This window comes from Rhinolophus sinicus, linkage group LG12, assembly GCF_036562045.2.
Source record: "Rhinolophus sinicus isolate RSC01 linkage group LG12, ASM3656204v1, whole genome shotgun sequence".
Taxonomy (NCBI): Eukaryota; Metazoa; Chordata; class Mammalia; order Chiroptera; family Rhinolophidae; genus Rhinolophus; species Rhinolophus sinicus.
Window position 1 is genome coordinate 42,701,804 of NC_133761.1, and position 140,464 is coordinate 42,842,267.

Consider the following 140,464-nt stretch of genomic DNA (forward strand, 5'->3'; position numbering starts at 1 on the left):
CTCCACGATGACAGGACAGCAGGTGTGCTATCCCCCTCGCTTTGCGTTTCCTTGCATCTCGGCCTCTTGGTTCCAAGGTTAGCTATGGGAAGAGAAAGGAACAGTGATGGAATTGAAGCAGACGTGGGAGTTCCCAGGAATGATTTTGGGGGGTGGGGATGAGGCAGAGCCCGAGGAATGAGGGAGCATGAGAGCCGCCCCAGTAACAGCACTGGGAACAGCAATGTGGGGTGCTGGGCTCACAGCTGGAGCAGCTCCCACTGTCCACGCACTCTGGGCGTCTCCTGCTCCCTGTGGACAGCACACGCTCTGGTCTTAGCTGTGGAGCACCCACCGCTGGACAGAGGTATCTGATGGCGGTTAGTACTGGGAGCTTAGGTCAGAACCAGAAGTGTGTGAGGGGATGGCAGGAGGGGTTTATTACAGGGGTTTGGCCTCCCTTGGCTGGGGGAGCTGGCTTCTCTGGTGTAGCGGGGGGCAGGGATGGGAGGGCAATGGGGAAGGAAGGGCAGATGAGAAGTGGGAGAGCAAGGCCAGCTGGTACCCCAGGGGTGACCTGGCACCGGCAGGGGCAGGATGGAGCCTGCATCGGTCTCCTGCTGCCTCCAGGTCTCCCAGGCTCGGTGACTGTTTGACCCACAGAGGTGGTGCCTTCCTGAAACTCACACGCCTGGCCCCAGACTGGAGGAAGTTGAAGGAGGACGCCCAGCAGGACCTACTGCCCCAGGCCACACCGGCCTGCTCCGCCCTCCAAGTCCCACAGGTGCTCTGGCCAGCATGAACCTGTACAGGCTGAAACAGCCTGGGGGGCGTCCCCGCCCCACCAGGGCACCCAGCATAGCTGTCCCGCAGCCACACGGCTGAGCTGGTCCTTGCAGCCCAGCCTCGGTCAACAGCAGACTCTCGCCACCTCCCTGGCTGCCTTGCTTTTCTCATTTGTTTCAAAACACGGGGAGAAGGATGTAAGCCATTAGCCCTCTCCAACTCCAGTACTCTTACTTCCGTTTTGCATATGAGGAAAGTGAGAGAATTGAGGTGTTGTGATGACTAACGAGTGGAATCAAAACCAGGCAAGGCAGTTCCGGAGCCGTTATTTACTGCCAGGCAGTCCTTCCAGCACGAGCGTCAGAATGGAGGGGCTGGTCCTGCAGGATGGAACCCCACTTGTTGGTTTCTTTGGGTCCCATCAAGCCCCGGGCTCATCCTGGACTCAGTGCCACGTGGTCCAAAGCTTGTTTCACTACAGGAATGTCCTCGATGTCACGATGTCTGTTTCTGGGCTGAAGAAATAACTTACAGACGGCTTGTCCCTGGCTTTCCCAGAATGCCTCTTTCATTTAACATGTAATTGCTTTGCTTTGGAGAATCCTAACTGAATAATTTAAAGATGAAGTGGTACTTTTATTTTGACTGCAAAACTATAATTTAAAAAAAATTTTATTAGAATCAAAAAGAGGTCAGAAGCTCGAGTTGATTTCTTGCCAGTGCAGTGCACTGGCTCCAGGGTGGCAGTGTCAGGGCGGGGGGGCGCCGTGCATCTTTCGGGGACCCAGGCTGACGCAGGTCCACACCATCCTGAGGCTCCCATGTTCACCCCCGAGGGTGACTCCCTCTGTTAGTTTCCTAGGGCTGTCACCACAAATGTGGTGGCTTAAAACAATAGACATTTTTCCTCTCATGGTTCCGAAGGCTGAAGTGCAAGGTCAGGGTGTGAGCAGGGCTGCTGCCTCCCAGGGCTCCAGGGTCGGCCCTGCCTGCCTCCAGCTTAGCAGGGCTGCAGGCGTCTCTTGGCTGATGACAGCACACGTCCAGCCTCCACCTTCATCTTCACACAGCCTCCTCTTCTGTGTCTCCTTGTCTGTGTCCTACAGGACTCGTGGCTCGTCCAGCGTGGTCTCGTCTTGAGATGCCTAACAGTTACATCTGCAAAAATCCTTTTTCTAAATAAGGTCTCATGCACAGGTTCCCAAGTTAGGATGTAAACAAATCCTTTGGGGGCCACCATTCAGTCTGCTCCCCCTTAGCTATAGCCAACCAGAAGAGGAAAAGAGGGCAAAGGGTCACCCCCGAGTGGTGCTGCTGTGCCCCGGGGGTGGAGGGCTGGCCATGCCCCTGGGGTGGGGTAGGGGGCTGGCTATGCCCCTGGGGTGGGGTAGGGGGCTGGCCGTGACCCTGGGGTGGTAATGACACCTTCCTTCTGTGGATGTCGCTGTCCCCTTGCCTTCTTTCTGTGGATGTCATTGTCCCATCCCCTTTCGTAAACACCCCTTGCTGTGGTCTCCTGATCGGAACAGTGTTTGGGCTTCTGCCTGGATTGATGATTCCCGAGTGGCTGTTCCCACTGATCTCAGTAAACACTTGCTGCCACTCGCTTTGAAAGGCTCTTTGTTTTCAGGGAGCAGGTCCTAGGGCGGTTCTCTGCGGCAAGGACAGAGGCCCCTTGTTGGTGCAGAATCGGCACTGACATGATTGCCTTTGAGACTGCAAAGCCCTGCGGGCCGTGTTCAGGCTTCAGAACTTGAGAATGCTGGCAAGCTTCAGACACTGAACAAATTTAATTCCTCGGCAAGACCTGTCGAGGCTCTTATTTGAAGGCACTGTGTATTTTCGCTGTTTGTGGCACCTTAATGCATCTGAGCGCTCTCCTGATCGGGAACCCAGCATTGCAGACAAAGGTTTCCTACATGAAGAGCAGGCCTGCCTCAGTTGGTGGTCCCCTGTCCCCAGCACACCTCAGTTTCAGCAGCTCTAGAGGAAACTCTGTCACTTGACATGTGCAACCTCCCTGGCACTGCCCAGCCTCAGTTGCCCTGAAAGGGCCCTGTCCTGATTGGCCGCTGAGCGTCATGTTGGATGGCAGCAAAAGCTGTGAACACCGAGTGACAAACCCCCGCTTTCGTTTGACTTGAGAATACCTCCCCGTCCACCTATTCTCAATTAGCAGTTTTCACTTTCAGAATAAATTTCAGGTCGGTCAGGAGTCTTAGCTTTTCTTGGGTCTCCTTAATGTTGAGTTAAAAATGCACTGTTAACCTTTCAGACGGCATCTTGATTGTTGAAGTTTCTTGTGTGACTGGCTTGATGGAGTCGTGAGGACCTATTTATGCTCCCACCTTAAACAGGTAGAAAACAAGACAAATGTACAAAACTGCACTGTTCACACTTTGGATGACACGGCCTGGGTCCCAGGGAGAAGGGACACAAGCCAGGCAAGTCCTGTCACTGCCGAGTCCTGGAGGACGCAGAGCCTGGCTGATGCCCTGATGTGTGACACTTTGGAGCTGGGGAGGCCGAGGACGCTAGGACGTGGGGGCAGAGTAACGGAGAGGGGGGGTCTGCAGATGGCAGCTCGGTTTCTGTAGCCGATCCGCACCTGGGTGAGGAGGCTGTCGGCCAGAACGGGACCCCCAGGAAGGAGCAGGCAGGGCAACCTCAGAGCTGCATGGGCCCAGAAACAGCGTGTGTTCCACCCGCCAGGGCAGACGGGCTCTGACATGGGCAGCAAGTAAAGTCCTCAGAAGGATACACCTCAGTAGTGGAGCCACATTTTCCCCGATCAGCTGGTCTGGGCCCACTTAACAAAATGTAAAAGCCTTAGACAATGCGTCTCCTTCCAGGTAACTCAAGGGCAGAATGGGGCAACCTGAATCCAGGGATGTGGACCACGAGACCCCCGCCCCGGAAGTGACGGAGTCACTGACGCTCAACACTCGTGGTTTGGTGAGCTTCTGCTCATTCTGTAACTATAAAAATTACACGGAGAACTTGAATTACAAAAAAAATTGGAAGCAATCAAGATGCCCTCCAGTAGATGATGGATAAATAACCGTGGTCCATCCAGACCGTGGAACATTATTCAGCACTAAAAAGAAATGAGCTATCAAGGCACAAAAAGAGATGGAGAAACCTTAAATGCATGTCACTAAGTGAAAGACGCCAATCTGAGAAGGCCACATACTGTGTGATTCCAACTCTAGACATTCTGGAAAAGGCAAAACCATGGAGACAGTAAAAGAATCAGAGGGAGAAGGGAGATAAACAGGTGGATCCCAGGGGACTTTTAGGGAAATACTCTGTATGACACTGTAATGGTGGGTACATGTCATTCGACATTTGCCCACAGAATGTACTCCACCGCCAAGCAAGAGCCCTAATGTAAACGATGGGCTCTGGGTGACAATGACGTTTCTGTGTAGGTTCACTGTAACAAATGTCCCACCTGATGGGGATCTGACAATGGGGTGACTGTGCCCGGGTGGGGACATGGGATCTCCCTGTGCTTCCTGCTCAGTTTTGCTGAGCCTAAAACTGCTTTAGAAAATGAAGTCTGTTAGAAAAGAAGTCACATGAGGTGATGTTCAAACCCACCGCCCACTGTCCCAAAGCTTCAGTCCATGTTTCATGATCAGAATTTTTCAGAGTTTAGGAAGGTGACGTGGTTTCTAGCCTGTGTATCATGTGACACCCCAGGGGATCTGGAATGGCACCTGGTCATCGCACACACATCTGGGGGCAACACATTTAAACTGTCCCCATGAGAACGTCTATAAGGAGAAGAGTTCAAAGAGCCTGACGTATGTTCAGACTGGGTTTTGCTGCCAAACAAGTAACAAAGATCCGGCACTTTTCTAAAGTCAGTGAAGGATTTGAGGTCCAGTGACTTTGCTCAGTGGGCCGTCACTGCTCCAGGTCTTGAGCCGCCCGTCCCCCCCAGAACCTGGGGCTGATGGTGTGTTCAGTTGCTGGTGAATTGCCTTGTCTGCTGGATGAGCCCTCGGCAACCCAGGAAGACTTAGAATTCAATGAAGAATGCTTAAGATAAACAAACCCCTAGAATTAATATTTTTGTGTTAAGTAATCTACAAAATGTTGGTATTTTGTATTCTTGTAACATCCTGACCCAAATCCCCATTTATAAAGGCTCCGGAACAGAACAGCAATCGTCAGTGGGCGACGTTTCACTCCTGGCAACGGCTAGAGCCCAGGCAGCCTGCTAAGTTGGAAAACCCGTTAGTCTACTGCTAGTTGCTTTTAAAATGAAGTTAAAAACACAAATATTTTCTTCCTGTAGCTGCACTGTGGCAGTGCTGTCTTGTGTCATTAAGGGCGACCTCAGGATGACATCGCAGGCAGTGACTGGGCTCCCTGCTGTGTTCCCACACACAAACCAGCACTCAATTGGCACCTCCCGAATATTTGTCGAATAAAGGAAGGTATGTGCTGGGGTGGGGGAGCAGCTCCAAGTATCACAGCCAATACGATTTCCTGGGCACTTGCTTTAGGAATCACGAAAGCAGATGCCCCAAGGTGTGGTTCTGACTGAAGAAGCCTCATCCACCTGAGAACGTGAACCCAAGGTGACAGAGGCTGTGGCGGGCTTTTCCTTCCTTTCCCAGCCTCCTGGATGGTCCTCATTTCTTGGCCAGCAGCCCCATGTCACATCACCCTTTCTCCCCGTTTCCAACATCATGTCACCTCTCTCTTCTTGGGTCTTCCATTCTTTCCTCTTATAAGGAATTCGTGATTGCACCAGATAACCCAGGACCATTTCCTCACCCCAGGGTCTTTCATTGAATCCCACCTGCAAAGTCCCATGTGACATCGTGCTGTACAAGGTCACAGTCACAGATCCCAGGGATTAGGGCCTGGGTATCTTCGGGGCCGTTATTCAGCCTCCCACTGTAGCCCACAGGTAAACACTCCATTCCTGCTGTACCTTTTGGAACAGGACTTCTAGTCAGGGTGGAGGTTATGCTCCTGTCATGGGCTGGGTTCCAGTGACATAATGGTGGTTACTATTCACTTAGTCATTCAAGCATCTCCCATTTTATAAATAAGGGCGGGGGGCCCAGAGAGGTGAAGTGACTTACTCCAGGTCACATACAACAGCAAGTGTTGTAGCTGGGCTTCCTGCCAGCCTATCCATCTCTGGAACCACCATGCTGCCCCCTCATGTGCCTGGCACAGCAGGGCACGAGCCTCCTTATCAGACCCAGCACATCCCAGAGGTGGGAAGGACCAGATGTGCCCTTTGACCCCAAAGCCAGGGACGTGCTTCCAGGCTAGAGGGGCCAAGCTGAGGTATGGAGGATGTTGTTGCTGTTCTGTGTGCCCCTGGGAGTGTGGCTGCGATGGCTCAGCAGGGGGGTGAGTGAGGCCTGGGCACCATGACAGCAGGACACTGTGGCCTGCAAGCCCATGAAACCACGAAGGGAAAGCACTCCCAGCTCTACAGCGCCCATCCCCACTCCCACGCTGCCTCCCAGTCCCTCCCTGTTGTCCCCTACTTATGGGAGGGAGGGAGGGAGGGAAGGAGCAAGTGCCCTCTGCATCTCAGCAGCCTGAGCCTGCTGGGGCCCCAGAGGGGGACAGGCAGGGACACTCAACCTGTGGGAAAAAGTGTGCAAGTGTGAGGATTTCTTTTTCTACCTCCCACTCCTGGGCGTGTGAGTGGCAGCGTTACCCTGTGTCCTCAAGTGAGTAAGTGCCCGTCTGCCCACTCCTTGCCAGGTACAGGGGGACACTGGGCATCCCCCACCCGCACCTGTCCGACAAAGTCACTGCTGCTTAGGAGTGGAAGTGTCCAGAGAAACACATCACCTCCAGCTTCTCCAAATGCTGGCTGAGTGATGGCCTGCGCTCCACGAAGCACTGTCCACATTTGTCTCTAAGACCTGGAAAGCACTCTGTGTGCACCATCTGCGGCACGGTGGTGTTACCTGTTTTGCTGCTAAGTGAAATAGAATTTTTCTTTTTGGTTTTTGTTGCAAGACATTTATTAATAACACAGGATAATCAGACATGATATTTATTACATCCTAACATACATCCAGATTCTAGTGTTTTTCAAAAATCACAAGTATCATGGGAAAGAAAAAGTGAGAAAGCAGGAAAAACTCCGAGGTGGTGGGGATTGCATGCAGCTGACAAGTTCACATTCAATAAGCTAAATATAAACCCAGGGCAATGAAAAGTGTGTATTTTAATTTAAAACCCAATGTCTGCTCTCAATTAAAAAGGAAACAATTTTTGGTTTCACAGACACACTGTCCATGCAAACTCTTTCCAGAACAGTCGTCCTGTGCTAACGGCTGGCCCTTAGCGCGCCGCATGGCCCCCGAGGCCGGCTTCTACCTCTCATTATACACAGCCCCGCTGACCCAGGAGAACCGCTTCCTTCCCGCTCCTCATCTGAAGAACAAGTGGGAGACAGTGGTGACAAATGGGTGATGCCGTGTGCTGCGGCCGCACCCATGGGGCCGGCCTACTCCACGCTCAGTGGGCTGTCCACACGGCCCAGGAAGTGGAGGGCAGTGGAGTCTCGCTCACAAACGGCAAACAGGAACGGGCTGTTGAGGGTCACCTCCAAGGCCTCAGGTCCAGCCGGCTGCCGGGCGGCCTCTCTGGGCTGCAGCCCCTCATCGGCTTTCAGTTCAAACAGGATGCTGTTGAGCACCTGTGAAGGGGAGGCGGGGATGGGGTGCGGCTGGCCCTCGATGACAGCCCTCACTCACAGTCCCTCAGACCCACCGGCTCCACCATGCACCTGGCTGCCCCCTGCAGTGGCCTCTGAGTGGCCTCACTTAGCACGCGCCCCCTCCCCCCCAGTGGTGTCTGAGGCCAGGACTGGGAGTGACCCCATTTCTCTCCAGCGCAGAGCACCCAGGCCCCTTCTCATTGCTGAGGTACGTGGTCCCTTGACAGCAGACAGTCTGTCCACTGTGGGCATTTCTCTGAAGCCAGTAGCTGTGTGGTAGGGCCGGCCCCAGGGTGGGGGCACTTCCTCTCCTGGCTGAGTCCTGACCCTGCTTTAGGACCTGCAGAGGGCCCGAGGCTGGGCCAGGCTGGGCAGAGCCAGAGGACGGGGCGGGGAGGGGTTTGCTGCTCTCCACTGTCTCTGGAAAGCCTCAGAGCTCCTGTCGCTTTCCTCCTACTCTGGCTGCACACCCACGGGGCCATGCCCTCCTTGCCTTCCTGCCTTATACCCCACGTGCCGGAAGCTTCCTCTGTGTCCCTCCCATCTATGCCTCCTACCCACAAGCACACAGAACCAATGGCACAGGCCACACGGTACCTGTCCGACGCTGAGGTTGGCATCGCTGATTTTGCCCAGGTTCGCCTCGGCGCCCAGCAGGGTGGGCAGCTTGGCCTGGGCCAGCAGTTCCTGCAGGTCGTAGGAGCCTCGCAGCACCAGCTGGGGCATGGTCAGGCGGATGGCCCTGGGGACATGAGCCACAGTTAGGAAGCCTCAGCTCGCTCCCACCGCGAGGACTGGGCCACACAGAGAGCATTGGCCGAAGACCTGGGGAGCCAGATGCACGTGCTGTGCGAGAGGGGACCTTGACCCTCAGCCAGCTAGGCTGTCTTGGGAAAGCTTCAACACGCACTTCATGCCCTGTGAGGAGGACGCACAGCAGTTAGCAGCACACGCTCTGGGCGACCACCTGGGTCGTCACCTCTCCAGGCTGGTGTAGTTGGCTGGGCTGTGTGGGAGGTGTGTGACTTGCATTATTTAAAATGCTGCTTTCTAAAACAATGCATCGGGACGAACTGGCCACCATCGGTTCCTGACACAGAAACCCAGGGAGGGAGAGAGGTAGGAGGACAGCCCAGTGTTAGCCTCTGCGCCGCGCACGTCACTGGAAGCACTGCCCTTTCAGGGTCCTGAGAACCCACACGTGTCCCCAGGGACACACCAAACCCTTACAAGAGCTGACAGCACACCGTGCCCACAGCCATACTACTTACAGTAGCCAAAATGTGGAGGTGACCCAAGTGCCCATTGATGGATGAATGGACAAGCAAAATGCATTCCATCCACGCACTGCTATTTAGGCTTAACAAGGAAGGACACTCTCACACCGGCTACCACGTGGATGGACCTGGAGGACATGATGCTCAGTGAAATACGCCAGTGACACAAGGGCAAATGCTGGAGACAAAAGTGATGACGGCCGCTCAGCAGTGAGGAATTGCTTAATGCCGTAGAGCTGTGCACCCTTAAAAAACGGTTACTTACCACAATGAAAAAAATTTTTAAAAAGAGCTGAGCTAAGGAGGCCATCTGTGCCCCTTAGTACAGATCTGGACGCCCTGCCCTGCGCCTGGCATGGAGTCGCATCTCATGCCCAGGGAGGAAACTGCGTTATTCCCATCACAGTCGGGAAGAGGAGCACACGGGCGGCAAACCAGGGGGCTCTAGGGTCCAGGGCAGTTCCCCAAGAAAGCCCCCCAGGTATCTCAGAGGTGTCCAACCCTTGGGGGACATCTTGGAATGCAGCAGGTTGTGTGCATATCTGGGTCCCCACACTCCAAATCAGAAGTAAAGCTAAGTCCAGGGAGAAGCAGCTCAGCCCCACCCAGAAGAGCTGACAGACCAAGCACTGGGCTGATGGACAGATGGACACAAGCCTTCTGCCCCACCCATGACAGGGCTCACAAGCCTCAGCCCCACCCATGACAGGGCTCCCACACCAGCACCTGTGCCCCCCATCCCACTCTCCAGGGGCAGCTCCCCACCCCGTAGGGGCGGCTCCCCACTCTCCAGGGATGGCTCCCCACTTTCCAGGGGCAGCTCCCCACTCTCCAGGGGCGGCTCCCCACCCCCTAGGGGCAGCTCCCCACTCTCCAGGGGCGGCTCCCCACCCCCTAAGGGTGGCTCCCCACTCTCCAGGGGTAGATCCCCACTCTCCAGGGGCAGCTCCCCACCCCCTAGGGGCGGCTCCCCACTCTCCAGGAGCAGCTCCCCACTCTCCAGGGGCGGCTCCCCACCCCCTAGGGGCAGCTCCCCACTCTCCAGGGGCAGCTCCCCACTCTCCAGGAGCAGCTCCCCACTCTCCAGGGGCGGCTCCCCACCCCCTAGGGGCAGCGCCCCACTCTCCAGGGGCAGATCCCCACTCTCCAGGGGCGGCTCCCCACCCCCTAGGGGCAGCTCCCCACTCTCCAGGGGCAGATCCCCACTCTCCAGGGGCAGCTCCCCACTCTCCAGGGGCAGCTCCCCACCCCCTAGGGGCAGCTCCCCACTCTCCAGGGGCAGATCCCCACTCTCCAGGGGCAGCTCCCCACTCTCCAGGGGCAGCTCCCCACCCCCTAGGGGCGGCTCCCCACCCCCTAGGGGAGGCTCCCCACTCTCCAGGGGCAGCTCCCCACCCCCTAGGGGCGGCTCCCCACCCCCTAGGGGCAGCTGCCCACTCTCCAGGGGTGGCTCCCCACTCTCCAGGGGCGGTTCCCTGGGAGCCCTACTGGGGAGACAGCTTCTTAGTCCACGTCAGGAGGTCATGCTGGAAGGTGAGGGCTTCAACCTCCCGCAGGTCTGAGGGGCTGTGGGGCTGGATCAGGAGCAGGCAGGCATTCTCGCTGAGGTCCACCCGGGTCATGGACAGGTTGTTCTGGAGGTCGCTCCAGTGCTGGAAGGTGCCCGTGCCCGAGAGCATGGGGACGGATACAGATGTGGTGTTGTCCACCCAGAATTCCCGGAGCCCCGCGAGCAGGGAGAAGCCCTTCATTTGCCCTGGAGACCCAGACAGAGACACAAGGGGACAGTCACTGGATGGGCAGACACTGTGGTCCCACATCTTACTCTTTTAAAAATAAAGTTTACTTTTTAGAGCAGTTTTAGATTCACAGCAAAATTAAGAGGAAAGTCCGGGAGATCCCCAAACACCCACTCCCAACTCCCCTCTCTGTGAACACCCCCACCCCCCAGAGCAAGCGGGGTCTGTTCACTGGTGAGCTGACATGGACACACAGTTGCCCAGAGTCCACTCGGGGTGGTACGTTCTCTGGGTCCACGCGCGATGACACATCCATGGCGTCGTTTCACAGCCCTAAGCATTGTCGGTGCTGGCTCACTTTCAACCTGCGCACAGCCCCAGCTGTGACAGACTGTGGTCCAGCCTCCAGTCCCCTCTCAGTCAGAACCAGAGCTGGGCATGCCCCTCCAGGAAAGAAGGCCACACTTCTTAGGACCCCTTGCTGCTAGGGACAGACATATCACCTTGCTGTGACCAGTGGACTCGAGCTGGGGTGTCTGGGTACCCTCTGTGCTGCGAGCCCTCTCTGCCCCTCCCAGCAGTTGGCTGGGGCAGGTGGTCACAGAGGTGAGCTGCCAGGGACGTGGCTGTCCTGGAGGTCAGCAAACTCTTGTTGACGACACGGTCACTTGCAGGCTCTCCCGGCAGCCGCCAAACCTCTGCCCTGATGGCTGCACAGCCTCCCTCTGCAGCCCTCCCACTTGCCTTGAAATGGCCACTTTGTAACTGTTTCTGGGATATAAGCTGAAGTTGAGGTTGAGTCTGTCACAGAGCAGCCCCCTGGGCACCTGGCACTGGGAGTCTGAGTAGAGGTGGCTTGAAAAGTCTTGGGGATCCCTTAGCCCTGAATCAGAAGTCTCCAGAGGGAAGGGGTCGGGGAGCTGGAAGGGCAGGCCTCCTGGTGAAGGGACTGGGCCGGCTCAGCCTTCTCAGGGTCCTGAAGGGGGAGCAGACCCGCGTCTCCTGGTCCTTTATCCCCAGAGGCATTATTGGTTGACAAGAGCAGCTAGAGCAAGGGGTGCGGCCAAGAAGCTGTGGGTCCTGGGCGCTGGCTGAAGGCTTTTCAGTTTAGAAGGTAAAAAGGACTAAATTCTTTCTACTAGCAAACTAAGGCAAACAGATGCTGGAATGTGAACCGAGGGGCTGCCCTCTCCCCCTGCTCATCTGAAAAGCATGGTCTGCATGCGGAGGTTAAGTAAATCTCTCAAGGTTAAGTCAACGGATGTGGCGGAACCTGCCAGGGCCAGCACCCGGCCTCAGGGTGACTGCAGCGCTGGGCAAAGGGCGCCCAGAGCTCAGGGGCTCCCAAGTCCCAGCTGTGTGCTGAAGCCATTGTAACCGGACATTAGTACTGAAAGGGACTTAGAGCTCATGACACAGCTGCTCATTTCATAGATGGACACGTCGAGGTGGGCAGAAAGGGTGTGCGTGTCCATCGGACGGAAACTGAGGCAGGGCTGGTTAGGGAGCGAGGTCAGAGGCTGGGCCATGGTGGGCCTGGGGTGCACTGGGACGTCCGTCCAGTCCTGAGCGGGGTTTGCCTTTCTCCACGTCTCCCCCTCTGCCTGTGCAGGTCTGCGACATGGGGTCATGGGGACAGGCACTTTCCTGAAGTAAGGCCCCTTTTCTGACACCAGCGGCTCTCTGGCTTGGCCACTGGGGAAACAGCCTCCTCAGAGAGCTCTCCTCCCGGACCCCTCTTAGGGACGGCAGGATGGCCCGTGCTGCTCTCTGCTCCCAGGTGCTGCAGTGCTGGGAACTGAGCAACCCTGGTCCTCTCCCTGTGCCGTTTACAGACTTCCAGCATTTTCTCAGAGTGAAAAAATGACTACGCACTGTAACCCCTCTCTCCACGGCGCTACCTTTCAACCACTGGCTTTCTGTTCCCCAGGAGGTTGCACATCTCAACGGAACCTCACCAACGTCCCCAGCCCACAGTCTCAGGGCCACTGCCTCAGTGTGTGCTCCCTGGAGAGTTGCCTGGACTGCTGTAAAACCTTCCAAGGGCCCTCCCGCCTCCGATGCACACAGCGCAGGCCACCAGGACGACCTGCACTCGGACACCTGCCACCACAGGGTTCCAACCTTCCCAGCAGCACATTCGAAGTCCCACTGTTGCAGCTCTGCCCCCACTGCCCCTGTCTCTCATCCTTCACTCGAGCCGAGCAAAGCCGCTCCTGGTCTAGATGTGGCAACCTTGGCTCAGTCGCTTCTCTTCCCCGAAGCCCTGCTCCCCTCGCTGTCCCCAGGTCTTCCGTCCACTCCCCAGTGAGCCCCTCTTTCGAGCATCCTGAGCCTCCTGGACGTGGAGCACTTTTGCCTGCAGCACCGTGGCCCAGGCATTTGCCCTCAGGCTCTGTCCGCTGTTGAACTTTGACAACCTGTGGGGCGGCCTGTGCAGTCTTCCTCCTTGACCCCTCCGAGAGGCCCAATTCAGAGTCCTGCGTATAGTAAATCCTCAATGATTGTTTGTTGAATGAATGAACAACCTGTGTAGTAGGGACTTCTGGGTAATAACCCTCCCAACATGAAAATGATTTAAGCAAACAAATTGGTTGTATTTACAGGGGATAGTGACCTTCTCAAGAGATAGTAACCCAGCCCATCTGAGCGTGGAGCTGGGCTGCGGAGCCAGGAGATGCAGGTTTGGATCCCAGGACCCCCACTTGAGGCTGGGCCATCCTGAGCAAGTCACTTTGTTTTTCTGAGTCTCTATTTCTTTACAGGTAATAAAGACAGTAAAACCTCTTCACTGCATCATGGGATTACAGGATGAGACTGCAAACATGCAGCAGAGTAGCTGCATACAGCGGGCAGCAGGTGGGGAGGCAAAGCCCAGCCAACACTCACCCAAGGAGCCCAGGGAGCAGCGGCTCCTGTCCTCCTGGAGGGTGGTCTCCAGGCACTCCCTCACGTCTGCCACCATGCCCACCCCCGAGGCCTGGCTCTGCCCAGCTGAGACGGTGGGCACTAAGTTCCTGGACACAGAGAACTGCTGCCCTTTGGCACTGGCCTGGGGGCAGAGCCCACCTGGAGGGCTGGCCTTACCTTGGAAGTGGACGTAGGTGTGGAAGAGCAGGGTGCTGTCTGGGCTGACTCCCGTCGGGGGGCTGTTCATTTTCCACCCCGTCACAGCCTGCATGAACCTGGCGATCTTCTCCGCAGCGAGATCTGGGTCCGTGGACAAGTCTAGAGAGCGCGGGATGGTGACGGGGGCGAAGGGAGCCAGGCCCTGCACAAACGGTTGCTTCAGGCGCAGGCCGGGGGCTGTGAACAGACCCACCACCGTGGACAGGAGCAGTTTGGGCTGGCCGCTCGCTCCACCCTGGGCCACCAGCAGGCCCTGGATGGCCTGCAGGGTAGAGAGGACCTTGTGACCATCCAGCCGGGAGGTACAGCTCTGGTCCTCCCCGGGCACGCCCAGGAACGCCTGCAGTCCCTTGGCCGTGGGGTCCAAGGCTCCCAGGTAGAAGGAGGCCAGGGTGCCAAAAAGAGCCGGTGGGGACAGCACGGCGCCTGTGGCCGTGCTCCACGTCTCGCTCAGCGTCTTATACATGCGGAAGCCCATGAAGTTGACCAGCATCCCCAGCACGGCCGCCCTCGTCTTGTCTTCACTGTCGAGCTTCTGCGCGGCCAGCACCAGCTGTCTCCACAGGGCCTCCTCGTCCACTGGGGACGTCTTGGCCTGAATCGGGGCAGGTGTGAAGGTCGGGTCCTTGGGTGTCTCTGCCGTGGGCTTCTCCAGCTGGTCACAGCTGCTCTTGCTGTAGACCAGCAGGTGGAAGGGGTGTATGTACACCCGGTCTCCAGCAGCCAGGCCAGCGCAGGCCAGGAGACAAAGGAGGGCGGCCCTCAGGCTCGTGCTGGCAGGAGTCATCTCCGATGGGGGAGCTCGCTTCCTCGTACCTGAAATGTTTTATGAAGGGAGAAAGGTGATTAAGTGCTCTCTCGCCAGTTCAGTGGTTCTACGAGTCCCTGCAGCCATCTAGGCCAGGAGAAATCCATCCACGTCTACACATTTCAGTGAAAAGAAATGAACTCACTCCACAGAATACATTTATGTGATTACGGGCTGAGGTGTGCTTTCGTAAGGTTTTATTTGGGGCTGGGTTTTGATTTTTTGTTTTGTATAACTTTTATAATAGTGGGAATGTCCCTTTCTGTCTACACAGGCCTCATGTAAAAGGTCCAGTCAGGGCAGAGTCATCAGGGGAAAGCTGTGGGACTGAGAGCTGGGGAGCCTGCAGAAACAGGCACCCACCGGCCCAGGTGTGGGCCGTGCAGGTAAACAAGCCCCGCTCCACTCAGCCCCACCGCAGGGCACAGGCAGTCAGGTGAAGCAATCTCATGGATCGTTTTCAAGGCAGGGCTGCTGTTTGCTCTCAGCTGTGGTCAGCTGCCGCCCGGCTGGCTCTCAGTCAGCACACAGCGGGGCCTGAGAACAAGCCAGCAGTGCAGGGCGGTGAGCGCTCCCACAAGGGTGGGTTTGCCGCCCGCCTACCTCACCCTCCTTGGGCTCCCTCTCACCAGCCTCTCATTCTCGGGGTCCCTCCTGCCCGTGGCTCAGTGGCGTAAAGAAAATGGTGAGGGTGGCAGCTAACACATGATGCTTATTGCCAGGCACGATTCCAGGCTTGTCATGTAGCAGCTCACCTAATCTTCACAACAACCCTTCCCGCTGAGGCATCCCTGACACCATGTTCCACACTGCAACTGTCCCCCGATGCCTGGCACTCTGAGCCCATTTATCCTTCCCTACGCTACTTTTCCCATAGCCCTGGATCACCTTGGAACACTCTGGATCGTGTATTCATTTTATTTGTCTGTCTGTTTATTATAGTTAGTGTTCATTGCCTATCTCCTCCCATGTGAATGCAAACCTTATGAAAGCAGGCTTTTAGCTGTTTTGTTCTCCTAAAAATGCCTGGGACCTACTAGCTACTTGATAAGTAGTTGTTAAATGAATTTGTCAGTGCTGTTGTACAAAGGAACAGAGAGGTTCAGTGACTTGCTCAAGGTCACACAGCTAGTAAGAGACAGAGCTAGGATTTAAACCCAGACCCCCGAAGCTGCTGCCTGCCCACTGAAGCACCGATTTATATTACCTCTTGAACAAAATAATAAGAATGTGAATTTTCATTTATCTGAAATTTTAGAAAGCATTTTCACGTTGCATTAGCTCTCTTAATTTACACCACCATCCATGAGCAAGGGAGGCCAGGCATGGTTATTTGTCCCATCTTATAGATGAGCAAACTGAGGCTCAGGGACAGTGATGACCTTGACTGCACAGATCCAGGCCTTGCACCCAGGACCAGAGACGCACTGCCCCGCGGAAATGTGTGCCACCCCTCACCTGCATCCTGGGGGGACCCAGAGCCTGCCCCTCCCCCCAGCCCCACTGCCTGCACAGCCGGCTTCACGGCCCCTTCTGACTGAAGAAGGATTCAGTGGGCTCTTGGCCACCATGACTCTGCTTCCAGGAGGACCCAGCCCTGCTCAGAGGGAGCGTGAGGACCCAGCCACCCTGCCTGCTGCTGAGGACGTGTAGCTCCCCTGGAAGGACCCAGGGGGCCAAAGGGAAGACAGTCCAGGGCTGGACATCTGGCCCGATGGGAGGCGAGCGGAATCTTCTGAGGCTTCAGTGGTAAGGTCCCCTGCGGCAAAGGTAGGTCACCACTGTCCCCTGACTTCTGGCTCCTGGGTGCCCTTTAGCCACCGCTTTCCAGCAGCCCTTCTCCCCCTTCCCATAGAGCACCCCTGGCCTTCTAAGCCCAGCAGACAACTCAGCTGCCTAGAGACAGAAAGGAGGGGGCAGGGGCTGGGAAGGGTGGTATGGAGAGGGGTTCCCAGCTTACCTTCTGCTTCAGTCCCCACGAGAAGGGTGGCCTCTTCCTCTGGCTGGTCCACTGAGGCCCTATTTATATCTGAGGGGTGGGGATGGAGCCGTTCCCAGACTGTCCTGTGCCCAAGCTGGAGAGGGGGTTATATCACCAATGGGGGTGGGGCCTCAGGCAGCCAGGGCTGACTGGGGGACGGACGCCAGAGGGACTGTCACGCTGGGACTACTGCCAGGAGGTCAGGATGATCGATGCATACTTTGCTGCTGAACAGAACGAGCTGGTACATGGCTGAGTTACACATTTACTGAGTCCACCCGAGATGGGCCTGCGTTTACCAGACGTGGGAGTGTGATGTGTCTCTGTCCAGATGTGTGATGGCCAAGGCCAGCCACCCAGCCTCTGGCCGAGTCCCCTTGTGGTGTCTGTCAGAGAGACCCCCGAGAATGTGCATGCCCAGGTGGCCTGGGACACCTGTGACCCTATGGCCTTGAGAGGCTTAGCAGTTGTCCAAACAGCCATGGGAGGCCCCTGAGAGCCGCGGGGAGAAACACACAACCCAGCAAAAGCACCTTCTAGAGGCTTGTGATTTAGCTGGTTGACAGTTAGATGACATTCTGCCCCATTCTGACGGTTCCATTAGTATTGCCAGATGGAAAGGTGCCAACAAAACGCTTTCAGACCGTGGGAAGCCACACTGCATTAAAGCTGGGGAAGGTTTCGGGGAGAAATGTCCTTTCAGTCAAACCTTGAAGGAAAACTAAGTTGGACTTAGAAGCTGAAGAAAGGCTTTTAGAGGTAGCGGCTTATATGAGAGGAACAAAGAGGTGGGGAAGCGTGGGGCTGGTTTGGGGACCCCAGCAGGCCGTGGTGCTGGAAGGGTGGGCAGTGAGAGCAGCCGGATTGCCGCTGCTCCCTGGTCCTGCCCCATGGGTGATGGGGGGACTCAGCCTTTCCCACTGGGGCCCCTGGGCAGAGCTTTGGCCAAACTGCATGAATCGGAGTTGACGTGCAAGATGAAACCCGACTGCCACTCGAACCTGGGGTGTCAAGTGAGTGATGTGGAAGGAAAGACTCTGGCTGGAGCCTGAACACCACGCGTGGAGGTCACTGTCGGGGCCTCAGAAGGGAGACTGGAGAGGTCTGAGCAGGGGGTGTCAGGGGGTGACATGAGGCTGGACTTCTGATTCAAAGATTTACTCTGATGGTCACACTGTGATACAAAAGTGGGAGGAAAGGGGGAGAAAGGTTCTCAAGTTCTGGCGACTGAGGCTGATGAAACCAATAACCAAAAGGGGCACATGGGAGGCACAGGGCTTTGGGGAAGGAATGTGAAGAGTTTGATTTTAGACGGTTTTCTTCTGAAGCCTCTGTTGCAATCCAGTGGTGAATACGTGAGTGGACAGTTCTGATGCTCAGGGGGCAGATCTGGGCCGGAGACGCAGATGTGGGAGGCAAACACTTGAGGAATAACCCAAGGCCTGTGGGTGGAGACGTTTCATTGGGGGAGAGTTAAAAGTAAGGAGAGACGATAAGAGGAAAAACTAGGGAGATTGGCGATGGAAAAGAAGTCGAGGCAGGGGGTTCAAGGGCCAGTCCAAGAAGCAGGAGGAGATGTTCCAGATGCCAGGGTGGAGATTGGGGAAGTTGAGAAGTGAGGAGTTAAGGCCTGAAAGAGGTCTTTGGGGCAGAATGCCATAATGGCTTAATGTCATTGGTGCTGAAATGTCCGCACCCAAAGCATTCTCGATCAATCATCCAATCCTGTATTGGTCACCACAGACCCAGAGTTGGAGAGGGGCCTCAGGGAAGGATGAGGGAGGGGCCAGGCTGAGGTGGTTTGAGGAGCCAATGGAAGAAGCGGCAGATGAAACTCCAAGTCCTGCTTTAGGAAATGTGCTAAGGACAAGGAGAGCTTCACAGCTCCCAGGCAGAGGAAGAAAAGGTTAGCACTCATTGAGCAGCTGCTCCGTGCAGGGTGCACTATCTCCTCACATCTGCAACACGAATTTTACTATCCCCACTGTCTGGGGAGAGAAAACTAAGGACCAGAAAGGTTCATTTGTTAAATGTCATCCAGAAAGAAAACGGTGAATCCAGAGCTGTGTGACCCCATCACCCATTCTTTTCCTACCATATCCATTCATTTGTTCAACAACTATTTATTGAAAACCTACCACATGCCAAGAATGAAATTCGTCTCTGAGGTGAAAACTGAAAATGAATCAGGCACCGTCCCCACCCTCATGAAGCCTGCAGCTTTGCGAGGTGTTAGACTTAAGCAATTATTGCACAGATAATATCTTGGCAGCTGGAATAATTGTTAGGAAGGAAAACAGCTGTGAGTGACATGAGTCTATGACAGGAAGCTTGGTCTAACCTCACGGGTCAGGAAGACTCGCCTGGAGACAGGAGCAGGCAGAGCCAGATCTTGAGGACGAGTGGGGGTGGCCCCTGGAGCAGTACTGGTGGGAGCCCCACCCACCTTTAACAGTCCACAGGGACACCACTCTCCACCAGGCAGATCTCTGTCCTGCAGGGCGGGGCTTCCCTCACACTTCCTCTCTCTGACAGGACCATTCCGTTGTCCAGAGAGAAGCCGAGCACTCTTCTGGCCCTGCAGGTTTCCTGGCACTGAGAAAAAGATGCGTCCAGCTCAGGGGAAGGTCTTGGCTGAGACAGGACCTTTCCTTAAGCCTACTTGGCAGCCCACTTCTCAGGCAATGGGTTTGAGCATTACAAATAAAATTAGGTTGTGCTTGTTGACGTGGAATTGAAGTTTAATTTCTGATAATGAGTCTTAGCCCAGCCCTCGAAGGACTGCAAAGGCTTCACAAAAATGGTAATATCAAGGGGCAGGAGGACACCTGCCATCTAGACAAACCATACGGCTGCACTCATTTTTATTGAATTAGTGAAGTTTATGGGAGGGACCCTGGACCTCAAATATGTTTGTAATTAGGTTTTACTATATTATCTCAAAATAGCCCAGCCATTTTGAGAGTGGGGAAACTAAGGCATGAAGAGCTGACTCATGGGACCACAGAACTGGAAGGAGCCTTCCTACAGTGCCACTCTTAGGTCACACACGCCATGCTCCAGAGCATCTTCCTCCAAATTTTCTAAGTTCTCTGGGGCCTGGTACTGCTGGGGTGGCAGGACCATGAGCCATGTGGTCCCTGGTTCTGTTTCTCCCCTTCAGGGCACCACCCCCGCCTTCTACTCGTCCTCCACGTGTACCAGGGGTTGACCAGATGTCCAAATAGCTCCAAGACTCTTGCCTACGGAGCATCCTATTTCTAGGAAGGCAGTCTACCAATCAGATCACTCTTGCTGGCTGACACAGGGCTTCTTTCACTGATATTAAATTGCAGGACCACAAAAGATTGGGCTGCCAGGATGGCATTGATGTGCTCCTAGCTGGGTGACTCTCATGTCACACACAGGATTTCAGAGCTCTGAGCTACCAAAGGCCCATTGCCAATCCTTGGGCTTGAGCCATGTGAGGGCTCATACATTTGCTCTCATCTGCTTGTGTCCTACCTGTCCTCTCTGCTCTGTAGAGGCTATGGGTGGCAGCTGGCATTTGTCTTCCTGTGTGCGCCTTGGAATAGTCACCCCGTACCCTCCACAGGCTCCGTATCAGGCAGTCCTCCAGGAGTGGCTCTTCTTTCAAAATTACTGTGGTGTTAGTTAACAGGTTGTTCTGATAGGTGCCCTCTCTTGCCTCAAATCAGTGCAGTAACGTTGTGTTCTCCAGGGGTGGTCTTCAGCCATGCCAGATGAAGAAACGACATTCTCTGGGACAATGAGACCCCTCTTTTTCCTCAGACCAGGTCTCCTCGCCTGTCCTCCCTGCGTTATTGAGTGTGGAAGACAAGGTCTGTTCAACACTGAAAGAGATTACACTCTAGGAATGCACCCTGCCTGCACAGTCTACAGAGTTGCAGAAAAGACACGGTTGGAAGGTGCGCTGTTCTATGTTTATGTCATAAAAATCCCAAACAAGAAATTTACCATGACCAGAAAAAGAATTCTAATTCAGACCTTTCTACAGGTAAGGCCTTTGTGGTCATCAGCAGTGAAGTGCAGTAACCACCCTGGTGACAGATAACACAGCCCAAAACATCATCTTGCCTCTCCAAAAGGTCTTGGCAAACTCTGACTCTCCTTTGCTTTTGTTCTTTGGTGAGCTCCTTCGGGACCATTTTTGCACACACCTTTCTCATACTAAGATTTTCAGTTAAGATTTTCCACTGTTGCTCTATTGATGTTTACTTGGTCTGCTAAGCTTCTCACAGTCAGCCAAAGATTTTGACGCACAATTCGACGAATTTTTGCAATATTTTCGTCAGTTCTGCTTGTTACTGGCCGCCCTGATGTCTCTTCTTCAGTGACTCATTCTCTCCCCTCAGAAAATTTTAAATCTATTTGTACACTGCCGTTTTCTTCATAGCATTATCCCCATAAACTTGGACTAATATGTCCCTGCTTTCACTTCCATTCTTGTCAAATTTAACAAGAAATTTAATGTTTGTTTGTTGCTGTAATTCAAGCTCAGACATTCTCATGATGGAACACAAAAACACGCAACAACAATAATGAAAGCCACTCAGCAAGACACCACCACACGTCGACATGAACACAGCTGTGAGACACTGATACACAAAGGTTATGAAACCTTACCGAGCTGCTGGTGCAGTGCTGCCAATGTAGGTGCACGGTGGCAAGTTTGCGAACTTAACTGTCATTCCTCAGAAAGGATATGGGAAGAACATATACCAAAATAATACAAATTTATGATTTTAAATAGCAGGATATGTGGAACATTTATGTTCTTTGTTTTTCAGATTTTATTCCCAAGTTTGTTTTTGTTTCACAATGACTGTTCACTCTTGCAACAAAGTTATATTTTTAAATAAGAATAAACAGTCCACAGAGTGTCTGCGAGATGTGAAGGAGTGATGGACGCAAGGGGAGCAGACTGCAGCGCAGGAAGATTTTGATGGTGAAAGGTGAGCTGACTGGCACAGGGACACTGTGCTTCCCTTGCAGGGGACCAAGGACCATCTCTGCCATTAGCTCCCGCTATGTCCTGACTGGTCACATCGTGAACTCTCCCCTGGGGCCCAGTTAGTCCAGCCACTGGCTGAGGAAAGCAGCGTGTCCAGCAAGCAGGGAACTGGGAGGACTACACCACACACAGAAACAACAGGGCCTGCTAAGAGGAAGCCACGCAGAGGCCCTTGGGGGTACGCTGCCCCTGCCCTTCCCACCAGAGGGGAGCAGTCCCCATCTACCCCCCTCCTTTCCCCGCTTGTCTTCTGTCAGCCCCATGTCCCTGCCCCCATGCCCAGTGCCCTGTGTCTGATCTGTCACCCCTGCTTCAATATGGTGTGTCCTCAGGCCTCACGTCGAAGGCTAGCATCTCCCATCAGTCTGTGTTCATCGACACTCACCTCACGTTTATTACCACTGCTGAGTGCGTCCTCTCTCAGAACTAACAGTGTCTGTTAACCTCTTGGCGCCACGACTTCTTCAATAACCTGATAATGCCACAGACGCATTCCCCAGACAACACAACACACTCATGTGCACACAATTTTACTCACAATTTCAGGGGCTGCACCACCCCTGGAGGTCCACGGATGTGTAACTGAGAACCCCTTCACCAGACAGAGTTGAACAGGCATTCCCCTCAAGAAAAGCACCGTCTGCAGTGTGTGTACATATGTATGTGTGTATGTTGGTGTGGTCTGTAGTGTGTGGACCCTGAGAAAGAAGATACCTAATAAGAAAGTCTCCTGGTGGCTAACTGGTCTCAAATTAAAAACCAGAGCCTAGCAGCCATTTCTACAGAGCGGCATCTCACACAAACCACACTTCACACTGAACTGCCTGCCTACACTGTGTTCCAACCATAGAACCAGGCCTTATAAAGGAGTTCCTGCATAGTATTTCAGCCAATAGGACTGAGGCTTTCCACATCCAATCAGAGCTATGCAGCTAGCTATATTCCCATCAGCATCTTCACCAACCAATCAGTGTGGCTCCATTCTGACCAATCAGAACTGTGCCTTTTGGACCAATCAAACTGTGAAGATTTGGATTCCTCATTTGCGTGAGGATGGACCAATCAGGGACCAGGGGTGGGGACTTTTGTCGATATAAGTCAGCTCCCCGATAACTTGGAGAGTGCACTTTCTTTTTTTACAGAAGGGTGGAGACTGTGTTTCCCCCGCTGGGGCTGGAGCTGAACTGAACCAGGGCAGATGTCTCCCAGGAGCAGAGCAGAGCAGACTGGCGCAGGATAGAGTAAAGTGGACAGAGTAAGGTGAATGGAGCTGGAGCAGGTGGAGCACAACAGAGCTGTCTAGTTAGAGTAAAGGTCTTAGGCCACCTCGCAGCTAATTGAGTTGTGACACTACTGAGCTGTCCTCACAGCCAGGGCTGTTCTGCACTGAACAGTTTTCATCTTCACCGCACCCCATATTGGCGGTTCCTATTGGTGTTGAATTGATGTCAATGGCCATTGGTTGACGGGTGTGTGTATGGTAGTGGACCAGGCATACTGATTGGTGTTTCCTGACCCACAGTGTCCCCGTGTCTCCTCTGTGGGAGTCACACGCCTGCCCTGGGTGGCTGCCCACATGTGTGGGCTCCCAGCCTCTCCCTCCAGCCCTCCTTGTGAACTGAGGGAGACTAGACACCACCTTGTCTGGTTTCTTCCTGTTCTCCCGGCTTTCACTGGGTGCAGGGCTCTGCTGGGCCCCACCCCCTCTATCTTACTCAGGACTCATCGGATCCCCAGTTCATTTCCAGACCAACTCCTATCTGTGCTGGGGAGCCCATTCCTGTCACCCTCAGGTCCTCAGATCAAAGGTTCTCCTCCACCCTGCAGTGTTTCTATCCCTCCACTCCCTAGACCCAGGTCACCTCTGCCTGGTCCATTGTTTATTTCCTGTGATTTGTATCCTTCAATAATTCACCTCTTCTCTCAATTCTTTTGGCCCTGAGAGTTCTTATCACACAATTACACATCTTTTAGTATATTTGAAGGCAACTTCTCAGGGATTAGAATGCAGGTCAGAATTCAGTCAAACTGGTCCCAAGGTGGGAGAGGCTCTAAGCTAATGCAGAAGTTTATCTCTTGGTAATGACATGTTGTTAGGGGGAAAAAATAAGGAAATAATCATTGTTAAGTTGGACACAATAAAAGATGTCTTAAATGTTTTGCAAAATCAGTGCAAGGGCCTTATTCAGCTCCCAAGTTTGACCATTAGCTCTGTCAACTAAAGTTGACATCAACTGAGGTCAGCTAAGGTCAATGTTCTATGCGAGGCTTTTAAGCTCATTAGAATAAACCAGAAAATGACTAGAAGATTGTCTCAAGAATGTATATTATTCCCAGCAAGAGTAGCCACTAATAAAGATGACAGACTTTTGACTCAGTTCAGATTTAGGACAGTTTTCTTCCCAGTGGGTGCTATTTCTTGTATGTTCATTCCATCATTGGCAGTTAAGGACAGCTTATCTGTGGCTAAATAAAGGCTATTGAAAGGAAATGCTGGCTATGGAAACCATGTTCAGAACCAGATCCAGAAAACCAGTCATGGGTAGTCGGCAAGTGTCCTCATGGGTTGATGACGTTTTGGGGTCAAGTCTGCTCAGTGGTTACTGAGATGAGGCTTGGTCTACACCAGAACTCCTGCTTCCTTATCTCCTGGACAAGCAGCTAGTCACGAAACAAACACAAACTCCTACTCTAAAGCAAAACAAAGCCAAACCAGGAAAGTAGGAGATGCTCTATTTATGTACGTGATGCAATCAGACTTGGAACCAGCTGGGATGAGGCAAGGGAAGAATGAGGGGTAAACACAGGAACGGGGTTTCCATTTTTGCTTCTATGTAAAACTTGTTTCCCAGGGGACTGGTTTCTGCCTGGATCAGAACTGTTAACCGCATGAATGTGCCTCATGCGAGTCATGTGACCACAAAACATTCACTGAAACCAGGGAGTGGGAGGAGCTTGCTGTCGTACAGCCAAGTTTTTCTTACGATGAGGACACTTGCCACCATGTCGGATTCCTCATCACTGCTCATCCGCCCAAGAAGAGCTACAACAGGCCCTTGGGAACTCTCCATTTGTAAAATGGGCTCCTTAGGGAAAAGTCATCCATTTCTTTCTAAGAAGAAGCACTCAAATATAAAGAGTTTTCTCAGTTGGCTCCCATGGGCTTTAGACTCCTGGTAAATAAAATAGTCCCAGCTGCCGCATGTCACCAGAAAAAGTCTGCTCCCCATTTAGCCCTTTTAGAGGTCACGAGGTGCCCTGGGCACAGCCCTTCGGACTGCTGTGTGCGCCTTTTCCCGTTGGGGGTGAGGCTGCCGATTCAGATGCCACAAAGCATGGCCTGGAGGGGATGGTGATTTGAAGTAACAAAGTTCTGGGAATTTGGAGCATGTTGCAGAAGTTATGCCAAACTGATGGCTTTTCTTGTCCACAACTATATAGTTGTATAATTAAGAAGTGGGTTGTGACACTAATAGTTACAGAAAGGCTAGGAAAATTAATATTTGCTTTTCTCAGTTTCTGCATGGACATGGGCACGGGAGAAAGGTGTAGGTGGAGATGAGGTGTCAGCATCCAAGTGTTTGGCATAAAGTTTATCATCACTTTTCACAAGAACCTGAACTGGATTCACTAATCCTATCACCTAGTGTTGAAATCAGAACTTACCTGCTCTGCCCAGATGAGAATCGTGACTCTAAGCCTTAAATGAAAAACAGGGTCAGTGCCATGCCTTGCTTTGCTAGTAGATTTTATTTTACCGTATAATATGTTCCATCCATAACTAGACCTGAACTGAGGCTCTTGGTGATTGTTCTACCTCCATTTTCAACAAGATAGGAATATGGCTGCCTTCCCTTTATCCATTCCCAAGAGCTTGTATGTTCTTAACTGCAGTCTGCAGGGTGTTGAGCTCCTCTAAGAAAACTTTATTACCCTGTTGATAGACACATTATTGGTGTACAGGGCTTTTAATAACAGCCAAGATCTTGAAAAACTGGGTAAAAGGAAGTATTAGTGTGCATTCTAGGAGCTCTCCATAGTAGTCTATGGTCAATCCTGGCCAGTAAAGGAAACTTTATAAAATAAATGGAAGGCACCGTCATCTATTTCAGGGTTTGGCAAGCTACAGTCCATGGGCCAAATCTGGACCACCATCTGTATAAATAAAGTTTTATTGGAACACAGCCACGCTCATTAATTTACATCAATCTGTGGCTGCTTTCAGGCTACAACAGCAGAGTTGAGCAGTTGTAACAGAGAACGTAGGACCTGCAAAGCCTAAAATATTTATTACCTGGCCCTTTACAGAGAAAGCTTGCTGACCCCAATCTTTTCTGTTAATTCAGTTAACCAATGACAGAGAATGCCACTATACCTGTATATTGTCCTTTAATTTAAAAATCAGCTTTGGGAAGATCTACTGTATATACAGCACTTACTTGATGTGTAATTATATTATTTTATTCCTACATGAAGAGAGAACCATCCAGGGAATTCTGAACATAATGACACAAAAAATTAGATAACATGCAGAGGGTGCCAAAAAATGCCAAATACACATTTTAAGAAAGGAAAACTATATTAAAATTGTAATACTCAACAAATACCGATAACAAAAGATGAATACAAGTCACGTGTGACTTCTGCAATTACAAGAGGTGCTCAAAGTGGTTCCCATCAGCATCCAGACACTTCTGATTACGGTGAACTACTGCTTGAGCAACGTTGACCAAAGTGTCCACTGTGTACACATTTTTGGCACCCCTGGTATTTTATGCAATTCCTAATGAATATGACAGGTAGAAATAGGCTACATAACCTATCCAGACAGTGGCTAGAATTGCACATTACAAACTTTGTCACTGACTGAAAATTGATTTTAAAAATACTTTTAGCAAAATTTAGATCTACAAAATTTAAGCCTAGGACATTGGACTGGACCACAGGGGGAAACAAAGCAGAAAATAAACTTTTGATTTGGCCATGAAACAAACAAACAAGCAAAAAATAAAAACCTCTCAGTGGCAGAAGCTATAATCAGGAAAATCTGATGAGTACAAAAGCTAATTGATTAATCAGCTCTTCATTATAAACTTGAAATGGAAGAATTTATCCTGATGAAAAGATCTTTATCAAAATGGAAAATGTTTCATTAACTGACTTTCAGAAAAATACAAATGATTTAACTGTACTATATAGAAATTGATCAATTGGCTTAATGGATTTTATTCCAGAAAATACTCTTTCAGTACAAATTCATCAGTAGTCATACAAATCTGAATATGTTATTGTTATTTAAAATGGCACATTCTCAGGTGTGAGTTTGTTTTTGTGTGTGCTTTCTCAGTTCAGGGATGGCCCTGAACAGGCCTGGGTGCCGTTTCTGTGTCAGGAGAGCGTGGTACCATGAATCAGATACAGAAAGTACTGTTTGTGCATGTTTCTCCATTCAGACTCTCTTGCATTTACTCTGCTGCAGCAATATGGCCAACTCCATGTTTGCTTTGGCGATCTTGTAGCTGGGAAAAGTCTACAGTGGACAGTTCTGCTCACCATTTAACAAGTTCAGATAAGGAATGGCTGTCCCAATGGAAAAATGTTGTCACCTTTTTTCCACTAAAGCTCCCTAGTTGTGATGATGGGAATGCTGTCCTGTGGGCCTGAGGGCTATCTCTTGCGAAAACAGAGTTCCATAAAAAATATTTATTTAATGATCAGTTCTCCTTCTGTGAAAACATTGCAAAGAAATTTAGAAAAAGAAAATATTAGTCAGTGACATCCTCCTGAAAACAGGGAAGAGAGGAGGGTTTGTTTTGGAGTGCAGGGGATGGCCAGTCACCCCTTTGGAAAGGGCTACCGGCCAGTGCCAGCCAGACAGTGGACGTTGGGAGTCCTATCACCGCTGGAGTCCCCCAGTGGCCACTGTGTAGAGAGCTAAGCGACTCGTCCTGTCTGAACATGGGGTGAGAAGTATCTGCGTTAGTTGCTTTGCTCGTCTTAACAATAAGAGTGACCACCTAGCTGTCTTATAAGTGGTTCGATGGCAAATGGTCAAACTAACTGGACATAAGCACTTGGCCTAAAGGTCACACTATTAGCCAAGGTGGGAGAGGGCTCTGTTTGGTTTGCACTTAACATTTCAAAAACCGAACAAAATAAAAACATTTAGCTTGATTGGCCTCTCTCATTATTATACCTTTAGGGAGTCTGCTGGGTGAATGAGTGTCATTGAGCATCCTTTCCAAATAGCCCTGCTCCATAATTCAGTGAAGACGCGTCTGTGTATATTCTTCAAACTGAAGAATCATAAAGCTCCAGATGACCCCAAGTGTCAGTTATCTCATTCCTTTTCCTGTCTTCAGATTTGTCCCCTCTACCCCACCCCTTTCAACAAGGCCTCACTGAGGGAACCCGGCCTCCATGTCTCCCCAACTCTGTCTTCCCACCTCACACTATTCCCTTGGATCTCAAAATCTTTTCCAAGAAGACACCTGGGCTATCCAAGTAAGAAATAAGGACTATGGATAAGGAATCTGGAAGCCCTCCCTTCTTCCTCTCTCCTGGAGAGTCATGTCAGTGGTGACCTTCTGGAATCAAGGTTCCCATATCCATCATCTGAACCATGGATTAAATGCTGGAAATTTCTGGCGAAGCCTCATGAAATTGCCACCCCAGTGGGTCTTGGAGAGTCTTAAATTCACACCAGAGGTGTTCAGGTGTCACCCTGATGCCCAGAAAGGACTCTCTCCTCCTGAAGATTTGAGGCAAGAGAAAAATACAACACTCCTCAGATCGCTAGTGCAGACATCAGTGACCCTTGTGCCAAGAACCGCTTCTCATTCTGGAGCCCACTGGGTGGCCCCAGGCCAGAGCCGAGAGACTGTCTCAACACCAAGTGTCCAACTGAATCCCAGGCTCTTCCCCAGGAGGCAGATACCCAACTGCACTCGCTGGGTTATGCCCCTATCGTATAACCTTTCAACAGGTATTTACGGAGCACCTGTAAACAGACTACAGTTACAGAGGAGATTAGAAGACAGAGAGGACAACATACAGTTCTATGCCAGGAAGTGTGAAAACCAAAGTGACATGACATTTCTCTAGTGAAATGCAAATGATCAGTACAGGCTCAAGAAGAAACAGAAACCCTGAGTACCTACTGAGGAGGACATTGGAAGGTCAAGTTCTACCCCCAGAGACACCATGCCTGAGTGGGAAAATGACAGGTCCTATCCTCTTCTAAGGACCAAGATTCTCATCTTTTGTGAATAATAATTGAGTGCCGACTCTGTAGAAGGCCCTGAGTGAGTGGTGCTGGGAGACATAATGCAGGGAGCTCTCCAGCCCTCAAACGTCTCATGTCACATGGGAGAGGTGATATTTATCCACATGAAGGTATAACCAGCAACCTAAGAGCGGCAACTGCAAGATGCTGCCCCTTCCTGGCACCTGCGACATGCAGGTCGCCTACTTCTGTGTGTTCATGGTCCCTAACGGGTCCTATGCAGTGAGGGCAGCAGTTCCTGTAGACACCACACTTTCAGCACCAGCATTCTTCTTTCTCGTGCATCATATTCTCTTTAATTAAGGTCAGGGAACATATCTGGCACATTTTTTATGCCCTGCAATCCCCAGTAAAAGAAATTTCTTTCCTGGCGTTGTTGTGAGGATTAAATTGTTCAACCTTTGCAAGTGTCTGGAGCAGCCTGGCATGCTGTGAGGTCAGTGTGACCATTAGCTGCTGTCACTCCTGAAAGGTCTGATGGTGACGGGCTTTTCCGCCAGTGGGTTGGGGAGAGAGATTAGGTGCCCATGGAGGTCACTGATCAGGGCGAACAGTGAACAGAAAAGCGAAGGCACGCTGACGCGGAGCCTGAGGCCTGTGCCTCGGGTTTTTGCTCCACACCTGCCTCTCAGGGCTCCCCCACTGCCCTTGGGCCTCCACTCTCCACTCTGTCCCTGGACTGTCATCCACACTCAGCCAGAGCATGACGGTGCCCAAGTGGTCTTCCCCTGTAACTGCTCTCCAGCACGCAGTGCGCCTTGGAGGGACAAATTCAAATTGAAAAGAAGAGGCTTCATTCTCCCTCTTGAAAATGGGGCAAGAGAACCCTTCCCATCCTTTTTCTCAGAGCATTTACCTTAGAAAACTCATCACTGTAAATATTTCCTCTTCTTTCTGAACTATAAACATGAAGGGGGGTAGTACCCCTGTCCCAGCCCCTGTGGGACAGTGGGAGCCTGCCTTCAGCGGGCGCCTGGCTCCAAGCTGCAACATCCTGTCCTATCATAGAAGTGGGAAGTTTGTTTCTCCTCCAGAGAAGGCCGATGAGCTAACACAGAAAGCCACCCAGTTCCCAGGTAAATTGTGGTCAAGTTCCCTTACTGCAGGGTGAGTTACTGTTTGCCTTGGGACGCGTGTGATGGGTTGTCTGTGTTTGGCCACATAGAGGGTGAGGCTGCTTTCTGTCTTTGCAATCTCTCAGCAGAGTGTCTGACACACCATCACATTCTGGCTTAATGCTTCTTCAGTGATAAACATGTGTTCTTCCTTTCCTGACTCATGGAGAGGATTTCTGGGTTGGTGAGACTTTGTTTTAAGTTCAAAGTCCCCAGCAGTGCCCCATAACTGTTTGCCTAACACAGGCGCAGTGTCCAGATGCCACACAGGCTGCCTAGCTGGAAAGTATGCCCCTCCTGCTCCCTGCAATCCATTCCTCAGGCGGCACGAAGTGAGTTCCTTCTTCAATGCAAATGACACGTATTCCCTCTTGGAGTGAGACTCTGCAGACGTGGCCCATTGCAGGTAGAGAAAAATCCAGAATGTTTGCCACACACAGACTTTTACACGCTTGCTGCTGCCTCCTGGCCAAGCCCTCACACCTCACTCCTCGCCCTCTGGGCTCCAGGCACACTGGTTCACGTCTGTCCCCTGAACCCAGACACTCAGTGCTGCCCAGTGCCCATCACCCAGCATGATTTCTTCCTGGATCTTTGAGCAGTGACCCCTCATCACTCAGCTCTCATTTCGAATTTCACCCTTCAGAGGCCTTTTGTGACCACTCCTCCCTTCACACTGTACCCCATGGTACCCCCTCATTTTTATAACCATTATCACATGAAATTATTTATGGATGGGGGTTGGTTCTGTTCATTGCAGTATTCCCACATTTAGAACTTGCCTGGCCAGAGGTAGGTCTCAGAAATCACTGTGCCCACCAAGACGTGGGGCAGAGTGGGGCAGACTGGGGCGGAGCAGTCCCGCCTTTCTTGGTGAAGAACTTAGGAGAACCCCGAATCAGCACAAAGAATTTGGAGAGGCAACTGAAACCATCCCAGGCTCAAACAAATAATTCGTTCATTAAAGTCAGCCCCTTTTTGTGAAAATTCCCTTAGATTGAAAGGAGAGAATATTACTAGCCACTCCTAAACTCAACTCTTTACTAGTTGTCTCCAAACACACTTTTGTGAAAGCAAGTACCTGGGAAAACGTCAGCAGGAGCCCCCTTGGAAGGCCTTGGTCATGAAGCTGCTTTTCTTACCATGGGATTTGTTTGCATGACCTAAACGCCAAAGGCGTCTCATTTGTTACAATTTAATACACACAACTCATGCCAAAAGGCTTCTTGGCTTGTGTGAAAATAGGAAGCATTTGAAGGACTGACTTTTCCTTGGGAGAACTTGGCAGTGAAGTTCAGATGGGGTGAATCGTCCGATCACGTGTTACCCACAAATGGATTTCCACGACGGCTACACCCAGGCGCTGCCCGGTTGTGACAACTGGATTGATGGACGGCTGTGGAGAGGACTGGAGAGCCTCTTCATCTCGGCTGGCTGGCCACTGAGCCACTTCCATGTCCCTTTCTTCTACCCGAGACCACATGACAGACATGTTCTGCCGGTCGGGCTTTCAGGGACCTCTGCCCCCGTGTGCAAGGTGAGGCAGGGCTCAGACAGCGGGGTGGGGTCCACTTTTGTGATGGCACAAGGAGCAGAACCCAGGCATCTTGAAGCTTCTCATGCACTCTTTTAAATGTGGCACGTGTGTTTTCTATTTGTCTTTTATGATGATCTAACAAGTGGACGCTGGCGTACTCTGGAGTTTGTATGTGAGTGTATATGCGTTATATTTGTTTTAAGTCCCTATGCTTAGTTCACAATAGTGGGAAGGTGGAAACAACCCCAGTGTCCAGTGATGGGTGAATGGATAAAGAAATGTGGTCCATCCACACACACGGGAACATTACGCAACCTTAAAAAAGAGAGAACTCTGACACAGGCTATAATAGGATGGACCTTGAGAGCATAATGCTACATGAAATAAACCAGTGACAAGAGGACAAATGCTACATGATTCCAATTATGAGGTCCCTAGAGTCACCACATTCATGGAGACAGAAAGTAGAAGCTGGGGAGGGGACAGGGAGTTAGTGTCAGTGGGGACAGTGTCACTTTGGGAAGATGAAGAGTTCTGAGGTGGACAGTGGTGACGGCTGCTGACAGTGTGTGCTTAATGCCGCTGAGCTGCACACTTACAGACGGTTAAGGTGGTAACTTTTATGTGTATTTTCTCATCATTTATATCAGGGAAAACCCTGTGGGTCCGCAAGGTGGGAAACCCTAAAATACTTTCAACTACTCCCAGTGAAGAATTTAACTGAAAACCCCTGAAATAATTGGCGGTGTGCCTCCTCTTGACAAAGCCAGAGCCAGAGGCGCTCTACTCTGCAGGGCAGGGCGGATAAGCAGATGGCTCATCAATAGCCGTTTCCTCAGTGAGCTGCTGCTGGAGGCCCGCATGGTGTCCTCGGGGCCTCCTGCCATGTCACCGCTGGCCTTCAGCACAAACAGCTCCCGAAAGGCCCCCACCGCCACCCCGAGGGGACAGGGACCCACTCACTGACTTTGGGCCACAGGCTGTCTCTCTTCCTCTCCTGCCGTCACAGACCAAGGTGGACTTACTTACCTCAAACTAAATGGTTTCCAAGCTGTGTTTAACATTTTCCACTTGTTATTTTATAATTATATTCAAACGTATTTATTCACAGCCTTCTTGAAAATGTCAATACAGAAGTTACACAAAGTTAGTGCCTTTCTGTTCCTCTCCTCCCACCCCACGCCCGGCCCCCTGTAGGAGGCCTGCAGCCCCCGTTAGCAGTGGGTCCTGCGCTGGCTAATCTGCTTGTCCCTTTAGATGGACTTTCCAGCCGGCTCCACCCTGCTCTGTCCCCTGGGAGGCTGATTTACATGGATGGTGTCCCAGGGTTTCCAGTTGGCCTCTAACGCTGGGGAGCATCAGCAGGAGATTATCATATTTGTCCCACCCACCACTCCACAGCCCCACCCTCATAGGGTCCCTCTGGGCGACTGCCCCCTCTTCTATCCCTCCCAACACCCCCCTTTCTAGACGGCCCCCACCCTGGCACATGTGGAAGCTGTAAAAGCGCCCTGCTGCTCCAGGCCCCAGGATGCTGCTCGGTCTACCTGGCCTTTCCTGCCTACACCTTGGTGAATCCTTCTCCAGGGCCCCGTCTAGTACACTGGCTCTCTCCTCCCAGGACCCTGATCCTTTGCTATTTAGAAGAAAAATGTCCCACCTACATTTAGCTTGGAAAAATGTATCAGAACTCAAAGGAAGAAGACACCCTAAATCCAGGGAGTTTGCACAGCACCCATCTCTTGGTGCCATTGAGAAAACACAGGGTATTTAATAAAATTCTGCTTCTAAAGGGCAAGGTTGTTGTTTCAACGTGCTTGACCGCTTGTCATTTCGGTCTGGATCAACCGTTTTTTCCCTCAGTATTCTCACAACGTCGGAGGCATGAACACAATCCTCAAACACAAATGGGAGTGAGCACAGAACAAGTATGTTACTCGGGTGGTCAGGGTTTTATTAAATGGTTTTCCCACCCCAGATTTCTCCCCCCTAGTCACTGCTGCTGTCCCACCTAGTGTAATTCTCTGAGCAGCACTTTGGGGTCAAGTGGCAAAGTCCAGAGGCTCCATTTCCTGATGGGCTACGGCACTGAACCTGGACACACCTGGGGCACTGAACCGCAGACACCAGAGACCATGGTGGCCACATCTGCCTCTTTTCGGCACCTGGCCCCCTGTGGTTCTCGGGTCAAGTCTAGAAGGGCTGTTAGTGGGGAAGCTGTGCCCTCCTCGGGGACCGAGCGGCAGCCTGGGGCCAGGGGGGCTGGAACCAGAGCACAGACGTGCAGACGCTGGGACAGTGACCCCCATTCGTCCTGCACCCTGCTTCTGGGCCGCCCCAAGCTCCCATGCATTCCCACCCCTGCTTCTTAGTCCTTCAGTCCATTTCCTGGGCTCCCCGAGCCCTTTCAGTGAGCACCGGTGTGCCTAATTTACACAGCTCCATCTGCATGGCTTGAAGGAGAACCCCAAGGCACACAGGGTCCTCTGCACCTGACACAATGTGGTGACAGCTAAGAACCATATGTGGAGACCGTTTATTATTAAAACCTCAATCACATTCACAGCACCACAAACTTTACGAAACACTGGGGGGGCGGAGATTAAACGCATAATTCACACATGCTCTTTTATAAACAGCTTTATTGAGATACGATGCACACACCCCACAATTTACCTATTTCATGCGTACAATTCAGTGGTATTTCATACATTCACAGATGTGCATGACCATCTCCACAGTCCATTTTAGAACATTTTCATCACCTCAGAAAGAAACCCCATCTTCCCACATTCCCCCAGCCCGAGGCAACCACTCATCTGCTTTCTCTAGAGATTTTCCTATTCTGGACTTCATATGAATGGAATTGTGTAATATCTTAGTCCATTGCAGTTGTTATAACAAAAATGCCATAGACTGGGGGCCTTAAACAGCGAACGTTAAATTCTTACAGTTCTGGAAGCTGGAAGTCGAGATCAAAGCCTACTGATCTGGTGTCTGGTGAGGGTCACAGGTGGCCGTCTTCTCGCTGTGTCCTCACTTGGTGAAGGGGACAAGGGAGCTTTCTCGAGTCTCTTTTGTAAGGGCACTAATCCCTCTCATGAGAACTCCACCCTGGTGACTTCACCACCTCCCAAAGCCCCGCCTTCAAATACTACCCCCTTGGGCAGTAGGTTTCAACACATGAATTTTGGAGACACAAACGTTCAGTCGATAGCATGTAACGCGTGGACTCCGTGCCTGGCTTCCTTCTCTTAGCATAATGTCTCCAAGGTCCCTCCGTGCCGTAGCAGCATCAGTGCTTTGTTCCTTTTTTGACTGACTAATGCTCTACCGTATGGATAGACCACAATTTTTAATCTGTTCACCAGTTGGTAGACATGGGTTGTTTCCACTTTTTGGCTATTACGAAAAATGCTGCTATACCCCTCTGTGAATGAATTTTTATGTAGACAAGTGTTTTTATTTCTTTTGGGGTATGTGCCTAGGAGTGGAATTGCTGGGTTGTGTCTTAACTCTGTTTAACCATTTGAGGAACTGCCAGACTGTGCCTACCTGCACTATTTTACATGCCCACCAGCTCACACACTTTTAATTACCTAAATTAAAGCAGAAATTTATATTTATAAATCAGTCCTAGCCATTGGACTTGTTTCCGTAGTAGTTCATACCATGGTGCTCGGGTGAAAAAAAGTCGTATCAAAAAGCAGTCATTGTTATGTTACTTTACAACCTCACAGTCACAACTCACTTCTGCCTCTGCTTTAGAAAAACTCCACAAGCTTTGACCTCCAGTAGCAAAAGCTTTATCTCTCAGCTGACGGTTTCCAGGGGAGCTAGAAACCCAGGGTCAGAAGCGGTCCTCAGCCCCACCTTGAGTCTGCTTTAGAGAACTGCCATCATCACTGCTGCCGCAGAGACCTTGCTCCGCAGCCGACATGCTAAAGCTCGCAGGGGACGCTGAGGGGTGGACGCCAGAAGCTTGCCACACAGACCACAGAGACCTGAATGCCCCCACTGCATTTTGCACCAAGTGAGGTTCTTTTCTTCCGCTTCTGCTTGTCGCTTGAACCAGTGTCTCGTGGGGGCATCTGATGAGCACCTGAGTCATGCTGCCCAGCAGCCAGGAAGACCGGGAGGAAGTGCTGCGTTCATCCCTGTGAAATGGCTCATCAAACGGAAAAGCTCTGGTTAGAAGAGGTGCGTAGATAGACGATGCTGGGAGACCCAACCTGACAATGCTCACTGTGGGGGAAGCGGGGCCTGAGGACCAAGAGTCAGCCTTTCTCCGGGGCGCAGCCCTGAGCAGGCCAGTCACGCTGTGGCAGGGCTGCAGAGCCACAGCCCAGGTGGACGGCTCCGCACTGGGGAAAATGTTGGAGCCTGCTGAGCGCCAAGGGAATGACAATGCGTTGTCCCCATAGAAACGGGAGCACCAGCTATATCAGCTGTGAGGAAAGAGGCAAGTTCCCAGAGAGCCCGGATTAGTGGGACCCCTGCTCCAGGTGCAAGATTGGAGGAGGAAAGGAGAGGAAGACGATCGGAGTGGGGAGACGCACCTTAGACTGGGGCTCCAGCGCAAAAGGGGGTACAAAATATAGTTTTTAAAAAGTGAAGTTACACTCGTTTGTGTCCTAAACACCAGAGAGTGAGTTCCCAGACTCCTGTCCCCAGAGTCAAGTGGTCCTAGCGACAGAGGTCAACCTGCAGGGGGAGACGTGCCCCATGGGCAGAAGGAAGCCAGAAGGTTCCTCTTTCTTCCACAATGTCAACGACCTTGACATTGGGATGCAAGGACAATTTCAGCAGTGTCACTGTGGCCATAGGGGCAGCGGCCCAGAGCTTATTTGGGGTGATTAGGCCTTGGGGGAAACTGTTTTTATTCCACAACCAAATGGGTTGGAAAGACAGCTATGGGAGCGGTGGCCACTTGAGCAGTCCTGGGGAACCCGAGGGGACCACCTGGTGGTTCACGAGCCTGTATCCAAGCTGGGATCTCTCTGCGGTCAGAGAGGGGAGGCCCAGGCTGGTGTCTCAACATGACCCCTCACCCCAGTGACGTGAGGCCCACACAAGTATCGTCCCATGGAGGAGAAGCTGGGCTCCCGCTGGAGGAGGAGTAGACAGCCAGGCAGTGGAATGGGGGTGTACCAGGGAAGGTCCCAGGCTTACTGATAAGATCCGAGAGGTGGCAGATGCTGCACTAGTCTCACCTTCTAGGAAATGAGGGTGCACTCATGACCACTGCTGAGCACTCTTTGCAAGCACACAGACTTCTGGGGCGTGAGACAGAGGGAATGGAAGACAGAGCCCACCTAGAACTCAGGCACGAGTACTTGGCTTCAAGCTTCAAGCTAGACTTTTAAGTCTATGGTGAAACTTTGGAAGGCTGGGCTTTCAAGAGTGAGCAAAGGATTTTCTCAGAATCCGCAAAATGAGAGTTTTAAAAGTCAAGATCAAAGCTTGAAGTACCTGGAGAGTAAATCATAAAGCAAATTGCCAGGGGGACAATAGTTTGTGAGGGTCACTACCACCTTAGAAAGGGCCAGGGAGATGAGGGCTGGGCCCCCACAGGCCGGGAGGTGGGACACTTCTGCTCTGGCTGTGACATCACGGGAGGATGACAGCTGCTTCCCAGGACGGCACGCTGACCTGAGGCCTCTCTCCTTGCCCACATGCCCCTGGGGGGTAGGGTGGGGGCAGAGACACTGAAGACAGGGTGTACCCAAGAAGACTCAGCTTTGGCCTGGGGAGTGACTGGGACCACAATACTACAACTGACTGAAAACTTACTGCATTGGACTCAACACCCTGCAAAGGACAGGAGGAGCTGTGTGCTCTTTGAGGACTCAAGGGCCACGGGGAAGTAGGTGCCAGAAAAGAAGGAATCACATTTCTGCACACGTGGGATGCAGCATGTGACTTCTGAGACGCTGCCCCAGCACTTACTGCAGAAGCTGACGTTTGTCACTCCTGAGTGTGCAGAGTCCCTTCGCACGCACTGTGGGTGACATTTACTGGAACACGGAGGTTAGGTAGGAGGGAGGTGGTGAGGAGAGCCAGGAAGTAGGGGGAAGGGCAGGGTACTGCCGGCAGAGGGAAGGCACCACACCGTGGTCCTCCAGCCCAGGGACTCATACAGGAGGGGACGCGTGTTCTTCTGGGCCCTGCCACACTGCCTGGCTGCCCACTCGATATCGCACTTTGACCAGCTCACAGGCATCCCAAACTTACAAAGAAATGTATAGGATTACAAGGAAAGAAAGTATAAAAAGCCGTATAGGGAAGTCTCTCCAGCACCCACCCCCTGTCTACTCAGCCCCCCCACCACCACACACACACACCAAGGGGGACCACCTCACCAGCACCTTGTGCAATTTCCAAGAGATTCTTATACGGCCATTAATACAAAGTCTGTTTTCCCCTTTCTGCACAAACAGGCATACTCTGCACACATCCGGGCTCCACCTGGACCCCTCCCACCCCCCAACCCCCCTTCGAGCAGCATGGCCCAGTTGCCTTGCACGCCCGTGTGGCTTTCTTGCTCTGTCCCCGAGCTGCACGGGCTCTGTTTCCTGGTTCACTGTGCCCTGATTTTTGCCCATTCCCCTCATAGTGGACAGAGTGCTCTCCAGCCTGTTTCTAAAGGAACTGATGCTGTGACGAAATGTATGGGCTTGCACATCGTCCCCTTGCAGGGGTTCAGGTTCCTTGCAGGATAAGTTGCTAGAAAGAAATAGCTGGAGCAGAGTCTGTGCTTTTGCAATTTCGATAGACGTTAATGAAGTGCGATCCAAAAGGGCGGGCGGTTTACACTCCCACCAAAGTTACGGAGAATTTTCATGTCAACATTTCCCAAGCTCTGACCTTTTCTTCAGGGTCTGCCCTCCTCCACTAGTTTGCTCAGGTTCAAAAGCATGAGGCCCCATCCTACACCCCAACAGGTGGTCCTGACAGTAATTCTCCTAAAAGCGTCTGTCCCTTCTTGCCCTCTCTCATACCACACCTGCTGTAAGCCATGGCCCTTCTCACCTGGACACCTGTGCAGGTGACACCTGACTGGCCCGCCCAAACCATTGTCCACACAGCAGGGCGGCCACTGGCCTCACCCACCACTGCAGAAGAGGTGCGTTTTCCGCCTCTCACAGGCTCGGAGAACAGAGCAATTCTGTTGCAGGAGCGAGTCTGTCTTGCAGGTTCATCAAACCTGAGAGGCGGCTGCTCTGCAGTAACGTGGGCCCCTGAGTCCCAGGACAGTCACCACCCCACGTGAAAGCTCGCTCCTGAGTTTTGCCCAAAACATCATGGACCACGCGCCCCACGTGATTCTGGCGTCTCTCTGCCCAGAAAGACGACGCACCTGGCGCAGGCGGCCACTTCTGCACCCAGCACACTCACTGCACGCCAAGGGTGTGGAGGGGACAGGAAGGGCAGGGAGGCCCCAGGGCCAGGGGACCACTGCTCTGCTAAGGGGAGGAAGACACAGCTAGGATGATGAATGGCAGCCACTCATGTCTCAGGGCTGGTGACAGGCGGGCAGAGCTTGTTACAGGAAAAGCACACATTTCGGGAGCAAACCGTGGACCTTCCGTTGGCGGCGTTCAGAGGTCTCCCAGTGCGTGAGGGCTGCCCGGAGGAGGCTCGCGGGCCTGCCAGGCCTCCAGATGGTGTGGCTGCGGTCTTTCCACCGCTCTCCCTCCAGAGGAGAAGCACAGGTTTGGGGATTAAACAGACTCAGGATGGCATCTGTTCTCCTGTCCTGTTGGTTCCTCCTCTGGCTCCAGGCTGAGCTGGGACGTCAGGAGGCAGCCCTGAGTCCAGGGCCATGAGGTATGCAGGCAAGGACGGCTCCCTGGGCCCTGAGCTGGGGTCATGACACTGCCAAAGGCAGGGGACTTGGGGGCGAGTGTCCCGAAGGCTGCCCAGGTGCCCCCGTTCCTGCAGGTCTTTGCGGAGCAGGTGGGTGACCTCAGGCAGGATCCCAGGAGGCGTCCTGGAGAGCAGGGACGCAAGATCAACTTTCTGTGTTTCCTGCTCTGAGACATTTGTGCTTTAGTCACAAAGAGCAGTGCAGTTCTCCGATTACCGGGCTTTAAACTGAAAGGCTGACTCTCCTAGTCCACAGGGGAGACAGGGTGGAAGCACAGGCCTTGCCTGGACAGGTGTTTGTACTGGGCATGGAAGGAGGGCGTCAACGCCTGAGCTGGAGAGGGCCAGGCACTCAGCAAGCCCTTTAGGACTCTCCCCACAGTGCTGAATTTCACATCAAGGTCTTCTCCCAATTGCTGGGGTGTTTGAAGGGGAAATTCTGACTGAGGTGTCACCAGCTATGGATGGCCCTCACATCACCCCACCTGACGGCCTAGCTGTTCTCCTTAATCACTCGGAAACAGAGCTGTTTGACAGGGTGGGGGACACAGGACACTGGCAGCTCCACCATTTCAGGCAGGAAACACCTTATTGTGCAAAGAAAGAGACACAAAAAAGCCTTTGGAAGTGACAGGAAATGAGGCTCAGAGGTGGCTCATAAGAGCCGCTGAGGGGGGGACAGGACAGGGGCAGACCGGACGGGGAGCAGAGGAATCAACAGCTGCCCTTGCCCTCTCCCAGCTGCCCTTGCCCGCTCCGGACTCTGAGCTTTGTTCCTGGAATCCCACCACAGCCCTCGAGGTCCGCAGGGTTCTGACTCACACTGAGGGCAGGTGCAGCGGGCCCGGCCCAAGGTCACCAGGCAAACCTGGGAGTTCAGCCCAGATGTCACCACACCTTCCAGGACACAGGATCCACTCGACAGAAGTGGTGGAACTAAGTGAAGGTTCCTGAGAACTCAAAACCCCTGTCTCCAAGCGCCAACTGTGACCCGTTGGAGAATCGCACAGTGTAAACTGCTAGAACACCAGGGCCTACACGCAGCCGCCAATACTTTTATTAAACTGCCTCTGCCCTCCGAACTTCATTTCTTCTCAAATGTGAGATCCTATTTGCAGAGTTGTACAAGGCAAGGAATTTGGTTAATGTAAAGTCTGTTTTTGCAAATGTCTCCCAAGACCAGTTGCCAGAAATGTTGGAAAAGAGACCTGCGCCCAGGAGGAGCGGGCGTCCTCTGCGTCCACCCATCTCAGGGACCAGTCACCAAATCACCCCACTGGAGTACACACACGCATGCGCGTACACACACACACACACGCATGCGCGTACACACACACACACACACACACACACACACATACACACACACACACACGCCCGGGCTCCCAGACCTCCTTTCACAGCACAAACAGTCGAGTCCTCAGACCCTGACCGTGTGGCCCCCAAAGCTGGAAATATTTACTGTCTGGCTCCTTACAGAAAAAGTTAGCTGCACCCTGCTCTAAATCACAGTGGGATGGCCTGTGAGAGAGCTGTGTTCCTGTCATATGTGCTGTGACTACCCCGCCCCCCAACGGCCAAACTGCAGCCCCTTCACCTAAGACACGAACTCTCCCAGCGCAAAACAAAGGCTGGCTGCCACCTCCTGGACCACTGTGGCTTCATGTTTTCTTCCCACAAGCAACCCTCCCTCCCAGTGCTCTAAGCAGGGACGCTGCCCCTTGGAACTGGCCCAGCCTCACAGCTCCTTCTGAGTCTGCAGGAGCCCTGGGAGGGCAGAGGGCTCGTCTACAGTTTGACATCAGGGTGTGTTCCATGTCAATCTAAAGGGAGGTTCCCAGGCAAACAGCTAAGGGCCCAAGGGCCTCTGAGTGGTTCCTTCTGGACTGACACAGGCATAGCTTCTTCACACCTGTTGCCAACCTTAGCCGCAGGCCAGGGAGCCGCCATGCCTTACCTCCACCGGGCCCCAGGACCCCAGAAGCAGCCGGCTCCCGGGCACGCCCGAGGCACCCACTCCTCAGGCCAGAGCTTCGAGCAGCTGAGGCAGGACTGCCTGCAGAAGGGGATCCTCTTCCAGGATGCCGACTTCCCGGCTAACAGCACCTCTCTCTTCTACAGCGAGAGGCCCCAGGTCCCCTTTGAGTGGAAGCGGCCAGGGGTGAGTGCAGCGGGAGGGGTGTGCAGCGGGAGGGGTGTGCGAGGAGAGGAGGGGCTGGGAGGGTGGTCACTGTGGAGAGGCTGTGCAGTCTGAAGGTGGGAATGGCCCGCAGGGCACACACCAGCAGGCTGGGAAGGGGACCAGGTGTACGCAGGGCAACTGGCTGCACCCCACCCCCAGCTCTGAGTCCCACCAGGGCCAGACCGGAGTCAGAGAGGCTCTTGTCAGGAGGCAGCGAGTGGGTCAAAGCTTTATGCAGGACGAGTCTCAGCAGATACACCCTAGTGGAAGCCAAGGGCAAACCTGCAGACATGCTGGGAGGCTGTCAGAACACCAGCCCCTGTGTGCTAACACCAAGGTGACGCATGTAAAGCACTCGGTGGCTTCTGGCCGGAGCTCTGGCTGCCCCCTGGGGCTGGATGCTCACTCAGCAGGTGCTCAGCACATGTGTGAAGCAGGGTTCACTTCTCACAGCACGTGTCCCCTTCCCGGAGGGGCACCATCAGTCACCAGCTGCAGCCACCCCAACAGTCACCAGCTGTAGCCTGGGACACCAGTCAGTATTAGTCACGCGGCATTAGTCAGGGCCTGGCCTCTGACCGGGCACCACCGGCTCTCACTCCCTCAGGGTGGGTATTGGCCATTTAGTGGCTCCTATGGGGACAGGTGGCTGTGGGCAAGGAGGGGACAGCAAAGAGTGCTGGCCCCACTCTGCCACTAATGTAACCCATGACTATGGTCATATCATGTAACTGCCCCATGCCTCAGTCTCCTCGCCTGTCAAATGGGTCAGTAATAACCAATATGGGTCCCAGGTCGTGTCCACAGACATTTTCAATAAATGACAGCCACTGTCACTATCACTCTTACAGGCACTATCATCACCATCCTCGTCATTAGCTCCGAGTCTCATCTTACGTGCGAACGACCCAGGTTCATCATTTCTACCTCCTGTTTGTCTCGCTACATTCAAATACTGTCAGTGTTTTAAAAGATAGCATGTCTATTTTTAGAAACAAACACAGCAACCTCTGGGCTCTTCAGGGTTGAGCCCGCAGCACACACTGTTGTCCATGTGGTGTGAGCTCTTCATTGGTATTTCCTGTTGTAGGCTGGCTCCTGTGTAAGCTGCTTCTGGTTCTGCAGTGTTTTCCTGAGTCTCACAAGGCGATCAGCCTAAGCCTTCCTTCTGAGGAATTCCAATAGCTTCTTCCTTCCTAACTGGTCTCACTGCCTCCAGTCAGCCCGTCAGCCACCCCTCATCCCTCCAGGGCACCCTGCTCAGCCACCCCTCACCCTGTGCCCCATCCTCAGGGCCCTGCTCCCTTAGCACCCCGTCCCTGGCCCCTTCCGCCTGCACGCTGCGTCCGCTGGGAGGCCCTTGCTAGGACGCTGGGACCCTGCTCAGTGGCCTCTGCGAGCAGCCTTCTTTATCCCCGAGCGCCCTCAGGGGATAGCGCTCCATATTTCAGCATGGAGGCGGGTTTACTACAACAGTCTGTGTGGCTCCTGAGTCCTGCCTTAGAGCCATGTTTTGGAGCCACAGCTCATTTATCCTGTAGTCTACTGTGCCCTCAGCTTCATACACCATCTGGTGTGTCCAAACCGGTGGTGACAGCCAACAGTTACTATGGCCCAGGTGACATTAGCTCTCAACCAGGATTATCTCAATCCCAAATGACCGTAAGAGAGGGGAATTGTTATATCCCATTCTCCCTGGAGGTCAGTGTCACATGACTAGGACATGGGGTGCCAGGGCTCTCCCCAGGCTGGCTGCCTCTGGAGAGCTGGCCACTTCGCTCCCTGATGGGGGCGTGGGGCACCTCTCATTGCCCTGAAAGCAAAGCTTCTTAGCAGGGCACGCAGGGCGTGAGCTCACCTTGGGCAGCCCTACCCAGCCCTCTGCCTCGTCCTGCAGGCAGGAAACAGCACCTCCACCCGCCTGGAAACCATGCCTCTTACAGCTGGCTGACCTTCTCCCCGCCCCCCCTTCACCTGCAGCACCTGATCACCTACTGGGTGCTCATAGGACCAACACCTGCGGGTGGGAGGGCACGATTGCACAGAAGGAGCTGTGTGTTGTGGCATGGCCCCAGGAAGGCCTCAGCCAGCGCACGGTGCACTCTGCAGCTGGGATGGTCCCTGAGAGTCCTCTGTGTTGGGGTGACAGGCCTACCGCTTTCCAAGGCAGGGAGGCACCTCATGCTGCATCCTACATGGCCAGCTCCTGGCTTCCAGTGTGATCCTGCAGCCCCAGCTCCCTCCCTCTTTGCCAAAACTGGAGTTTCTCCAAGATCAAAGCTCAACACACATAGGCCATGGTGGAGAACAGCTTTGTCCCCATTCCCTGAGGTCTTTCTCCTGGAACGAGGGCCACCAGGGCCCCCAAGGGAGTCCAGGGTCCCACCTCTCAGCTGTGGGAGGTGGTCATCCTTCCTCTCCATCTCCTCCCAGTGAGACCACAAATGGTGGGTGAGGCCCCATGGTGCACTAGGTCTCCACCCTCCACCCTCCACTGAGGCTCACGTGTCATGACTCAGGTCCACAGGGCGGCCTGCCATCCTTGTGGACACGCTTCCAGAATCTGTTCTGCCCTTTGCTTTGCCTGCAGCTGCGCTTGTCCCCTCCACCCTGTTCCCAGACACACACCTCCATCTCTTTCCTACTGGGAGCTCGAGGCTTTATATTGTATCTTACAGACTGGGAAACTGGGGCAAGGTGTGGGGGTGGGGACTGAGGTTCGCTTGCCACAGGGAAGTGTCAGCGTGCCAGTGTCCCTCAAGGCCCCTGGGGCTCTGGTGCTGTCTGCATGGCTGGCCCCACATCCGTGTGCTTGCTCCAGCAGCAAGTGCCAACTGCCCAGTGGCACCACGGGGTGGGGTGCCCTCGTAGCACTGCCTTCTTGTCAAACACAGCTGTGCTTGAGGGCGGGGGAGAGGCTCAAGAGCAGGGGTCAAGGGGATGTCACAGGGCGGGGCACAGCCAGCCGGGCCCTCCAGGGAGCCCAGGGCAGGAGTACACTGAGGAGGGTACCCTGGGGGCTTGTCTCTGTGTGGCTCCACCAGTCCCCCAGAGGCTGCTGGCTGCTCCGGGACACACACTGTGTCCCCATGCGATGCCATAGCCCTGGGGACACTCTGGGATCAGCACACAGCTATTGATGGCTGGCACACAGCTATCTCTGACCTTGTTAGAAATGTGACTTTTCCCTTTTGATATTAATTACTTAGTAGAGAAAAGTCCGAGATGGGCCCAGCCTGGCTGTACACGCTGAACAGAACAGGCCCTGAAAGCCAGCACCCAGGAGCAGAGGCTGTGTCCTCTGTCCTCCAGGAGGGCCACCTGGTGGTGCCCAGACCCCCTCCCTCCCGGGTCGCCAAGGGGCGGGCTGGGTTTACTTCAGGTTTGTAGAGGCCCCGCGGATCTTCCTGTCATAAGGGTGTAGTTTCAGGTAACCCTCGTCCTCAAGCCCCCAAACAGCATTTCACATGAACAAACATTCCTCCAGGCCCCACACACATGTGCAGGACCCCCAGGGATGAATGCAGTGCACCCAGAGTACATATACAACCAGCACACACATGGGTCATGCATGTGGACACACATGTACCACTTGCCTACGCAAGTCACATGCATTTAGCACAGGGGGACCCACATCTGTCAATGTGCACTGCTCCATGGCACACAGGTGTGTAACCCTCACGGCTGCACAGCTGCCCCCTCAGCACACACGTACGCGAATGCCCATTATTGGCACACAGATGCACCAACTCACAAAAATGCTAGACAGATGGGGCATCAGTCACACATCCGTGGCTATCGCCAGATTATACCTGATGGCTAATTTGTGTTCACTTGGTGATGATTACTGAGTTTTCTCCTTTTTCTCCATCAATCCACAGTTTGATACAATTTCATAAAACTCTCCTGGACGAAAACAACCAATTGGCAGATGGGAGCGGGGAGGTGGTGGCAGCTGCAGCGCAGGTGGTGAGGGTGTGGGAGGGGATGGACAGCGAGGGGAGCGGAGGGGCCGCCTCGCCCACAGCCCATGCCGCTGGGCAGGGGTCTGCCGGCCTTCAGAGTGTGTTTCACATCCCAGGTAGGGACGAGTAGCCACAGCACCGGGAGCATTGCTTGTTAGGGTCCTAGAGAGGTGCTGGGCCATGCAGGGAGGGCTGTGGGGACTCCCTGTGCCCTGACCTTCAGCCGACATCCCCTCATATTAGAGACTAGGATGACCTGATGGCAAGACACCCAGGCTCCTGGCGCTAAGGGTGGGAATGCCAGGGGCCGCACTCAGGGTGTCGGTCGGACCTCTGCCAAGCCTGGCCTTGTGCGCACCCAGAAATGCTCCTGGCTGAGTTTGCTGGAATACATTAAACGCTAACAGACCCAGCAGTGCTGTCTGGGCAGATGCTTCCGGGCTCCACCCTCCACAGGGCTGCTCTCCCTGGAGGCTGCAAACACAGCACCATCATCTCACACTGAAGCTCTTGGTCTGGGAAGGACCCCCACCCCCACCCTTCAAAGAACTCACCATCCTCCCTGATTCTCTGGGGCACAGACCAGGGCGCAAGCGGGGCCTGCTGAGCTTGAGAACACAGTTCAGGGCCCCGCCGTGGGGAGTGCCCTGGTGGGGAGTTTCTGGAAGTAGGTGGGCAAGCCCTTCCCTCGCCCTGCACTCAGGTCCAGTTGAAATGGTCGGGTGTCTGCCGTGTGCCAGAACTCTCTCTATGTCTCATGATTTGCTGCTTCCTCTCCCTGGACCTTCACAAGACACCCTGCTCAACTGTCTGCTCCCCCAGGCCCTCCCTGACCACTCTGGCTAAAGCAACACCCCCATGCCGTCACTCTGTCCCAGCACGTCTCCTCTGGAACTCGTGTGTCTGTTCCCTGGTTATGGCCAGTCACTCGGCAGGCGTGCATTTCTGTCTCGTTCTTTGCTATGGTCTGTGTCAGAAACGTGTCAGGAACGGAGCCTGGTGCCTCCAAACAATGGAAAGATGACATGGATTTTGTGTAATCACTTTCAATACTTTTTTGTTAATGTTTTAGACTTATCCTTCCATATTATGATATATTAATATACACCAACGATTGTATCATGTACCCATAATATATATGATTATATATAATGCACTTTGGTGAAATTATGTGAGACACATATGTACACGTCTCTTACTATATAGTATAGATATATATATAAAAAATTGGACCTAAATGCATATTTTGAAAGAAGGAAGAAGCTGGGTGGCCCAAGTAGGAATTTGTGCTTATCCTGGTTACCAAGCTGTGTGTGTCACCTCAGTTTGAGATGAGGGCTTTGAAGCCCACCGAGGCACAATGCCCATGAGTGGGGAGCCAGAACCAGAACCCGGGACCCCCCACTCCAAGCCCAGGGCCTGGCTGACATCCACTCTGCAGCCAGGTGTGGAGGAACTCAGGCTAGAGCGCGGCACCAAAGGGCTGCTCAGAAGGCAGGACCTCTCCCCAGGGGCCATGGTCTACCAGAGAAGGCCCAGGCTTATGGGCACAGCCACGGTCGCCTTTCACCTCCTCGTGTCCCTCCACAAGGACATATCACACACAGGAAAGCAGTCCTGTGCTCCAAGAAAGGAGAGAGACCCTGAGCCTGCCCCATCCTGCTGGCCCACGAAGCAACGGGCCCACTGCATTAACACTCTTGTTCTTCTAGGAAATAGTGAAAAACCCAGAATTCATTCTTGGAGGGGCCACCAGGACTGATATCTGCCAAGGGGAGCTGGGTAAGTGTGAGTGGACAGAGCACAGGGTGGCGGGGCTGGATGGAGCGGACCAGCCTGTGGGGGCCAACACACAGGACCCCGGGGCCTGGGGACCTTCTCTGCTACCCCCCTCTGCTCCTCCCTCCATCCCTCCCACCCCCCACCCCCAGCCCACCTGTCTACTCTGGTGGAATGGAGCCCGGTGACATCTAGCCAGTTCCCTGGAGGTGGATGGGCCTGTGCTCGGGGCTCACAGCCCAGGAGTTTGCAGGGAACGGAGATACCCAGCGGCTGGCCCGGCTCCCCTACACCACAACACAGCGAATACCGGCTATACCAGCCCAGCCACCAGCTCGGCACCGTCAGCACAATGCCGTGTCCCATCTACCTAGCTACCCTCCCAATTTTACAGATGAGAAACCGAAGCTGAGGAGCTCTGAGGGCCTTGTCCAGAGATTCGGAGTGAAAGAGTCAGGATCCAAACTGGCTCTTCACCACGCTGCCACGCTGCCTCTCAGGGCTCATGCTTTGGGGGAACTCCCAGAACACAATCTCCTTTGTGCAATCGGCCTGAGGGTGCCCCCCAGACAGTTAAGTTGGGTCCTGCATTTTAGGATTCAGTCCAACACTGGGCCGGGTTTACCTTCATTCTATCTATGAAGGGAGAAAGAGAGAGAGAGAGAGAGAGAGAGAGACAGAGAGAGACAGAGAGAGACAGAGAGAGACAGAGAGAGACAGAGAGACAGAGACCTAAAAGAATTCCAATGGAACCAACCAGAGGGAATGGACCCCTGCAAGTCTGTGCAGACCCCAAGCTGCTTACAGCTGCTGCTTACCACCATGGGCCATGCTGCTTCCTCCATGCCGACTGACTGTGCTGCCCTAAACACGAACCCAAAAGGCACAAACCTAGAGTAACAACCATTGACAGACAAAGAGCAGGCTAGACAATAGATACACAGATGATAGAATTATAATTCTAGAATAACTTTGACTTTTTAAAAAAACTGACATTCAGATTGGTCTTTACTTCCTGAGGTTAAGGTTTCTGTAGGAGACTCTCTCCCACTCACCCTACAACTCCCCTCTTCTTCTGCCTTCCCTCACACCCCCCATCTCTACATTGCTATTTAATGGGAAACCATTGTACCGGTCCTTTGTTTTGCAGTTTAGTTCGGGTAGTTTTTACATTGGCAAAACATTTATTTGGAATGACAATCTTATATTTTACCTTAGTTGGTGGCTGCTTATAAATATTATTTTGTAACAAAATTTATTACATCCAAATACTGTAGTAACATAAGTATACATTTTGAAAGATAACAATAAAATGGACAGCCATGAGCCTGCCACCCAAAATAAGAACTACAAACCAACACACACCATCGCGGGTCTGTCCCCGATAGTGGTCCCCTGCAGGCTAGCGTCCACACCCAGCTGTCCAACAAACTGAACTTCATTCCGTCCCCTCTCCTGCACAGCGCTGGGCTTGGGCTGGCTAGTCCCACCCATTGGTCCCCATCAACAGCAACCTTGTTTTGTTGTTGAGTGTTTTCCTTTGATTTCAATTGTGTAAATAACACAGACTCCAAATTCCACCCTTCAATAGCTCAGAGCATCCTGTCTGAATAGACATGACTGTTGCACGCTCAGGCCAGGAAAAGAAACACTTTCCTGCATGTGGCAACATTGTAAGTTGAAGAAGCCAGTGGAGGAGGCCAGCCCACAGCGGGGACTGGCCGTGGCCACCCTGCAGCTAAAAGCAGGGACCGCCACTAGGGAGGTGCTCGGTAGGGCTCGCTAAACACGTGGTCCTGAAGCCTCCCACCATTGTCCCTTCCTATCCCCATCTCCCCAAACCCGGCCCCCAGCTGCCAAAGACCAGCTGATGCATTAGGAACCAGTGTCACACGGCTGCTGGTGACACCCTAGGGAAAGTGGAGTTACTCTGGGTAGCTTTCCTGCTGCTGGGCCCGCATGAGTCTCTGTTGCCAGTGCACAGCAACCAGAAAGGAGTCGTGTGACAGTGTCCCCCGTGCAGTGGCACACGGTACTTTCTGAGGCAGCCAAGTGAGTGCGATGGGGCCTTCAGTTCCAACGATGGTGGTGTGGTCTCTTCACGCAGGAGGTCTGGGGTAAAGTGGAGCCGTCCTGTTGCTTACGGGAACACTCCAAGGACCTTCTCACACTGACTGCATAGGCAGCACCTGAAATGCTGCCGGGCCACCTGTGGGCCTCCTCCCACCCTCAGTAAGTGCACATGGCTGCATCCGGAGGTCTCGACGACACACACAAAACAATGATACTCAATTTTACTTTTTAGTTGTTTTCTAATGTGTGTTAACGTGGAGACACACTGGGGAGATCAGTACATTAGTCGGCCAATTTTGAAAATCCAAGATAATTGGACACAAATACCCGCAGAGACACCATGACCTGCACCTAAACTGAGTCTGTTTTGGGAGGTGTCAGTCCCAGAAAGGCACTGCAGGGGCCAGGGCTCACCTGGCCACACTGTCTCTGATACCCACAGCCTCGGTCCCCTGGGTGGGAAGTCGCTGGGACTTCCCAGAGCTGACGCATACGGAGCCTGTGTGTGACAGCTGAGTCAGCCCATCCTGTAGCACTGCCAACATGCGGACAGCTGTTTATAACAAACTAGGCAGGAGAGGCGCAAAGGGAGGCAGCGCTCAGGACACAGGCGTTTGTCAGTTGGCTGTCCGTGAAACAGAAAAGATGTGGCCATGTAGGGAATGCCCCTCATGTCCTTCTGGCTTGTATGTTCCCCGTTTGCTGCGACTAAGTAGTGGAAACCGTGACTTATGGCTTCCATGTTGTAGGCGACTGCTGGCTGCTGGCCGCCATCGCCTCCCTTACGCTAAACCAGAAAGCACTCGCTAGAGTCGTCCCCCAGGACCAGAGCTTCGGCCCCGGTTATGCTGGGATATTCCATTTCCAGGTAAGCGGGAGCCCAGCCAGTGGACTTGCCTCCCTGGGGCCCAGCATGATGCCAGGGGCGTCTTCAGCTGTTAGGTAACCCCGGAGGGAACGGGATCCTACCTGTGTGACAGCGGCGTCCCAGCCTGTCCCACACTTCGCTCTATCGTGGATGACCTCCAGAAGCCCTGGGGCAGAGCAGGCATTGTAAGGTGGGCCTTCTCGGAAAGTACAGAGTAAAACAAGTGATGTTTGGGCAAACCTGGAGGTCCATTTGTTAAGGGTTTTAGTATTTGGGAATTCTTGTGCTTTAAGCATACATGGCCTAAAATGATTTATTCCTCTCAGGAACTGGATTACATCTCATAAACTGAAGAAATATAGATTTGGAGACATGAGTGTGTTTAAAAAATAAAAACTGAGTGAAATACAGAGACATCAGATCCTGGGACCCCGTGGAGGACACAGGACAGAGCCACGCGGGGCGAGGCCTGCCCTGCTTGCTTCTGCTTCCCGGTCTCCCTTCTCCCCTCCCTTATCCACTCTTTCCTTCACCCGGGCCCTCCAAGCCAGCCACTTGAAGGCCAGCCCTGAGCTCCCCCAAAGGCGGCTCCTGCTTCAGGAAGATCTGAAACCCAGGTCTGGCCTTTAAACACTTGCCCCCAAGAAGGCCTGAGGTGACATGTATTAGAAGGGTGAAGCCCCACTGGGGAGCCCAGCTGGGGCAGGCGACAGCATCCCCAAACTGCGCCCCCCCACACACATGCCACTGTGGCTCATCACCCAGAGTGGGGGGGCTCTAGTTCTTAAAACACACACAACCTCTACCAGGGCCCAGCTGGCCCGTCTGACCGGGTTGACTGCTGACACAGACACTCAGGACACCCCAGCAAGGCTGCCAGTAAATGCGCCAACTCCTCCTCTGACTCTCTTCTTACCTTAGCTTGCTCGGGCCGGCTGAAAGAGCAGGAAGACACATATACACTTGTGCACACACACACACTCATGCAAACACATGCCCATGCTCACACATGCACACATATGCATACATGTGCACAAACACACGTGCACACACACTCCCCTCACACCTGCACTGCCTCACTACAGCCTCTCTGTGTGAATGGCCGAAAAATCAGTCTTAGAGGCTCAACGTCCCTCCTCCCTCCGGGCGAAGAGGGGACGCAAGGTGAAGGAGCAGCTGAGACAGAGCTGGAAGCTGGGTGGCAGACAGGAGCAGAGGCCTGCCCAGCCACCTGGTGCTCGTAGAGAAGGGCCCATTCGGGGCGCCCGCGAGTGTCCACACGTGGCCCTGTCCTGCTCCCCTGGACACTGGGGTGACACTAAGTCTTTGAGCTGATGTCAGGGGTGGGGTTGGATGCTCGGCACAGAGTCCTGGTGGCCCTGTGGGGGAAGCCATATGTGATGTGCCTCCAGACCAGAAGGAGGAAAAGCAACTGACGGGGCTCCCGTGGGGCTCACCCCTTGTTTCCGTCTCCACCCCGGCAACAGTTCTGGCAGCACAGCGAGTGGCTGGACGTGGTGATCGATGACCGACTGCCCACCTTCAGGGACCGCCTGGTCTTCCTGCACTCGGCCGACCACAACGAGTTCTGGAGCGCCCTGCTGGAGAAAGCCTACGCCAAGTGAGTGTCCCACTGTGGCAGGCCCCATCCTGGGGCCTTTTCATGCAGCTTCTGTGGGGCCGAGGCGGGGCTCAGGGTTCACAGATGGGCACGGCAGGGCCCGCCAGCATGGGAATGAGCCGCCAGAACAGTTTCCTGTCAGGGCCTAGTGGTGACCATGGCCCTGCTATCCCTGTGTCAGGAAACTGGCTTTTGGAAAAGCTGGGAGGGTAAGCAGAGGGAAACACTAGGTGTGTTGAGAACGCCTGGTTCTCCCGACTTCCTGCCAAACACTGTCACAGTTCAAACATCAGGGCTGCACCACCTGGATAGTAACATTAATTTTTTTCCTTTCAGAATGCTCCTTTTTTTCACTTAAAAAAATTGTGGTAAAATGTACCATCTTAACCATTTTTAAGTGGACAGCTCAGTGGCATTAAGTGCATTCACACTGTTGTGCTACCATCCCCTCCATCACCTCCAGGACTCTTCATCTGGAGAAACTGAACTCTGTCCCCATTAACCACTAAGCCCCCATCCAGCACCTGGCTCCCACCTACTTTCTGTTCCTGTGGGTTTGGCGAGTCTAGGAACCTCATGTGGGTAGAACCAAGACAGACATTTTTGTCCTCAGGTCCCTGGGCATCTTGATTTCCAGCCCATTGGCTTGTCAGCAAAAGGCCACAGTAGCTGGAGTCCTGTGCTCCGGTAGCTGCAGAGATGACCCGAGAGTCCCTCTCAGGCTCAACCTGGATCTTCAAGCCGTAGGAATCTTGTCCTCAGAGGCAGGGACCAGGGACCTCCACATGGGGCGTCCAAGTAACAAAATAAAATGAAGGCCAACTGGGATTCAGCTGACCCCAAAATCAGTAGGATAGGACTCAAGCCATCAAAGAAGACCCAAGGGTGCACCCTTTGCCCACCCAGCTCTGTGGACAGGCTGGAGGTGGGCAAAGGGCCACTCCTTCCAGGCACAGCAGGGAAAACCAGCTCCATCTCTGCCCTGTGGGGAGTCACCCCCCCCCCAACAGGGGACCTCTCTAGGGCTACCCCTGTGCTGGGTGGGGGGCGGCTTCATTCTCAGTGAGTACAGCACAAGGAAACACTCCCCTGCAACTGTGGGAAAGGCTTGGGCCAGGAAATCCAGCCAGTGGGATTCAATGGGATGTGAAGGGTTAAGCCTTTCCCTTGGAGAGAAGAGTAAAGAATAGGTTCTCTAAAAAGAAAATCTTTGTTTATTTCTTAGTCATTAAGAGAGGCCAAAAATAGTTGAGAGGACACCCCACCAAAATTGATGTGCAAATGACAAATGAGCACATGCAAAGAGTCTCCACGCCATTTGTCATTAGGACATTGCAAATTAAAGAATAATGAAACATTATTACTCACCTGTAGTACCAATTGTTCACAAGGACATGGAGTAACAGGGACCTTCATTCATTGCTGATGGGAATGCAAAATGGTGCATCCATAATGGAAGATAGCTTGACTGCTTCTTTCAAAACTAAACATGGTCTTAGCGAGTGATCTAGCAATTGCTCTCCTTGGTGAATGAGTTTGGTAAAAACTCATGTCCACCCAAAAACCTGCACACAAATGCTTATAACAGCTTTACTCATGATTGCCCCAAACTGGAAGCAGTCAAGATGAATGGATAAACAAAACTGTGCTACATCCAGAAGATGGCCTATTTTTCAGTAATAAAGAGAAATGAACTACCAAGCCATGAAAAGACATGGATGAATATTAATGCATATTGCTAAATGAAAAGAGCCAATGGGAAAGCTATACACTGTGTGTTTCCAACTATGATACATTCTGGAAAAGGCAAAACCATGGAGACAGTAAAAGATCAGTGGTTGCAGGGGTTGAGGTGAGGGGGCGGGGGTGTAGGTGGAGCACAGGGGATTTTTTTAGGGCCATGGAACTACTCTGTATGACACTGTCATGGTGAATACATGACACCATGCATTTCCCAAACCCACAGAACTTTACAGCACAAAGAGTGAATCTTCATACATGCAAATTTAAGAAGTCATCTTGGAGGATGGGGGATCCAGGATGAAATACAGACTGTGATGAAATAATCTAACTGTATTACAAACCTATGGGACCAACTCCCTGAAGGGCAGGAGAGAAGGCGCTGACCTAGGTAACTCTGGAAATGAACTCAGCCCATTAGAGCAAAAGCAGGAGAAATTGTCTGTAAGCACTGTGCTCTCGTAGGTGAAGTTGTTCCCCGTACGGGTACAGGACAACAATTCTGACACCACCATACAGATATGCTGAATTGAACAATGAAGTCAATGGTTGGCGGCTGGTGGGAACCACGTGTCTCACTGTTGGAGTGAAGGGTAACAGAGAAGCAAAGGGAGGACACTAGAACAATGCTTGTGGTCATGAGTTAGAGGTGGAGACATCAGCCTGAACTTATGTTTAGTTTAACAGAAACGGTTACATACAGATATGTGTATACATACATGGGTTAGCATACACATGTATATGTCCTTGATTTGTCAGCTGGCAGGACCTAGAAGCCATGACAAACTAAAACCACAAGCACTCCCACCTCTCGGTCTTGGGCTCTAACACCATCCTCCAATAAAGGAACCAGAGCTCCTTGGAGATAAGGCTGATTCTAGGGCAGGAAATCTATAAGAGGGGCCCACAGTATCTTGTAGTACCAGAAAGTGAAACACGCTTTAAACACACACACACACACACACACACACACACTCATGTGCACATGTGCACACATACACATGCACTGATGGGGTCATTTCAAAGGGACACAGAAGCCAATAGAAGGACCTGAAAATAACCAAAGCTGGAACAAGTTGAGCAACAAAATAAGTAAGGTAGTACTGGACTATAAACCAAAGTGTAAGATAAATCCACGAGTCCATGCTGATATAAGTAAGTGATGAATAAATAAGTGGGGAGAAGAGACAAACCTCCCATGTAGAAGAATTCCATGTAATTTATGTAGACTCTCTGGCCGTAGGGAGGGTAGCCTAGCCCCCCACTCCTTAAGTGCGGGCTGCACATAGTGACATGCTTCCAAAGAGGACAGTGTGGAGGGGAGATGGAGAGGAACTTGACAGTGGAGAAAACTGATAGACACGACCTCGTCCAGGCGCTCAAGGTCAACATCACAGCGATAAGCCATGATGTCAGTATGTACGCTGATATGATGTCATGAGAAGGGCACTTTACCTCTGTGGTCTTCCTCCCCAAAACCCAGGACCACTGTCTAATCATGAGAAAAAACAGCAGATGGTCCTCCTCAGAACTGTCCCAGTTATCACAACAAGGCGAGTCTGAGAAGCTGTCACAGCCATGAGTTGCTGAGGAGACCTGAGGACTCAGTGCCAGGTGGAACCCTAGATGGGATCATGGGACAGAAAACATATTAGGTAAAAACTAAGGAAACCTGCATGACGTACAGACTTTAAAGAATGATGATGAATTGGTTCCGTCACTGCAACCAATGTTCCTACTGACGTAAGGTGCTCAGTAGCGGGACACTGGTGAAGGCACGTGGGAACTCTGTGTACCAGGTAAGAATTGTTCTATAAATCTAAGACTTCCAAACGGAAAAGTTTACTTTACAAATGAAGCAGAGTTTGTGTGTATATATGTATATATGTCAATAAACTCATACTAATAAACACATGACTATAAGAAAAATGGTTGGGAGTACATGAGACCAGAAAGAAAGAGAAAGGACCTAAACTCTCTCTCAGTCTATGTACAACTAACACCTTTGTGGTCAGGCCCTGTGCACCTGAGAAGAGAGACTCACTCAACCCTAACAGCAGCCCTAGAGGCAGAGTACAACCAGCGCGTTTTGCAAATCAGGAAACTAAAGCACTAAATGAGTGTGGGGACAGAGCCAGGAGTGCAGTTTCCAGGCTCCGCCTCACGTGGAAAGATGCTGGCTCAGGTAGTAAATGGCCATCAACTGTGATGGGATGGCCAGTAGCTGTGGCTAGTTGGCCGTCAGCTGTAACCAGTGAGCCATTGGCCTCTAATATAACTGCTGTGGCTACGCTAGCAGAAAATGGGGGCTAGCAAGAAGATGGTGGCTGAGCCTGCAAGGGTGGAGTGTGGATTGCGGATCTATTGTGTGGCTCCTGCTCCCTGTGTCTCCAACCCAGCCGCCAGCCAGTATATAGTGGTACGACTCCCCTATCTATGGCTCTGTGGCTGTTCCTTTTTGGCCTCACCGTGTCCTGCGTTCTTATGTGGGGAGCAGGACCAGAGACCACGCATGACACCCTGAATGACAATTTGTCCCAAGATCACTGCGGACTGGCCTTTGAACCTGCAGCCAGTTGAGGACCAGGGTCCCCACCACAGGGTCCGCTGCCTCTCACGGAGGGTTTTTGTTTCCTCAGAGCTCCAAGCAAACCCTGATGGCACTTCCGATCCTCCTTCCACACCAGCCAGCCAGGGAAGCCCTGGGAGTTGATGCTCACGTGGTTGGGAAAGTTATAAAACTGACTGAGAGCGCCACCTGGTGGTCTTCCTTGTTCCCTGCAGCGGTCTCCCACTTTCTTGCAGGCTGAACGGGAGCTATGAGGCGCTGAAGGGAGGTAGCGCCATGGAGGCCATGGAGGACTTCACCGGGGGCATAGCAGAGACCTTCTTGACTAAGGAGGCTCCAGAGAACTTCTACGAGATTCTAGAGAAGGCCTTGAAGAGGGGCTGTCTGGTGGGCTGCTCCATCGATGTAAGTCACTCGCCTTCCAGGTACTGTGCTGGGGCCAGGGGTCTGAGCCAGTGCCCTGGCCACACACAAGGACAGGCATGACTTTCGGTGGTGGTGGGGTCGGGGTCGGGGGGGGGTCAATGTTTATTTTAATTAAAGCAAGAGTTTCTATTTAATGTTTTTCAAATTGAAAGGTAAGACACAGTTGCTGTATCAGGTATATGAACAGTCCTGAGATACCTAAAGGCACATGCCTGCCTCCCGCCCTCAGCACCAGGCCTGTGACGCCTGGCGTGTGCGCCTCACACTCTCCACACTTGTACAACAGGCACGCACACAGGTACAGGAGCACAGGGCAGGTTGGTTTGATTTCACTAAATGGAATCTTACCATAGACTTTTCTGAAAGTTGTTTATTTCGCTTCATATATCATGAAAAAATAATCAGTAGATAGAAATCTAACAGCACTTAAAGTTTTTTCTTTATGTGTACAAGCACACACACAGAATTCTACCTCTTCTATTTTTTAAACATATTCAAATTTTCGATTTCCTTTTCGATTAACCTTGAGACTTCACTCTTTGTTTGTCAATTATCCCCCTCCTTTGAGTTTTCCAATTTGTGACATGAAGTTGTATGTGACACTGTTACATGCTTCTTCCATGTGTGTGTGACTGTGTTTCTCTCTCATGCTGCTGCATGATGGGACCGTCAGGTTGTTCTGTTTGGGGGCAAAAAAGTGAAGTAATCGCTGGAGTCCGAGCTGCGAATGAGTGTCTCCTCACCGGAAGAGACTGGGAATTGCTGAATGTCACTGCAACCTTCTTAGGGTGTCCTCTGTAGCCATTTTATATGCCCCAGGCACATGGCCCTCACCTGGAGGAGCAGGAGGGACCAGGCCAGGCGCAGAGCTCAGTCTGGCCAGGTAACAAAAGCTTGACTCACACAATGGGTCCAACGCTGCTCTTGTCATGTTTCAGATCAGAAATGCTGCAGAATCCGAAGCCCGGACGCCTTTCGGTCTTATTAAGGGCCATGCCTACACTGTGACGGGAATTGACCAGGTGGGTGACATAACCCGCTGCTGACAGGGCACAAGGACAGATTCAGCAACAGTAGTCCCTTATGCTTGTTTAGTGCATCACAGTTCAAACCTCACTTTCAGACATTTCAGGCAATGTCTCATCTAAAGAGGCAGGCTGGAATTCAAAACAGCCAAACAGGAAAGAGAGAAGCATGTGATTCCAGCACAGCACCAAACTTGTTTAGTGGGTGTGAGAACCGGGTCTTCCCTAAATCCAGTGCTGTAATGGTCAGGGTTGTCCAGGGAACAGAAGCAATAGGTAGAGAGAGAGATAGTGACAGAGGGAGGGAGGGAGGGAAGGAGGGAGGTTTATTATTATGAGGAATTGGTTCATGTGATGACGGAGGCTGAGAAGTCCTATGACCGCATCTGTAAGCTGGAGACTCAGGACAGCTGGTGGTGTAGTTCTAGTCCAAGTGTAAAAGCCAGAGAACCAATAATTCAAGTCCTAGTCCTAGAGCAGAAGGAACCCAAAGTCCCGGTTCACAGTCTTGCAAGGAGGGAATTGTTCCTTCCGTGGCCTCTTCATTCTATTTAGACCTTCATCTGATTAGATAGAGCCCACTGACATCGGGGAGGACCATCTGCTTTACTCCGTACACTGATTCAAATGCTAATCTCCTCTGGAAACACCCTCGCAGACACACCCAGAATAATGTATAACCAAATATCTGGACCCCTGTGACCAGTGAAGTGGACACATAAAATCAGCCCTCACAAGGCCTCTTGCCTGCAGCTGTGGTCCAGGGTGGGACTGACCCCCGGGACCCACCTAGCCCCACGCGGCAGCACTCTGACTGCCAGGGAGGGAGGACTTGGCGTGGGTGGGGGCTCCCTGAGGGGAGCATAGGAAAGAGAAGGGAAGAGGATGATGAACGAGGACGACAAGAAGCCCAGGGCTACACTTGCTCACATTCAAGTGCAATGAACCCCAACAGCCTGGCCTGACCCTCTCATCTGTGTGTCTCTGAGGCGGGTCTGAAACATGGTTTGTAGAGGACACAAGCACCTCTGGTGTCCTCCTGTTGCTGCCCACGCTTTGGGTAACACACTCCGTGGGAGTGAAGAGTGTGGAAGGAAGCACCTGCCCCCCTTGCTCACCGGGGCGTGAGCAGAGCAGTCCGGGGGAAGGCATGTGGATCTCTAGATTTGTAGGTACTTGCGCTGGCTACTTTCCACCTTCCCACACGCCCTGCCAATCGCTCACCTGAATAGGCATGTGATTTTTAATTTTAGATCTAAATATTATTCCAAGTAACAACAGAAACGTTCCACCTCCTATGAATCTGGTCAGTTGCTTTTGCTTTCTCTCCTCCGGCAAAGACTTTCCTTTCCTTGCATGTTTCAGTCAGGGAACATCTTATATGGTGAGGGGCAAGCCACATCTTAAAGTCCGGAGAGGTTATACCAACTTAAATTATTTTTACACATCAAAAATACAATTTGTGTCAAGTGCACGAGGATAAAATATTCTGAGAGCTAAGATTTCTGGTTCACTGATGGATAGAAGTCTTTTACTTCCACTCTTTTCCTCTAAGCTCTTTCTAAAATGGACTGAGGGGAGAACATTGGATTTAGCATACTTAGAAGAGGTTTTTGCTTATTGTTGTTTAAATTCCCAGCTTGTGCTTATTTTCATGTCATTCATCTGTGAGTAAGATGCTAAAGATGAAGGAAACGCAGTACAGCCATGTGCCCCTAATGATGGGGAAATACCTGAGAAGTGTGTCATTAGGCGAGTCGTCGTTGTGTGAACATCACGGAGGCACTTACACACCGAGATGTACAGCCTCCTACACACCTTGGTTGCGTGGTATGTCACCACCTTACATGTGGCCCGGCATTGACAGAAATGTCCATATGGGCACGTGACTCGGCAGTTCCTCGAGCACGCTGAGAACCCTACCATTCGCTGTACTGGGTGCACACAGATGGGTAACACTTGGCCCCGCCTCGGAGAATCCACTCTAGAGAGAGCTCAGTCATGTGAAGATTCATGTGGACTAATTTCTCATGCATCGCAATTCTACTTTATATCACTATTCTACTTTATTTCCCAGATTCAGCATACCTGTTCTGGGGTGATTCATAACCCATCACTGGCAATGCTAGTCATTGTGTTCAACAGGAATTAGGAAGTTCCAAGGGCTCGGAAAGAGCTAATGGGTTTCGGCGTGTCTGTAGCATGTTGTAGTCAGAGGCTTTCAGTAAAGCCTGCTCATGGCTGGAGCTCATGGAGGCAGTTATCATTTCACATTTCCCCATTGCTTTTCCTTTCCAGGTAAGCTTCCAAGGCCAGAAGGTCAGACTCATCAGAGTCCGGAACCCATGGGGCCAGGTCGAGTGGAATGGGTCCTGGAGCGACAGGTCAGTCCCCACCCATCTCTCTGGCCCACCCTCCTTCTTACTGTTCCTGGGGTGAGAGGCGCCAGGCTGGCTTGTGCAGACGTGGGGAGGAGGAGCAGTTTGTCTCGATTGTCCACTGGCTCTTATTCAGGGTCCTGTCCTGCTCTGGGCACCTCACTTCAGCCCCAGGGCCTGCCTTGCAGTCAAACTTGATTCTCAAGGGAGAGTCTTACAGCTGCTCTTCAACTTCCGTGTAATTATGTTTATGTCAGTGAGTGTATTGTATTAGCTCATCCCCACAGCATGGCAAAAGGCTTGGTCTCCAGTCCTGACTAGCTCCGGTGAGCTCTGTGTGTGTGTGTGTGTGTGTGTGTGTGTGGTGTGTGCTTGCGTGTGTGTGTACATATGTCTGGGTCTCTACATGTATGTGTATGTATGCTCATGCGCACTTTGGGTGGGGGAGGGGTGGCAATGAATATTTTTGGTGTGAGAATCCCTGAAACATTGCCAGGTAGGTCACTAGAGAGTTCTCTGTAATGACCACTGACCATTGGCCAGAGTCCCAGTGGCCCAGTAGAGACAAAAAGGAAGTGGACTAGAAAATTCACCCATTACAGAGCAGTTAACGAGGGTTATTTATGTGGCCCCCAATTGTCAAGAAAGGTCTGCCTTTGTGGTGTGTTCTCTCCTCGTCTCTTGGGAAGTGGCCCAGGTGCCTGAGATCGGGCGTGTTTTGGTGTGCTCCTGCGGGGCCCACCCTGAGCTGTCCGTCCCCGACTCCCTCCCCCTCTGCGGGGTTCTCTGCTGTGCCCCCTCCCTCCCACCCACAGCTTGTGGGGCTCTGAGAGCCCTGCAGAAAGTCTAGAACTGGACTAACTCTGATCCGGTGATTGTCCTCAGCTCAGAGGCACCAACTCACCAACCACTGGTGTATGGGTGGCTTTATCAACCAGGCTCCAGCTGGCGGGCACAGCGTGCACGCCCGGGACTGCTGTGTCCCCACCGCTGCTCTTGTCCCTGCCCCCTGCCCTCTTGTTGGTTAGCTTCCACCTTCTCAGAATTGGCAGGAGATGATTCAGACCAGACCAACATCAAAGGAGGGAAGAGCTCCGCCTCCCTCTCCTGGCGGAGATGGAAAGAGCAGAAATTTTTCCCCCTTTCTCCCGCCTTCCCCCCCAGACTCTGGTTCAAACCATTGTTTCTCAGTCTAGTTGTGTAGGACACAGCTCCCTGGCCCATGCTGGTATTATGAGCCTTGCACACCCCCTGCTGAGGCAGTCGGTCACCAGTTGTCGGTTGGCCGCTCACAGCAGCTCACAGCAGCTCTCACCAGGTGCCAGCCACTCACGCTGGCTGCTGGCCGCTCACTCTGACCACTGGCCACTCATGGCAGCACATGGTAGCCCACGGCAGCACACAGCAGCTCACGATGGTTGCTGGCTACTCACACTGGCCACCGGCCACCAGCCACTCCTGGCAGTACACAGCAGACCGCAGCGGCACTCAGCAGCCCTGCGGCAGCTCACGCCAACCTCTGGCTGCTCACGGCAGCCCAACTCCAGGGAGAGCTGTTGTTCACAATCTTAGCTGTAGAGGGCGCAACTCACTGGCCCATGTGGGAATCCAACCAGCGACCTCGGCTTAGGAGCACCGCACTCCCTCCACCTGAGGCACCCGGCCAGCCCAAGAACAGAAATATTAACACCAGAATTAATGAGACGCTTCACATCATGAGTAGACTTGTACTGCACACCCCGCTTTCTGGGAGGGGCTGCCCCATCCAGGGCCACTATGGTTTCTGCTGGTGCACATAACCCTCAGCCTAACCCTGACTTTGCTTCCTCCAAGTTCTTCCGAGTGGCGTTCCATTGGCCCAGCTGAGCAGCAGCGCCTGTGTCACATGGCTCTGGATGATGGGGAGTTCTGGTACCGTGTTTGTCTGTTTTCTCTTCTGTATTAAGCACAGGTGTGAGTGTGCCCCGTGGCCCTGGGTGCAAAGAGTATCACCTTTCTTTTTCCTCCCTTCCTCCCTCCTGTCCTTCCTTCCTTCCTCCCTTCCTCCCTCCTGTCCTTTCTTTTGTAAATCAAATATTTCTGTCTGAAACTCCTTCTATACACCAGGTTGGCAGAGAAATTAATCTTTTATGTTTTGGGGACTTGCCCCATCTCCAGGTTAGTTTGAGTCTCAGGAGAGTTGGACGTGGGGCAGAGCCTCTGGTCTCCAGCCCAGCATCCCTCCTCTGAGCTCTCTGTCATCCAGGTTTGCATGGCAAATTTGAGGACAGGCAGCCTGCTGCTCACAGGGCTCAGCTAAGTGACAGGGACCCTTGAAGGCAGTTACCTTGAGAGCATCTAAAGCTATAGACTTAAGTGGGAAAGGAACATGCCTAATCTGGCTTTCCACAGGGCTGGATCTCTTTATTCAACTGAAAATTTTAATGGGTCTCCATCTCTAGAAGCTTTTGTCAGTCTTATTTGTTCCTGTGGGATGCAGACACATCTGGCTCTTCCAACCCTGAAAGACCACAGCTTTCGGATGTCTGGAGCTCTGCCATTTTGTGTGCTTGAACCAGTCAGTCCTGGCTTGAGCTCCACTCTCCTGACACCATATTAAATACAACAAGCAAAACCCAGCAGACACACTACTCCAGCTTTCCCCATTCTTTTCCCCTAGAGCACAGCCTCAGTAAGCATTTATTTGTTCTGTTTTCCATATTTTTGCAGACAACAGTTTTAGCAAATGCTTTGCTATTCATAGCATGGACATCTATTTTCCAACTCCAGTATTTTCTTGCAGCGTCCTGCCCAGCTGCTACGCTGATGTCACATGTTTTAGAATTCTGTTATGGTGGGTCAGTGCTCCAAAGACCAATGGCTTAGGGAACAGCACCTGCTGAGACTAATACTTAACTGTGTAAAGACTCAAATGCAATAGCATTTATTTCTCACTCGTAACAGTCCGTGAGCACATCCCTATTCTGTGGGTGGCTCTGTCCATGACTGACTCGGGGAGCCAAGCTCCTTCATTATGTGGCTCCAATAGCCCCTGGGGTCACATGGTCATCTGCAGGATGCCAACAGAAGAGGGAAGAAAAGGAAAGATTGGAGAAGACAGCCCCATTTCCTAAAAGCCTTAGCCCAGAAGTAACATATCTACTGCTTACAGCCCACTGTTGATGGGAGGGGTGGTGTAGTCCCCGGGGGCGAGCTTTGGTGACCTGCTACCCATCTCTGCTTCAGAAACCAGGAAGTTGAAAGTAGGAGAAATGTGTGGAAAACATATAGGGTGTTTGAGAGATTGACAAGCTGTGGAATTGGAAATTAAAGACAAACGTACCTTGAATTTTGAGTACAGATGCCCTGGGTTAATAATGAGTTGTGTGAAAAGAACAAAACTTGCAGAAAAAAAGCAGGTCCAGCATTAGTATCCTCACATAAATTGCCAAGTGGCAGCAGGCGGTCAGACGTAATTTGAGAGGCTGTATGTAGAGAGGTCCAGCTAGGGAAGAGGGGAGAAATGAGTCAGAGGAAGTGTGGAAATCCACGGGGGAGGCCCAGCAAAGGACAGTGCGTCTGGGTCTCCGCCCCCCAACACTGAGGGCTTCCCTGAGCTTCCTGTTGAAAATCGCACCCACCTACCCTCTCCTCCTTCACCAGAGTTTATCTTCTTTGTAGCACTTACATATAATCAACCTACATGTTTACCTTTTATTTCTTTTTACCTTCTTAATCCTGTTCTTTTTCTTTACCTTTTTTGTATTTTCTGTCTCCCCACACCTGAGTACTCCCCATTCCCTGGTACAGGGGCAGGCACTCGATCACCATTTGTTAGGTGAGTGAATGAGTGAATGAATGAACAAACGAACGAACGGGTCATGCCATCACCACCACCACCTACACCGACTGTGTCCTTCCACTTTGTTGCAGGATGGCATTTAGTGACTTTAAGGCCCATTTTGACAAAGTAGAGGTCTGCAACCTCACCCCTGACGCCCTGGAGGAGGACACTGTCCACAGATGGGAGGTGACAGTCCACCAAGGAAGCTGGGTACGGGGCTCCACGGCTGGGGGCTGCCGCAATTTCCTCGGTTGGTAGTCTGCTTGTCAGTCTCTCTATCATTTCCAAGTGTCCAGTCCCGCCCGGGGATGTCAGTGGATCAGGGCCAGGACCCTCGGGAAAGCCCGAACCGTGGGTTAGACACTAGGATTTCAGGGATAATGGGGAAAGCGCTGAGGAGGCTGAGCAGCAAGCTGGGTATAAGTTGCTCAGGGAAACGCCCTTGTTTTACCACTTAGGTTATTTTCCATTACAAGGAGCAGAAAACACAACCCACACTAGCTCAGCAATAAAAAGGGTTTATTGTCCTATGTAACTGAAAAATTCAGAGAAGTAGGGTGGACCCGTTCATTTGTAGTCCTGTGTTCTGCCCTCTTTCCTCAGTAGCCGGTGTCTTCAGTCCAGCTTTCTAGACTCCCAGGAGGGCTCGGTGTTCCTCACTTACACGCACAGCGAAAGCACCTGATTGCCTCAGACAAAAGTCCTCAGCTTCCCTCTAATAGGGAATTCCTTGAACCAGCCAATGTACCTGGTGAATACTGTGGGCTGACTGGCTTTATCCCAATTCCCCATGGCGAGAGGGAATTCCGTAGATTAATCGGGATTCACCCTTGGAGCTGGGTGAGAGGTTGATTCTGCTCAAATGGCACCACCATTACCCGGATACCGGGCACAGCCACAGGTGCCCCACTGTCCCCTTTGAGATGCCAAATGGAAAACATAAGACAGAACAAACTGTAGGTGACCAGACCCAGAAGAATGTGTTTTAAAAGCTGCATGGGAAATGGTTCCAAAGAAAGTGGAAACGAACGGGACAACATTGCATTCTCACAGGAGATTCTAGATCATGGGACAAGAGGGTGATCAGAACAGGGAAGACATTTTCTCAGGGTTGGGAGGATGTGGTGGGTGCCTGGTGTGTGTGTGTGTATGTGTGTGTGTGTCCCCTTCATGGTTTTTTAGAAGAAAGGGAAATGATCTGCCTCTTTCAAATGGCAGACACCTTTTGGACCAACCCACAAATAAAGCTGTCCCTGACTGAGACGGATGAGGGGCAGGAGAACTGCACTTTCCTTGTGGCCCTGATGCAGAAAGATCGAAGGAAACTCAAGAGGTTCGGCGCCAACGTGCTGACCATTGGCTACGCCATTTACCAGGTGCGTGGGGGTCAGCTGCTCCTCAGAACCCACCCTCTGAGTCCTACATTCTTGGTTCCTCTCCAGCCCCATGCCTGAGACTCAATGGCCAGTCACCAAACTGTGTCTAAATAGCCCAAAGCAGCAGCCGTCCCTGAGAACCCACCCCCTTCCTTTCCCATCACAGAGCCCAGACAGAGAGGGACACCTGGACAAAGACTTTTTCCGGTACCATGCCTCCCAGGCCAGGAGCAGAACGTTCATCAACCTGCGAGAGGTATCTGACCGCTTCAGGCTGCCCCCGGGCGAATACATCCTGATCCCCAGCACTTTTGAGCCCCATCAGGAAGCCGATTTCTGCCTGAGGATTTTTTCAGAGAAGAAAGCCATCACCCAGTGAGTAGCAGGTTCAAGAGCCCTTTTCATTCAGAGGCTCATTCACAGAGGAGTCACTGGGGAAGTGTTGGAGCCAGGACCCCACTGTCCGGTTTCCTGAGAAACCAGGCAGGAGAGTTTCCTAACCCATTTGCACGGCAGATGCATGTCCATTTGAGTTCTGCCCCTCCCCTCCCCTAAACAAACCACCAAATTGTGCTCACAAGATCCTGTTGGGTGGGGCTCTTCATTTCCCAGACCCTATTACCAAGAAGCTTCTGGAGTGGGGCCCCCTTTAGGGACGCTACACTCCTCTGTGCACAGCAAAGTGGGTGACTATGGCATGTATCAAGAATGACATGTCCTTTCAGTTCATTTAAAGAAACGCTGGCGAGTCTGCCTCCCATTGGACATACCTGACATGCTCCACCTCTTCTTTGCAATGTCTTAGCAAACTTATTTTGCATCAGTTACTTCTGTGGAAAAATTTCCCATTACCACCCACTCACCATTGGTTGCTCTGTGGCAGAGGGGAAAAAACCGTTCAGGACACAAGAACCCGTTTCTTTTCCCAGTGGAAACATATAGGGATCACAGAGACGGCTGATTCTCCGCTTAAGCCGCATCAGTCCCCAACGGAATTACCCCTGAGGTAACAGGCAGAGACAGTCATGCTGAGTGGCCCGCTCAGATTCTAGCTTGCGTCTGGTGGCGCAGAACCAACTGGCGGTGTGCATACAGACCGGTCTAAACCCCCAAGTCTGCTCGGCCTTCCCAAGTGGATTATAAAAGGCATGCTTCTTTATCAGTCAGCTGAATGAAAGCAATTGAATCTTTAATTTTAAAAACTCTGCTGGAAATCTGTCCACCAGTCTTCTCCCAGATACTAGTACAAGCTGAGTTGATTTACCAGGATCTATTCACACAAAAACACCCCAAGAGAGACCTCTGCAGATTGACCGCTCCCATGGGCAGCAGGAATGGGAGAGAGTGACTGCCAGGCTGTGCCAACCCTGCCCTTGGTGTCCTGTCCCTTTTGTGGGTGTGGTCAGAGACCTCAGCATTTACAGGCAGTTCACTCCACACTCAGGCCTGCCCTGAACAATACACTTCCGTCTGCGGTGACATCGAGCACCAGTCACTGTGGCTCCGGGACAGACGCCACACTGAACTCTAGTTCCACTGGTTTTCTTCTTGTGAGAGAGTCCAAAATAAGAAGAGAAATCCTCTGAAAGGTTCTGTTGTGTGATCCCCGGAGGGTGAGGAGGAAAGGGAGGACGACTCTGGCGCCATCCTAATATTTGCTTATCTGTATTTTCTTTGAGTTTTTAGCAGGTTTAAACCTTTGTCTAGTATTTTCCCTCTTTTCCCCAAACACAGTCTCCACCTGCAGTCAGGGATTGATGTCCCCAGGAAGGGGCCGTGTCAGGCGCACTCCTTTTGGATCTAACCCAAGTTGCTCCATAATCTTTAAAATTCCCCCACGAATGATTAACCGTCTGTAGCTGAGCGAGTGCCTCCAGAGACCATCATCTCCTTTAGAGATGGGCAGCTTTTGGGGGGCTGGGTGTGAGGAAACTTTTCGGCTTGTGGTTCCTCCGAGACGCTGCCGTCCTACGTAACGCTTCAATGCCCCTTGGTAACACACATCCAGAACGCAGGATGACTGCCCTTTATCTTTCTACTTCTCGAAGTTCAGATTGTACAGTTCTCTGTGGGTGACAGCCAAGCTGCCCCCTCTTATTTTCATGCTGGCCGGGGTCTGAGTGATGAAGGGACAGGGAGGTCAGCGTGTGGGTCTGCAGACCCTGTGAAATGCAGTCGTCACTGCAAAAGAAGAGCTTCAATGTGACACACCTGTCCAGTACCTCTCGGCCTTTTCGCACCGCACAGCCTAATGAGGAAGTTAATCCACAACTGGCAGCATGTTTTCTGCCCCCACAGGGACCTGGACGGAGATGTAGGCATTGACCTTCCTCAGGTGAGCCTTCTCATGTGACTGTGGTGGGTGGGACTCGGTGACTGTCCTGGAACCTGTCCTTCTAACCATAGCATCACATAAAACTCAGAAGTTCAGGGAATGGTTACCTGCGATCAGGTAAGCACCTTGATCTCCTGGAGAACAAGACCTCCTTTAACCCTTCAGGGCCCAACAGCACCGAGCGGGGAACCAGGTGGGTGCTGGGTAGAAAACTCTGGAGGGATCTCTGTGCTACTGACTGGCTCTGTCCCGAGAGACAGCTGCTGCTTCCCAAGGGCTGGAACATCTTTAAAATGTATTTGATTTAGAAGAAATTGATGAAAGAAAATGAGAGAGGCCGGTAGATTCTCCCACCATGGACTCGGAGGAGCGGGGGTGGGGACACACATCACTTCTCCCCTGTGCTGTGTTGTGGGAGCAGGGGCGGGCTTTAGACTTGTGTGGGGCTGTGCGACTTTCCAGCTAGGCAGCATGACACATCCCAAGTCAGCGGTGATCTGCTTGTAGAAGGGCACTTGCGGCTCGTCACTGCCCTGTCCAGCTGGCGGCTTATTAACAGAGCCAAGACCAAACCAAAGCAAAACAGGACAGTCACCCGAGATGTTTGCTGAGCTCTGTGCACACACCAGGCCCAGTGCTCCAAGCTAGAAACAGACTCCCGCCCTCAAAGACGGTGCCACCTAGGGACACAGATGGCTGAGCAACTTATTACAGTCAAGGGTGGTGAGTGGTAGGAGAGGATGGGGACAGCCTTGAGCACCCGCCTCTGTAAGGCGAGCAGGGCTCAGCGAGTCCCCTGACAAGGCCTTCAAGACGCTCCTTCCAAGGAGCCTGGACGGCACTGCTAATGCCACAGGCTGGCCACCTCCAAGCTCAGCAGAACCTCACATATGCCACCTGGCTGAGGGGTCCCGGCTTCTCCCTCAGTGGCACCCCCTTCTGGCTTGTCCTCTTTCTTGCAGTTTCTTTGGGAAAGCAAATGTCAAGTGTCTTTTCTGTGGGTCCAACTCGAGCTCCTCTGGTCTATCCTCAGCCTCGGAAGCCGAGTCCGCCAGGCCAGGAGACAGAGGACGAGCAGCAGTTCCGGGCCCTGTTTGCACGAGTCGCTGGGGAGGTGAGGTGCTGCTGTGGCTGCCAGGCCTGAACCCCTGTGCTGAGGGCTGCTGCCACGCAGGGCCGCAGTGACAGGAAGGCATGTCAGCAACCCTCCCAGAGGCGTGGTGCAGCTGGCAGCAGATTGAGAGTGGTCCCGGGGAGGCCCTGGTCACTGGGAGGCCCTAGTCACTGGGAGGTCCTACCGACAGCCCCCCAGCCTGCCCAGTGATGGGCATGGGCACCTAAGGCCTTGTCCAGGAGGCTCCTTTGAACTGTGGCCAGAAATCACTGTCCTCCTCATGCTGTCTTCCCCAGCCGGCCATGCTGCTGTTCGGGGAGCCTGCCATGAACACCAGGGCCATGGGGCTGACGTCAGGGAAGGACAGTGTGTCCCTTTGTCCCCAGAGAGGCTCCATTCCCATCTCTCTGCCTCTGTTTGCTTGATGGGGGCTCCCAACCCCTCCTGGCTTTCCCTGCCCCTGCTCAGGCCTTAGTCCTCCGAGAAGCTGCCCCATCCATGTGCCCTGGAAGCCTTCAATTGGCTGCCATAACTAAAATTAGCCCAGTAAATGGATTCATGGCAAGACGCTGATGACTGTATTAGCTTCCCACCCCTGACCAGACTCCTGAAAAGTAAAAGAGGAAGACACCTCAACCTGGACACACAGCCCTAATGGTGGGGTTCTAGGCACTGGAATAAACAGGCAGGTCAGGGAGGCTTGGGGGATGGTCTGGGGTGGAGAAAAGTGTGGACCCGTGGGGCTTTGTCCAAACCAGCAGAGTGGCCGACTGCAGCCTTGGACAGGCAAGCGGGTGGGGGTGGAAGAGAACAATTGGTTCCCAGCCTCGGGAGCCACCTGGAGGACTGGCCTGGGTCAGGAGGGACATGGGGAGTGGGGGGAGTAGAAGTTGCTGGAAATGGAGATCTGGGTTTGGAAGGTGAGAGTCATTCAGCCTTTGTTAATAGTTCCAGTCCAGTCCCGCTCTTCTTCCGACCAGCTGGGCGGCTTGCACATTTGGCCCCATCTCTCTTGCTTCCTCCGTTCAGTGGGGGCTTGGGCTATGTCAGTGATTCTTCACTGGGGCCAAACATCCCAAACCCCAACCCCCAGGCCTCAGAAGCCCCAGGGGTGGGACCTCGGCAGACATATGTGAAAATACCTCCACAGGCTATTTGCTGGTTTGCTTGTTCAGGCATCCAGGAGAATGCAGATTTCCTCATTGAGAGGCCTGGGGTGGGGTCTGAGACTGCATTTTTAATAGGCATCTAAGTGCAGTGGATGGTGGGAGTTAGTGAGATTTAGTGGAAATTCTTAGGTTAATGGTTCTGAAATTCACCCCTAGAGATTTTGAAAATAAGAGCCATACTCCCAGGTCTTCTGACTGAAATGGTGCCCAAGGTAAGCCCCTTGTGGCATTTTTAAAGTTCTCCAGGCGGTGCTGCTGTGCAGGGGCTGAGAGACTTGGGCCCTAAAGTCCCAAGAATCATCGAGATGTTTTAGCTCAGGGGCTGGGAGGCATGCCTGGCCGCCCAGTTTTCCTGGCCCTTTCAGGGTTGGGTCTTGCCAAGTCCCTGAGATGTGAGTGGGGCTGTAGCAGGCTCCTGAAGGCCCATGTGTCACTTGAGCCAAATCAACCTCAGAACTGAAAGAAACTCACCAAGAAGGTGCTGGGGGCCATACAAAGCAATTGTCTCCACTTCCACAGGACATGGAGGTGGCCCCAGAGGAACTTGAATATGTTTTGAATGCAGTGCTTCGAAAGAGTAAGTGCGCACACCTCCCAGCCACTGTCAAGGACCCCAGGGCTCCCAGGATGGGACACCTGCCAGGGGCGCTCCCCGCCTGGGTCTCCTCCACCTCCCTGCCTCCCCCTCCCTGCTCCTCAGAGTCACAGACCTGCTTCCCAGGACTGACATTAGATAAACTTTAAAATGGCTTCAGTTACTTATTTCCCGGTCACAAAAATGATGCAGGTCTGTGGTAGAAAATACTAAAAACTGGAGAAAAGCCTAGTGACAAAGAGGAAAATGACCCATCATCTCACTACCCATGAGTAACCACTGCTAACGTGTGTGTCTTCATGTATGCATGTAGTATGTGTCATCTATGTGTGTGTGTGTATATTTACCCACACATAATCGGTATTAAATTATAGATACAATTTTATATTTAAATACAACAACATTGAGATGTAATTCACATACTATACAATTCACTCATTAAAAGTACAGAATTCAGTGGGTTCTCGTATGTTCACAGAGGTGTGCAACCATCACCACAATCAACTTAGGACATTTTATCTCTACAGAAAGAAACTCTGTGCCCAGTCGCTCCCCGTTTCCCCCGGCCCCTGGCCACCACTCGTCTGTTTTCTGTCTGTATAGGTTTCCTTGTTCTCAACTTTTCATACAAAAGGGACCACTTAAGATGTGACCCCTTTGTGATTGGCCTCTTTCACTTCGCAGAGTGTGTTCAAGGTTCACTCACGGTGCCGCCTGTCCGTGCTGCTCCACGTTTCTTTCTGGCTGGATAACAGTCCATTGTACGACACACCGTGCTTTGCTCGTCCACGCCTCCCCTGGTGGGCACTGGTGCGGGCCGTTATGAATAATGCTGCCATGAGCATTCGAGCAGTTATCTGTGGGGACACGTTTTCATTTCTCTTGGGTATATAGCTAAGAGAACTGCTGGGCTACATGGTAACTGTACAGCTAATGTTTTAAAGAGCTTTCCGACTACTTTCCCAAGTCACTTTTGCATTTCCATTCAGTGTCTGAGTGTTCAAATTCTCCGATAATTTTAAATCCTCCCTTTTAAACTCAGTTTTTATGAGCATTTCTCCAGATCATTAAATATGCTTCAAAACCATGATCCTTAAGGATTATGACATAACATAACCTAACTTAGTGTCCATACTCTTCCACTGGTCATTTATATCATTTCTAAGTTTTTGCCATTATAAATAACCTGATGATAAAAATCTTAATTGGTAATTCTTTGGTTAGGATTCATAAATTAGGATAAATGGATGGAAGGATATTCTCATTTTTAAGGCTTTTTTCCTATTTTGCAAATTTTCCTCCCAAAAGGCCATGTCAATTTCTACTCTCATCCGCCTCCTAAGAGAGTGACCACGTCATCACCCTCACCAGCCCAGATCTAACCACACTGTGGGGCTTTCAGCAGATGAGAATAGGCTTACTTTGTCAGGGTCAACTGAATTCTGCATTCATGTGTGATTTCAGAAAAGGACATCAAATTCGAGAAGCTGAGCCTGATTTCCTGTAAAAACATCATTTCTCTAATGGACGTATCCTTCCAAATACATGGGCAGAAATAGATTCTAAGTGTTTGTAGTGCACACCTTCCTAGAACGTGGCACTCTTACCCAGCAGAAGGTCTTTTTCTTGGGGAATAAACAAAGCCTGGGAGACACCTGCCTCTGGGATTGGAACAGAGGCAAGAGCCATGGACTGTCTGGGGTGGCATGGGGAATATTTCTGAAAGGACTTGGGGAACTTTGGAGTCCTGTCCAAGGGAATGAAGAAGTTGTGCATTTTTTTGAACCTTTTGGTGCCACCGCCATCTCACCTCTGCCACGGCCCCTCTTCAGAGATTCATGGGCCAATAATGCAACCCCTCCCGCGGAGCCCGGAACTTGTTCCCCATGACCCCATGCCAGCCCACTGCCTCTCCCCTCCCACATCCCAGGCAGGAGGTCCCGTGAGGAGCCTTGGGCTGAAACGCGCTCACGTCTTCCTTAACGCGCTGGGCACAGACCAGTGGCAACGGGAAGCTAGAGTTTGATGAATTCAAAGTGTTCTGGGACAAACTGAAGACGTGGATGGTATGTATCTGGCCAGCGCATGCATCTGGAGGCTCGGACAGGCCCAGGACAGAAGGGACTTTAAAAGGCCCAAGTGCTGCCAGCTGGAGGATTTGTTTAGAAAGGGCAAAGTGGGGAGGTCACGGTGGAATCCTGGAACTCACTTCTGGTGCTTACGGAGGGCCTGCCCCAAGCACTGCCTCTGGGCCCTTGGGGCGACGTGGGGGAATCTCTGGTCCCCTCCACCCCTCCCCCACCCCCGTGCTGGTGGTCCCCCAGTTACGCCTGTCGGTGAGCTCCTGGTCCCCACGGCCTTGGGTCTCCTCCCACAGGACCTTTTCCGGCAGTTTGATGTCGACAAATCTGGCACCATGTCTTCCTACGAGCTGCGGTCCGCGCTGAAAGCCGCAGGTAAAGAAGAGCCTGGAATGTCAGGCTCGGGCTGACTGTGCCAGCTGCTGTCTGGGTGGCCCCTCGCTTCTCACGCCCAAGGAGGTGGCGGGTCTTTGACTTGAGTCTTCTTCAGGGCCCAGAACCTTTAGTGACAGAGCCAGGCCTCAGACTCAGGACTCTCACACATGCGAGGCCTGTTTTGAACCATGGTGCAATACTGGCAGGAATCCTTAAAACACATCCACCAAGGATGAAACTAGCCTGACCCCGAGGCTTCCCAGCCTCTGGCCAAGCAGTTACGTGAGAGCCGGTGGTGGCAAGCCGCCGTGCTTCCAAACCTGCAGCTTCTGCTTTCAGATGGCGATGCTCACCGATGAGGCAGAGCAAGCCCATCTGTGTTCTGAGTTGGGAAGAGCTCACAGAGCTCACGTCCCGTCTGCTACCTGTGGCTTTGTCGCTGGCTTTGTTACCCCAAGGCTCAATCCCAACCACATGATTCAGTTATATTTATACCTGTCTCCCTGCGTGAAGGGTAGGTTCCAGGTGGCGTTCCTAGCTCCCCAGCAGTCATTGCCATGGCAACCCGAGTCTCTGGGGCTCAGCTGCCCTCTGCATGTAGCTGTGGATTGGACAGCCACTATGGCTTCATAAACATACCCAGGCCCTGCCAAGGCTTGTAATCTGGTTCCCTCCCAGGGAAAGCAAGTATCTGGAGACACTGTCAGCTTCATGGTCTCATAAAGGAACACAGTGCATAAAATCAGGACCATCTGGGGTCTGATGTGAGGGAGGAGGAAACCAGACTAGCTATAAATCAATGCCACAGATGATATTTTCTTAGGGGCTGGAGACCTCGTTTCCAGGGCAGGAGGACAGAGCAGGGGACAAAGGGAGCCCTTTGGGGGAAGGGGTGTGACCACGTCTTTTCCATCCTAACTTGGGGAAAAGAGGAGGAGAGCTGGTGCCAAGGTCCTGGGCATTGCCAGCAGCCAGCCCCCCACCCCTACCCCACCATTCCATGCAGGCTCCAGAAGCTGCTCTGCCTCTGGTTGGCCTCCTGTCTGGAGTAGGGCTGAGGAGGCAGGAAGACCCAAGTGAACTTGGTAGCAATACTTCCAACATTCTCTGGAAAGTGAGCACGCACGCAGCCTGAATGAGAGGGGGCCAAAGTCATCCAACTGCCTGGTCCGGCCGGTTAGAACGCAAAGCATTAAATATTGGATCAGAAAGGAACTGTACCTCATCTCAATCTTCATTCAACCAATGGGGAAACCGAAGGCTGGAGAAGGGAAGGAAACCGCCTGTGGCCTGAGCAGCTCCAGGCTCAAACGCAAATCCCACCCTGGCCTGGCGTTCCCGGTCTGTCACCCACTGTGGGCAGCAGCACGCCTGCTGAGAAGCACAGCCTCTAGAACCCCCAACACCTTTAGATTGAAACACCCTTGAGATATATCCACTTATTGCAGGTGTCATGGCTGGAACCCTCCCGGGCCCGGCAGAAGCCGGAAGCGGGCTCGGACATGGAAGTAAAGGAGAGGCTAGTGAGGAATGAAGTGGCACTCGGACAATGTCCACTGTTAAGTTCCCCCAAGTGAGGCTTCCTGAAAAGTCCCTGAGACACGATGGGTGATGTAGGCATCAAAACCAAGACCATGAATGAACTCATTAAACACAGAAGCCACAGCTGTGAATTTACCTGCACCACCACGCCCAACACAGACACACTCTGTCACACCACATTCAAACTGAGGACAGAGCGCCCTCTGGGTCTGGGAGCTCCTTTTCATTGCTTTGCCCCTCAGCTGGCTGGTGCTCTCCCGAGGGGCCCCTTGGGATTCAGCCATGCTGTCTCCTCTTGCTTCCCCACCAGGCTTTCAGCTGAGCAGTCACCTCCTGCAGCTGATCGTCCTCAGGTTTGCAGACGAGGAGCTCCAACTGTGCTTTGACGACTTCCTCAACTGCCTGGTCCGGCTGGAGAACGCCAGCCGTGAGTGCTCGGTGGGGCTGCGGTGGGGCTGCGGTGGGGTGCACGTCCTCAGCCCCAGGGGAGAATCCACCTCCCCCAGCCACCTTCCAGGAGTGTGTAAGAAACAACCTGCCAAAGTTATGGCAAAGGCAGGCCACAGAGAGCCGTTGTCAGATCTCTGTGATGAGTGTGGGTAGCTGAGGGGCGGGAAAGTGTGCATCTTCTCAGCACTGCCTCAGTTATAATAGTGGTTCTCTAGACAGACATCCAGTGTCTTGGTGGGAGGGTGACAGAGCCCCTGCCTCATGTCTGAGAAAGGATGAATTTCCGGTCAAATCCCCTCACAGCACTCAGAGTCGGAGGGGTCTCTCCCCACCCCCTCTACACCCGCCTGTGTGTCCTGTAAGCCCTAGACGCTGACCTGGTTACCTTGAGCAAGATTTGTTACCCTGACAAAGGAGAGAGATTGTGTGTAGGTGGTCCTTAGAGTTTGAAGTTTACTATCATATTGTCCCAAAGCTGAAACTGAATGAAGTGTGTCCGGGGGCCTGTCACTCAGCACCAGGGCAGCTGCCATGGGGTGCTGTCTGTGCAGGGGACAGTGCCCCATGCCCCTGAGGGGGCCCATGCTTGCTATAACACCCTGGTGTCACCACCTGGAGTCTTCATAACTTTTGAACAAGGGGTCTGTATTCCATTTTGTACGGGGCCATGCAAATTATGGAGCCAGTCCTGTGGGCATTTCCTCAGGTATGTTTGCTGGGGGACCTCTGGCACTTGCTAAGCCCCGGCAGGGTCTGTGCTTCAGGGTTCCGAGCTGCTAGCACTCCCTGGGGACCCATGTCATCATTTCCTGGCAGCAGGTCTTCATGGACTGGAAGCTCTGGGAGGGCCTTCCTTAGTGGGCAGTGGGCCACACGTGTCCACTGCCACTGCTGATCTGGGAGAGGCGAGCAGGCCTGAAGGGCACTGGGTGTCTAGCCCGGAGGCTGGGCTTCCTCCAGGTGTTGCCAGCAGTTAGAAACGCGTTTTACAGAGACCCTCTGGAAAGTCATCAGACCTACGGTGGTCAAACCTGGCCTAGAAATTAGGAGATGTGACGGCGTCTCTCCCAACTGCCCTTTTCCTTTCTAAATCCCCTCAGACGCAAGCTTTCCATGGGGTGTTCAGCTTGTTCTCGTAACCCAGGAACACTGGGGAGAAGGTGCTTCAGGCTTCACCTACCTGGGATCCTCATGTTAGATTCATCACCTGGAGAACTTTTAAAAATACCAGGGCTCGGGCTTTGCCCCAGGATTGTTTTAACTTTTTCTTCCAGAAATGTTTAGTCATATTCTGCAGCATGTAGAATAATAATCAGTCCCCATGCGCCCTCTGCCAGCGCATCTCAAACTTTGCCACGTATTACAGTCCCTGGGGGAGCTTCAAAATTTGATGACCAGGCTGCTCAGTAGACCGACTAAATTAGAACCAAGGGGAAAGGGGGACACACAGCGTCAGTACTGAGACATTCCCAGGTAGCTCCAGCCTCCACAATTATGATCTTGTAATCTTTTTCATATGTTCCCCTGACAGACACATTTTCCCCCTGAATAATAATTCATAATAGTAACAGATCTCAGAAATTCAGTCCTTTCGTCTGTAAGTACCTCTAACAGACAGACTTGTTTTTCGCATAATCGTCATCCCTTTCCACAGCGCACAGAATCCTCAGTAGGTCCTTCACTTCATCTAAGACCTGGCCCAGACCCGGTCCTCCAGGTCCTCTTCCCACATTGGCTGGGTCAGATCTCTCTGCGCTTCACTTCTGGGTTCTGTCTCCTTTGTTCTATGACAGCCCCTCCCGCTTTCTGTTGTGTTTCTAAAGCTGGCACAGTGGCGTCCAGGGGAAGCCAAGGTTGACTGGCCTCACCCTTCGACTGAGATTGGAGAGAATGGTCACTTTCTCAGGTTATTCGGGGCGTAGACCCAGCGTCCCTCTCCGACAGGCCTCCTATGGGTGGGAGCACCAGCAGTGCTCACCTCCTCATAAGGGACCAGTACGCTTTCAAGACTCACACAGAGGCTATGCACCTGTGCTTTTCCTCTGGGAAGCAGGGCCGTGGGTTGCAAGGGGCCTGTAGCCCAAAAGAGCTAAGGTGGGGAGATGGTTTAGATCCAGGAGCTGGCTGGATATTGTCGATGGCACGTGCCACCCCGTGCTCAGGCCACTGGTTTCCACCATCACAGGAATTTAAGAGCTTTCACCCTTTGCGGGGAATCCCAGTGAGTGTGGCCAGTGCCCCAGAAGGCCCTTGCTGGCCACCAGGTGGAGCAGCACCCCCACAGGCCTCATGGAATGCCCCTGGGTTGTGGGGAACTAGCTGAGCCTGTGGAGGAGCTGTCCCTGCAGTGACGCCATTGTCTTGTGTCTCCCCTCAGGGGTGTTCCAGGCTCTCAGTACGAAGAACAAGGAGTTCATTCATCTCAACATAAATGAGGTATGACCAAGCCAGACCCTCCACGCAGGGACCCAGCCAGGGCTAAGCGAATCCACACCCATAAACGTCTACTGAACACATGACTACATGCGAGGGTAACATTTAGCCGTGGGGGTGACAACAGTAAAATTGCTAATATTTTTGGTGTAGTATGCATTAGCAGTCAATATATAATCCTTACAATCATCTTATGAGTTGGGGACTAACAATATCCCCATTTTGCAGAGGTGGAAACTGAGGCACAGAGAGATTAACCACCTGGAACTGAGTGAGCAAGCAAACCCTGCCTTCTCCTTGTCCACTTTCTGCCATATGGAATCCTCAACCTACCTGCCTGCTGGATTCCAATTTGTTCACTGCCTCTTGCTCACGCTGTCCTCTGGAACTCAAGATTCTTGGGGGGGGGGGGTGCGTGTATGTGCACATATCCATGCACACACCTCAAAAATCCTGAGAAATACACAACTTTTAAGAGAAAGCTGATCACAGCAAAAATGATGGAGGGGAGAGTATGATCCAAGTTCCAGAGGCTTGGAAGAGGCGACTCAGGTGTGGATAGCCCTCTCCCCTGCCCAGGTGTGAATAGCCCTCTCCCCTGCCCAGGTGAGGACAGCCCCCTCCCCTGCCCAGCGTGTTCCCAGGACCAGCACATGGGCACCATCTAGGGGAGTTCATTAGAAATGCAGTGCCCTGTGGTGGTTATACACAATAATACTGTGATAAATTTCAAAGTTGCTAAGAAACTAGATCTTAACTGTTCTCGCTACAAAAAAGAAATGATAATCATGTGACATGATGGATAATCATGTGACATGATGTTAGCTAGTGCCACAGTGGTAATCACATTGCGGGATATAAATGTATCAAATCAACCCGCTGCCTCTTCACCTTCAGCAGTTACATGTCAATCTCTGTTGATGGACAGGAACAGAGAAGTGCAGAGTACCAGGCCAACTCCAGACCTACTGGGTCCTGTCTCACGTTAGCAGGATCCCCAGTGAGTCCTAAACACCTAAAGGTTGAGGACTTGGTGAGACAGAGTCCTGCCCGAAGGCAGGGGGTCACTCGGGACGCTTTCCTTCCACAGTTCCTGTGATTTCTATTTCCATGTTTTCCTTTCTGTCCATATGTCTTTCTGGCCAGCTCTGCTCTCCCTGGACCCAGCGGTACAGAGCCAGGTGGACAGCGTCCCCTTCCCCACCTCTGAGCTCTTTGACCTCCCACCCATTTCCATGCTCACATCACACACGTCGTCTCATTTCCAGTCATTAGTAACTTAGGATTTGGGTACCATTTATTGACTATTCTGAAATAAAGAGGTTGATGACAGCATGTCTTAGACAGCGAATGGCCCTGCTGCCCCCACCCCCCGTGTTCTGATTTGGTCAATCCACCTGCTCTGTGCCTCAGTTTCACCATTTGCAGAAAGAGATCTAAGCCTTAATCTTACACCAAAAGTTTGCTTTATAGTAATATCATATAATTTGGCAATTTATTATGTTGAGTCGTCACTACTGTTCCCATGTGCGTATCCCAGACCCCTGGGTGTATTATAATCACACTGAGAGCAGACACTGTGCATGCTCCTTTCCTGGTATTCTCTTTCACCTTTAGCATGGATCACACATTCCATTAACATAACTTCTCTGATCGGTAACTATATAAAACACCCCAGGATTCCAAAGAAAGATGTGCCTATTCAAACTAGTCTCTTACAAAAACAAGAGGAACCCCTGGACCCACCTTTATTTCTCATTTACTTCACGGTTGTGCCACTAATAAGCATGAAAAAAAAGTGTGACTGTGCCACCTGTCTGTGCACAGTGCACAGGGAGAGCAGGTGGGCTTGGTAGTCAATAGACTCTTCACCAAAGGCCCAAAGTACCAGAACCTGGAGAAAGCATCCCATTGCTTCAGGTCCAAGGTGTTACTTCCAACCCAAGTGCGCACAGGTGTGGGGGCTGCAATGAGAGTCTTTCTCCTGCCCCCGTTGCCTCAACAGACCCAAGTCATTCAGTGTAAGCGCTTGCCCCTGGCCCATAGCTAACACCCCCCAAGACAACAGGACACATGAGTCCTCTCCCCTTTAACCTGCTGCCATCCTAACTCCAGCTGCATGTTAGCGTTTCCTGGGGAGATTTTAAGCCCCAATGGCTCGGCCATGCCCCAGACCAATTAAATCCAAATCTTGGGGGGGAAAGGGAGCCAGACACTGATATTTTAAAAATTCCCCTCATAAGTCCAGTGTGCGGCCAAGTTCAAGAGTCACTGTTTTAAACACCCCACCCCACCCCACCTAGGAAACACTCTGGGTCCGTGTGTCTTCCTCCATCCAACTGCCTGCCATGACCCAGGCCTTGGCTTAGGCTGTGCTCAGGAGGGCAGAGAGGAGAGGAAAAACCATCTCCCATCACCATGGTCCCCCAAGTCACCATGTGACGAGAGGATTGAGGGAGGGGGGCACAGGGCGGACGAGAGCTGGACGAGCTCTGTGCTGCTTCTCCATGTTTCTGTCTCCAGCAGCCTCTGTGATGGAGGGTCACCTCTCTCCTCAAGGCCAGGGGACCCCTCATCAAGAGGAGAAGGCGCTGTATGCCGCCCTGCCTGTGGTGCCTTGGGAAGGCTGTCTGCTTCCGCAGGGAGAAAGCACGTTTCCTCTCTCTCTCCGCCATCCGCACTTGACTTGTGCTTGCTCAGAAAGGGTTCAGGAAGTCCGGAAAACTTCAAGTGCTGAGAATTAATTTTTTAAAAAATATTTCATGTTGAGGCGGAAGTCCATGTTTTCAGGCAAAATGATCAGATGGCATAGGTCCTGAGACATAAACCGGGACCATTCCTGAGGTCAGTGGGGAATAGAGGGGAAATCAGCCCCTCTCTCTCTCTCTCCCTTCCCAGTTCATCAGCCTGACAATGAACATTTGAGGTTTCCCGGTGGGACACAGCCCGCCCAGCTGAGAGCTGACTTCTGACCGTGAACTTCAGAGCGTCCCCTGGCTGGAGCTGGCATGCCCATGGCTCTCACCCCTTCTGCTGCCCTCTCCTCCCTCCAGCCCCCACATCATACTGATCTGGGAAGAATGAAATGGGCTCAGCTGTGCTCTCTGATTTTATGCTACTTTTTGTAAAGTCACTGCCCTGAGATGGCTGATACCACCACCTGTGCCTTACGTCTAGGTCCAGGCATCTCGAGCAAGTCCTTCTTCTTCCCCCACCTCCTCCTATTACTCATTATTCCAAGTTCTAGTGCACAGAACCATGGCTTGTGTAGCTTCTATCATTGTACTCCAGCGTCCTGTACAGAACAGTGGTTTTATAAATGTGGCTGTGGCCCAAGATGACAAGGGAAGGGCGGGGGGTCATCATTAAAGCATTTTTTCCATCACCAGGATGTCTCCTTACTGGAACAAACATCAGGGGATCCTGGGTGCTCACTGCTAAGAGTGGGAAAGCATGGAACTGTCTACTCCCTCCTCTGAGAGCTGGCAACTCAGACAGTCTCTGTCCAGTCCAGACGGTGTTTGTGCCCACGGTATTGGGGACAGAAAAGCCAAAGCAAGGTTGTTTCTCCCCAAGGAGTCCAGATCCCGGTCAGACGTGTGTCATTTCTCTCCACCACGATGGGAACGGAGGGCAGGGAGAGGCCGTGCACTCGCAACCCCCAGACACTGAACAGGAAATCCCACCCAGCTGGAACGATGGGAAATAACATGATAAGATGTCAGCTCCATGACTGCTCGGCCCCATTTTCTTATTAATACACTGTGACAGATGAGTGGCGGGGAGGGGTGTGCAGAGAGCGAAGGAGGGCCCATGGTGGTCACGAAGGTGAAGTGAGAAGTGGAGCTGCACCGAAACGCTGTCCCCTGACTCGTAGCTAAGGTGCCGCTGCAGCATGGTCTCCTCCCTCACTTCCCCGCCCTTCTCTGAGCTCACCCAGCAATGGCTGCGTGATGGCAGCTCTGTGTGATCACCATGTTTTCTAGTTTCCCTATTTCTGTATTGACATCTTGGGGCCTTGCTGACCCTGGAGGGACTGCCCCGCTCAGGCTTGTCAATTCCTAGAGATAGGAAACACCTTGCTTGCAACACCTTTCACACCACACCACCTCTGCCATCGTCCCCAAGCTCCGGGCTTCTCTCTCCCCACCCGAGTCACGCAGGGCAGATACCAGACAATCAGGGCAGCCCTGTGGCCCAGAGCCCTGACGTAATTCACACCAGCCTGTCCTCAGCCTGCTGACCCTGCCTCGCCTGTCCTCACCATGGAAACCACACTAAAGGCTCTGGCCCACATTCTCCCCTGGCTCCCCACCCACCCTGCCCCAGTGCCTCCCCTGTGGCCCTGTGTGGTGTGGCATACCCCCTCCTCTTGGGGGATGGATAAACAAAATTCCTCCAGTGGACTTTTTGTAAGCATTGTAAAATAAACTGCTGATATATGCTTATTCCATTTTCCATTTACATAAAACTCCTAGAAAATGGAAATCTACAAAGAACCGAAAGCAGACCAGCGGTTGCCTAGGATGGAAGTAGGAGTGGGGATTCCCTGCCAACAGCAGGAGGGAACTTTTTTGGGGGATAGAAAGTTCTAAAAATAGATTGTGGTGATGATTACACAACACTATAAATTTACTATAAGGTATGAAAAGCATTTGTACACTTACAGTGAGTGTGTTTTGAGTATTTAAATTATACCTTAATAAAGCCATTAATAAAAAGTACATGATCTATGAGATAAGAGGCAAAAGTAGAAATATGGGAGAAAATAAGTAGCTAAATAATAGTGAATTAATCAATGTCTACCTTAGCAACTGTTTTTTGTTAAATCCGTCAAATTGATAATCCACATTTATGGTTTTTTCTTAGTTTCAAAATTAATTGCTATGTTCCCTCCTCTCTTATGGGCCAAGAGTTCTTATTTAGGGGGGAGCCATCAACTCAACAAAGCACAATTTGAGCTGAGCTTCAGCACATCTAAGTGGGTCTATCAATTTTCAATTATTTCCTAATAAAAACATCAGCTTGGTTGGGTGGGACACGTACATACTAGACAAGCCGTGCTCCCTCCCTGACCACAGGGGTGATATTCAAACATTTAACAACCACGTGGACATTCGGTCCGGCCACTGTGTTCAGTGGATCCAGCCTCATTTGCCCACCTGGACCTTCGATTGGACATTTAAATTATTGAACTGACAGTATGTTCTTGACCTCCAGGGTCTGTACCTAGGGAGGGCCAGCGGAGGCCAGAGGCCCGACTGCTCATCCAGGCCCAGACAAGAACTTCTCCTGGGAATTACACTGAAGAGAAGGTCGCTTCCTGATTTTATCCTCCTTTTTCAAAATAACAGTTATACTTTATAAATAGCTTGTTTGATATTCAGATAATCTTTCAAGTTCCTATAAAACACATTTTAAAACAACCCAGACCGAGGCGAATTGAACACAATACCAGCTGCTTCCTGTTGGAGCAAAAGCTGGACAGAGACAGGAAGTGGCGTCCTTCCCGATTTGAGATTCGATGATGCTGCAAAATGCCCTGAAAACTGAAAACTATTCTTACAATAGTCTAGGTGACTAATGACACATTTAAAAAATCTCCTCCCCTGTACATTTTGAAGGGAGAGGAAAGCTTTGAGCTTAAGGAATGGTGTTCCTACGTGGGCTTCAGGTTCTGAGGAGAGGACGGACATAATTGTGCTGTGTGGACGTCCTCCTTGGTCAGTGGTTGCCTGTTCACCCAACCAGCTTAGCAGCAAAGGGCGGCCATTAACTATCTGTGTATCTTAACTTTCCTAATTTTCCTAGAAGCAAACTATAAAATAAATGATCAATTGAAATGTGTGTATGTGATGGCAGCTTTGACATGTAACATTGTAAGTCCTCAATGAAGGACAATATAAAGGGGAAATTTCTCTAAATGAAGCCATTCATGAGCCCTGAGCTCTAACAGGGTGGGGCAGCCTGTGGGCCAGGAGTGGCCACTCCTCCAGCCCCATGCCCTCAGGCAGCACAGATGACCCACTTTCCCTAGCTCTCCCCACAGGGCTGTCTAGAGCCTGACATCAATCACAGTCCTGTGGTCACATCTAAGAGCCTGCACCTGACCCAGGGAGTGGCCACCTTCCCCACAAGTCCTCAGACCAAATCCCCAGGCCTTACCAGGAGGGGCCACAGGCTGACAGGCACCTTTATCTGAACTGTGGAGACCCCTGGCTCCCCTCCTCCATGCCCCCCACCCCCTCCTCTGCACTCCCACCCCCCTCCCTTTCACCCCCCAACCTCCCTTTGTCCCCAGCCTCCTCTGTTCCCCCCACCCCCCTCCCCCAGCCCCACCCCCTCCTCCCCGCCTGTCCTCGCAGAGCCATGCAGTGCACTGAGGCCCAGGACTTCAGAAAGCACCAGAGCATGTGACTGGTTGGCAGGGTTTCCGAGGTCCTTGGTGCCAGCTCAGTTCAGTTCAGTGCACTGGAGCATTTGTAGTAACAAAGCACCATTCTGCTGAGAGCCAAGGCCACTGCTAAGTGCCAGTGTCGTGGCACCACAGCTGTGAAGTGACAGTAGGCTGTGCTTGCTACTGAAACCCACCTGGGGCGCTTTCCCAGTCCCAGAGGGCCTTCTGAAAGGGGAGAGGGCTGGCGGAGAAAGGGGAGAGAAAAAGAGAAGAAGGAAGCGGGAGGAGAGATGAGGGAGAGGTAACAGGAGGGGGAGGGGGAAGGGTGATTCTCCTTGGTACCTGAATGGCACCTCTGGATGGGACGACAGGGTCCAGTGACGCTCCTGAGGAGGGAAGTTTGCTGTTCATCACAGCAAAACTCTGCTGTAGCCGCTCCCTTTCCACATGGAGCAAATGACCTATCACTTACCGGAAATGGCATTGGACTTAGAGTCTGGAGACCTGTATTCTGGTTTGGAATTTACTTCCGGCCAGCTGTGTGACCTGACCCATATCACGTGACTTCTCTGGACTGTGTTATACTGTGCAGTTAGGATTCCTTCTCTACCCCTGAGACCTTGAAGGCAGTCAAGTGTGGCTCAGGTGTGTCCCCTGGGCTGGATGCAAGGGCTATGGCAGGTGACAGAGGTGGGCCGGCCAATCTGGGAAGTCATGATCTGATACCCTGACCGAGCTCTGGGTCCTGAGAATGAGGCCATCGAGAGGGTTCTCTGGATGCCACACCAGGACCTGGCCTCTAGGAAATTGTTCTCCATCCCTTTCAGCATCTCAACAGCTCAGCTGTGCCTCCTGCTCCACTCACCAGAATTCAGCTCACACACATGCTCCTTGCTTTCTCTCTAATCCCTCACGCTTGATCTGCTAGGTTCTAAAAAGGCCACCTAGACAGTCTCCCCACGGTCACTTCTCACACGACAGGAGCCGGCATCGCCCCCCCCACCCTGCCTGCCCCACTGCTGTGCTGACACCTCTGTTGGGAAGGTGCCAGCTCCGGGCGACATTCATCCTGCGGGAGGTCTCTGCGGCCCTGGCCCCTCCTGGCCTCGGCCTCCTGCGCTCTTCCCCTGCCTTCCTTCCACTCTGGACAGCCTCATTCTCATGCTCTTCTCCCTCTGTTGGCCTTCATCTCACTCTGTACACTCCTGTATTTTGCATACTTGTGGCTTCAGTTGCCACCTCTATGTCACTGACTCCCTGCCTGTGCTCCCTGCCTCCCGGGCTCTGTGACAACACGGTGGAGAACTGTCTGCCTCCGCCTGTGCACGGCCCCGTGCCTCCCACAAGCACCTCCCGTTTTGCCGTCTATGAATCTTACCTACTCACCCAGCCACACTGCGATGGGTGCTCTGTAACCCTCCTGCTAAAATGTCACCGTGCTGCCACATCACTGCTCCCGGGAAGACACCCAGCGCTCCATGCAGCCCTGGTCAGCCCTGAGCGTGTTCTTGGCTGTGTGTCTGTTGCCCTTCAGGACGCAGCCCGGAGCGGTTGGCCTTGTGGAATCACAGCACTGCCTCCACTGGGCTCTACTCCTGCCCCACTGCAGGTGTCCCCTGTAGACTGGGAGCAACCTGATGGCAGGACAAGGTCGTCACACCCACCTCTGTGTGTCCCAAGTGCCGGCACAGCTTCTGGCCCAGGGGGAGGCCCAGTTAATGTCTGTGGAGCACGAGCGTGGAGAACGAGGAAGCCGACCCAGACACACATCCTTCTGAGCGCTTGGTCCCTGGAACGGTCAGAATAGGCTTGCCTTATGTTAGATACGTGGAGGCCACACACAGAACCCCTGTTTGCTGACTGGCCACATGGCTCTGCCACAGCTCACTGGGCACCAGGATGGCGTGTGCCTCCCACAGAGGAAGGTCCAAGCATGCCCCTCCTTCTCGGAAGCAAGAGCACTACGGTGAGGACCTCTGATAGAAAACAGCACGAAACAAAGAATTCTAAACAAAAGAGTCTTAGAGCAGTTCATGGAAAGGCCCACTGTACTCAGTAATCAGAACTTTTTAAAGATCACCCTGTCTAAGCCGCATTTGGTTGGTTGAAGGTCCCTGGAAAAGTCAGAAACTGGGACTGAGATTCCCACAGGAATCCTATACCATGTTTACTTTCATGTATTAGTGCATTTCGTAGGAATATATAAAAATCAATTCATTTTTTGCAAAACTAATATTTTTTTTGCTGGTAATTGGTCACAAAAACAAACTTTTCTACAAAAACAGACCTTCCCTCAGCTGATATCAGAGCTACATAGGACTGTGAATGGCGTCATGTCGCCGAGTGTACACATAGCAATAACCCACACAGCCCTTGCAGAGAGGCTCCAAGGCCTGTTGCAAGCCCCGGAAATCCTAAAAACCACCCAATGTTTATTAAGCCTCTATATGTTTTTATTATATTATTGTACTTATTATAAAGTGTTTAGAGATGAAAATATAAAGAATGAGGTTGAAAACGATTATCCCAAATATCATCATCCAAATAAAAATAATTTTTTTACTTTATTTTATAGTGTTAAAATGTATGAAACACAAAATTCAGCATTTTAACCATTCCTAAGTGTGCAGGTCAGGGCATTAAGTGCATTCTCACTGTTGGGCAGGCCCCCCCCCACCTCCTCCAGGACTCCTCTAGCACCCCACCAGAAATGGGGCGCTCGTTAAACACTGGCTCCCCTGCCCTTGCCCAGCCCCGGGAAGCTCTCTTATACTTCCTGTCTTTGTGAACTGGCTTGTTCTAGGCACATCAGAGAAGTGGAACAACACAATTCTTGTGCTTTTGCGTCTGGCTTATTTCACTTAGCACTGTGTTTGCAAGGTTCATCCAAGTTGTCCTGGGTCAGAATGTCTTTCCTTTTTGTGGTTCAAGATGCCATCGTGCCACATTTTCTTTATCCATTCTCCTGTTGACAGAGACTTGTATTGTTTCCATCTGTGGCCTTTGTAAATGCTCATAAATATCTGATTGGGTCCCGCCTTCAGGTCTGTGGGGTCTGTCCCCAGAGAGGAGTCGCTGGGTTCTGCGGTAACTCAATACTTAACTTTTTGAGGAAACCTGTTTTCCACAGTGGCTGCACCATTTACATTCCCAACACACAGCGGTTCCCATTTCTGCACGTCCTCACCAACACTTGTAATATTACATTTTTATGTTTTTGAAGATAGCCATCCCAGCTGATGTGAAGATTTAGGGACAATTGCTGAGAAATTGAGTCAAGGGGATTTAATTAATCAACAATTTTTCTCATATTTATAAAAGCTTACTTGCAACTTTTTTCCTGTTGCTTTTTAAATTGAAATCCGTTTCCAAGAAAATTGCCACCGTTTTCTGGAGTCTTCGATTTCCCACGATGGCAGCTCCATTGGGATTCTACAAAAAGCTCTTGCCTCCTTTGTTCTTGAAGGTGCCCACGCTGTCACTGAGAAATTTTGGAGGCTGAGAAGCCACCAGCCCTCAGGCTTCCTTTGCTTAAACACAGCTGGAGCTGGCTAACTATTTGCACTTCAGCAAGAACGTCACTAGATTTGCAAACCTTTAGAAATCAAGACCAAGTCTGAGTAGAGTTTTTTCCCCAGACCCTCCTGAGGTTGAATGTTTAGACTCCTTCTAAGAATTGTCAGTGTTTCTCCCTGAATGCAGGGACTGAAAGCATCCCAGGACATCCTAGGACTAAGTCTCGGACCTTGGACCGTGGTTCTGATGCTTCGGCAAACACCCTTTTCACACAGTCAGTAACAGAGCCATAGACAGGCATTATTAACCGAGAGTCTCTCCTTGACCAAACTCTGATCAGGCTCCTTGGGTCTCCTTCCCAACCAGGCTTTGGCTTCGAGTTTCTGTGTTCATCTCAGCATTGTCCAATTTTAGCAAGAATCTTGCTAAGTCAGTTTAGCCAGAATTCCCCACCTTTGCAACCTGATTGGGTTTTTCAGCCCCACCACCCGCCAGGTGATGTCTGATCACCTCACCTGCCTTAGGCAAGAATCCCATTGGGTCAGTTGAACCAGAATCCTTCCTGCCCCCTCTTAGGAAGTCCCATCCACTGATCCCCACCTCTCCTTGGCTGTAATTCCCCGCTTTTCTGGTTGTATTCAGTTGAGCCCATCCCCTCGCCCCTACTGTAGTGTCTGTACACCTACCACAATGGGCCTGAAGAAAGTCTGCCTGGGCGTCATCACCAAGTGTCACAAGTAACTTTTCTTTAACATGATCTCCCCCTGCCTTTCATCCCCTGCTCCTGAGTCGCAGGGTATTTATTTCTCACACTAAAAATTTTCTAAAACAAACTGAACCACAGACACACATTGTCCAATGTATTTTTGTTGCCATGGTGATGAAATAAATAAATGGAGATTTGTGGAGGCTCGTATATGAATTGGAACAATATCTATAGCCACCATGTATTAAATCACTTAGAAAGAAGCTACAAGACATTGTGTGTCTATTAAATCATGGAAAATGAAATGTGCACTTGAAAAATAAGCCTTTCACCAAGATAAATGAGATCATTTTTTTGGAAAGAGCTCTAGGAGTGGAGGAGTTAAAAGTGACAGGTGAAGATGTTAAAAAGCCAAGGCCAAGGTTTCCTAGTACGTTCTGCAGGGTGTGGGGTTGCTTTTCATCACCAAGGAGGAAGAAGGCGAAGCATAGAGCAGTTTATTCCTCCGTCTCTCTCCCCTCACATTCTGACACTCCGGGCACTGCCCAGCATCTTGCTGATGATGCAGCCCAGACGAAGGAAAACCAACCGATGCCTCATCGCCCCGCTCCCTACATCCAGGAACCGTAATGATGTCTTTGGGAACGGGTGGAAACATCCAGAGAAGGATGGCTTATTAGTGTCTCCACAACTGTGTGGAATAACATGGCAGGCCAGCCTAGAGCTTGATGGAGGAGGGAAAATGGCAGACGTCATCACAGGACAGAGGAAGCAGAGGTGGCTGACGTGAGAGCAGCACGTCAGAGGGATATGGTACCACTGACAAAATGGGTAAATTGGGATGAGGAGCCTGTTTCCATCTGAGATTTGAGGTAATCATGGGATATAAATGTGGAAACACCCGACAGGAAATGGGAATGTGGGAGTGGATTCACAGTGAGATTACAGAGCTGGTGTCCTGAATTTAAAAGGTACCAATTCCGACAAGCCACTGAAAAATCAAGCACTTATAAGAAGATGAGTGTAAAAAGAGAATGCCTAAGGGGATAAAACCTTAAAGGAGCCTGAAGTTAAGACATAGAAAGAAGGAGAAATGGGGTGGGGGGGGAGATGGTTAGAGAGAAACGAGAAGGTTTTGGGGGTGAAGAAGGGAGGAATTTGAATCCTGGTCTGTTCGAATCTAAAGTCTGTGTTTTCCCCACCATAACTTCCAGATCAAAATGCAACCCCTCCTCTTCCTGGGGTCTAAAGTCTTCTAGAAGTGGAAAAAACCTCCAGGTCTTCAGAAGGAGAGTTTGAGTCAAGGTCGCAGCATCACAGCAAGAAGGGGCGCAGGCCAATAGTTAAGGCTCAGAGGATGGCAGCTACTCCACTCCCAGGTCAAGGTTGCACAGCTGGAGGTGTGAATTTGGGGTTCACCCTGGTGTCTCCGGGGCGAGAGGCCAGGCTCTGTCCACAGTCCTGTGCCACCAGAAGGAGGCGTTTTGAAGAAGAGAAGACCATTTGGTACTAAAAGGTGAGAGAGGCTTTGAAATGCTGCCAAAGATTCTGCCTGTGCTGTGTGGACGAGGGCAGGAAATGATGGTGGGTACAGACCCCATGATCATGCAACTGGACCGCAAGGGGCGTGAGATTGGTCAGCGGGCCGCTCAGAGTGGACAGCAGAGACAAAAGCAGGCATTTGATTAAAGGTGGGGGGACATTTGTTTAAAAATGGAGCATAATGAGCTCTGTGAGACTGAGATTGACACAGGAGGACAAATCAATTCAGTCACTGCTGTGAGTACCTGCTGTGGGCTAGCACTGTGCTAAGTGCTAGAGCCGCAACTGAGATGTGGTTCTCAGGAGCTGGAGGGTGGGGGCAGGCAGGGGAGGGCAGGCAGGGGAGGGGGGAAGGTGAGAGTTGGGGAGGGCAGTGGGGGGAGGGCCGGTGCACTAACAAACAACTGTGGTACAGAGAGGTGAGTGCTCTCCTGGTGAGGGGCAAAACAGGCTACCTGGGGAGGAGCGATGGCCTCACAGCCCCACTGTCTACCCCTCCTGACCCAGGCTCTCTCAGCCCTGTCATTTTAGAGTGCCTCTCCTTTGACTCTGGGACCAGCCATGACACTTGCTTTGTGTTGGTCAGTGGGATGAAACCACAGGATTGAAAAGCCTGGCACTTTGGGCTTGCTCTCTGCCCCACCCACCATAAGACTAACTGGGTTAACCTGGGATATAGGAGAGACACGTGGCCACGTCACCCTGAAGCCCCAGTGCCACCAACTGCAGACATGTGAGCTAGTTCGATACCAGAGCCGTCCTGCTGAGACCCCCAAATTCCTGGCCCACAGACTTAGGAGCTAAATAAATAGCTACTGTTCTAAGTCACAGGATTCTGGTGGCGTTTTCAGCAGTGTTTGTGGCAATAGGTGACCGATACTCTATTTGAATAGATAATAAGGGAGCGTTATTTCAGTTACTTTGGGATGGTGGGAATGACAAAAAAAAAAGAATTAAAAAAAAAAGAGAAAGAATGCAAGGCCACACAAGTAAGAGCATAGGTGACAAAAAGCGCATCGAGTGGAGGTAGGGAGCTTCTTGGGCGGCAGAGCTCAGGCATGAGGCTGGGGGTGTCTGTGAAGAGCCTGACATGCTGGCAAAAGGGCCTGTGGGGATGGGGAGAAGTGGTCCTCGGGGGTGGGCAGGAGAAGTTTGAGACTAAGGGGAAGACACGCTTGGAACAGACATCTCTGCTCCCGAAGGTTCACAGAGAGGTGACTATTGGCCAGACCCTGTCTGTCTTCACAGGAGCAGGGGGCTTCTCCAGCTCTGCTCAGCAGCCCAGAGGCAGGAGCCAGGAAGCGGGGGAGATTCAGGGCCTGGGGCTTTTGCAGGAGACCCAGCAGCCAAGGAATGGAAGGTGAAGGGAAGACACATGCTGGGGGCGGGAACCAGGAAATCCAGCAGAGTGCCGAGGACCTGGCACACTGAAAACCTGTGAACCAGACAGTCCCACACAGAGCTGAGTGGGTGAGCTCCACCCAGGAGGATGTGGCCAGAAGGAAGGGACACGTGCACCGAGGGCAGTGATAAGCCCCGCCCACTGTCAGCCCTGTGTAGGTCACAGGAACCTGTGCGCTCACTGTAAGGCTCCCCACTGTAAGGCCCCTCCCACTGTAAGGACCCCCCACTGTAAGGCTCCCCACTGTGAGGCCCCCCACTGTAAGGCCCCCCCACTGTAAGGCTCCCCACTGTAAGGCCCCCCACTGTGAGGACCCCACTGTGAGGACCCCACTGTAAGGCTCCCCACTGTAAGGCCCCCCACTGTGAGGCTCCCCACTGTAAGGCCCCACTGTAAGGCTCCCCACTGTGAGGACCCCACTGTAAGGCCCCCCCCACTGTAAGGCTCCCCACTGTGAGGACCCCACTGTAAGGCCCCCCACTGTAAGGCTCCCCACTGTGAGGACCCCACTGTAAGGCTCCCCATTGTGAGGACACCACTGTAAGGCCCCCCACTGTAAGGCCCCCCACTGTGAGGACCCCACTGTAAGGCTCCCCATTGTGAGGACACCACTGTAAGGCCCCCACTGTAAGGCCCCCCAATGTAAGGCCCCCCACTGTAAGGCCCCCACTGTGAGGCCCCCCACTGTAAGGCTCCCCACTGTGAGGACCCCCACTGTAAGGCTCCCCACTGTGAGGCCCCCACTGTAAGGCTCCCCACTGTGAGGACCCCACTGTAAGGCCCCCCACTGTAAGGCCCCCCAATGTAAGGCCCCCCACTGTAAGGCCCCCCACTGTGAGGCCCCCCACTGTAAGGCTCCCCACTGTGAGGACCCCCACTGTAAGGCTCCCCACTGTGAGGCCCCCCATTGTAAGCCCCCCCTCTGTAAGGCCCCCCACTGTAAGGCCCCCCACTGTAAGGCCCCCCCCACTGTAAGGCTCCCCAGTATAAGGCTCCCCACCAGCAGTGGGCTGATGACTCCCCTGGGCCAGGTGAACCTGGGCAGCAGGACACTAGCGGTTTGTCTCTGCAACAGCTTTACAAGGGCTCTTGCAGGGAGGGAGATGAGAAAAAGCACCCCAACCTAATAATGTCCGTGTGGTGGGAGGACTCCCTCCCCCGCTTTTCCTCTGAAGCCTGGCTTCTCCTCCTCATGTCCCTGTGACCGGCCAGGCCTGCCTGACGGCATGGCATGGCCAGTGTCAATGATGCAGGGGACGCTCACGCACGGAGCTCAGGAGCTTGGGCCTCACTGGAAAAGCCTCTTGCTCACCTTGTCCAGGGAGGAGTCTGTACCTGTTCTCCGGGAGAGCTGGGTTCCGGCCGGCCGGTGAGGCCCCCCATCATTCCGCAGGGTGTTAACCGTGAGGCCTTTGGGTGGAAAAAGAAAAGTCCCCACCTTTCCTGCTGAAAGGACACGCAAACTGGCAGGCCTGTTTGAAAAGGGAGCGAAGACTTGGCCGGGAAAAGCAAAGTGTGTCCCCAGGAACCTGAACAGAAGCTGCAGGTTCTGGGGACCTGGCCAAGAGCCTGGGTGCCTAAGGGCTGATTTGGCCTGGATTTCCAGAAAGAGCCTGTAGTGAGGCCTGTGAGCAGGAACCTTCTCTCAGAAAAAGCCTGGGGAGCTCGCCTTCACACCATTTGCCTCTAGAGATTCAGGCATTCCTTTTTCTGCCTCCACATCCTGGTAGCTGAGCGGGCGTTGAGGTCTGGCCAGGGGTCCCCCCCACAGAGGGTTGGAGGTGCAGGGCAAGAGAGTCTGAGAAGTAAAAGTGTCACATCCTCACAGACTGCTTGTACCTCATCCAGTTTGTGCCGCTAAAGTCTTCAGGCCTCTGTTTATGAATGTCTGCCCTGTTCTAAAGACAGCAGGGAAAATAGGGTTTTGTAGAGAAAACTGACAAGACTATATTTGGGCAGCTAGAAGCCAGAGTGACTTTGGGGGCTGTGAAATACCACAGGTGGCATTTTCTTCCTTCAGCAACGGGCCCTGGGGCTCAGGGCGCAGCCACCATTCCCTCACCCACACCAGCTCGCATTTTGAAGCAGGAGATGGAGAGGGGAGCCGGGCCAGCTGCCCGCCTGAGGGACGCCTGGAGTCTGTGGATGAGGGACAGAGGGAAAGGGTTCCAACAGGGGCATCTGTGTCCAATCACCCAGGAAGAACACAGCACTTTGGAGAGAGCATTTTCTTCCACAGACAGGGAAGACACTCAAGTGGCTGTAACAGCTCCCACCCCAGCTTCCCATCAGTCACACCCCCAGGGCTGGATTCTATCAACACCTCTGTCGGTGTCAGAGACCCACAGAGGGGACTGAGAAGCCTGTCATTTAGGCATCTGGGATGCGAGTGATGAGAAGAACCAGGTGTCACCTCTGTAGTGCTAATTGTTTTTCTGGGTCAGGAACCCACTGAGAACCTGAAAAAACAAGTTATGGGCCTTCTTCTCTGGAATACACATGTGCGCAGAAAATGTACGTCATTTTGAAGGTTCTCAGCTTCTCAGAAGTCCCCCTGGGGTGCCCCCTGTCTCTCTCGGGCTGTAGGTTGAAGCTGATCGCTTGTGGAGCACGGCTGGACCCAGCACTCGAGGCCTGGAGCCCTCTGAGGTCCAGTGGCCCTTCCTCGGAGGACTGGAAGCTTCCCTGTCCCTGTGCTGACCACACCTGTCTCAGGAAGTCCAGTTGGCCCCGCCAACCCTCCCACCTTTAGGTTTTGCATTCATGGCTTGAGGTCCCAAGCCCCTGGTGGGCACTCGGGGTGGTCAGGGCTCCATGTCAGAACTTGTCCAGTTGCTGCTGGGCTTGGCGAGCAGCAGGCTTCCCCACCCAGGCCTGGTCTCAACCCAGCCATGGGGGCCCAAGGAAGACACAGGGAGAGGGAAGGGATGGTTCTCAGGCCCAAATCCAGACGATGCTTTTTCTCTGTCAACTTCAATGCTACCTCCTATGTCAAATCTGTCTTCCGAGCTGAACAGACTGGAAAGAAGCCCTGCTTAGGGTCGTTATCCTTTTCTGGCACCAATCCCAGCTGGAGCTGAGGGCCTCCTGAGGGCCCACGGGGCCCAGGGAAGCCCCTTTGCTTCCCTGGTGCAGGCCGCTCCTGCCACTGTCTAGTTCAGTCCTGCTGCAGAGGCCACCCAGCCAGCGTGCCACCATTGTGGGGACTGAGTGGGGGAGGCGGTGAAAGCTGCAGCGACTTGTCAGCGAGAGAGAGGCAGGCAGAACAGACATGCTGCCTGCAGACACTGCTCTGGAGGCTGGAGATTCAGCGAGACTGAGAGTCCCTGCCCCAGGAGCTCATGGTCCAGGGGACATGCGGGTAAAGGGTGCTGCCAACTGGGAGCAGGAGGTGAATTTGCTCTGTAATATGACTGGATTGTTAAGGCCACAGAGAGCAAAGACTGTTCAAATTGAATACAGAAAATTCGAAAACGAGGCACCCTTTGTAACTGTGTTTCAGGGGAGATGGTGGGAGGCTGAGTGAAGAGCAGCAGCTGTGAAGAAAGGAAGGACACGACAGGGACACTTAGTGCCAGGAGTGCATCACACCTGACCTCTGGTTCCGGTTTGCATTTGCTGATAAGATCAGTGTTGACTCAGCGAAGCCACACTGAGCAACTGTGGAAGCTACAGAAAGCAGACGTCAGAAAGTGTAGGACAGCTTGATGGCAGGTGCTTTAACGATGAGTTCACTGGTAGTAATTAATCCTGCGTGCTCTGTGTTTCCGTGTGCCAGGCCCTGGGCTTTACATCTTCACTCGTGTCATCCTTGGAGAGCTGTCATTCTACTCATGTCACAGCTGAGGAAGCTGGAGAGTACAAAAGGTGGTAACGTGTCTCATGTGATTACTAACAAGAAGGCGGCTGAGAAACTCTTTGGCACAGGACACGGGAGCAATTCATCATTGTGCCCCTGACGGGAGAACCCAGGACGGAACAGGCCTTTGCTGAGTGGTCTGGTTGTAGGAAGCGGGTAATTCGCAGAATAGCACTGCAGAGTGGCTGGGACTAGAGCCCCATGGGACTTGGGGTGCTGGCAGTAAGGACCAGCAGGCCTCCCAAGCCCCACGGGTGCCCGGAGCACTGCGTCTGCTTCAGCTGGTTTGGGGCACAGGCTGATGCAAGGTGAGCAATTCCAGGAGTCGCGGTCCTCCGTGCCCTCAGCGGGCCTCGGAGCTGTGTGGTCTGTCTCAGTGCACAACTGCCGCAGACCCTGAGTGGGAGGAGAGCCAAGGGCTGGAAGACAGAAACCAGAGTCTGCAGGTCTAGTCCAGGTGGCACCATCGCCGGCACAGCCCAGCTAGCAGCCCAGGGCTTCTCACCACCATCCCATCCAGCAGCCTGGCCCGGGGCCGGCTGCACACGGAGGCACCTGAGGGCAGAGCTGGGCGCGGGGCTGGAGGGGGCACCTGGCCCTGGGCTCTCTCGCATGGCCCAGGGAACCTGACACCCCTATGGAATCAGCCCTGGGGAGTCGGAACGCTGCAGAACAGGGAGCCTGCCCGAAAGGTCGGCACTCATCAAGAGGAGCCTGAATTCGGGTCAAAGTCACAAAATAGCATCATGCCCTCTTGAGGCGACAGGCCTCACCTTGAGGTGGTGGCCAGGAGAAGGGACAAGCACATGGTTAGCTGCTCACAAGTCTTTTTAGGCACCAGGAGGGGGAGCCACCTCCTCTGCCCCTTCCCTCCAGCGCCTCCCTGAGTCCTGGTGGGGCTGCCATGTGCAGAAAGCTTACCACACACCAGGCCAGGTACTATGTCAGCCGTGCTGGGGGGTCCTGTCACCTACCAGCTCACACAGTGGGAAGGACTCCGGGCTGTGACTCCCGAGTCCATTCCGTCTGCGTTCACCTGGCGCTCCCCAAGCTGACTAGAGGTGCTATCCGGTAGGGTCCCCAGGAACTGAAGTCAGAGACACCGTGGTGTCAGCCTTGTGCTGCAGAAGGAAGGAAAGCTAAAGTGAGCCGGGCGAGCACATCCTGTACCCAAGGTCGCTGGAGCTCAATTCTAAGATTCAGGATGCGACCGTCCCAGGCTGGTGGCCTCTCCTGTGATCCATGGATGTCCCCCACCCAACACTGACACCCAAGAATGCTTTAGAAGCTGTGTTTTAGGGAATATGGCTGCTCCCTGGGTTGCTCCACCCTGCTATCCAGCACCAATAAAAGCCACAGAAGCTCCGGGAAGGCCACCTGGGTGGGTCCCCCAGGCCCTGACATGGGCTGTCCTGTCACCAAGCCTGAAGTGCTCTCACCCAGGAAAAGGACCACTGACTCTTCTCCATAAGAGAGAATTGTCCAGCCTATTTGTGTTTAAGAGACCACTTGTTCAGAGAATACGAATGTCACGGCCACCCTCCCCACAGGCTGCCTCTCCCCCCCACACACATACACACAGCCCTGCTTCTTGCCTCGCCCTCCCTGCTCCTTTAGCCCCTGGATACTGCTCTGAGCTCTGCCCTCGTTTGGTTGGATGCCTTTGAACTGGACACTCAACCTCCAAGTTGTCCTATTTCTTCAACTGGAAAACAAAGAAAATGATCACCACCTTCCTCAGGATGTGAAGAGGTCACTGGAAAGAATGACCTGGTATAAAATCAAAACCCTTTGGGCCGGCCCGGTGGCTCAGGCGGTTAGAGCTCTGTGCTCCTAACTCCGAAGGCTTCCGGTTCGATCCCCACATGGGCCAGTGGGCTCTCAACCTCGAGTCCTGCAAGGGATGGTGGGCAGCGCCCCCTGCAACTAAGATTGAACATGGCACCTTGAGCTGAGCTGCCTCCTGGATGGCTCAGTTGGTTAGAGTGTGTTCTCTCAACCACAAGGTTGCCGGTTCGACTCCCACAAGGGATGGTGGGCTGTGCCCCCTGCAACTAGCAATGGCAACTGGACCTGGAGCTGAGCTGCGCCCTCCACAACTAAGACTGAAAGGACAACAACTTGAAGCTGAACGGCATCCTCCACAACTAAGATTGAAAGGACAACAACTTGGAAAAAAAGTCCTGGAAGTACACACTGTTCCCCAATAAAGTCCTGTTCCCCTTCCCCCAATAAAATCTTAAAAAAAAAAAATCAAAACCCTTTGCTTACGTGCAAGGAAACCTGCTGCATAAACGAGCTGCTTGACACAGGGCCCGTTTGGTACAATTGTTTGAGGTCAGTGTTGTTAATTTTCCAGACAAAATCCCAAAAGGTCAGGGTGGGCCAAAAGGCAAACCTGCCCTTTGCAGGGGCCTTTTCTGTCAAATTAATCTGACAACTCGCTGGACCAGTGAGTACGGAGGGAGCCTGTGGCCTTGAGGTGGGTGGGGGGCTCCCGGCTGGAGACAGGCAAGAACACCCAGCCCTGTAGGTCCAGGGCTCAGGCCCGCGTGGGTCTTCTTACCTCATGATCAGGGAATGACACCCATTCTACACCCTAGGGTCTCGTCCATTGTCTGGTCTGAGCTTCCCAAGGCCCACGTGGGGGCTGTAAGGGTTCCCCATTACAGAGAAATAAGCAGACTTGGTCAAAGTCACAGGGATCATAAGCGGGTGAGAGCTCGGCCTTCCGTCTCTGTGGCTGCTGGGCACCCGTACGCAACGCAGCCCTGTGAGCTGCTGTGCAGAGAGAACAGAATAACGTCGGGGAGGCCCTCTGGACAGCGGGACGCTCACGCTACACTAGGCTGCCCAACGGGAATTTAATGTGAACCTCAGATGTAATTGTTCCTTTAAATCTCATACCTGGAAGTGTGTTCCGATTCGCCCAACCCCCAACCCCACCTCTGGCAACCACCAATCTGCTCTCTGTAACTACGAGTTTATTTTTAAGTTTCCACATATAAGTGAGATCAAACAGCATTTGTCTTTCTTTGTCTGACTTATTTCACTCAATACAGTGCCCTCAGGGTCCATCCAGGTTGATGCAAATGACAAAATTTTCTTCTTTTTTATTACTGAATAATATTCCATTATCTATCTAGCCACACACACACATATATATCTCACATTTTTACTCATAGATGGACGCTCAGGTGCCTTCCATGTCTTGGCTAGTGCAAATAATGCTGCAGTGAACATGGGGTGCAGGTATCTTTTCCAAATAATAGTTTGGTTTTCTTTGGATGAATATCCAGAGTGGAATTGCTGGGTCATAAAGTGGCTCTACTTTTAATTTTTTGAGGACCCTTCAAACTGTGGTCCACGGCGGCGCCAGTGCACATTCCCACCAGCAGAGCACAAGGCTCCCTTTTCTCCACATCCCGTCTTCTCGATGACAGTCATTCTGACAGGTGTGGGGTGACATCTGACTGTAGTTTTCATCTGCATTTCCCTGATGATGAGTGATGTTGAGCACTTTTCATGTACATATTGGCCATCTGTATATCTTCTTCGGAAATTTTTAAATTTTCCGATAACCACATTTAAAAATTTGAAAAGAAACAAGTAAAAGTGATTTTAATACTATATCTTATTTAAGCCTATATACCCAAAATATTACTGCAACATGTAATCAATATAACAAGATTGTCAATGAAATATTTACCTTCTTTTTTCCATACAAATCCTTGGAAATCGGTGTGTATCTTGTACTCCCAGTACATCTCAATTAGCACTCGGTCAATTTCAGGGCTCAGTGGCCTCTCTGTGGGACAGCTCAGCTATACCCAACAGCCGGCCAGGCCCTCCCTAGAAAGCTGTTTGTAACCCCAGCAGCTATGAGATTAACCAAGGCCGGTTTAGAGCTGCAGAACTCCTTAGGCTCAGGAAACATGAGAACCAAAGCAACCAGAGCACTAATCCTGCCAGAGGTCTCCAGCATTGACTTTTTCACCAGAACCTTTTTCACAACAAAGACCTGAGGCAAAGCCTCCATGCAGGAGAGAGATCAAATTAGAGATCTCCAGCTGAAGGGGTCAGACCAGCCACCAAGTCTCCACAAGGTGTCCCCAGAAGCAACACCCTGGAGATTTAAGAATTCAAATACCACAAATTGAAAACTGCTGGTGGAATCCAGCCTCACCCCCGTACCTCAGATGCAGCCATGACAGTGGCGGTCCTGCATGTGCCTGGAAGTCAGAGGGACGGGGGCTTGAATCCCAGTTTGGTCACTTACTAGCTGTGTGACCTTGGAAAAGTTACTTAACCACTCTGAGCTCAGTTTCACCATCTGTAAAATGGGATTAATAACAATACCAACCTCACAGGCAGTACTGTAAGGATTGAGAAACATAAAATAGAACATCCAGGATGCCAGCTGGCACACACTAGATGTTTAATAAGTGATAACTTTTATTATAATAATTCCAATGTACCAGAGAGCTCTCACTATCTCAACCACAAATGAGACGTACTCATCACCTTGTAGCCACTTGCCTCCTGAGGTGGTTCCACCTGACAGGAGCCGACAGGTGAAAAGTAGTGAAAAGTACAGCCTGCTTCGTCTGGAGGCTCTCCCACCTGTGTCCTCCATCCTTACCCTCTCTAACTTCAAGTCCTGAGAGGTGGTAATTTAGTGACTCATGATAGTAAAACAGAGTTAGCAGTAAACACTTTTTCAGTTGTAGCTCACTTTGCCTCCCCAGCTGGACTCCTGGGAGCAGCGCTGGTTCCTTCATGAGTCTTTTCAGTCTCCCACTGTCCCAGCACTAGTGCACAGCGCTGGCTGAATAACCACCTAGGCATGGAGGATGGACGCTGGGCCTCACGGGAGAGTCCATTTGTAGTTTGTGCCCTCTGAGCTCGGCCAGCGTCCAGCAGCCCCATCGGGGGGGCTCTGTCATCACCCAGCTGCAGGCTCCTCTTTCTACTTACAGCCCAGGTGGCTGCCAACTGTCATCTTACTAATCCAGAGAGAATAAAGGCTAAGGACAATGCTTTGTAAGTGGCCAAAGACCTCCAAAGGTAAGGCAGGCTGTGCATCTGTCCACTTTTACACTGAATGAAGAAACCAGTCATTGGGTGCTTCTACCCCACAAGGCTTCACCTGCTTGGGCGCGGTCCTTTTACTTTTTGCTTTTTCTTTCTCTTCTGCCCTCTTCATAACAGAAATCCATTGTAGGATTTAGGTGAGGGTGCCGGTGGGAAAGCCTTATCAGTCATCTTGCCGTCCATCAAACCATCCCCAACTCAGTGTTTACAACAACCGTTTATTTGCTCCCGATTCTGTGGTCGGCGTTTGGGCTGAGCTGGGCTGGCTCCTTTGTTCCTTGTGTTCTCAGCTGAGCTTCCTCACATGTTTCACGAGGTGGGTGCTATGGACTGTATGTTTGTGTGCCCCCAAATTCGTATGTTGAAAGCCTAACTCCCAATTGGATGGTATCAGGAGGTAGGGCCTTTGGCAGGTAATTAGGTCATGACAGTGGAGCCGTCTTGCAGGGATCAGTATCCTTATAAAAGAAGGAAGAGAGCTGGGGGGATGTCCAGTATCCAGGATGGTGAGAAACACAACTTTGCTGTCTATGGCACCCAGTCTGTGCCTACTTGTGACAGCCCATGCTGATCGAGACAGTTAGCACTCAGGAGACTGGCTGGTCACCGACGTCCTCACTCATGTGTCAGGCAGGAGGCTGGGTCAGTGGGTCGGTGTGGCCTCGGTTCCCTTTCACATGACCGCCCATCCTCCAGAAGGTCAGACCACGCTCTCTGCACAGGGGGAAGCATTTCCAGAGAGCAAGGGCAGAGGTCCCCGCCGAGGCTGAGGCTCAGAAGTCACACAGTGTAACTTCTACCACATTCTTTTGGTCAGAGCATGTCTGGGAGCCAGCCCAGATCCAAGAGAAGGGAGACAGACTCCGCCTATAGCTGGGAGGAGTGACATGTGTGACCAGGGATGGAAGGAATTGCTGAGTTGTATGAGAGGTAACCAATATGTAGGATTAAATCAGACATGGGCACCCAGGCTTGGCTCAGGGAGCGCCTGTGGCCAACAAAATGAACAAAAATTCTCCGTTCCTTGTCTGGCTTAGCCTCTAGAAAACGGAGTGCTTTAATCCAGATGTTGTCTCTTCCCAATCAGAACTGCCATCCTCTGTGCTTAGGCCAGGATGACAGATACCATGGGCCTGGGTGGCACCCACTGTCAAGCTGCCTCCCAAATGTCCCTTTCACCCACCTTTTCTCCATGTCCACTGTGCCCCATCCAGGCCAAGTCACCATCACATCTTGCCTGAGCTATCGATCGCAATGGTGTTCTAACTACTCGCCTGGTTTAAGTGTCCTTTCCTCAAGGATATGTTGGTGATCTGACCAGGTGATTAAAAACATGTCCAGTGGTGGGTAGATGAGACCCCTCCCCCCAACATGTCCCATCATAGCCCCTGGAATCTGTGACTATGCTACATGACAAAGGGGGATTAAAGCTGCTAATTGCTGACCTGAAAATGGGGACATTATCCTGGATTATCCAAATGGTCTCCAGTACCCCATTGATCATTAAAAGTGGAAGAAAAAGGCAGAAGAGGAGTCAAAATCCCATCTAATTCCATCATCTCTGTCATTTCTGGGTCAGTCTACTGACTGGTTTTTCTCCTGTTTATGAATCACATTTCCCTGCTTATTTGTATGTCTAATAAATTCTGATTGGTTGCTAACATTGTGAATTTTATGTTTACTGCTAGATTCTATCGTATTCCTATAAATTATGTGGGGCATATTCTGGCAGGCAGCTAAGTTATCTGTGAATTGGCTTGATCTTTTCATGTCTTCTTTTAACTCTTTTAGGGTGGGTCTAGAGTACCCTATCGTAAGACTCCTGGAGCCCCACTTCTAGCGCGTGGCCCCTCCAGGACCCCTGAGAGCCCCACTATTCAACATGGTCTGCACTCTGGCTAGGAGCCTTGTTTGAACTCTGGGAATTTTTTTGTTTATCTTACAGCTCCCTGATGCCTGCTATTTCTTTGGAGGTTGTTCCTGCCCAACCCATTAGGGTTTCGCCCTACACATGTACAGATTGGTCTTTGGCCAAAAACTTGAGGGAATCCCTATGCAGATTCCTGGAACTCTGCCCTTTCAATTCTAGCCCCGTTCGTGTCCCCACCTCCAATTTCATTCTCCTCTTCTCAGCAAGATTGCCAGGCTCTGTTTGGATGTCTCCCTCGCTGTGCTGCAGTCTAGAAATCACCTCCAACATACTCAAGGGGAATTCTAGGCATATTTCTGGAGCTCCTTGTCTGCATAGTTCCCTCCTAAAATTTCCAGCTACCTTTTCCTCCCCAAACTCAGCTCAGCAAGACTTCCTGAAACAAAGTCTAGAAAATGCCTCACGTCAGAAAGCCAGGACAATCAGAAGACTCACCTCACTTGTTTGCCTTCTCTTGGGACCACAGCCCTGCGCTCCCTGTTGTCCAAAGCCCATAAAGTGTTTTTTCATATATTTTCTCCAACTTTCTAGTTGTTTATAACAAGAAGGTAAGTCTAGTCCCAATTATTCTGTCATGCCAGAAGCAGAAAGCTTGTTTACTTTTAACAATGTAACAATTTTCAACCGAAAAATTGTGTGGTCATATTTAGCCTGCCTGCTCCACCAGAATGGGAATGGAAGCCACCTGAGGGCAGCATGATGTCCGCATTGCACACTATGGAATCCCCAGTGCCTGCACCAGCATGCAACGTAGTAACAACTATGAAGAAAAATAAATGCTATTGCAATCCTGGGGCTAGATGTTGGTGAATCAGTGAAGGGAGACAAAATGAGGGGGCGGAGGGAGGGGAATGGAGCACATGGCACCAAGAGAATGCCAGGGCCCGAGTGGTGGCCAGAGTTGCATTTGGATCTCATTTCCAGCCTGGACTGTCCCTGTGACACATCTTTCCACTTGAATCTGGGCATTTTTACAATAAAAGATTGGCAGTAAATGCTTCAAAATGCTAAAGCAGTAGACTGTTAAAGCAGTAGACTGTTTTCCAACCTTTCTGTAATGTAGTTTGAAAATTTTGAATACTTTTTAAAGATCCTCACATGTATTATTGTCTATGAATTTATTTCATGACAAATTCTGTGTCGGGGCAAACTTCAGGTTGCTGTGTGGTAAGAGGCATTGGCCCACTGATGAAACCATGTCCCCTGCAGGGTGCCCTGCCCGACCTCAAAGAGCTGTGATTTCTGTCCCCCAAGGAACAGGGCCTCAGGTGTCACTAATTCCCACCCTCACTCACACTCCTCCCATCGGCTCAGTGTGTTACACAAGTTTCTGGATTGCTCCAGTAGGTTTTATAGATGTTGGCTGATACACAATTATGGAGTCACACAACTTGCAACCTTAACAGAGATAAGCCACAAAAGGTCTAACCAGTGTTGGCCCAGGGCTACCTCCAACCTAAAACACCAAGTGAGTCTGCTGTCTGATGTGAGAAATCACTAAGGGACCTAGATTACGAGAGATACCCAATCTCTTTGCAAGTAGGCGTCTACCGGCACATCACCATTGGTCCATTTCATACGTCTCTTATATTTGTTTCCTGTCACTCTTACTGCCACCTCTGAAAATCCCATGGGCAATCATTCTATTGTTAATTGTCTGTTTAATGTGCATGTTTTTAATTTATGCAAATACTGTTGTTCTGTATTCTATTGTTTCTTGCTTTCATTTACTAAATAATATATTTGCTCGGATCCATCCACGTTGCCATGTCTACATCTAATTTGTCGTTTTGAAGGCCACATAACAATCCATGGTGTAGGCATTACGTTATCTAACCACCTCCCCACTGATGGACAGCAGCTTGCCTCCAGCTCCCACTAACAGCACTGCAACAGACAGTGCTACACACATTCCTGTAGGTGCCTGTGCAAGAATTTCTTTAAGACATATATCCTGGAGGGGAACTGTGGAGTCGCAGAACATACGGCAAAATATTACCAGCTTACTCTCGACACATCTGTCCAGTTCCTCTATCCCAGCGTTTCTCAACCTTGGCACTAGACATTTTGGACATTATTCCGTTGTGGGGCTGTCCTGGGCACTGTAGATGTTTAGCAGAATCCCTGGCCCCACCCACTGGATGCCAGCAGCACACTCTCGCTCAGTGGTGATGGCAAGAATGCCTTCCACACTACCAATCACCCCCAGTTGAGAATCCCATTGGTATTACCTCTGATTTTTTCTTGATAAGCAATTATTTTAAGCACCTTTTCATGTTTTACAGTCTTTAAGGATTTTTTGTTCATTTTGTTGAGGTTGCTGGCCTCGTTTTGCAGGAGTGCCCTATATATTCTTGATACTCATCCTTTACTGCAGTTGACATGGCAAACATCTCCCACCCTTTCAGCCAATTAGCTCTACCCATGGCAGACTTCGTTGACAGAAATCCTAAATTTTCATGTATTAGATTCAATATTTTGCTTTATGGTTTGTACTTTGGACCTTTTTATTAAAGAATTATTTCCTTGCCCTAGGTCATGAGATATGTCCTGCTATTAACTTTATACTTTTGTTTTATAATTTGGTCTTGACTCCATGTGGAGCCCACCTTGTGTAGTGTTGGGTAGGAGTCCACATTTCTCTCTCCATATAGTGAACCCTCCTTCCCCTGCTAGTCTGTGGTGCCACTTTCATTGTAAACTAAGTTCCCATAAATGTGTGGGTTTCATCCTGTTCTATCGATCTAATCATCCACCCGTGCACCAATACCCACAAACTGTATCTCTATGGCCTTGTTACATGTTTTCATCACTGAGAGAGAGCAAGGCCCCCTATTCTGCAGTGAACTCTTATTTTCCATCTACAATTTGGTGTAAACTTGTCAAATGTCTCAAAACATCCAACTGCAATTTTTGTTGAGGCTGCACTAACTTTATAAAATGATTTGGGGAAAACTAACCTTTTTACAATACTTAAGTTATCCCACCCAGAATTACTCAGATCTTCTTCCACATCTTCTGTTTCATTTTTATAGTTTTGTCTAATGAAGTCTTCGTATACTCAAAGTTGATTCCTGGACACTTTATATTTTTGATTGCCATTAGGAGTTGGTATCTCTTAAGTTTCTAGTTGGAATCGCTGCTCTTGATTTTTGTTAAGTTGATCTCATATCCAGAACTGCTCACTAGCTTTCTGCCTGATTTCCCCCAGGGGCCCCCCTCTTGGTATCAAGCCACCTGAAAGGCTAAGTTCATCAGAAGACCATGGGATCAGACCAAAGAAACTGCTAGAAAAGCCCCACGAATACCCCCAAACCACAGAGCACATTCTTGCCCCGATTCAACACCTGCCCTTCCAGCTGCAAAGTGCTGACCACGCCCAGGCCCATTCTGTCTGTGTTGATGGCTCCCTCTTTGCACAGAAACACTTTTTTTAAAGATATGTTAGCACCACATACTCAGCTACCATGAAAGTTGCCACACCTACAGGCTCGAGCTATTCCGCCTCCTCACATGTGTGGATGCAGACTCCACATGCTGGCCCACAGGCTTCTGCAGTCACCCCACAGCAGTGAGTCAGCGGGTCCACTCACTCGCTCACCCAGGAATCTCAGGTTAAGGTGGCAAAGGTCCCCTGGAGGAGAAGCCTGTCAGCCTGAATCACCATTTTCCCTGAGCGGTACATTTTAAAAACTTTGATATGGAAAATTGACATCTAGAACTCTCCTCAATCTAGACGGTAACTTACCACCAGCTCACTAATGAAACAGGTAGGATTGGCCGGCCATGCTGAATTCTGTATTTCTTCCAAGGAAAATCAGCTCAACCAGATCCAAGGTGGGAGCTCTCTCAGGGAGATAACATCTGCCCTGCCCAGTCAGTCACACGATGCGCTAAGTTTGTCCTTTGAAAGACGCGTGTGGCTTCCATGTCACCCCAAGGCTGCAGAGCGGCCCCCCAGGACACAGCCCACCCCTTCTGCTGGCGACCTGTGCACCTCAGCCCCACTTCCCACCAACTTTCAGGGGACCTAAAGAGGCGAAGAGGGCCCTTCTGAAGCCGTTGCACACTGGTTTAACAAGTACCTAAGAATCCTTTGTTCTCTGTGTTCAACAGGAGTCATTCCAACAGGCTTTCTGGCAACAGCTGAGGCCCAAACAAACACATCTAGAATATTTTAAATGGCTTTATTAAAGGCTATTAATATAAAATACAACCAAGTTACAAGTAGTCAGTAAGAATTTTCATTTTTGAAAATGTGTATCAAATAAAGGGAGGCTGCTCTGATATCTATGTGGGGGGGGGACTGTAACCCCCACTGTTCCCAACGTGGGCAGCGCTCCCAGACCTACAGGGTGGGGGACGAACCCCCAGATGAAAGAACTGAGAGTGGGTTCTGACTTCTTGGGAGAGATTTTGCAAAATACCCAAAGCAAGACACTGAATCCTTGGGCTGACTCCCAGGTGTAGGGGGCAGGAGTGGGCGGAAATCCAAAACACTATATAGGCTTGAGCTGAAAAGTGTGCATTTTAAAAATAACAAACAGAAATTCCTGGTTTTAGAAGCGCCATATTGATACTTGGGGGGAAAAAGATGGCAAACATAAGAGCTCAACTTTCCCTCATCTGGACACACTGAACACAGATTCCCAGGGGACGGGAAGGAACCACCCTTGTACAGACTGCAGGGTTAAGAGGAGCTGAAGGTCAGACAGGAGGGGCCCACGAGCCAGTGTCCCCCAGGCCTTCGCTTTTCCCTCGCACAGTTCTTTACTTCCAAAAGCAGAGCAAAGCAGCTCGGCGTTAGGACTGCCTCCAGGGTTTCCCGGGAGGATTTGAAGGGGATATTGGGCTCTGTGGGAAATTAGAATCGTCTCCCGGAACAGACAGGTTGCTGTGGGCTAATCATCCCAGGCTGTGGATCTCTCCTCCCTGCGACCAGCACCAAGGAATACAGACTCACATCGGCAGCTCTCCTTGTTTTCAAGGGACCCAGGTTCATGCACGGGGTCCACGGCAGCTCAGGCTCAAGGCTGCTGTGAGGGGCTAGCCCGATGCCACACTGGTGGGGGTACTTCTTGGCTTCTTTTCCCTCACCACCATGCTAGAAATCTGTTTCCCTTTTATGTTTCAACTGTACTTAAATGCTACAGAAACAACCTGTATTTGCCATGATACAGTCACCAAAGCAGGAAGGTCAAATCCAAGACCCGAAGGGGCCAAATGAGGTTTAGGGACATTAAGCAATTGGCAGAAACCAAACAAAACATTGGCTAAGCCACAGCTTTGGCAGAAACTTTCCTGGAAAAAAAGTTTCCATGCGCTTTACCTTGGAGCTAGATAAAATATTCTGGAAATCATTTCAGAAGGTCTTGTGAAGCAGCAAGGCATCTAAAACAGACACATTCTGCTACTGAGACCAGGCGCTCGCTGGCAGGACTCGCTGGGATTAAGGCTTCAGGTGAGAACACAGTGAGAAGTGACATGCAGATCATGCTTGGACACATCCGGCAGCTCAGGGGCCAATGGTCAGGGCACAGCTTCCCAGGGTGAGGCCCATATGCCCCCCACCCCGTCTGGGGCATGGGCCACCGTGCTCCCTTGGCTGTCTGGGAGTCACCCCACCAGAGCAGCCACAGGCAGTCCCACTCCAGGAGCTGCCATTGCTATGACCACAAAGGTCTCCAGGGGGCGCTGCTGGGTCCCTGCAGCAACTGGACTCTTGTACTTCTGTTGGGGGTCAGGGTTGGGGGAGGGTCCACGGTGACACAGCTTGACCAGTCCTTGGGATGAAGGAACCCGGCTCTCCCTGCCAGTCTCACACTGGAAGGTCTAACAACTCATCAGAAGAGCCCTTTCCTCCAGCAACACCTGCCATCAACCTTTCCTGCTGCAGATGCGCAGGACAGGGGACACCCACAGGCCACATAAGTAGAGAACTCCAAGAAAAGTGGTAGCCCTACAACCGCTAAATCTAGATACAAAATAATGAAACGTTAATACAAAACTTCAAAACATGCAACTCTTAAACAATGATGAATAGTTTGAGTAAGTAACTGGGCAGCTTAAAGACGCCCTCTGCTGTGTGCCAAGTCTGTTTCCTGGAAACAACGCGAGGGTGGAGGGTGGAGGGTGGCACTCGATGCAGGACATGTGACTTCAGCAAGGAGCGCCCTGGGCAGCTGGGAGCATGGGGGTGGGGGGTGTGCAAGTCATTCCATGGTCACAGCCAGCATGCTGATGTCACCGCTGCTGACACGACCCACGACCATCCATCCAAGGTAACCACACACACTCAAAAAAGGAAGGGGACGAAAGCGGGGATGGGAATCACGATTTCTGTGACATGGCTGAGAAAACCCTTCCTCTGAGGAGGGGAAAAACTGGGTGCAGCTGGAACAGAAGTTTTATTTGTAAGATTTCCTGAATTCCTGTCTTTAAAAAATCCAAGTGTAAAATCCAAACCACTGAAAATAGCATATATATCTGGTCTTACCAAAAAGGGAAAAAGCTGGAAATCTGGACAAGGCAATATTTACGAGTTTTCAGAAGATTAAGAAAAGTGCACAGAAACTGGAAAAGACCCAGGGGAATGCTGCCCGTTGTATCCTCCTCCGTCACACCACTTAGGAAAACATACTGGGGTTCTTGTTTTTTTGTGGGGTTTTTTTGGTTAACACATTTTACCAGTTGTCCAGAAAATCAAACCCCGTCTTCAAGATGACATTACTTGAGCCAACCTGCAGAAGGGACAAAAACACCAAAGTAAGGCATGAGGGGTTTTAGTCATGCATAATCTAAAAACGGCATCTCATTTAAAATGACCCAAATGAAATAGCCTGTTTCTATCTCAGAGGGCCCCGACCTCAATTTGCCTCCGTGCTTGAAACCAGAAAATTAAATACAATTCAATGCAAGCTCCACTCTGTGAGGATGCAACACTCCCTTTTCCATCCTGACATGCCTGCGAGCAACTTCCAGACCTACCTACAGAGAAAAGGAGAAAAATGTATCTTTTCTCTTTCTGATGACAGGCATGTTTAAAGTTAAGTTGTCATAAGATATTCATCATGGAATGAGACAACATACTACAAATATAGTCTTCACAATGTAACACAGACACACAGACACACACACACACACACACACACACACACACACACACACAGACCTGCAAAGTTGAGGGAATAAAAAATATGGGGAAAGGATGTAAAGCTTCCTTCTTCATGTTCTGTGGAAGGTTCTGGAGTGATTTTCCCTAGCCCAGGGTCATTCTTCAGATCAAGGATTAGCCACTTAAGTGATGTGGGATTGACATAAAGGGCCGCTGTTAGCCGGGACTGTCTCCAGCTGCTGCAGTGTTCAGACCCATTCCCACAGGCTCCCACCAGCCACCTGTGATGTGAGGTGGTCCTTTCCTCCAGTGCAGCACAAGCAGGGGCCAAGCTGCGGCCTTCCTGGGCACTTGTCCCTCTACACAGCGGGCACACAGAAAGTGCTTACATGGTGGCAATGGCCTAGGCAGCCTCCCTTGGAAGCTTGTTTCAGGCCCCGTTTTGCTGCCTCCGAGACTAAGGCAGAATGAGCCAAAACCTGACAGAACCAAGGAGTCCAGGCAAGCTGTTTTGGGGTTGCCCACCAGTTTCTTACATGCGGTGACATTTCACTGTGTGCTTTGCACTCAGAAAGCTGTTCCTCCAGAGGATTTCATGCGTTTTTTCTGACTCTGCTCCCCACACTTTCCTGTGCCTCTTACAATTACGACACTCATATATTTTACGTAAGTGCTTCCTTCAGAGGAGGACCCAACTGCAGAGGATCAGAGGAAGACGACTAGTTGGGGAGATGGGCCAGCCCGGCACATCTGTGAGGAGGAGCCCAGGGCAGGGAGGTTAGAAACCCAAAGAGAAGAGAAAGGCAGAGACCAGGATGCAGGAAAGGAAGGGGCCAGACGCGCTGGCTGAAGATGGAGGGTAAGCCTAGAGGAGGAGAACAGTTGGGGAACTGAGGTGGCCCTGATGTGGGCAGATAGAGCGTCCACTACAGGGCCCCTTCTTCAGGAGAACAGCTGACCAGGTCATCTGCTGAGAGAGGCATGGAAGCACCCGGAACCCATTCCAGGAAACACCCAGAGGATGACCACAGCCCAACAACAAAAATGCACTGATTAAACCTGGGCAAGGGGGTTGAATAGATATTTCTTCAAAGAAGACACACAAATGGCCAATAAGTGACATGAAAACATGCTCAACATCCTAGCCATTAGAGGTAGGTCAATCAAATCCACAATGAGATAGGTACCATTATGATGGTTACTACCGTGTTTGCCCGAAAATAAGACCTAGTCGGACCATCAGCTCCAATGCGGCTTTTGGAGCAAAAATTAATATAAGACCCGGTATCATCATATCATATCATGTCATGTCATGTCATGTCATGTCACGTCACGTCACGTCACGTCACGTCACGTCACGTCACGTCACGTCACATCATATCATATCATATCATATCGTACCCGGTCTTATATAGTAAAGATTATATTATAGTAAAATAAGACTGGCTCTTATATTAATTTTTGCTCCAAAAGACACATTAAAGCTGATTGTCTGGTTAGGTCTTATTTTCGGGGAAACACGGTATCAAAAAAGAAAAAGAAAAACAAGCGTTGGTGAGAATGTGGAGAAACTAGACTTCTTGTGCACTGCAGATGGGAATGTAAAATGGTGTAGTCACTATGGAAAACAGTATGGCTGTTCCTCAGAGTTAGACACAGAATTACCATAGGACCCAGCAGTTCCACTTCTGGGCATACTCCCCAAAGAAGTGAAAGCTGGGACTTGAACAGATATCTGCACCCACGTTCACAGCGGCACTATTCACAACAGCCTCGAGGTGGAAACAACCCCGTCCATTGATGGATGATGGATAAACAAAATGTGGTCCATCCACACAATGGCATATTAGCCTTAAAAAGGAAGGACATTCTGACAGAGGTGACCACATAGATGAACCTTGAGGACATTATGCTGAGTGAAATAAGCCAATCATAGAAGGACAAATACTGCATGACTCCACTCATATAAGGTTCCAGGGGAATCATATTCATAGCAGAAGTAGAAGGCGGCTGCCAGTGGCTGGGGGAGGGAATGGGGAGTTTTTGTTTAATGGGGACGGAGTTTCAGTTTTTCACGATAAGAGTTCTGTGGATGGATGGTGGGGATGGTTACATAACAATAACATGTATCTAACACCACAGAACTGTATACTTAATATGGTACTTTTTTTTAAATTGGAGAATACTGAGGAACAGTGTTTCTCCAGGGCCTATCAGCTCCAAGTCAAGTCACTGTCCTTCAGTCTAGTTGTGGAGGGCGCGGCTCAGCTCCAAGTCCAGGTGCCGTTTTCAATCTTAGTTGTAGGGGTCACAGCCCACCATCCCATGCGGGAATTGAACGAGCAACCTTGTTGAGAGCTAGTGCTCTAAACCACTGAGCCATCTGGCCACCCCTGGGTACATTTTATGTTATATATTTAATCATAATTTTTTTAAAAATGTAAATATGTTGGAAAAAAAAGAAACAAAAACAGGAGATGCTAGCGTGGAGCCCAGCAGCGGGCACAGAGGTGGGGCCGGCGGGGGGGGGGGAGAGGGGGCGGCAGGGGTGCCTGTCGCCTTGCCCACAGGTTCCAAAATCCACGCCCAGTCCTGAAGAATGGGCACTGGCTCTCTGGGCAGGGCCTGAAGAAAAGGGCTAATGTAGACACGAGCTGTGACAGTCCATGGGCTCAGGGGCCCTGGAGGCTCTGTTGAAAGTAGTGGGGCTTGCAGGCTGCCTGAGTGCTGGCAGGTTTGTTTAAAAGTGAGACCTTGCTCATCACAGCTAGGCCCATCTCAGGCTCCTGGGGTCCTGGGGACACCTCGTTTCCTCCTGCTGGCCGCCCTCATCTGTCATCTGTAAGCAGGTTGCCCCTCCCTCCCTCCCTGGGACTCCCTAGAAGACACAAATGCCAGGAAGCGTTGATGTCCCAGGACGCGCTGTCCGTCTCCACAACGGACAGCACATGGCCTCACCCCCATGTCATGAGCGGGCCAGCACTTTCCCCAGAAATGGTTCTCAGATGAGCCTATATCCAAAGTATTGCTTTGTTCATCATAAATCTCAAAACCAAGGTCTCCCTCTGAAACACGACTTTTTTTTTGGTTTTCTGCAATCCTCCAATGCTAGTTCCACTTAAAGTCATAACCAAACATTTTGTTTTCTCTTTGCTATCTCAATTTCCTAAGCATGCAGAACCACCGGTAAAGACGATGGTTTCTGCTCCCACAAGACGTGGGAAAGCCCTCGGAAGCCACTCCCGCTGACTGTTCTCTTGCACCGTCCCTCTGTCACGACACCCTCTCACCCAGGGGACCTCTCCCACCTTTCTGCTGCTTCTCCTCCACCTCCCAGGAAGAACCCTTTCTTTAGAGTTCCTCGCTGGACACCAGACCCTGCGCTGCTTGGAAATGAGTGGCCACGAGGGTCACTCCGTTGTCCCTGAGGACACGCACGGCACCCCTGGTGGTGCGTGCAGGTCCTCCTGCCTCCTCCACATCCCCTTCAGGACACATGCCCGTCCTTCCTAAGGCCCCGGCCCAAGGCCCACAGGCCCCTTGGTCAACCAGGCAGCCACACCCTCCACACTGACCACCTTCTCCTCACACGTTCCCTATTCACTGCCCCCCCACGATCCCTCCAACCTGCCCTCATACCTGTGGGGAAGGCAGTGAGCATCTGGGACGGAACCACGGGACAGACAAGTCATGGCCCCAAGACAGACGCACAGGCTCGTCTCCTTGCATGTCTATCAGTCACTGAGCTGGATAACCCAGCAGTCCTCACCCCAAAAGTCCTCTGAGGAGCAGGCAGGGGAAAGGAGGGTGGGGAAGAAAGCGGAGATGCCTGTGGCCCACCGCCCTCCTGAGGGAGGCCTCCCAGGTCACTCCTGGAGGAAGGCGCTGCGTACTCACCTCGGCAGGCACGGGTTCCCAGTACAGAGAATCCTCCGTGTTCTTCGCATCCCCCGGGACAGCCCCGGGAGAGGACAGCTTGCTCACCAGCACAGGCTCGGAGGTGGCTTCTCCCAGCGTGCTGCTGTAGGACAGGACCGGCGGGGGACCCTGGCGCTCGGCACTGGCACCGGGAAGGACACGTGGCTCCTGGCGGAGATGGCCGGGCCTCTCCTCCTTGGTCTCTGTGTCCTTGGGGGTGGGGTCCTGCCTACAGCAGACAGGCAAGACCTTTTCGCCTCTCTCCATGGACTTGATCTGGCTAGGGGTCAGCGACTGGAACTCGGCCTGGGGCCCCTCCCCACGGGACCGCTCTGCATTGATCTTCCAGAAGGACGCTTCCTCTTCCTTCCGGCCAGCACCCAGAGCATCCAGGCTGGAGGGCTTGCTGCCCTGGGAGGGCCGGAGGGGCTGCGAGCCCTGAGAAGCTTTGGACAGTTGCCTCGGCTCGCTGGTGGAGCCACTGCTGGGCTCCTGGATGGACAAGGAAGAGACGCTGAACTCCATCTGACTCTAGGGCAGGACAGGGAGGAGAAAAAAGAAAGCAACCCTTAGAACCAACTGAACAGCTGTGCCAGCTCACACCCCACCACCAGCAGCAGCAACGCTGGATGTTGTCCATTTGCTGGAACTTTCTTTTTTTTCTTTTAAATGTGAAGATCTAATTGGCTTTATTAAGCCGTTCATGAGCTGGGCAGCGTCCTGTGTAGCAACTAAGAAGGACGCTCCCTGGAACCTTCTGTCACACAGGTGATTCCTTTCAGGACTGCCAGCCCACACCTGAAGCACAGCGGAAGCTCTGATTCCAAGACCCTGTCAGCATCCACACCACAAACAGCTCAGAGACTCCTGAATCTCTGCTAAGCACCCACCAGTCTCCTCAGGATTGGTTCTAGAGCCTTCCTGACGGGGAGCAGCAGGGCAGGTGACTGCCCTCCAGGGAGGGAGCCGAGGGTGGGTGCACAGCCTGCCAGAACACAGCACTGCAGAGGGTCAACACCCAGCCCCCACCCCCGCCTCTTTCCTGCCACCTACAGCAGCAAACAAGGGTGGAAAAAAACCAACCAAGCCAGACCCTGCCTTCCTGGATTAAACCAGGAAAGTCAAAGGTGGGCTTGAGTGCAGCTGCAGAGACCCGAGCCCTCTTCCCACCGGACCCCCTCTACCCACCCAACCCCCCACCTTCACACCTGCTATGGACTAAACTGTGTCCCCCAAATTCAAATGCTGAAGCCCAAACTCCCAAAACGATGGTGTTAGGAGGTGGGGCCTTTGGGGGGGGGATTAGATTTAGAAGAGTCATGAGGGTGGGGGCCCCCATGATGGGATTAGCACCCTTGTAAGAAGAGACTTGAGACATGATCTTTCTCCTCACTGACAAGGACGCAGCAAGAAGGTAGCAGTCTGCAAACCTAGGAGAGGGCTCTAGGCTGGCACCCTGATCCTGCCTTCCAGTCTCCAGAACCCCCTTCTCCCTGCCGTCTGCAGGATTTGTTACAGCAGCCGTGTTTTCTCCCTGGAGACGCTCTGCTCGGCACTACTCAATGCCTCACCCCAGTCCTGGTCCTGTAAGCCAGGACACGGCTGCCCGCCTGAGGCCAAATGCCCGAGGGCAGGCAGGACCCCCGGCACAGCCCACACCCCGGACCCAAGAGCCCCAGGAACGCTTTCCATGACCCAGCCCATGACACACAGCGATCGCTAAAGATGAGAGTGCTGAGCTGTTCTGACCAACAAACCCTTAGATGGAATCGGACACCCTCTGGAGCAGGACACACTGCAGGATGGCTGCACCCACGCCCTGTGGGACAAGCCCTGCCACCTCCGCCACTCCGCACGCCTTGACAGCACCTCTTCAAGTCACTTCCACACCCTCACAGCCCCCTGTTTGTTTTAAATGAAAGTAGTTGAACTACAATATAGAAAGCTTGGGAATTGGAAAAAAGAAGAAAGTCATTGATAACCCTCTTCCCATAATCTGCATTTTGTATTTTGTGTAATCTTTTTCATATACACACTTTGAGGTTGGTTTTCTTAACGTATACAATTTTGGGTGTTGTTTTCTCCCTTAATCATAAGCATCATGCACAGTATTACACAGCCTTTATAACCATTATTTTTAATAGGTGTAAAATATGAGGTGTGATCAAAAACTATAGTGAATGTTTAAATTTAAAAAAGATTACACTAAAAGACACATTGCCATTAATCCCCCTCAAAATACTCCACTTCGCTTCAAACACACTTATCCCATCATTCTTGCCACTTTCTGAAGCAGTGCTGGACGTCCTCTTTCATGACGTCCTGAGTGTCTTTAGTTGTGCTGTCATTGCTGCCTCGATGTCCTGAATCATTTTGACTTTGGGGAAGAGCCAGAAGTCGCACGGGGCCAGATCCGGTGAATAAGGTGGAGGAGGACACACTGTGATGGTTTTGACAGAAATGGCCGTACCAGAAGCGACGCGTGACAGAGCCTTTCCACTGTGATCTTAAAAGACGGTGAATGCTGCTGCCGATGTCATCCAACAGAAAGGCAGGGACCTTCAATACCAGAAGCAGTGTGTCGAACCTTAATGACAGTGTGTGACAAGCTTCAACTAATTCAGTGCAGTCGGGTGTGAGCTACGGTTGAGAGAAGGGGTGTTTTAAAGTGTGCCCTAAATCATCCTCCATCATGACAATGCTCCGTGTCACACATCACTTCTGGTATATGGCAATTTCTGTCAAATAAAAACATGGTGTGGCCTCATCCACTTTTTCTTTTTTGGGGGGGGCGGGGAGGGTGCAGCTCATAGTGGCCCATGTGGGGCGCGAACTGGCAACGTTGGTGTTATTAGCACCACACTCTAACCAACTGAGCTAACAGGCCACCCCGGTCCTCATTCACCTTATTCACTGGATCTGGTACCATGCGACTTCTGGCTCTTCCCCAAAGTCAAAATGATTCAGGATATCAAGGCAGCCACGACAGTGCAACTAAAGACACTCACAAAACAGGACGTCCAGAACCGCTTCAGACAGTGGCAAGAACGATGGGATAAGTGTGTGTGACACGAGGGGAAGTATTTTGAGGGGGGTTAATGGCAATGTGTCTTTGACTGCAGTAATTTTATTTTTATTTAAACGTTCATCGTATTATTTGATCACACCTCATGCCTCACTGAGAAGCTGTCCCGCCACCCACTGAACCACTTTCTTACCAATTTGCTATTTCTAATCTGTTATTGTAATTAAAGTCGTCTCAAACATCTTTGCGCACAGAGCTCTGCCTCATTTGGAGTTAATTTCTTCAGACAGATTTCCAGAAGTAAAACATCAAAACACAAAAGGGCATTTTCTTTAATGGCTCTAGGTGCACACATATTCCCTACCACACTTGCTTTCCTGCAGTTGCCCCAATTCCTACCCCATCAGCTTTCCACCAGAGCAGCATTATCAGTCACGGCTCCCATGTTACCACTGAGTAAAATCGTTTAAAACTGCTTGTGTTAACTTAAATATGACACATGGTTCTTTATTACTTTAATGTATATTCCTTCACTTAGTAATGGTTGATTCAGGTCTTTCCGTTTTTATAAACAGCCTTCGCCTGAGTGGGCACAGACATGTTTGTTAGGACAAGGGTGCAAACGTTGCTTTTCCTGTAGGAACTGCAGGCCCTGAACCCAGAGAGCTACAATGTTCTCAGTCTGAGACTTCCAGAAGCCCGGATTCTGGTGGCCAGGTGCCTCCCCCCGCAGGGCCAATGAGATGACAGGGCCACGAAGAACTCACATTCATATGGCAAGCACTGGCTGCCTCAAAGCTCAATGCTATGAGAAAGAAAACCCAAGAAAAAGCCACCAACGCTATGGCTGTGCCAGGTGCTGTGGTTCAGGACAAATGCAAACTACCGGAAGCATCCAGTGCAGCGGGCACTTTTTGTTGTTGGTTTTGCTGTTTTTAAACTTTTCTTTCTACAAATGAAAAACCGGAGGTTTGGAGCAATTGAGTAAATCGTTTGACCTCAACCAGGATTGAGTGAGCCCAAGGCCTGAGTCCGAGCTGGGGGCCATGGCACACAGGAAACGCAGGGCCATCAGGGGCGACATCCACATGAGCAGCACAGAGCCTCGTATGTAGCAGGATTCCTGCATGTCAAGGACCTAATTTGACTTTTAAAGGATTATTTCTTAGTGAACCATTCTCTATGCTCTGGCTATCTCCCGATTCCACAACAGAATGGAACAGCTACTGTGGGCACAGAGGGGATGGTTTCTTTAAATAAGCAAATTGCTAAAAATAGCACAAAGTGTGGACCAAGACTCAGAGAACAGAGTTGACTTTGACCTGGAAATTGCATGTGAGGAAGGCACTTAAGAGTGAGCGCTTCGTCAAGCCCCAAGCTTTTTTAGGATCAGCAATTTCTCTGGTGGGGAATCTCTGCTTAGAAGCCTCTGGAAGGCGAGGCTGAACATGGTCTACATGGAGGGCAACAAGGGGCCGAGCCAGGGGAGCTGCAGAGACGGCGGCCAGAGTGGTTGCAGGACTGCATTGGGTGCTGTTGAAAGGGCACTTAGCTGCCTGTGACAGCCTCAAACAGGACAGAGGCTGTTCCCATGGCTCCTTCGGCAACTGGAGGCATGTGACAGCTCCTCAGGGGAGGGTGTCACCTGGTTAGAAGAAGTAGGTACCTGGGTTGGGGGGCTTTGGTGTGAAAATGCGGAAAACAAGAACTTACAGAAGGAAAAAAAAGTGCCAGCATATCTGCCCCTGAGTCTTTTTCCCTCGGCATATGTTGTTTCTCATTCTGCAAATAAAATATGACTACAATCTCCTTGATCAGCTGTGCTGGTGCCAGGTCTCCTCCCCTTGCTCACCCCAGAGGAAAAGGGTTTGTTATTTGTACTTAACACACACACCTGTGGGGAAGGGGCCGGGAGGAAGGGAGAGGGGCAGCCGGGGATATTTTCTCCTGTTGGGACCTCGTCTTGCTCACTCCAAAAACTGTAGCCCCCAGGGATCCCGCGATGTAAAGGTGCCTGAGCATATGGACCAGGGCAGAGTCAAAAGTGGCTCCAAACTCACTGCAATGAGGGGCAGTCATACCTGCGGGTCATCTGGAAGGGGCCCTTTTCACTTGGGCTCCCTTGGCCATTTCTTTTTTTTTTTTTTTTCCCTTGGCCATTTCACTTCCCTGACTCGACCCCACGGGTCTATCTTCCCTGCAGCCATGTGCCCTCTCGTCCTGGACGGCCTTTGCTCGCTGAACTATCTCCCTAGAGATGCCCCAGCTCATCCCTGGGCCCCCTTGATGCCCAACCAAGGCACTTTCAGATGTGGCCACTCCTGTCCCCTGCCTCCCTTCAAATCTGCTCCTCAGTAACCACAAAACCACCCGCCAGCCTGCACTTGGGCTTTTTCTTTTTCTAGTACAAATGGAATGATCACCACTGTTACCTGCTGGGCTGTTGTGAAGGTTACCTGTGCAGGTGCCCTCAGGGTTTGAGAACAGTGCCCGGCACACAGCAAGCGCTCAGTGAACAAGCCAGTCTGCTCTCCTGGTTGTGTGGTCTGAGGTCAGCTAAGCTCCACGTCCATCATCACAGTCATGAGGGATCCCCGCTGGATATAGGCTCCCTCACACCTTCCCCTGGTCACCAGGGCGTCGCATGTAGTGACTGTTCCCATAGCTGGGACAGGCAGGCGTCGTCCATGGAAGAACAGCGGAGCTGGAGTGAATACACCTGCATCTCCTTCTGTGGGTGCCCAGTGTGGGCCGAGGAGTCTGAGCTGTGAATCTCTTCACAGGTACTATGCTCAGCCACTGTTCTGTCCTGGGGACTCTCCCAGAGGGACTGTGACCTACTCACCTTCTCCCAGGCCTCTGAAGGGCATGCCATGCTGCAGGTTCTGGGACACGGCCCTCTGACACTGTGATACATCAGCGAACAGGAGGGGGACAACCCAGCCTCATGGAAGTGACAGGGTATCAGAGGGACCCCACTGGACCCTGCGATGAGTGCAAGAAAGTGGAAAGACAAAGTTCTAGGTGGAGTTTTCTTATTTCTGGAGAAAATGTCTTTTCCAGGTGTGGAGGGAGAAAGAGCTCTTGGGAAAGGAGGTGCTGCCAGGCCCGTTGCACAGCGCGGGGCCACACCCAGAGGAAGGACGCTGCGTGTGCAGAGCAGCTGATGGGCAGCGCCCTGCGGCCATGTCGGTGTGGGGGCTCAGCTTGGTGGCCTTAGATCACCGAGACTGGCTACGGGGAGTAAATAGGAAGCCCTCTCCAGCCCAGCGATGCTGACTGCCCCACCTCAGTGTCCCAAGCGCCAGCTGAAGTCCCAGCGGGGAGTGCCGAGAGAAGTCGGCCAGCCCATGTGGGGAACTGGGTCTCAGCTGGCCACGTCCGTTCTAAAATCAGAAAGACCACAACTGAGCCCAGTATCTATTTTTACGTCCCACTCACTGGAGAGGAATGTATAAAATTTCAGCAAAGGGGTAGTACCCGCAGCCAAAACTAACTGTTTGGTTTGGCAGCCTCAGCAGATCTAAGCTGTTGAACAAAGGCTGCAGAAACATTGTCAGAAGACACAGTGGCTTACTGGCGCAAATCGTAATAAATTCACAAAGCATTTAACATGTACTTTTCCCACCACCCCCTCCAAAGAAGGGAGAGGACGAAGAAGACAGGAAAATACCAAGAACTTTTAGAATCATAAAATTAGTACAAGTGACGGACACCCTGACAGGGAAAAGGCAGTGACTGGCCACTGGAGACTAGGGGTGTGGGACCCTCTGGGCAGGCGGGGGGGGGGGGTGCTGGAAGACACTCGCCCGCCCCGAACCCTGAGGCGCCCAACAAGGACCATATTTTTACCAGGGAGCCCAGGGGCCTACAGAGCTGGGCAGACAAGTATGCTAATACCACTGAGTCCCCAGCACCATCTGGGGGGCCCCACAGCAATGTGAGCCCCAAGAAAACCCAACAGAGACCCAACAAATGGTGGGTATGAAGGAGCCCCACCCAGATCCTGGGCTCATGAGGTTTGGGGACAAGTAACAGTCTGCCCTCCAGCACCTCGTCATCGCACAGGGACAAGACATACCAACAACACAAACGTGTTTCTACCTATCCCATCACTTCCCAAAGGAACACAGTAGAGGTACAGTGCCCGATGCTGCCACGCGGAGGCTGTGCATGGTCCTGGGCTCCACACCCCTCACTTTATGCCTCGGCTTCCTCACCTGTGAAATGGGTTGTTGTGAGGATTAAACAAGGAAATGGCGGGAAGGTGCTCGGGGTGGGGAGGGTAGTGCAGACGGGTGGGAGTCACAGAAACTGGGCGGGCACCGGTCGGGGGGAAGGGGGGCAGGGCAGAACTTCACAGACGGTTGGGGTTGAGTTCCGGCACTGAGCTAAGAAAGAGGATGGCCACCGAGGCAGGAGACAACAGAACCTGTGGGGTGAAGGCAGCCCAGGGGCTGCTGGACACGGCGAGGGAGACCTGACAGCTGGGCAGACTGGTGAGTCTTGTTGGGGAAGGTTGGGAGGCTCCAAACTGTCCTGGGGGGACGGCGCGACCCCATTACTATGCTTCTCAGAACCCGCTGGCAGTGAGGAGGGACAGCAAGCAGAGCTTGGAAACGAGGGGATCCTCTACTGTGTTTCCCTGAAAATAAGACCAAGCTGGACCATCAGCTCTAATGCATCTTTTGGAGCAAAAATTAATATAAGACTCAGTCTTATATTGTATTATATAAGACCCAGTCTTGTATTATATAAGACCTGGTATTATATTATTATTTTATTATATTATATTAATTATATTATATTATATTATATTATATTATATTATATTATATTATATTATCCGGTCTTATACTAAAGCAGGAACAGTGACACTGACCCCAGGGGTGAAAGTGCAGGTCCCTGAAGCTTCTGAGCTCACTTCTCTGCCTGAGGAAGGGGCCGGAAGGCCTGCTCACTCTGGGGATGGTCTATATTGGTCATCAGAGATGTTTTGGTACCAAAGGAATCAAGGAACCGATCCCCACCCAGCCTCTGTACTGTCCCCAAATAGGCAGCTAACCTCAGGTAAAGGGCTGGGGGAGGCAGAAAGGGAAAAGCCACACAGCTTGGGGGAGGAAAACAGGGGTAAGGGTGGGGTCCCCAGTGCCAGGCCTGAACAGCCAGCCTCCACAGGCGTCTCCTTGAAACTCGCAGCCCAGCCCGGCTGAGAATGCCAAGAATCCGCCTTGCTCCCTGCCTCCCCTCTCTGCAGCATTCCAAGTACTGCGTTTTTTCCTCTTGAAACATCAGTAACATGAGAGAGGAATCCACTGTGGGGTCTCAGGGGCACCCTCCCCCCAGCACGCCTGCCAAGCTGACAGATGAGTGGGAAAGATGCTGACCACGACCACGGGCCAGGCTGGGACCGGCAGCCTCCCTGAGCCTCCCTCCCATGAGGGAAGAGGAAGAGCGACAGACTGGCTGGGCCAGTGTGGGAGGAAGGCGGGGCCAGGCAGTGAGGATGGGTACCAGACGGGGCAGGTTCCCAGAAGCCATTGCTACAGAGACCACTCTGTGTCCATCCGTCAAGGGCTCTGCTGATGAGCTTGTGCTCCGTAGGCCCCCAGGCTCCAGGCCCCAGCACTGTACCCTCTTGGTGCCTGCAGGTGAAACCAGGATGGCTGGCCTCAGGAAGGAGCCCACAGAGGTGCAGCCACTGGGCAATAAACCCCAAAGCCCTGGGATTCTCAGCTCTGCCACGACCGCTGAGACCTGGGGGGGCTTCCCCAGGCCTCCGCTAGCCTGACGCGGGGGCCGACAGTCAGAGCCGAGCAAGGGCCGGGCACTCACTCAGTCGACACTCAGGCTGCTGAGCTGAGGAGCTGGAGGCAGGCCTGACATTGTGCCCCCAACGTGTGTTACGTGTGTGGGGACAACAACTGAAGGAGAGATTGGGAGGCTGAAGCTTTTCTCCTGCGAGAGTTTTGTCACCAATGAAGCTATGCTTTCACAGAGCTGTCTATGCTTTGTGCAAACGTGTCACTCACCTCTGGGTCTTAAGTGTAATGGCTGACACAGTGGATGCACAATAAATGTCCACTGAACTTTTAAAGATCAATGGATGACGTCATAGAGACAGAGCGCAGAGGTGGGTGCCAGGGGCTGGGGGACGGTCTGGGCGTTAGTGCTCAGTGGGGACAGTGTCACTTTGGGAAGATGAAGAGTTCTGAGGTGGAGGGTGGTGATGGCTGCTGACATTGTGTGCGTAATGCCGCTGAGCTGCACACTTACAGATGGTTAGGGTGGTAGGTTTTATGTTATGTGTATCTTACCACAATTAAAAGCTGAAATTTAAAAAAGTCAGTGGGTGATAGAAAAACAACGGAATGAAACGAGCCGGCATCACGGCTGCCAGGGTACGTTGTTAGATTAAAAATAGCCACAAACTCTGCGACTCTCCGCCGAGAGCTGTGATCTGTTCCCTCACACCTGAATCAGTCTGGACTGTGCATCGACTTGACCAGCAGGACAAAGCGGGAGGGACACTGTGTAGCTGCCATGCCGGCCCAGGGCACTCTTCTACCACCACAAAGAAGCTCAGCGCTGCTTGCTGGACACATGGCCCAGCCGACAGCCAGCACCAACCAGACAGAGAAGTGAGGTTATTTCAGAGGAGCGAGCACCCCTCGGGGTGTCAGGTGACACGTGAGCCACCCAGACAAGGCCGACAGAAGAGCGGTGGCTGATCCCTGAGACTGCCAATCCTCAGGATCATGAGGAAATACCACGGCCGCTGGCAGCCACGGTGCTGTAGGGCCATCTGCTACATTAGCATAACTGACAGAGGGGAGGAAGGTGGCAACTGGGGGACAGTGAGCAACGGCACGCAAGTCTCCAGTCTTGCCCTTGGAGGTCAGGCCACCTGCCCTGGCTGAAGCCACCTCCGTCTGCAGCTCTCCAAAGAGGCTCTGACCAGGCTGTCAGGCCTACGGCAGCGCGTGACAAACTGGGAAGCAGGGGGCGGGGTGCTCTGAGCCCAACGCTGATGTGGCCTCATGAAGCTACAGGTGTGGGATAAGCTCCTGTGCTCTCTGGAATGCTCTCCACATGTCCTAACACTGTGATCTCGAGAGATCAAACCAAAAGGTGAGGACACAGAGCCCAATAGCTCATGAAATAAGCTGGTTTTCTCGTCGAAAGGAAACGAGGACGGGAAGCGAGAACGCTGCGCTTTTACCACATGGATGAAGGTTACCATGGGTCACATCGTAAGGTGGACGTATGGAGCCTCTCAGCTCACCAAGTTCCTACGAGGCCCTGTTGGCATCTGTGGACAGTCAGCACCAGCACAGTGTGACCCATGCGGACCTGCTCAGGCACCTGTCCCCACCCTGGCCCAGGGTCTGAGCCCCGCCCAGCAGCTGTCCCAGCCAGGCTCCGCCCCACCTTGGCCTGGAATGTCATCTGCACATTAATAACACGCGAATCACGCTATCCCACAAACAGCTGATTCGGGACCACTTCACCAGGTAGTCTTAAGAGCGCAGGTACTCCCCTGGGGCACACGATAGCCTTAGGCGTCAGGACATTTTCACAACGTATTTTGACTTTTCTGTGTCTTCATTGCCGTGATCTCATCAAACAGAGGGCCCAGCTGAGGAAAACCTGTCCTTCCCTAGCTGAAGCCTGGCCCAATGTTTTATTTTAAGATGCAGGCCCCTTGCCGACCCTCACTGCTTCGCCGCCATCTAACCAGCCGCACCCTCCTCAAAAGCCCCCCAGAAGCCCATTTCTACTGGAAAGAGCAACTGTGGGAACAGGAGAAAATCCAAGAACCGAGCCCGTCAAGCGCCAGTGCCTGAAAGCCCTGTTCCAGGCACAGAGTCGTCCTTTATGAAAAGAAGCTTCCACACCCACACCGAGTGTTCTAGAACTCAGAGAATCCTGGGCTTCTCCCTTCTTTTCCTTGGGTTAGACACGTCTGCCTTTGGTCATTTGGCTGCTTATTAATGCACTTCTATTGGGGCAACTAGGGAGGATGGGGAAATGAATTAAAATCAGTCAAGCCTGATGTTCTTAAGTAACGCTAGCAATAATAGCAATAATAATAATGATAACTGACTGCCAGGCCAGAGTTAGCGACCCAAGTCGGGCTGTATTAGCAAACACATGTGCGTCCACGGGCGGTTTCAGCTGCACATGGTACGAAGCACGTCCCCCTTCCTCTAGCACCTTAGGGCCAACTCTTCCCAGTAACTTCAACGGCTCTGCAGTCTTCTCTCTGTCCCTACCTCTCTCGTCTCCAACTTCCTGTCCCTGATGCCTTCTGATTTCATTTCAATGAAAGCAGCTGCTCCCCTCTCCCCGCACCAAAATTTTTCTAAAGCTTGCCTTACAGTGTGGCCTTACGGAGCCCCTCCCAAGGTGCTCAGTGTGGTGGGCAGAGGCAGGAGCGAGAAGGACAGCTGGCAGCCCCAGGCGATCGCACACCCGTGTCCTCCCTCCACCACCCCTCCCCTCCTGTCCTGTCCCACCAGCAGGGAGCTCATCACCTGCAGCCTGGCAGTGGGACCGCTGCCTTCTGAGTCCATTAAAAGCTGAATGAATGAACAATACGTAATGATGGAATTCTTTTTAAAAGGACAAACAAATCTAAATTTAATCCAACTTACCCTTGTTTCCCAAGAGAAAGGGGCAGAGTGCTCATCTTGCCAAGTTATATCCTGAAATAAAAAGAATAAATCTGAAATCCAAACCCAAACACCCCATGCAAACATCCCCCAAGGCCACGGATGAACCAAAATTTAGGAATAATCCCAACTCCTGGTTTGCCACAAGCCTGGTGTTTCGCTGCCTTGTGAAGGACGTGCTGACCTTCTCAGTGTGGCTGCACCCTACGTTCCCAGGCACGTCCCTGCCCAGGCAAGACACACATGGATGATGGCCCGGGAGGCCCCACCCCCACCAGTGATGAGCCAAGCAGCCATGGGAAGATGACGTGGCCTGTCGAGCCTCAGTTTCCTCGTCTGCAGAAGGAGAATCACTCTTCCCTTGCAGGGTTGTCACGAGGACTAAAAGGGCAAACATAATAAAAGAATGCCAGGCAACGATCTGCCAGTCAACGCCAACGCATCTGACCCCTTCTTCCCCGTATGCCTACCAGAGCTCTGAAAGGCATTGATCAGCAAAATCAATGAAGAAAATGCCAATTCAATGCAGATGCCTAATTATAATGAGAACGCTGACATCACCCCCCCACCACGCAGGCAGGAGAAAGAGCCCTTAGAACAGTGACTGTGGCTTTGACCTTGGATCCATTATGTCTGCACACTGGTCTCGACAAATGATGGGGAAATGGCCTTTCCCTGGTGACCCCTTCAACCCCCCAGCTGTCTTCTTGGGCCAGTAAATGTCATTTCTGTGCCCAGCTTCTACTGGGGATATTTTCCTGAACCAAAAATTGGGACATATTGGGCGACACAGATTAAAAATGGGATAAAATATTTTAAGTTGAGACTGTCCTTCCATAAAGTACCCCAGGTAAATTATGTCTTCTCCCCACCCCACCCCCAGGTACTCCCTGATGAACTGGGTTCCCTGGCCCTCCCTCCTCTACAAGGCAAACCGTCTGCGGACCGGCCTGCTACCTTCAGAGCCAACTCCGTGCAGACTCCTGAACCCCTGAGCTGGTTTGCATGTCTGCTATCACTCCTGGCTGTCAGGCAAAACCTTAAAATGAGAGGGAGTGTGGGCCACTTCCCTCCCGTTTGGAATTTCAGTTAAAGCTAAGTGACTTTTCAATTTATAAACTTTGTCCCTCCAAAAATGGAAACAGGCTGCCTGGAGGAATGTGAGTTACAAGCCTCTGTGACCAAGAACCTCCCAGCAGAGGCCGTAGGCTCCTGCACCGTGTGTGTGTGTGTGTGTGTGTGTGTGTGTGTGTACACGCGCTGGGGAATGGGAGTGCACTTGTGCTAAATGACCTGAAAGTTCCTACAATTCTATGATCTCAGGACCCTCTAAGTTCCTCTTAGAAGTAACAGAACAAGACAGACGTTTTCAGATGGGAAAAAGAAAGGCGGCTGATGGAATGTAAATATCACTTATTCTAGATTTGAACCTGAGGGGAAAAAGTGAAGAGAATTCAATTGCCAACTATACAATCCTTCTATCCAGAGGTGGGACAGCCCAGTGGCCACCTCAGTGGACAGAGAAAGCATGTGGACATTTCCTGGGCAGGCAGGGAAGGCGGCAGGACCACTGGGCAAGGGCGGGCACAGCAGAGCTGCACTCCCCTTATAGGTGCCAATGATCTACCTTCTAAACAGTAATTATGCAGCTTGAGTCCCTTTGAAATCTGCAAGGACTGAAATAATATGGTTTTTGGCGTTGGGAGGTGAATGAGCACAAGATGAAGCTTGGTGAGCCTGCAGTTTCCGGTGGTTGCTGCCCAAAGTAGCTGAAATTCCAAGGGGTCAGAGACAGAGAAGGTCACTGTGATTTCTCCCCAACTTGGTGTCAAGAGTCTTTTGTTTGTTCCAGCAAGAAACTGAGTCAAGGGGCAAATTCCTTAGATTTCTGCAATTCTGAGCTCATAAAAAATAATAAAGTGCTTAAGAAAAATAAACATGCCAAACAAAAATGTGATTGAAGTTCTGATGTCAGCCACTGGCTGCACACTCCAGCCACAAAACGCACTGGCAGCGGGAACAGGCTCCCAGGCAGCTGGATGCAAAACGGCCTCAGGACTGCAAAGTGGCAGCATCCATATACGCACACACAAACATACGCTCATGTGCGCACACACACATGCGTGCAAACACACACACACACACACTCTGCTCTTTCTTCTACTCCCATGATTACCAGTAGCAACCAGAACGTGGACAGTCACATGTTTCAGTGGGGCTGCTTGGAAGGCTCCTGCACCTGCCCCGTGGCCTAAGCACAGAAACACGTCTGCTACTGAGACCACAGGGCACCCGGCAGGCTTCACTTTGGCCAAGAGTTACCCTCCGAGTGGATTCCCGTTCCACAGGAGCCACCCAGACCAGAGACAGCACTGCATCTCTTCTCTGGAGCACTTCACAGGACAACAAGCAAAGGGGAAGCCACAGAGGCCACGGGGCACAGCCCTGGGCAATTACCAGGGGCCAGAGCACACGTGGCAGGCTCTGCGGGTGCCCACGCGGCTCCAAGCACTGGGGTGGACACGCACAGAGTATCCTTCTCTACTGTGCGGTGGCCTGAGCTCTTGCTGTTGTCTGAGAAATGCTCTCCCCACAGCATCACCTCCTAACAGAAAAAGTATTTTTTTAAATAAGAATCCACACATGCTGCCCGTAGTCCTGGAATGCATATTTGCAGGAAGCTCCAGCACTGACGACTACCGGTAAGGAAGGGGCGCCAAGGCACTCTAAAGCTTCTGGGGGCCCCAGACATTGGACTGTTGGAGGCTGCAGCCAGCGGTGTGCGGGAGCAGCTGGCAGCAGCTCATCAATGACTGCGACATTGCTGGCAACGTCCTCCACGTACACTTAACAATGGCGAGTGGTCAACTTTATGTTACGTATACTTTACCACAATTTAAAAATCTGAAAAGGCTACATACTGTGTGATTCCAACTATATGACGTTCTGGAAAAGGCAAAACCGCGGAGGCAGCAAAAGGATCAGGGGTTGCAGGGGTGAGAGGGAGGGAGAGATGACCGAGCGGAGCAGAGGGCTTTAGGGCAGTGAAAAGCTCTGCACCAAACTGTGACGATGGGCACTTTTCTCAAAACCTGTAGAATGTTCACCCAGAGGAAACCCAATGCCAACCCTGGGCTCCGGGCAACAGTTATTGTCAGCATGGGCTCCACCACTGTAAGGCGCCCCCAGTGGGGTGTGCTGACAGTGGGGGGTTGGGTACCTGTGGCAAGATGGGGGGGTGGGCTGGAAGTCTCTGTATTTTCCACTCAGCTTTGCTGAGAACCTAAAGCTGCTCTAAAAAGCAAAATCTATTTTTCCAAAAAGTGTGCCCTCCCCGAAAAAAAACCCACAAATACATATGCAAAGCTCATCATCTCCTAATTAGTACACTTTGCTACTGTCTACGCTCTCGACGTTATCTGCATCTACTGCTTCTGTGAGATGGAAAGTGCGTCTATCACACTGCATGGTGGTAGCCCCTCCCCGCCCGACCCACCCCACTGGCTCCTAGCAGAGTCACCTGGGGGTTTGCACTCAGGACGCCTCCACCTCACTCCCCTGGAGCCGACCTTACACACTTCCCAACACTCTTCGGCTGCAGCCAATTCTCCACATTCTACATTAAATGTAATTTCTGCAATTCAATTTTTAAAGGATTTTGGTAATTTTGCTTTGGAAATTATTTGGTTACAAGTAACTCCTCTATAATTGGCTATGATTTCTCTGTAAAAGTCATGACTACTTCAAAAGTATTCTAAAAAGAGAAACTCTGGACTTCAAATTCATTTCAAATTTCAAACGTGGTGAAATTTTATAAACATTCACATTTCCGCTTAATAATCATTGAGTAGAGGCTCTTGAGCATTTCTTCTTTTATACCTTTCTTTCCAATTTTTGGGCCAGTGAACTTTACTGTTGCATCTCCAGAGTGTGGGACAGAGACAGCACCTGTGGGTGGCACTGTCTGCAGTGGGTGTCCCTTAGGTCCCCCTCAGGCCCTGAGAGAGGAAGTGGGGAGCGTGGGATTTCTGAAGTCACCTGTGAGGTCTCACCACACAGAGCCAGCAGACAGGAAGTGGCCCTCTCCTGTAACAGGCAAAGACTTGCTTCCGCAGTCCGCCACAGCTCCCCAAAAGCTTCATTTACACTCCAGGCCTCCCCGAAGGCCTCAGCCTGAACAAGATGCCAGCTCTATGGTGCACCTGTCACAGGTATCCAGTGGGAACGGCCTCCTGCCCGGGGCCTTACTGGATTGGGCTCACACTGGAACTGTCCACAGACATCAGACTCAGGACGCTAAGGGTACCCCGAGCCTAGCAGTGCTCGGGGCTGGCTGCAAACAGAATCACCTGGGGTGCTGTTTCAACAGGCGGAATCTGTGGGTTCCACCTGGCTTAGTTTTACAGAACCGACAACTCCCTAGGTAATGCCCGTGTGGCCATTCCAACGGGCAGCTCATCTGTTCGGTCCTTCACAGGACGCCTGACTCCCTCTTCACATCGGAACACCTGGCCACACAGCCACATGGGAGGTGCTTGCTGACCCCCACCTCTGTCTGCCCAGGCCACACCCCGGGCCAAGGTGCCCTCCATCAATTCTACTAGGTGGCTGTCATCATCCCCAAATAAGGACGTCTCTTAAACCAGCACTGGTCCAGGCTGCTCTCGAGAGAAGCCTAAGGTTTTCTGGGCCAGCTCTCACACCCTCCTTTGGAGCAGGCAAAATCATGGCTCTGCATGTTAGTGCAACCAACCACAGCAAATGAACAGTCCCCTAGTTTGCTGTAAGCTTCCGGCGTAATGAGAATCATGTTTCCTTCTCTTCTTCCTGGCATTCAGAGTAAAGAAAAATGACTACAACCGCACCTCCCATGACAGCGCTGCCGGACGACAGTATGTAACATGCAGGAAACACTCCTGTCCGTGACACTCAGGACATGGGCCACAGCTCGTTAATGCCACCTCCCACCCGGAGGGCTGGGTTTCTGAACATTCGAATCCCCACCGTGATCCGCCCTGGAAGTATATGATTTTTCTTGAGTGAATCAGAGCAGCGTCAGGATCCCAGAATATTGCAAGGTGCGCATTGGAACCGTAAACTGTCACTGCGCTCCTGAAATCCGTAAGTCAAGGCAGTTTCTGGTTGCTGGGTGGTGGCATCTTGGCTTACAGGTAATGAGTTTAAACTGGAATACTATAAGCTAGAGAAATAAGAAATAAGGCGCAGCCTGCAGGAGTGGGGCAGACACTCTGCTAGGTTGCTGACTGTGTCATCCCTCTAGTGACGTCAGACAGTGGAATATTAGTCAGTGCTAAAAAGAAGAAGCTTTCAAGACACAAAGAGACGGAGGAGCCATAAACGCACACTTCTACGCGGAAGAGCCAGTCTGAGGAAGCTGCACACTGGGTGGTCCCAACTGCACGAGCAAACTGAGCACGGTTTGCTTCCCGAGGGCAGTGAGATGCTCGGAACGACACTGGTGTGGGTCCATGGCACCAGGCGTCTGTCCAAACCCACAGGACGTACCGCCCCGGGCGTGGCCCTAATGTCAACTGTGGACTCTGGGTGACAGCGATGTGTCTGTGTAGGTTCACCAGTTGTGATGATGTATCCTCTGGTGGGGGATGCTGCCCGTGGGGGAGGCTGTGATAACGGGGTGTATGGGAACTCTATGTACTCCCCACTCAATTTCGCTTATGACCCTAAAACTGCTCTCAAAAATAAAGTTTACTAAAAAGGCACAGGGGGAGTGAGGAAGAATCATTAAAATATGCATATGCTCTTTTTTACTAACTGCTTATTCGTAGGGACTATTGCTTATCTATTTATGGAATTGATGCTTTTCCCTTTGACTTGTAATATATTTAACTCTGCTGAGATAAGAGGGTTTCCATAAGTGGAAGTACAGAATTGCACTTCCAACAACAGACGAGTGGCCATGACTGAGCTGCAGGACAGTTGCACGCAGGCCTCCACAGACATGGCAGCAAGCACACGGCACTGACACGGTAATGGCAGCAGGTGTGCGTGGGGGAGGGCCTCAGCAAAGAGCAGAAAAGCGACCGGGAAGTTTAAACACTCAGGTTGGCTCTTCATGTGTTTTTTTTTAGAAATGGATAATTTTTCCAGTATTAAGGGAATCTCTTGCTTAAAGTGTAAAAGTGACTCCTGTCAATTAAATGGTGACTCCGGACCAGCAAACATACTTTCCAGCTCTGCCCCCACTCCCTGCCTGACAGTGAATTAGTCATTTAATTTCTTTGTAAAAGCTGTTCCCTGGCAGCCATGGAGCCACCCTCCCACTCAGCTCCTGGGGCTTGTCCGTTAACATCTTCCTCCCCAGGAGCCCCAGGGGTACAGGTACCCGGCAGGGGCTACTCTGGGCACAGAACCACCAGTGTGCCGGGGCAGCCCCTGCGAGAGGCCCACAGCCGCCCCCTCACAGCCTGTGCGACTGGATCTGGCCCCGCTCGGGCTCAGACGCCCAGGTGCAGGGACGCAAACAACCACGTCCACCCTGTCATCTTTGCTAAAAGCATCCATAGGTCTGCCAGACGGAGGCGGGAATCATGATTATACATACCCCTTCCTTAAAAAAACAAGTCCAGAATACTGAGAAAGTAACTCTCAAGTTTCCTTTTTGTTTTTCTGCCAACGGCTGAAAATGGAACAGGCCGAGCTGCTAACGTGGCAGGGGACGGGGGGGACCTCCTGGGTCACAGGCCCGTGTCAGAAAGCCATGTATCCAGCCAAATCAGATTTAACAAAGGGTTAACAGTGCAGGAAAGCTCTGGAAGGATGCTGGCAACTGTGTCCTAATGCTGCTTCTGTGCTGTTTGGAGCTTTTAACAGTAACATACAGCTGCATGACTTTATAAAGTTATAATTAGTTTATTTTAAAAAACAAAAACCTACACTGGCCAAGCCTAGACCCTAAGGAGGGAGGGTGAGGCAGGCCCTTTGTGGGAGGTCTCAAGGATGCCCAGTGGACGAGTGGACAGCAGTCAGATTAGCTGACCTGGGGCATTCCACACTAACCCCAGGCCTCCTGAGGCAGCAGAGCCGGGTGGGCTGCAGGGCTGGGGCGAGCGGGGGGCCTTCAGAGGCCTGCAGGAGGAGGAGCAGCCTCAGGCAAGCGTCAGGGAGTCAGGGAGGCCCAGACTCGGCCCCCCGAAAAGGAGAAGGCCAAAATGAGTAACAGCCGCCAGCATACCCCCTGGATCCTGCAGGAGGGGGAGGGACCCAGTGGACACTTCCGCCAGGAGCTGGTCCAGCTAAGCTGTTGAAGGGGACAGAGCTGTCCAGCTCTAAGGCCCTAAAACTCCGGGTTCTACAGCTCGCAAAATGAGGGTCGGGGTCCCCCGGGCTGGGATACGGAAAAACCACTCATGCGCAGAGCCACCTATGTTACACAGAGGTTAGAAGAGACAACCGCTGAAATTTCCAGGGTCACCTACTTATGATCTGTTTGGAGCCAAGAACGTGACAGAGCTGAGAACCTGTAACTCTCCCAACATACTCAGATGCGGCTCCATTGTGGCAAGGCGTCTGGGAGCGGGGCCGGCAGCAGAACAACACATTCCTGAAAATTCAGGGTATTTTTTTTCCTACTTGGTAAGAGGTAGCAGCAGACGCAGGCTGGGGGAAATGCAAAGGAAGCCATTGTCAAAACTTTACTGCTGGAGGAAGAACAGCAATCGAGAAGCACAGGGACAGTCTGGCTGTTAAAAGCATCTATTTGCAAAAGTACTGTAAGTCAATGTCTGTGTCTGCTCCAAGGCAGGCCTGCCAGCCTGAGAGAAACCTCCGGGGCCACTCATTTGGGTGCCACCCTAGGAGGGCAGCACCTTGCTGCCTTTCTGGGGGCATGGCTGGGACTGGGCCCCAGGTGTGAGACTCCAGGGGCTCTGCACCAGAGAGATGGTGGGGGCAGGAGGGGCTGGTGGCCTTGCCCTGAAGCTGCACTGAAGTCACAAATTCACATGGGGGTTTTTAAAGGAGCCACTGAAGATAATGGGAAGACTAAGTACTCCCAAGCTAGAATGCCTCTAGTTTCTAATATACAATAGGCTTGGGAGACATATTTGCTTAACTGAGTCCCAAGGTTGGAAGACCTGAAAATCCAACAGGCCATCATGGCTTCAAGGCTAGTCACCCGCAAGGCAGGTCTGGGCCTGGTCTGCTTCCTTCACAGATGGCGAGGGCAAAAGACAACACATACGTGCCGGTCCTACACAGAGCAGTACCACCGCAGAGGTGATTCCCCGTGTGGACTGAGCCCTGACGACACTCACAGCCACCAAGAGCTAGGACCATCAATATACAATGAAGCTTGTAGTTGTTTGTCCTGCAGTGCAAAAGAAGAACCAGATGATGGTCACGTTTGGAGGCTATATTTGTATGATCTCACTTAAAATGTTGTCATGTGAAATAGAAAAACCTTACTGGTGATGGGGGAGGGGGTCTCCAAAGACACAGGCCATGTCCTTGTCCTTCAAGGTAGCTGAAAGGGGGGCACCATCTGAGGCTGGTGTGCCTGACGATGAGGAGACAGGCCACACTGCACTGTGGACAGAGCAAACCACGGCTTCAAATATGTGCCCCAGGCAGGTCACCCAGGCCACCAAGGCAGGGAGACTCTCACATGGCCAACTCCAGGCTTAGTGACAACACGAATTTGTTTATTTCATGATAGTCAGTGATTTTCATACGTGAAAATGGAGAGATCAACTAATAATACTAATATTCTCACCATCGGCAGCTGCAACCATTTGTAAGCCCGTAGGCCTTTCATATACATTATTACCTCCACTATCATCCTGTTATCATTCCCACTGCAGAGGTGAGAAAACCGAAGCTCAGAGAAGCTAGTGATTTACAGCCGTCAAAAGAGTCAAAAGGCCAGGAGATGAGAGGAGTCCAAATGCAAACCCAAGACTGACTACAAAGCCCAGACTTGTTCTCTCACTCTATTACAACCTTAGCAAAGGTCCTGCAGACCCAGCATACCAGGCAGGGATCCTTCAGCTAAGGATTACCAAGGCCCAGCCCTGCTTATCGCCTGAGGGTAGACACCGTCTAGAGCAAGAGCTGAGGTTCACAGGGAGCACCCATCGTCAGAGGTCCGTAGGGACACCAGGCGTGGTCAGGCTGGCCGGGAATGGAGGGCCTTGGGCAGCATGCTCCATTCCGTGCTTGGCTGTGGAGGCTCCTGGGATCACATCAGAAGACAGATCAAGCGGGAAGGGACAGAGTGCCCTAGTCAATCTGGTTTAGGGCCCTTTTGAACAAACCTGGGGCCACCTATGAGGGCTGCTCTGTCCAGCAGCCTACGGGTCACCCCCACTTGTCCTTATCCATCGCCCCTTGTGCCTGGGTGCCAGCCCTCCTCCAAGAACGGCCCTCCTCCTGGGCATGAGACTGCTGACTCCACTTTGGTGCCAACCTTTTGCCAGGTCTGGGGTTGCATGTTAAACTCCCTAGTGCCACTAAGCCAAACAGCGACTGCAGGCAAAAATATGCCCTGGAAAGTGTTCCACGGACCTCTCCTCAAATTCAGTATCCCAGTCTCTCTGCCATCCATGCTGAGATTGGCCCAGAGGCATTCTGGGGCATGTTCTCAGCCTGTTTTGCAAAACTGAGTTCAGTTCTGAAAAACAGAGCTGGTTTGGTCCTGGAAGGACATGCGGTACCCCAGTGAACAGTTCCATTTGCTTTTAAATCACACTGGGTGTACCAATTCAGAAACAGCTCACTCACTCAACACCCAGTTAAGGAATCAGAGTACAAAATTCACTCGGCCTCATCTTTCCTTATCAGTGACAGTGGGCCCTTATATGGCATGGGCTTTTGACGATAAGCAGGCCTGTGGATATTCTTAGCCAGACACGAAACTAAGGAGAACTGAGTCACTGGCTAACATGTGTAAGTACAGTACTTACAGGTTTATTTCCTCTCATGTTTTTTTCTTCCTGAGTTTTCCAAAGAGAAGCTGCCTGCATTTTCACACCCAAATCTGAGTGCAAACCCTGCAAATGTCTTTAGAGAGACATGTATTTGCACACTGTTTGAGTTCTAGAATACATTTAAACCTATATTTTCGTCTCTCCAGCTTACCACGCCCCGTTTTTCCTGGCAAAGCCTTCAGAATTTAAAGTCTAATGGAGACTTTTCTTTTGATTCCTTCAGAATAAGGCAGTGCTGGCTGCATGTTTCTGTCCTTTCACACTTCCCTCACATTAAAGTGGGTTTACGACCACAAACATTTTGTATTAATGTCTCAGCACACCCAAGCCTGAAAATCACACTTAAACCTCATTCTTAACTAGAATTCCTCCCACAGTCCACAACTTCCTGGGAGAAGCTCTGCAAGCCCAGCCCCTCCTCCCTGCAGCCTCACAGCCTTAACAGAGGGCAATCTCATTTTTGTACTTCTCCCTCCTTTTGTCTTGGCCCCTCATGGCATAAATTGACTTTGAAATGCCAAATAAATACAGTGCAAAATCTAATGGCACCAAACAGATTTTAGTTAAACACATTCCAGGAAAAAGACCCCATTTCTCAGCAGTACAGAACACTCAGGCCCCTGTGACTTGGAATGAGTCAGAGCCCAGGTTTCCCTTGTACAGCTGCAGTACTTCTTCCTTCAGTGACCACCCCTCTAAAAGTCTGGGCACGCTGTCTAGGTCAGAGACCCAGACTGCCCTTAAACGGACCACGTCTTGCTGCAGCTCATTAAACTTACCCCTCAGTTTTTCGGTGGAAAAACGGGGCGCTATGCTCTCCCAAAACAAAGCTCCATACACATCGCGCTCACTCAGGAAACATCTTAGGGCTTCGGCTTTCACCTCCTTATCTTGGAAGGCACTTGTTCCTTCTAGTTATGTTGCTTAGCCTTTCACTTTCCCCATACAGCTCACAAGTATTAGTACTAACATTAACATATACAATTTGCTGAGCGCCTTCCTTGGCAGGCATGGGGTGGGTTATTAGTATCCTCGGTTTACACTGGAGGGAATGGAGCCTCTAAGGGGCTAAGCCACCCACGGCCATACAATAAGTGGATTAGAATTCAGGCTCATCGGCTTTAAAGTCCTGCTATCCCCACTTTGGTCGGCCTCGCTTAGGAGCAGCTGCCTTCAGCTCCAGTGCGGCCCAGCGGAGCAGGTCTAGACAGAGGGTCCTTAAAGACCCTCTCGGCGATTCTCCCCAAACTCCCGGGGAGCTCCCACCCCGACCTTCGGCTCCGGGACGCCCCTCCCATCCACTCCATCCCTGCGGCTCATCCTCTCCAGCCCCCGCCACCGCGACTCCGGGGGCGACTCCACTCGGGCAGGTCCCGCCCGGCCGGGGCGCCTACCTCATCCCCGAAGCGCACCACCTTCTGGCCGGTAGGTCCGCGCAGGCCGGGGAAACGCGCGAGCTCCGCGGGGTCCCCGGGCTCCCTGGGTTCGGGGGGCGCGGGGACGCTCGGCCCCACCAGGCACCGGTCGATGATCTCGTCCTGCTGCGCGGGCGGCAGCCGCGCCCACTCGGGGCCGTACTTCTCGCGGATCTTTTCCTTGTCCTGCATGATCTTCCTGGCCATGGGGCTCAGCGAAGAGAAGTAGGTGAAGCGCTTCCGCTCCCGGTCGTCCAGAGGCCGGTTCCCGCTCATGACGGCCGAGCGCGAAGCCGCGATCGCCGCCGCCATGGACGCCATGCCCGGCTGGCCGCCGCTCCCCGCCCCGCGCCCCCGCCCCGCAGCCCGGAGCACCGCCCCGCCCTCGCTCCGCCCCGACCCCACCCCGGACAACGGCGCCCTTCCGGCTAGGAGCCCCGCCCTCCACCTCCCCCCAGCCCCAGGCGAGCTGTCTTCCGCGCCCCCACCCCCGGGGACCGTGCCGTCCGCTCCCGCCCACCACCGGGGACCCCGCCCTCCGCGCCCCCACCACCGAGGACCCCGCCTCCCGCTCCCGCCCGCGGGGACCCCTTCTTCCACGCCCGCACCCCTGGGAACTGCGCCCCTCGTGACCCCACCCCCAGGGAACCCTCCTTTCGTGCCCCCACCCCCGGGAAACCCCGCCCTCCGCGACCCCACCCGGGCGCATCAGCTCCCGCTCCCTCCCACCCCCGGGAACCCCGCCCTCCGCACCTATCCCCTTCGCGACGACCCCGCGGCTCCTGGGGTCCTATGGGACTGCCCTTGTGGGTTCCTGCGGTGCCCCCACTTCTCGAGGCTCCCCTTGGCCAGCTCAGAAGGTGGCTGGCGCGTCCCCAAGTCAGCGCCGGGCGGTTTGACGGGATTGCTGGTGATGACCGCCATAGCGCCACGTGGTCACTTGTTTGACAAAGGAAACTTTTTTCTGTAATGTGCCTAAAGCAACAGGGCGTCTCAGAACCGAGTAGCCGGCCGCCTTATTCCTCTCCTGTCCCTATCCTTGGTGAGCCATTTCGCTTTCTTTGAGCTGTCTCACCACACTGGGCCCAGGTCCTGGCGCCATGCGCAGGGAGCAGCGAGGAGGCCGCAGGGATGACCTGTGGGGACTGGACTGGGGTGTTAAAAGGAAATTAGTTCCCTCTCCTCCTAAAGAGACGAGAGTAAAATGAAGTACAGGGGAGCTCAAAATGCCATCCCCGTAGAAGGGAGTGCGGGGTGCAGGGCCGCCACACCTGTACTGCGTTTTGCCACTGTGCACAAAGAGGTTGTCCCCAAGTCGCCAAGAGGCCTTTGCTTTCTCTGATCCACAAATGAAATGACAAGGTTTATTTTGGAATCTCAGCAATCAGGAGAAGCAGCTAGAAGTTTGTAAACTGAAGACAGGCAGCAAGTTTCAGACACAAAAGCGACATCCCAAAAGTGGGGTCCAGGGTGGTCATTTTGAAGTGTGCCCCAGAACACTAAAATTATAGGCAGCCCTTTACCATCTGGCTGATTTGAACAAGATTGTGACAGGTCTCAGATGAGAATAAGTGTCTGTTCTTAAAAACAAACCATTTCAGCTGTTACTTTGCCTGTCTGCATCCAAGTAACACTTGGAGGAATCCTGAACACAATAGTAGAATTAACTTACACAGTTCTGTTTGAAATGTGAAATGGCCTTAGCTTCCTGCCCAGAGATCCTAAGAAAATATTTTTGGAATGTCATGAATGTGACAAGCTCCGCAGTAAAAGATATTGCTGTCACAACAGCCTGGGACCCTGGAGCAGTGGGAAAAGCCACCAGAGTAGCCTGGATTACGTATGTAAAGGACTGTTTGAGCCACGAGGTTGAGAGGAGTTTGGGGTATTATTATTCTCTATTTAAGTTGCTAGGTATGCCTAGTACACTAACCTGAGTCCCACTGATTTCTACCCCCCAATCCTTGTTAGTAACGTGGGTGATGTTTAAACACGTATTCTTGTAACCTAATTAACATCTTCAAGCTTGTTTCAAAATTCACATAGGAGAGGTTCTGTGCTATTAGAAACTTGTTCCCATGTGGTTTTCAAAGCAGGTGCCAAAAACAAGTGTTGGTTTCAAAAAAGCACAACCTGATTAAGTGTTTCAGATCAAATATCATTTATTGCCAGAGGAGTCACAGTGTAAATATGGTATGAAATAATTCAGGGACAGCAGCCAAGTATGTGAAGGCCATGATCTGGATAAGGGGTAACTAAGAGAAAACGACCTCCAGGTTATAAGAAGAAATTCAGGAATTAAATGTCTCTGACAAATGACTTGGCTGAAATTGGGGGTTGGGGGGAGGGGGAGATTTGTATATTCACGCACTCCTGGGAACAAATAAAAATAGACAAGTTTGAAATATGTAATAAGGTAAATAGTGGGATGGCTCTTGTGCTAAGCATTGTAAACAGTATAAACAGAGCCACTTTAAAACCCAGTTGGAGCTGCCATCCCAGATGAACTGTCTTGTACATCTTACTCCTCCAACCTTTGGGATGTTAAAACTAGACAGAATAACTTTTGGACTGGGCCCGAAGAAGCACTCTACCCCAAACAACTGTTTGCAAGGGTAACAAGAAAACAGATAAGACTATTGCACTGGAAATTAAGAGCAGTCTGTAGAATTAGCATCACAGTTTTGGGTTATCTGCACTAATAGAAATGCTTTCCTTCTATGGATGTCATGTCCCCCTCCCCTTCCATTAAACACCTCTTGCCTTCATCTAACTGGAACACTAGTTGAGGTTCTGCCTGAATCAGTGCTTCCTGAGCAGATATTCTTTTAGACCTCAAATAAACACATGTTACCTCTCACGGTGGCCTTTCATTTTTAGGATAACAGCATTTTCCTAAGCAAGAATTTGGATGGAGGCAACCAAATTCTTGGATTTAGCCAGTGAACTCTGTTCACAAAATGAAGGGACTAAGTAGCACGTGACCCCTGACTCTGAAATGTTTTAAAACCTTGCAGTGGTCCAAGAAGCCTTCCCTTATTCACCAACATTTCACTGAGGCCTTTGCTACCATGGGGAGAAGAGAAAAGGGTGTGAGACAGAAAACAGGGCTGTTCTTACTCGATCTGTTGGTGCTGGGCGATTGGTGTTCCATGCAAGGTCAGCTATCCAGGACCTGAAAGTGGCATTCAGTCCTGAAATGCTTTTCTGAGAAGTTAAGGAGACAGCAACAAGTGCTTTAAGTAAGAACGAAACTGTCTCTGGTGTCTTGAACTGGGGCGTTCTGCCTTTGCAAGTGCCATTTCCATTATTTTTCTCAGACGTGTCCTCGAGTTCCCAGCAGAATGCAAACTCCACAATAGGAAGAACCTTACCTGCCTTGTCTACTCTTGGGAACAAGAATGACTGATTCAGAGTAAGGGCTCAATGACTATTCTTTGAATGAATTATGAATGAATAAATGAACAATGTTACAGAGTTTGCGTTATTATCGCCTCTTTACAATAAGGAAACTGAGGCATCACCGGAAAAAACTCACTTGCGATTATCCCCCACTGTCCCTAATAGCCTGAGATGGAACTGAGATTCACAAAACAGGTTTCTTCACCTTTTGTTAAATCTCTCCCATTAATTTATGTGTCTAAGATTAATTACTGGTATTAATAAGAAACTGGGATTATGGTGAAACAGTGCTTATTTTTTCCATATAATATTTAACTACCCAAGACAATGACCCAGACGTCCCTTACACGTCTGCTGCCCTGGAACCCCTGTCTCTGGGTCAGTCCCATTTTTGAAAACCTACCGAGAGAGACACAAATAGCAAGGCCATCTCCATGGTTGAAGGGTGCTCTGGACACTTCTGGAGACCTGTGTTTGTTGTATTTACCTACATGCAAAGTCTCTTGGTGTTTATGAATGGCTATTTCAGGACTCCTTTTAGTTGAAGACAGGGCAGGGCCCTTTCCTGTCTCCTGCTGCCCATCCCAAGTGCCTACAACACAGCTGAATGTCGAGTAGACTTAGTACAAATGTCTGCTGAATGCACTTGTTGTCCCAGTTAGTGAGTTAGTTTATCCATGGAAAACCTAGGATAAGTATTCCAGTCCGCTTCTCAGAGCTGGTGACCAGCTCGAACCCTTTGCAAGCTGGTTGCTGGAAGTTCTGGTGAAATTCCAGGCATTGTGGCAGACGGATGACAGTTTCGGGAAGGCAGTCGTTTGGTGACATGGCAGGGCAGTCTGCTGGTGGATAAGCCTGCCTTGGCCGTTCTGCTAGGAGGTAGGCAGCCCCAAGGACCATGACTCATCTCCACATCTATTACGGGTTATTCCAGGTGCTGCCTTGGCCGGTGTCTGCACTGCCCCAACACCACGCCCAGACAGGACAGGCAATGGACAGCAGGGACCGGCTGGTCCACGGTGAGACTGGAGGGTAGTGTTCACTGACCAAGGCAAAACACAAGGTGATTTTACAAATCTACTGTTCACAGAAAATGTGCTTTGAATATTTTGAGGGGTTGGGTCACTTTTCCAATTGTAGGGAGAGCTTTTCTTGAGACAACCACGGTCTGTCACCAAGTCCGGGCAGGTGTGGGGCACTCCCTGTGCCCACAAGTACAGAATCACCTTCTCTGCACAAAGCCACATGACCCACCTGAGGCTCAAAACTGGGCCCTTCTCTCCACTGACCTCATGCTTCATGGAGCAAAGATAACCGGCTTAGCCGCTCTGTG

The 140,464-nt window shown here is 51.8% G+C and overlaps 3 protein-coding genes across 4 annotated transcripts; 1 reads left to right on the forward strand and 2 right to left on the reverse strand.

Annotated features, from left to right (window-relative positions):
• Positions 1–6,792: 6,792 nt before the first annotated feature.
• Positions 6,793–16,526, reverse strand: AGT (angiotensinogen). The gene is made up of 5 exons (XM_019757375.2): positions 16,391–16,526; positions 13,581–14,438; positions 10,243–10,510; positions 8,075–8,219; positions 6,793–7,456 (listed from the first exon to the last, which is right to left on the reverse strand). Exons 2-5 carry the CDS (start codon positions 14,407–14,409, stop codon positions 7,265–7,267), a joined length of 1,434 nt encoding a protein of 477 aa, XP_019612934.2. The 5' UTR covers positions 14,410–14,438; positions 16,391–16,526; the 3' UTR covers positions 6,793–7,264.
• A 24,563-nt stretch (positions 16,527–41,089) lies between these two features.
• Positions 41,090–80,556, forward strand: CAPN9 (calpain 9). Its single transcript, XM_019757380.2, has 20 exons — positions 41,090–41,413; positions 47,112–47,181; positions 50,001–50,119; positions 51,607–51,740; positions 56,286–56,454; positions 57,414–57,497; positions 59,799–59,884; positions 61,712–61,789; positions 63,791–63,951; positions 64,920–65,077; positions 65,244–65,452; positions 67,376–67,412; positions 68,446–68,526; positions 70,215–70,272; positions 71,755–71,819; positions 72,288–72,356; positions 72,668–72,746; positions 74,599–74,715; positions 77,116–77,174; positions 80,070–80,556. Exons 1-20 carry the CDS (start codon positions 41,201–41,203, stop codon positions 80,094–80,096), a joined length of 2,073 nt encoding a protein of 690 aa, XP_019612939.2. The 5' UTR covers positions 41,090–41,200; the 3' UTR covers positions 80,097–80,556.
• A 25,229-nt stretch (positions 80,557–105,785) lies between these two features.
• Positions 105,786–136,113, reverse strand: LG12H1orf198 (linkage group 12 C1orf198 homolog). Of its 2 annotated transcripts, XM_019757373.2 has the most exons (4): positions 135,709–136,110; positions 124,332–124,382; positions 112,629–113,180; positions 105,786–108,357 (listed from the first exon to the last, which is right to left on the reverse strand). In XM_019757373.2, the coding sequence occupies exons 1-4, from the start codon at positions 136,048–136,050 to the stop codon at positions 108,301–108,303; spliced, it is 1,002 nt and encodes a 333-aa protein (XP_019612932.2). In that variant the 5' UTR covers positions 136,051–136,110; the 3' UTR covers positions 105,786–108,300. The 2 variants fall into 2 exon arrangements, with proteins under 2 accessions (XP_019612932.2, XP_019612933.2); XM_019757374.2 differs by lacking the exon at positions 124,332–124,382 and having other exon boundaries at positions 135,709–136,113.
• Between the last annotated feature and the right edge of the window lie 4,351 nt (positions 136,114–140,464).

Bases quoted from the DNA above. Each gene is read 5' to 3' on its own strand.
- AGT (XM_019757375.2), bottom strand. From the start codon at position 14,409: ATGACTCCTGCCAGCACGAGCCTGAGGGCCGCCCTCCTTTGTCTCCTG. The intron at 10,511-13,580 runs GTAAGGCCAGCC...CTGGGTCTCCAG, and splicing joins CACCTACGTCCACTTCCAAG to GGCAAATGAAGGGCTTCTCC. The intron at 7,457-8,074 runs GTACCGTGTGGC...TCCCCTTCACAG, and splicing joins CCAACCTCAGCGTCGGACAG to GTGCTCAACAGCATCCTGTT.
- CAPN9 (XM_019757380.2), top strand. From the start codon at position 41,201: ATGCCTTACCTCCACCGGGCCCCAGGACCCCAGAAGCAGCCGGCTCCC. The intron at 56,455-57,413 runs GTAAGTCACTCG...GTCATGTTTCAG, and splicing joins TGGTGGGCTGCTCCATCGAT to ATCAGAAATGCTGCAGAATC. The intron at 59,885-61,711 runs GTCAGTCCCCAC...GCTTCCTCCAAG, and splicing joins AATGGGTCCTGGAGCGACAG to TTCTTCCGAGTGGCGTTCCA.
- LG12H1orf198 (XM_019757373.2), bottom strand. From the start codon at position 136,050: ATGGCGTCCATGGCGGCGGCGATCGCGGCTTCGCGCTCGGCCGTCATG. The intron at 113,181-124,331 runs GTAAGTTGGATT...GTCCTGCCCTAG, and splicing joins CTTTCTCTTGGGAAACAAGG to AGTCAGATGGAGTTCAGCGT. The intron at 108,358-112,628 runs GTGAGTACGCAG...TCCCTTCTGCAG, and splicing joins GGGAACCCGTGCCTGCCGAG to GTTGGCTCAAGTAATGTCAT.